At 48.4% G+C, this 142,377-nt stretch overlaps 3 protein-coding genes and 2 non-coding genes across 7 annotated transcripts; 2 read left to right on the top strand and 3 right to left on the bottom strand.

Annotated features, from left to right (window-relative positions):
• Nucleotides 1-5,367: 5,367 nt before the first annotated feature.
• Nucleotides 5,368-32,568, bottom strand: Parp16 (poly(ADP-ribose) polymerase family member 16). Of its 2 annotated transcripts, XM_051197771.1 has the most exons (7): nucleotides 32,468-32,568; nucleotides 31,699-31,978; nucleotides 19,071-19,208; nucleotides 14,566-14,772; nucleotides 10,818-10,989; nucleotides 7,785-7,926; nucleotides 5,368-6,730 (listed from the first exon to the last, which is right to left on the bottom strand). In XM_051197771.1, the coding sequence occupies exons 2-7, from the start codon at nucleotides 31,870-31,872 to the stop codon at nucleotides 6,595-6,597; spliced, it is 969 nt and encodes a 322-aa protein (XP_051053728.1). In that variant the 5' UTR covers nucleotides 31,873-31,978; nucleotides 32,468-32,568; the 3' UTR covers nucleotides 5,368-6,594. The 2 variants fall into 2 exon arrangements, with proteins under 2 accessions (XP_051053728.1, XP_051053727.1); XM_051197770.1 differs by lacking the exon at nucleotides 32,468-32,568 and having other exon boundaries at nucleotides 31,699-32,146.
• Nucleotides 32,569-39,507: 6,939 nt separating this feature from the next.
• On the top strand, nucleotides 39,508-39,623 carry LOC127232029 (U5 spliceosomal RNA). Its single transcript, XR_007835330.1, has one exon. It is a non-coding gene; the product is annotated as a U5 spliceosomal RNA (small nuclear RNA).
• A 5,073-nt stretch (nucleotides 39,624-44,696) lies between these two features.
• Nucleotides 44,697-44,812, top strand: LOC127232028 (U5 spliceosomal RNA). The gene has a single exon (XR_007835329.1). It is a non-coding gene; the product is annotated as a U5 spliceosomal RNA (small nuclear RNA).
• A 14,889-nt stretch (nucleotides 44,813-59,701) lies between these two features.
• Nucleotides 59,702-102,685, bottom strand: Igdcc3 (immunoglobulin superfamily DCC subclass member 3). 2 transcript variants are annotated; one of them, XM_051197763.1, is made up of 14 exons: nucleotides 102,313-102,685; nucleotides 99,166-99,471; nucleotides 67,453-67,597; nucleotides 67,245-67,375; nucleotides 66,779-66,916; nucleotides 65,307-65,465; nucleotides 64,167-64,332; nucleotides 63,682-63,929; nucleotides 63,351-63,515; nucleotides 62,887-63,078; nucleotides 62,655-62,759; nucleotides 61,581-61,719; nucleotides 61,267-61,474; nucleotides 59,702-60,202 (listed from the first exon to the last, which is right to left on the bottom strand). In XM_051197763.1, the coding sequence occupies exons 1-14, from the start codon at nucleotides 102,431-102,433 to the stop codon at nucleotides 60,005-60,007; spliced, it is 2,421 nt and encodes an 806-aa protein (XP_051053720.1). In that variant the 5' UTR covers nucleotides 102,434-102,685; the 3' UTR covers nucleotides 59,702-60,004. The 2 variants fall into 2 exon arrangements, with proteins under 2 accessions (XP_051053720.1, XP_051053721.1); XM_051197764.1 differs by having other exon boundaries at nucleotides 61,581-61,659.
• Nucleotides 102,686-108,187: 5,502 nt separating this feature from the next.
• Igdcc4 (immunoglobulin superfamily DCC subclass member 4) lies at nucleotides 108,188-141,650 on the bottom strand. The gene is made up of 20 exons (XM_051197775.1): nucleotides 141,503-141,650; nucleotides 130,124-130,477; nucleotides 129,364-129,505; nucleotides 123,250-123,386; nucleotides 121,708-121,848; nucleotides 120,994-121,149; nucleotides 120,038-120,451; nucleotides 119,442-119,606; nucleotides 118,797-118,934; nucleotides 117,627-117,800; nucleotides 116,150-116,386; nucleotides 115,967-116,068; nucleotides 113,144-113,327; nucleotides 112,416-112,543; nucleotides 112,112-112,282; nucleotides 111,860-111,997; nucleotides 110,592-110,697; nucleotides 109,930-110,158; nucleotides 109,225-109,389; nucleotides 108,188-108,784 (listed from the first exon to the last, which is right to left on the bottom strand). Exons 1-20 carry the CDS (start codon nucleotides 141,564-141,566, stop codon nucleotides 108,368-108,370), a joined length of 3,762 nt encoding a protein of 1,253 aa, XP_051053732.1. The 5' UTR covers nucleotides 141,567-141,650; the 3' UTR covers nucleotides 108,188-108,367.
• Between the last annotated feature and the right edge of the window lie 727 nt (nucleotides 141,651-142,377).

Here is a 142,377-nt window from a genome sequence, read left to right as displayed (position 1 = left end):
GTGCCCACCTGCTTCCACTATCACTCCAGCTCCAGAGTCCACGCCCTCTGGGATCCATCTCTCGATTTGTGCACATTTGGGTACATTGTGGGATCATCCATGGGTTATAACAGAGATCAAACCTCAGTGATCCAGACTCACCAGCTTAAAAGTCACATGTTTTTCAGAATTCATAGACTTATACCAAAAGTAACGAGAATCCAGGACAGCTGAGGGCATCAGTTAAGAACCCCTTCTCCTGTGCACGCATCCTTCGTTTCTCACCAGACTCAACTTAACTTCATTAAATCACAAAGGATATATTGATCACCAGGTGAAAAGCCTGGTTTTAAGCCGGGTGTTGGTGTCACACACCCTTAGTCTCAGCACTCAGCACTCGGGAGGCAGAGGCAGAAGGATCTCTGTGAGATCCAGCCTGGTCTACAGAGTGAGTTCCACGACAGGCTCCAAAGCCACAGAGAGACCCTGTCTCAAAACAAAACAAATCAAAACGCCTGGTTTTAAGCGCCTCTGTTTCTGTGAATAGCAGCACAGGTGCCCTGCTTCCCATGTGTTGCTGTTAGTCTGAGGCCTTCGCATGGGAGCAAGGTGACAGGGGGGTGGCAACAAGGTCCAGTAGGATAGCCTCTAACCCCAGCTCTTGGGAGGCAGAGCAGCAGGACTGAGTTTCATGCCATCCCAGGCTACACAGGCAGACTGTGCCGCTAAAACAAAATGCAAAGACACAAAGGCAGTGCCATTCAGGACCAGGAAATACAAGTCTCTTTCCCAGGAACATCCAGAAAACTGGACTTCATCTTGCTGAGATTTTGTTATCCAGTTGGGTCACATGCCCACGTCTGAAGCCAACTACTGCTCTATTCAGAGTGGGTGGATGGAAAGACAGTGAGCTGTTTTACCAGGGTCCGGGAGGAGGAAACGGGGCTCATGCCGGGAGGGGAGTTTGGAGTACAATTCCAGGAGGGTGAGTGGGCCTTGGGCACTGCATGAGAACAGGTGATCTCATGCAGAGGAGAGAGGAAATCCGAGAGTTAAAAGGGCGACACTTTCTAAGCACACACCAGTTTAAACTATACTGTTTGTATACTCCACTGTTAAGAATATGTACTGCTCTTCCAGAGGGCCTGAGTACCCATGTAGTAAGGGGAACCAGCTACTGCCCCCCTCATCACCTGTAATTCTAGCTTCAGAGGGATCAATTATCCCAGAGGGCACCTGCACTCAAGTTCATATTCCTACAGGTGCACGTGCACACACACACACACACACACACACATCTTTACAAATAAGTAAATATTATAGCTGAAGTCTAGCAGACTTCTGGCAACTAAACATATGGATATACTTGTGCCTGTGCTTTCCCAAGACCAGTGAATTCTTTTATTTTTTATTTATTTTTTTGTTTGTTTTTGTTTTTTGTTTTTTTGTTTTTTTTTTCAGACAGGGTTTCTCTGAGGCTTTGGAGGTTTTCCTGGAACTAGCTCTTGTAGACCAGACTGGTCTCAAACTTACAGAGATTTGCCTGCCTCTGCCTCCGAGTACTGGAACTAAAGGTGTGTGCCACCAATGCCTGGCAAGACCAGTGAATTATTAAACTAGTTTGCAATGTATGGGTCCAGTGGTTCAGACTGGCCTTGCCTCCTTCTGCAGTCTTACTGACGTGACTCATGTCATCAAAGCTGGCTGGAAGGAGCTGGAAGAATACATGTTGTTTTCAATGGAGTCCTCTGGTGCTCCATTAGTGAAGCTCCTTTTGCTGGTGAGTCTCCAATATTTCTCTCCTCATCTCCCAACTCAGTACTAAAGCCTGTTCCTAGGTAGGCTTTACTTTGGGGTTTGGTTTCTTGAATGTTTAAGGTTTTTGTTTTTGAGATGCTCTCACACTGTGGCCAGGTTAGCCTAGAGTTAAAAAATAAAGATAGGTGGATAGATATCTGTCGCACAGGCTGGCCTCAAACTTGTGGCAATCCTACTGCCTCAGTTTAGTGGATATTTTTGTTTCTGGGTTTTTTTTTTTTTTTTTTTTTCTGATTCAGGGTTTCTCTGTGTAGCCCTGGCTGTCCTGGAACTCACTCTGTAGACCAGGCTGGCCTTGGACTCACAGAGATCGGCTTGCCTCTGCCTCCCCAGCGCTGGAATTAAAAGGCGTGTGCCACTACTGATGGGCTGGCTGCCCCGTGGGTATTTAGATTACAGGTGTAAGCGCAACACCCAGCTGAAAAGGTTTTGTTATCAGCCATTGACCCATGTGTGAATAAACTTCAAAATCAGTTTTCCACTTTCCAGGGCCATTTGCATTTTAGAATGAAACACCAGGCTCTTTGCTGCCCACCTCACTAATTCTACCAGGTACTTCTGGGGTTGGCAAGCAGGACTTCCCAGAAACGCTCACCCACCGACCCTCCCTGCCCTTCCCTGAGGTCTAATTACAATCCTTTTAAACTGCCATTCAATCTTTACTCTTTGCTTTGTGGTAGGGATGAGGGTGTGAATTCCATGAATCTTCTCATATATTCACTCAACAAACTTCTTTTGAGCGCGCCGACTGAGATAAATGTATATACATTTGTCCTGAGAACCCTGCTCTCCAAAAGCTCCCAGTGGAATTTTAATACAGAAAACATTACCTTCACACAAAGTGAGGCTTGTTGGGTCCTAAAATGCTCAGCAGACACCGCTTTGGAAACTGGAAATTTTCAAAAGCCCTTTCCAGGTGGACCAGAGCGCCAGCAGAGTGGGTGGGGACTGTGGTTTCTATCTTGCTTTGGAATGTTGGGATTTGTTTTGGATGTTCTGAACATCAGGTTGGAGATACACGCAAACGAAGGGGCTCCTAACCAGATCAGGGTTGGAGGCAGCCCAGGACACCGTCTCCATGGTGCACAGGCCCAGACAGTTGGGAAACAAACAAAAACCCATGATGGGGAGTGGACAAAGGCAAAAAAAACAAAAAAACAAAAACAAACCCAAAACATACAAAGGCCAAGAGATGGGAAACCGAGGGAGGGAAGCATGTGGTTACACGGTGAAGAGAGGGTGGGAGTGTTAGAGGGGTCTGGGGGTGGGATCACGTTTGGATGAAGAACTGAATCCAACCCCAGGGCCTAAGAGTCACCATAGCAACGGGTAGGGTGAGTTCGGCAGATTCCATGCCAACACAAACCTCCTGGGCTTAGCAGTGGATGGGCGCAGATGTGATGTGGCCATGTTATAAAGAAAAACACCTGAACTGGGCTCTTTAAATCAACTCCCCAGCCCTGGCCTGGCTTGGGAGGCAATTGCCATTTAATGGAATGAATTAATCATAGCCAACACTGAATCACATGCACTTCTCTCCACAAAAGCGCGATCTTGTGGGCGGGTTTCTTACCTGTGAGATGCCCGCTTGACACCTCTCTGAATGCAGCATTCCAGACAATGATGTGTAGTTGGCAAGAGGGGACAGATGTGTGTTGGGGGGGGAGGGTGCGTCTCACAAGGCCAAGGCAGCAGGGTCCCAGTGTGAGGCGGTGGCACCTGAGTGCCCCCTGACCTCCTCTGCATTCAACAACTACTGGGGCATGTTCCTCCCCAGTGGGCACATTAAACAGAGCAAAGAGGAGGCGGCTTTCTCCTCCTGCCCAGCTTGCCTTCTCTAGAGCCATCTATCTAACTTAGGCTTAGGTAAGGGCTGAGTGGAGTTGAGTCATTTAGGGCTACTCTTCTTCTTGCTTGATCATTTCCAGGTACCCAGAGGCCTCATAGCACCTCCCACAACCCTCTTCAAGAGCTACTGCCTTCACTAGACAAAATAAGCAGTGCTTCAGACCCATAGTTGGGAAATGTTTAAATTTTTTTTTTTTTTTAAACCAGAAGGGTTTGGATATAGCTCCATGGTAGGTGCTTGCCTAGCAAATACAAGGCCCTGGATTCAAAACTCATGGTTGGAGAGATGGCTCAGTGGTTAAGAACACTGGCTGCTCTTCCTGAGGAAACTGAGGCAAAACACCAATGCATATAAAATTTAAAAAAAAAAAAAAAACAAATTTAAAACCAGACCTGGTGTCCATGAACTCAGGAGATAGAGGCAAGGACATCAGAAATTCAAGGTAATCCTTAACTATGCAGCAAGCTCTAGATCAACCTAGACTTCATGGACCCCTGCCTCAAAACCACCCCCCCCAAAAAAAAAAACAATTCTTTAGCTTTGCCCTACCCACTTTCCGGCACAATTCTTTGTGTACTGCCTCCTTCCTTTGAGGACCCTGGCCCTTGCATGTTTCCACTGAGATTCCCCTCCCTCTCTTTGCCTATACTGACTGCTCCTTAGGCTCCAGTTGAATGCAACCTCTATGATTTGTGGGAGAAGGCAACGAAGCTGTATTGTAGTTTAGCTATGAAGTGTGTGTGTGTGTGTGTGTGTGTGTGTGTGTGTGTGTGTGTGTTTCCTGGCTTCAAGATAGTAACTGCTCTGCCCAAACATACCCTTCCACCCTGCCATTATGAGCTGGGAGCTCAGAAATTCTAAGTCTCCATCAGTCCCTCTTCCCTCAAACAGTTTATTTCAGGGATTTTGTTTCTGCAATAAGAAAGATGGCCTGACTCGGATTATTTAGTAAGACTTCATCACAAGCGCTCTGTTTGATGTGGTGCTGGGGATCAAACCCATGGCTTGGTGCATACCAGGTCAGCACCTCATCTATAATCTCAGCTCTGCCACTTCCTCCTGGTATGGCCATGAACAAGCTATTAAGCTTTCTGGGCCTGCCTCCAGATCCTTATTTGCTAAAGGATCTATACAAGGCCTGTCGTGGAGATTAAAAAAAAAAAAAATCAATACACAATACATATACAGTCTGTGGTATTGGCTCTGTATTCCCAACCCTAGACCATGTTAGGACTCTTTGCCAAGTGTTTCTCCTTTATGGCATCAGTACACCAGCTTGTCCATCTGCCCAAATTGCCAGACTGCCAGCTCCTGATGGGCAAGGGCTTTGACTTTGATCCTAGTTGTACTCCTAATGCATAGCACACAGTAGGTGCTCACATGTGTGAGGTCAGTGACTACAAATCCCACTTACTAGCTATCCTGGTGACACTGCCACTCATGTCCACCATGAAGGAGGATAAAGTTTTTTGTTGTTGTTTTGTTTGCTTGTTTTTTGTTTTTATTTTGCTGATTTTGAGACAGGGTCTCACTCTGCAGCCCTGGATCTCACTATGTAAACCAGGCTGGCCTTGAATTAATAGAGATCAGCCTGCCTCTGCCTCCTAAGTGCAGGGATTAAAGATGTACACCAATATGCATAGCTTAATAAAAGTATGGTCTTTAACACTAAGTACAGCTGACATGAGCTGCGGCTGCGGATAGTCACAGAGACAACTTGGTATTTAGGAAAATATCTTTATTGTTTTTTAAATGTCCCACTATTTGATTTAAAAATCATAAATAGTGGCTTTTACACAAACTTTACAAATTGTAGAAAATTCTTTTCTCCTTCTCTATGGAAACCTCATTCTCATTCAACAGGGTTCTTTCCTGGTTGAAGCCTGGCGGGAAAGAGGAACAAAATAACCCAGCACACACAGCTGGGCTCTCTGCTCACACACTGAAGCTCAGGCTCATCCCAAAGATGAGGGCTCCTCTGAGGGAGACCCAGCCCGTGAGGGTATGTGGCCAACTGAGGCAGGCCTCGGTCTTGGAGGCCCCTGAAGGCCTAGAGTGTTGTATATCAAGGCAGCTTTGTGGGGATGATGACCCTAGTGAGCCTATGGCTTGGATCCGTCTCTCTATAACATAGCCCAGGCCACTTGGTGCTCTCAGTTTAGACATCCCCTGCCTTTTATTCGGCTCACAGAGGCTAATTTGTCAGTTACTTAAAAACAAACAACAAAAACAGAAAACAAACATTTGGTTCCATTTCAGCTGTAATCAGCAGCTGGCCATTTTTAGGAAACGGTGGAGTTGCTAGTTAAGTCTGCATTTTGTTATCCCACTGTGGCTCCTTCTCTTGTGTGGTGAGAAGGGAGGGAGGTACAGCTGTAGCAGAAACCGTTTGTTGATCTGAGAAAACCGTTCAAATGTTTTACACCCGCAGACTAATGCTGATGGAATCCCCAAACGATCCCACTGACTTTTATGAGAAACACAACTGTCCCTCTCGGGTGTCTTGAGTCAAAACAAGGCAACCGCCTAATGATTTATCACCCCTATTGCACACATTCTGTCTTCCAAAAGGCATTAGAGAAAGGGCCAGCCTCCATCTGAATGATTGTAAACACACCACCGACAGCTTGGACACTTTGCTTTTAAATGCAACAGGAGTTACTTTTCCCTTTGGCCTTGGTGGAAGAGCTGCCTCCCTAGACTATTCAGGAAGAAGCAGATGGGAGGGCACCCTGAAACTGACAAGTGAGGGTGTGTGACTGAACTGTGTGGCTGGGCACATCATCAAAGGCAATCAGAACATTTATGGCATGTGAAAACTGTCCTGTGAACCCCCCTTGCAACCGGTCCTCAAACTTGACCTGGCTGGATGGATATGAGATACAGGAGGTAGAGGACAAGCTTCCGTAAGGCACACGGTGAGTGGCCCCCACTCCACGTGCCTGTGATCATCTCTTCACTCGGTTCCAGAAGTGTTGGAAAGCAGAGGAGTTGGTGACACTCACAATGAGCAGCAGCAGCAGATACAGGGACATCATGACCATGAACCAATGGCTGGACAACCAGGAGAGCTGGCTGGAGGCCCTGCCCAGAGGGAAAAAGAACATTTTTGTTTTAAGTGTATGCAAGAAGTTCTGGCTCAGGGAACACGACATGATGAATTTCATCCTCTGTAAGCCTCGAAGTGAAGCTTCGTGCGGCTCTGCTTGAGAGATCTGGGGCTGTTTGCCCTGGCACCGCCAACTCGCTTTTCAACAGAACATTTTCTAAATGCACAAGGACAGCTATGCTATGAGCTCACCCACTCTTCCCTTTTTAGCTCCTCTATTGCCTCTTATAACTTTTCACCCCCCTTTCTGGAGCAAGGCTTTGGTATCTAAAAGGATGCCCCAGCTCAGGGTGTCTGCACAGATCAGGACAAGTTACCCAGCAAAGGTCTTTTCTACATGAGCAGATATAAATCTGACCTGGGGAAATCTTTTTTTGTTTGTTTTTTCAAGACAGGATTTCTTGAGCTTTGGAGTCTGTATTGGAACTCACTCTATATACCCTGGGCTAGACTCGAACTCACAGAGCTCTGCCTGTCTCTGCCTCTTGAATGCTGGGATTAAAAGCGAGGACAACACTGCCAGCTCATATCTTTTGCAATGCTGAGGATCAAACCCAGGGCCTTTGTATGCTAGGCAAGCACTTTACCACTGAGCTACATCCATGACATGAACTCATTAGAGAGATGAAGATGAAGCATCTTGGACCCACAGCATGTCACTGTGGGAAGCAGCTGAGCTGCACATCCTCAGCCACTGTCAGGTTCCCGTCCTGCCTCTAGGCTTAGTCTCTGCAACAGAGTTCAGAAAATCATGGTCCCAGGGAGCCCTAGTTTGACTTCATGTACCCCTCAAACAGGCTTGTTCCCAAGTCAAGCTCCACTACAATGTTTGGTCCCCTTGGAGTCAGAGCCACATACATCTCTGGCTTCCCTACCTCGTCTCTCAGGTGTTCAGCACTGTGGGGCATACCCATGCTTTACACACAAGGGAGACCTGAGGCTGGAGGCAAGGCGAAGCTGATGACCGAGCAATTGACACTCTGAACACAATAGCCATCTCCTAACCTCATTCAGGGACCGTCTGCTTACCTCTTGGGCTGCTTCTGGGAATACACTAGTAGGTACTTCACCCGCAGAAGCTGGTTATTGGTAACCACAAAGTACTTAGGAGGGACATCTCCCCCTTCGCTGTGCTTGATTCTTGCTCTATTGCGGTCAATATCCTTGGAATCTGAAAAAGAAGAGTGAAGCACACTCTGTCGGGTGGGGTGTGGGATGGGAACACAATACCAAAAGAAGCAAATTTGGAATAGAAATGAGTCAAGGTCCGAGGTCCAGAGGCACAAGGTCAGCAGGTCAAGGAATGTACTTGTGTTCATGTGAGAATCAGCACAGAGAATGGGAGACTCTGGCAGGCAGGGAGAAGGGATAGGAAAATAGAAGAGAAGAAATGAAAACAGCTGAATGGATCAAGCAGAAGGCTGAGTGCAGATGGACATCACGTACCCTGGGACCGGGACCAGGACTCATCAGGCAGCAAATGGAGTAGGACCGCTTATTTATTATCTGTCTAGAGACAAGTCTCAAATGCCTGAACTCAATACCTAGCTAAGGGTGGCCTTGAACTTCTGATCCTCCTGTCTCCAGCTTCTGAGTGCTGGGCTTGCAGGCTCCTACCATTGTACCAGGCTGATGCTGTGTTGAGAGTGGAACTCAGGGCCTCACACTTGCCAGATAAATACCAATTGAGCTACAACCCCAGGGCCTAGGAGGCATTCTGAATAGGACACACGAGATTCGAGTTCTCAGAACACTTACCTCCACCAGACTCATCGGAGCACACCTTTGACCCCAGCACCTTTTTTTTTTTTTTTTTTTTTTTTTTTTTTTTTTTTGAGACAGGGTCACACTACGTAGTTCTGCCTATCCTGGAACTCACCTTGGAAACCCACCTGCCTCTGCCTCCAGATTGCTGGGATTAAAGGCATGTGCCACTACTTGGATTTTTCTCAGCACTTTAAACTCAGTGCTTGAGAGGGAGCAGAGACAGGCAGATTTCCTGTGAGTTCAAGGCCATCCTGGTCTACATAGTAAATTCAAGGACAGCCAGGCTACTATGTAAGTAAGATTCTATCTCAAAAACAACAAAAACATTTCCACCACTCCTACCAAGACTTTTGTTTGTTTGAACTCCCAAGTACTGGAATTATAGGTGTTTATCACTATGCCTTGCCCAGCAATTATTTTAAAAAAGTTCTTTTTTTAAACAGGATCTCACTATGTAGCTCCATCTAGTCTGGAACTATGTAGACCAGGCTAGCCTTGTACTCACAGAGATCAGCCTACCTCTGCCTCTGTTGTGGATTTTCTGTGTATGTGTGAAATGCTGAACCCAGGGCCTTGCACATGCTAAGCAAGTATTTTATCTCTGGTCTGAGAGGCAGGGAGGCAGGCACGGAAGGACGCAGGGAGGCAAGGAGGACACTTTTTTCTTTTAATAACATGAAAAGGCTTTGCCAAACACAGGCCTGGGCTCTGTGGCAGCAGAGGCGGAACAGTTTTGTTTTGATGTTTAATGTCCCCATAAGCAAACTTGCTAAGAATTACGAATGCGATTGAGCGTTCGTGCTGTCTGGTTTGGGAGGGTGGCGTCAGACCTGGGCCTGTTCCTTGGGTCCAGTTGTTTCACATTAGAGGCCAGAACAGTTTGTGTCTTGAATTCTCCTTTTCTTAGTAAAGCCAACAGCCCAGTTTGGAGACTGGAATGGCAGTCCTGTGCCTCTTTTGCCTCGGAGGAGGGTGGCCCCGAGGGAAGCACAGGGCACATGGTCTAAGGGACACCTTATGCCAGTGGAGTTGAGGTGGCTGCTAACTATCTGGTCCTAGAGAGTCCATGGCCTCAGATGCCCCTGGTCATCTGGTGATTCCAGCACACTCCAGTATAACTCAGATGATTTGGACTTATTATCCTTAGCTTTTGTTGCACAAACCTTTATTGAATGTTAAGTGTATACAAAGTTCTCTGCTGATGCAAGTACCCAGAAATAATATCAAACTTCAGCTGGATGGGGGTGGCGCATGCCTTTGATCCCAGCACCTGGGAGGCAGATCTCTGTGAGTTCCAAGACAGCCTGGTCTACAGAGCGAATTCCAGGACAGCCAGGGCTACACAAAGAAACCCTGTCTTGAAAAACAAAAAACAACAACAACAAAAACAATAATAATAATACCAAAATTCTGACTCTTGACGGATGGTGGTGGCACACCTTTAAAACCAGCACTTGGGAGGCAGAGGCAGGTGGATCTCTGTGAGTCTGAGGCCAACCTGGTCTACTGAGAGAGTTCTAGGACAGCCTCCAAAGCTACAGAGAAACCCTGTCTCAAAAAACAAAAAACAAAACAAAAAAACTCTGACTCTCAAGAGCCATGCCCTCCCTCACCTTACACACTAGCTACCATTTGTCAAATCGTTTTTTTCATAATTTTGGTTTTATTTTCCTTGTTTTTGGGGAAGGGGTTTTCAAGACAAGGTTTCTCTGTGTAACAACCCTAGCTGTCCTAGAACTGGATTTGTAGACCAGGCTGTCCTCAAACTCACAGAGATCCATCTGCCTCAGCCTCCCGAGTGCTGGGATTAAAAGTGTGATCTACCAACCAGCTTTTTTTTTTAATTTTTATTTTATATGTATGTTTTGCATGAATATATGTATGTTCACATGTCTGGTACACATAAGACCAAAAGAGGATGTTAGATCCTCTGGAATTGGGGTTGCAGGTAGTTGTAAATCCCACAATGTGGCTTCTGGAACAGGCCTCAGGTTCCCCGGAAGAGCGCCAACACTCTTAACCACTGAGCCTCCATTCATCAAATCCTGCCTCCTTCCCAAAGCTTTCCCTCCCTACTTGGACCCACTCAGACACCTCTTGTCAACTCCTCCCCTAGCACTCCCTGACTCCTACCCAAAGTATGTGAGCTCTTTCTATCATGTGTTCAATCCCTGAGAAGCCATGTCTGTCTTTGCAGACCAGCCTCTGTCCTGCACTGCACTGGACCACCCTCCACCCCACACCTGGGCCAGCAGCAAGTGCCTGCAGCCGGGCCTGGGTCAAGTACTCACTCACCCTTCTTCTTGGTTTGGCACTTGACATCTGGATGATCGATGACCTCACACACAGCTACACAACTAAGGATTGGGCCAAGGAGGCTCTGCTGCCACCCATGGCCGTGTGGACTGTAAATGAGGGCCAGGCTCAAGTCACTTGTGAGGTAGGTCCCTTCTCCAAACAAAGATGTCTGAAATAGCAGATGCAAGAAGAAAAGAAACACATATGGGTGACACCAGATGGTATATGTTCTTCCACAGAACTGTAAACATAAAAATGTTCACACTCCCCCCACCCCTTTAAGACAAATAACCTCTAACATCATCATAGGGCTTTTTACTAAACACATTTCCATCTGATAATGGTTTAACTGACTGCGGATTTGGCCACCTAGCCTGGCAAAGGAGCTGTACCTTGTGGTCAAGGTTGAATGGAAAAAACAACCACCATATCAGAGTTCAAACAGACCTCGGTTTCAATGTTCCAACAAGTTACATAAATTCTGTGTTTCAGTTTCTACAACTACAAAATGGTGTAAAATTCCTCCTCTATGAGCTTGTGACCATGATTCAAAGACTTAAGTAGGGCTGGGGTGTAGCTCAGTGGTAGAGCTCTTGCCTAATCACTCATTCCTCAGCAACAGGCTCGCACATGCATTCGCGTATACGTGCACACACACACATGTGCACACATGCGCGCATGCACACACACACATGCACATGCACACACACACGCACGTATGCACACATGCACACACACATGCACATGCACACACACACGCACATGCACACACACACACACATGCACACACGCACGCACGCACTGTATATAAAACAATGTGCATTTGAAGGCTATCTGACACATAAGAGATGGTGACAGCCACAGGGCCATGCCATTACAGGTGCTGCTGTAATGAACAGAGTAATTCCCATTGTATCGGTGCATTAAGCATAGCTACACTTAGGGGGTTGCAAAAGCAAGTTACATCCTATTACTTGAAAAAAGAAAAATGGGACTAAATGAAGGACCTGGCATGAGGGGCAGAATTGAGTTTTCCTCTGTGTTGTTGTGGACTAAGAAAACATCCAAGAATCTAGGCTGCAACTAGCTGACAAGGGGTGTTAAGTTGGTTCCCTCCCCTAAGGAGAGTGGCAGGTGAAGCACTGGCAAGCGAAGCCTACAACAGGCACATGTGCAGAGTCTTCCTTTGCTATGGCAGGCACCAGTAACTGATCACCACTCAGTCACAACACCATCATCATGGCCTAGTCACACTGACTCGGAACACTTCTCTTCACACTCCAGAAGCTTCAGTCAATGGATTGACTTTGATACTCAAGTTGAAATCTGATTGCTGTCTGTGGGTGCCAGTCCCAGTATCTTAGATGACGCTGGACTCCAGGAGTTCACTGAAATACATCCTCTGCTCTGGGACTGAGAAATACTTGGCCTACCCTGTGGCTTGAGGCAAATGAAACAACCCTCAGCTTGACCTTTGGAAAGCTTCCATGCCAAAGTAGACAGCGCCCCCATCTCTTAAAAGCTGACACAGACCATCTCCAGGGACAGAGAACACCCTCTGATCAGATCCCACATGAGTCTTCTTTTCTCTCCTTTCTCTCTCTCTCTCTGAGAGTGTGTGTGTGTGTGTGTGTGTGTGTGTGTGTGTATACATGTGTGGGAGCTGGTTCTCCCTTCTGCCACATGAATACCTGGGATCAACTTCAGGTCATCAGATTAATAGAAGTCACCTTAGCCATTGAGTTCTCTCTCTCTCTGTCCCTGAACATTAATCCTTTATTTAAGTCCTACATATGTCCTCAGCTTCTGGGACTCAAAACCTGTGCTAGGCTGCACAAGAGAGTCCTGGGGCATTTCCACCCCAAGATAACTTCACAGTTTCCCTTTGGTACATGAGCTACCTCAAGGGAGCCCTTTCACTGAAAATTCAGGAGAGGCCAGAGATGAGTCCATTTACCAAAGCCCCCTCCCAGATTCACCTAAACAGCACACTGCCTGGGCACTTGAATGAAGGTTTAGTGTAGGAGAATATAAACTTCAGGCAACTTCTCCAGGCAAGCTCCAGGGTAAAACAGAGACCCCTGGATTCCAGTAGCCTGACCATTGCAGTAAGCCCAGGGCCAGTACAAACAAGCCTGTCATCCTCACCAGATCCACCAGCACTAATCAGATGCAGCAGGGCTGGAAGCAGCTTCTCCAGCCTCGGGCTACATCGGCCCCAGCTGAGCCCAGGCTCCCGGAGCCAGCCCATCAAAAAAAGACAGATGCTGCTCTGCCTGGGGAGGGCCCACAGCACCCACTACCTCAAATGCCCTCTCCACTGGCCTACAACAGCAGCTGGTGCTTCTGCCAGATCTCAGAAAACCAAGAAGCCTTTGTACATATAAGCTGCTCCAATCCTTTTGTGTGCTCGGAGGGCAACAGTACCACAGAAGAGGGAACAGACTGGAACAGCATAAGTTCCTTTGCCCAGGCCTGCGTGGTTGCCCATGCCTATTTAGCTGCAGTGGACTGCTATCCTCCTCCTACTCCTCCCTAAGGGATAGAATAAGTGTCAGAAGGAAGAGGGTGGTTGACAGTTTTGACTCATAAATGTAAGAGGAAAACAGTTCTGGGGAATGGACCTGCTCTTGCTGAATCCTGGCACACCCCGTGATTTCTCAGGGGTGACAGGAGCTCAGCAATGCTTATGGTCACCTGGGGGATTGGGGGTAGGGAGGTGAGGGGATGGGGGGTCCCTGTTAAAGTTTGGGTTCTCACCGTGTCATCTAAGGCAGGCCTGAGGCTTCACATTTCCAACAAAGTGCTCCTGGGTAATGCTTACGCTGCTGGTGCAGGGCCCACACTGTGTCACCAGGGCCAGTCACACATTAAGACCACTGGAAGAGTTAGTTGGTAAAGCACACTGATAACCCCACCTCACAGTATCTCAAGGGGTCTGGGATGCAGTTGGTTTTGGGATTTTTGTTTGTTTTTGTGAGACAAGGTCTCATGTAGCCCAGGCTAACATCAAACTCCCTATGTATCCCAGGATGACCTTGAACTTCAGATTATCTTCTTTCTGCTTCCCTAGTGTTAGGGTTATAAGTGGTCAATATCATATCGTCTTATGCAGGTGCTAGGGACTGAGCTCAGAGCCTAGTGCATTCCAAGCAAACATTCTACCAACTGGATTACATCCCAAGTTCTCTGGTACTGGTATTTTTGTTTTCTTCATTTCATTTTTTTTTTTTTTTTTTTTTTTTTTTTTTTTTTTTTTTCATGTTTGAGTGTCTGCTTGTCTATTTGGGTACCAAATGTGTAGTGTCCGTGGAGGCCAGAAGATGGTGTCGGATAACTGCAGCTAACAGGCAGTAGCCACCCAGTGTTGATTATGGGAATTGAACCCAGATCCTATGCAAGAGCAGCAAGTACTCTTAGCTCCGGAGCCACTTTTCCAGCCCCAGCCCTGGGATTTTTAAAAGCTTCCCAAGTAATCCAGAAACCACTGATACTTCCCCAACCACAATCAGCCAGGGAATCTCTCAGAGCTCCTGTCAAACACAGGTGGCCCCCACATACAGAAGGTTCGCAATGGGTTTGAGATGTTACACTTACACAGGTGACCATACTGCTGGTCTGCAGACCACTGCAAGTGCTCTGGCCTCGGTAAACCCACCTACCCATGTACTCCTCACCAAGTAGCCCCCTAACTGGGTCCCAGCACTCCCCTCCCATGCTCCTCAGGGGGGTGCCGCAGGCCCACCTTGTTCAGGTGGCAGTGCAGACCGTTGTGGATGATGGAGTGGAAGTTCTCTAGGCGGCTGCCATGGAAGGCATAGATGAGGTCTCGTTCTCCTTTGGTCTCATAAAATCTGGCGTTGGCCGGGTCAAAGTACTCAACTTCAAATAGGAAGTCCGGAGTGGGAACGGGCGTGTGAGAGGCACCCGTCAGTTGCTGGATCTTTTCGAACTTGAAAACATGAACGTGAAACATGAAGGGAGTCAGAGATTTACTTGGGGCACTGGTAAGTGTGCTGCACACATATCCTCCTAACGGCCAGTATGCTGGCACAGGCTATACTCTCAGCACTTGGGAGGTAGAGTCATGAAGACTGTGAGTTCAAGTTCATCCTCAGCTATAGGTCAAGTTTAAGGCCAGCCTGAGCTATGCGAGACAGGAAGGGAAGAGGGAAGAAGACAGATAAAAGGCCTCCTAAAACCCTGGGCTCTCCCCACCCCCAGTCAGCTTGCCCATCAGAACAGTTAGTTTCATAATTCTGAAGATGTCCCGCTGTAATCAAGCTCAGAGCTTCTGACAGATCAAGAGTGCTTCTCTCTAAGGACAGTTACGGTGGATAAGGATCATGAACTGCTCCTAACCCAAGGAATACTTCTCTTTTTTTCTTCAATTTTTAAGACACTATCTCATGAAGCCCAGATTCGACTGCTTCCAAGGGCTGGGGTTAAAGCATGCGTCACACACCTGGCTCGGAAATCACTTCTAATGTTCCCAGCACTTTTCAGGTTTGGGTGGTAGCCCACATCTGCAATCCAGCATTCGGGAGGTCTCAGAAGGGGGATGGAAAGTTCTAGGTCAGCCTGGGTTCCACAGCAAGACCCGTCTCCAAAAAACAAAACCCTGACAACAAAACCAATGCTTTTCCATCTGTTCCCATGTTTCTCATGAGGCAGAAAGTAGTGCCAAATGGCAAAAGCAGCCATAGAATTCCCCTTGCTTGTGCTCCGTTAAGTGTGAGTCTGCAGGTGGGATCCCCCAAGACGGCACCCAGACATGGGATCTATTCCTCAGCACTTGGAAGCCGGCTGGCTGTGCCCAGATTTCTTTTTGATCAATGGGCCCTTAGCACAATACATGGCAGAGACTTGCAAAGGGTTTGTCCTTCTTTGCTGATGGCTGTCCCCTTACCCAGGCCAGCCTCAGCAATTATGAGAGCCTCAATTATGAGAGGGCTCAGCCATGGCAGAAATGTAAGCATAATTACCCTAGAACATCCGCCCCCAGGAACCATCTGAGCATCACGACCTCAGAGTCATGAGATGCAGCCGGGACTTTCATTTCATCATTTAAAGGCACTAAACTTCAGGGCAGTTTGTTATCCAGCAAAAGCACTGAAACTCCTTTTTTAAGTATTAATTTTTTTCTTTTCTTTCTTTTGTTTGTTTGTTTTCAAGACAGGGTCCTTCTATATATACTAGGAACTCACTCTAGAACTCACTCTGTAGACCATGCTGGCCTTGGACTCAAAGATCTGCCTGCCTCTGCCTTCTGAGTGCTGGGATTAAATGAGTGCTGGACCATGCTTGGATAATTTTTCTCATCTTTAATACCTCCCATATACCTTTTTTGTTGTTTAGAATATTTGTTTTTTATTTATTTATGAAAGGGGGGGCAATTGGGCAGCATCTCAGTGGAGGTCAGGAGAGGGTGTTAGACCCCAGAACTGTAATTACAGGCAGCTGACAGCTGCCCAGTGTGGGTTCTGGGACACGAACTCAGGACCCCTGGAAGAGAAGCAAGCACTCTTAACCACTGAGGCTTCTCTTCAGCCCCTGTTTGTTTTTTGAGTTTTTTTTTTTTTTTTTTTTTTAAGTTTTGTGCATTCAGGCTGCCCTCAAATGGCCTTGAAATCCTGCTCCTCTTCCCTCCACCTCCCAAAGGCTGGGACTACAGGTGTGTACCACTATGACTGGCTGAAATGTCCTTTAATAAAGTAATAATACATGGCAGGCAGATGTCCTGACTTGAGTAAAATCAAAAGAGGACATTCCTGGGTACCAACACCCCCCCACATTTGAAATACTGTATTCATTTTTATTTGTATGTATATATGTGTGCCTCTTGGTCTGTATGTGTACCCCATGCATACAGATGCCCATAAGGGCCAGAAGGCACTGGATCCCCTGGAACTGGAGTTAGGGGGCAGTAGCAAGCTGCATATGGATGCTAGGAACCAAGCCCAGGTCCTCTCCAAGAAGAGCAAGTACTGTTAACCACTGAGCATCTCTCCAGCCCCACTATGTTACCATCCACGTTTTAATGTGGATTTAAATTGGTTCACAATCAAAAGTCAAGGAGCCACTATCACATCTGCTCTAGCTGTGACACCTAACAGAGCAGGGCCTTGATCCCATATGAGGTATGAGTAAATGATTCAATTTAACAAAGGAAGCAGCTCAACCCACTCTGGAATAGAGACTCCCTCTCCAGGGCTCCCTATGTTCTCACCATCCAGCACTGCTGGATGTCCCTGCGATGCCAGAATCTTGGATATAAAAATCTGTGGTACTTGGGGACACTTGTAGAAATTGAATTCTTACAGCTGGAACTGGTGATCCCAGGAATCTGAGGCAGGCGGACTGCCATAGCTCCATGGTCATGTAGGCTACATATCAAGACTTTATCCTAGAAATCCAAAAGCATGCCGGATGGTAGTGGTGCACACCTTTAAACACAGTGCTTGGGAGGCAGAGGCAGGCGAATCTCTGTGAGTTTAAGGCCAGCCTGGTCTATAGAGGGAGTTCCAGGACAGCCAATACCACACAGAGAAACCTTGTCTTGAAAAGCCAAAAAAAAAAAAAAAAAAAAAAAAAAAAGAAAGAAAGAAAAAAAAAAAAGGCTCTTCCTGTAAGTGGTCTGAGGTGATCTGTGAGCATGGTTTGCTATTCTCTTGACCCAGAAAACTCTACCAAAAGCATGCAAATCAAGAGGATCAAATCTTCAGGTTCACTTTAAGAAAACCCATTGAACTGCCCAGGCCATCAAGGGTGTGCATATCCAAAAGCCACCAAATATCTAAAAGATGTCACTTTAAAGAAGCAATGTGTGCCATTCTGGTGGTATAAGGGCTGAGTCGGCAAGTGCGCTCAATCGAGCCAAACAATGAGGCTGGACACGGGCTTGGTCACAAAAAAAGTGCGGAATTTTTGCTGCATATGCTTAAAATACAGAGAGTAACGCAGAGCTTAAGTGTCTAGACATTAGATTCTCTGGTCATTGAACACATCCAGGTAAACAAAACACCGAAGATGCACTGACAAACTTACAGAGCTCAGGGCTGGGTTACCTGGTACATGAGCTCCCCCTGCCACATCAAGATGATCCTCATAGAAAAGGAACGGACTGCTCCAAAGCCAGGGAGAAGGTTGCACAGAAGAAAAAGATAGCCCAGAAGAAACTGAAGAAACAAAAACTTAAGGCACAGAAATAAACTCAGCAAAAATTAAGTGCAGATAACAGTAAAAACAAAACCCAAAGATAAAAATAAAAATGAAACAATTTAAAAATTAAAAAAAAAAACAAAAACTTGAGGGCCAACAAGATGGCTCAGTGGGAGCAAGGTGCTTGCCAGCAAGCCTGACAACCGGAGTTCAATCCCTAGGACTCACAAGGTAGAAGAACAAGTTGTCCCCTGACCTCCACACAAATACCTCCTCCAGCGTAAAAACAGTGTGTTTTTAAAATTAAATGCTTACTTGGAATTGATTATCTTAGTAACAGCACAGATAACCAACCTGCCGATGCCACTCAGAAGACAACACCAGACCAGTAAATCCATTACCCACTCTGGACCTTGTTATCCCAGCCTGTTCCTGTGAGCCTCCAGCCAGGCAAGAAAAACTAAATTACAGGACATCTGGCTTCTGCCAGAAACTGTGTTAAGGTAACATCCTTCTGTTACTGCTCCTCTTGGAGATTACTATGTTCCCACATTACAAAAGGGACTCAATGGTTGACGAAACTAGGACAGAAATATCCCATTACTTTGGGATACTTTACTGTTTACAGCCAGACCAAGTCAGTTCCCTTCTCTTCTCCTCCCCTCCCCTTTCATCCTCTCCAAGTGCTCAAGACAGCACTCCAGACCTAGTACCAATTGACATCCCTATGGTATACACTGGGCCCTCACTCAGAAGAAGTTCCTGCAGTTCCTGATGGACGTTGGAGCCCTCTGTATGTGTTCCAAGTGGGAAAACTCATTCCCACAGCTGATGTACATTTGCCCAACTGAAGTACACCATAGTTATCCCCATTTACAGATGAGGAGACACACGCTGACCCAAGCTGCCAGTGTGTAAGTTCCTGGGGCTCTTCAGACATATGACGGGAATCTCTGAGAGTGGCATCCATGAATCTGCACTCTCAGTCAGCTGCCCAGTGGTACAGAGGGAGGACTCAGTGCCCCTAGACTGGCACTGCTCCAAAGCAGTCAATCTTAGGAACGTGTGACCTATACCACAAAGCCTTACCTCTGCCTTCTCTGCACTGTGGATTGTCAGGATCTTGGAGGATAAAATCCAGCTCACCAGGTCCCAGGCCTGTTTGTCTGTGTCTATGGAGGACTGGAGAAGTTCCTTCATGTTGGGTAATTGGCCAGCATCAGCAAGCTGAAAGGACAAAGAACCTCCATTAGCAAGGATCCCAGGGAAAAAAAAAAAAAGGTAATTGAACGCCCTCTAGTGGTGATATGAAAAACTTCATTCCTTCTGTCCAGATGAGTTTTACCAGAGGTAGATAAGTCTTCCTAAATAATATCAAACTCCGAAATCTTGTAATCCTACAGGGTTTTGTAATATTCACTTGGTACAAAACATGACATGAAGTGATGGCAGACTTTAGTCTTCGTCCTGTTAGTTGCAAGGCAACAGGAATAACTAAATGGGTGGTCCTTACACTCACTGAATGGGTGGTCCCTACACCGCTCCCCTTCCTGAACACAACGGGTTGATGCTATTCATATTCCTTGTTCCTACTTCCTGCCTCTTCCACTCCTAGTCCTGTCCAGGAGGGTGGTCTTTCTTACTGAGCATCTACTCAATGCCAGGCATGTAAATCTGGGAGGTATTAGAGAGGGGAATCATGGTGAAATGGAGAAGAAAAATAATTCTTATTTAAAAGTATTCACTAGCTGGGCAGTGCTGGTGCATGCCTTTAACCCCAGCACTCAGGAGGCAGATAGATCTCTGAGTTCGAGGTCAGCCTGGTCTACAAAGAGAGTTCCAGGACAGCCAGGGCTACACAGAGAACCCAGTATCTGGGAAAAGAAAACAAACAAACAAAAAAGCACTTTATGAACATTGGTATTTTGCCTGAATATATGTCTGTGTGAGGGTGTTATATCCCCTGGAACTGGAGTTACAGACAGTTGTGAGCTGCCATGTGGTGCTGGGAATTGAACCTGGGTCCTCTGGAAGAACAGTCAGTGCCTTTAACACCTGAGCCATCTCTACAGCCCTTACTCCCACACTTTGACCTTCACAAGCCCACAATGGTACATTTACACCACACACACACACACACACACACACACACACACACACACACACACCACATTAATTAAAGTTGAGGTAAGAGGATCAAGAATCAAGATCCACCTGGGTTAGCCACCTAGTGATTTCAAAACATGCTTGAACTATATGATGAGACAGAGTTAGAACAAAATACAAAATGCTGGGCATGGTAGCATATGCCTTTAATACCTAGCACTCAGGAGACAGAGGCAGCTCCTGCCTGGTCTACAAAACTAGGACAACACAGAGAAACCCTAAAACTAGGACAACACAGAGAAACCCTATCTTGAAAAACCTAATAATAATAAAAATGCTAGGGATGTAGCTCAGTGGTAGATTGCTTACATAGCACATGCAAGGCCCTGGGTTTAAACCCAGTATTGGAAAAATAATATTCTGTAGTCGGGGCTGGAAGCACACCCCTGTAATCTCAGATTCAAGGACCTGAGACAAGAGGGTTGCTGTGAGTGAAGCCAGGCTGCGCAACTAAGCCAGACACTAGGACACCAGAACAAAGGACTGGTGATGTCATTCTGTAGCTTCGCTAGATGTATGACACCCTAGGCTTGATGCTCAGCCCTGCACGTAATCCACACAGCAACACAACAGTATAGTCCAGTATTCAGGTAAAAGCGAAGGTGGGTTGGGAGTTCAGTTCATTCTTAGCTACATAGCAAGTTCAAGACCAGCCCAGGATCCACAGGACCCTATCTGGAAAAAGAAAGAAAAGGAGGGAGGGAGGAAGCGAAGAAGAGAGGGGAAGAGAAGCAATAAAAAATAATGAAGGACACTCAATCTCCTGCTTCTGCTCTGGGCTCATATCAGTTAGTTGTTTGTTTATCCATTGCTTATTTGTCAACCTAGAACTGGGGCTCAGCCACTTCCTTGGCTGCCCAGCACTCCTACTCTCATCTCACCCTGTGCGCCATAGCCCTATCCAAACGGAAAGCCCTCTGCCAGCTCCAGTCTGGACCCAGGCCCCACCCCAGCTCCTCTGTAGGAACAGTTGTCTTCAAGGCTCTCCCACAGCCATCTGCCCAGGCAGGACTCCTGCTGCGTCCTGCCTTCCTGGCCCTCCATCTGCCCACACTCTACACTCCTCATGGCCTACTTCACTCCATTATTCTGCTCTAATAAGCTAAGAGTCTTTCCCTGTCTACATTGTAGTCGGGCCTTTGGAGGGAAGACACACAAATAGGGCTACCAGACAAAATACAGTGTGCCCAGGTAAACGTGCACTTCAGATGAACAACAGCAAAAAATGAGCTAGGCATGGCGGTACAGACCTGCACTCAAGAGGCAGCAGGACCACAGGGCCAGGGCCAGCCTGGTCTATACCGGGAGTTCCATGACAGCCAACGCTACACAGCAAGAATTTGTTTCAGTGCATAAATATCCTATGTTATATCTGGGGCATAGTGTCTCATATATAGTTCAGGCTGGCCTGTAACTCACCGGGGTAGAACAGGCTAGCCTCAAACTTGGAGTGATCCTCAAGCTTCATGCTCTCAAGTGCAAGGGCTATAGGTGTACGTCACCATGTGAGACAGGCAAGCACTCTACCAGGCCAGCTATATCCCCAGCTCAATAACTCATTTCAGCCGGGCAGTACTGATGCATGACTTTAATCCCAGAACTCAGGAGGCAGAAGCAGGAGGATCTCCTGCCTCTACAGAGTGAGTTCCAGGACAGCCAAGATCACACAGAGAAACTCAGTCTTGAAAACCAAAAATAAAACAACAACAACAACAACAACAACAATAATAATAATAATAATTCATTTTAAAGGCAAGGAAACAGAAGCTCGGAGTTCTAAGTATCTTGTCTGGGATCATACAGCTAGCCTGTCCATGTTTCCATGTTAGGACAAGAACGCACGAAGCCAGGTGACCTGACTCCAGAGTCTCTCTAAGCTCAACATTCCTCTATTGCAGCCATTCTCAACTGTGGGTGGAGGCCCTTTTGAAGAGCCGGACCTTTTCAAAGGGGTCACCTAAGACCATTGGAAAACAGATGTTTACCTTACAATTAATAACAGTAGAAAAATTATAGTTATGAAGTAGCAACGAAAATAATTTTACATGAGGAACTATATTAAAGGGTTGCAGCATTAGGAAGATTGAGAACCACAGATCTACAGAATGAAAAGAGTTTTTCGTGAGGGCCTGAGTATTTTAGCAAAGGAAGACCTGGGCCAAACTTTGCTGTTTAGGAAGCTAATCAATCACGTAATCCCTACTGAACCCACCTGTGAATACAACCAAGATGCCGACTAGCTGTGCCTTAGGCCTGTCAAAGACAGGAAGAAGTATATCATGCGCAGTATGGGATGGAGCAGGAGACACAAAGCTTCCATGTGAGCAAGAGCTCTACACCACAGCTCCTGACGGGATGCATGTACCAATACTTGGGTGGAAGAGAGTAAGTATTCAGGGGGAAGGCAGGTAAAAGGGAACTCACTGAGCCAGGGGTGTGCGTGGAAATGCAATGATGGGGTTGTGAGAGGCTGAGCAAGCAGACACCCAGAGATGTGAGCAGCCAGGCACCCAAAAGGTGCATCCTGGGCTCAGACACCCCCGGGATATAAAAGGGTAGAAAACGAATAAGGGGTGGTCTGGGGGAAAGGCTGTGGCACTGGAGATCTGAGCCTCAGGGCCATCTACCACACTCCAGATCCAGGTGGTTCCTGTACAATGACAACTCTCACCAAAGCTTTGAAGTCCAACTTCCCTGGTTAAAAAGAAAGCCAAGGTTAAGAGCACTTTCTGCTCTTGCAGAAGACCTAGGTTCAATTCCCAGCACCCATGTCAGATGGCTTAAACTGCCTGTTATTCCAGCACCAGGGGACCTGACACTTGCTTCTGGAACCCCTATGCACATTGCATACACACACACACACACACACACACACACACACACACACACACAGAGGATAGATGACAGACAGAGTTTTAAAATTGAAGGAAAGACAGAAGGAAAGATCAATCAGTTGAGCATAGTGGCACACTCCTGTAATCCCAGCACTTAGAAAGCAGAGGCAGGAGACTCTCAGTGGGAGGCTATCCTGGGCTACACAGTGAACTCCTGTCTCCTCAACTCCCCCCCAAAAAATTGTTTTTAGATCAGGTTTCTCTATGTAGCCCTGGCTATACTAGAATTCAATCTGAAGACCACGCTGGCCTTGAACTTAAAGAGATAGATCTATCTCTGCCTCTCAAGTGCTGGATTAAAGACTTGTGCCACCACTAGCCCCTCAGAGAAAGTTAAAAAGAAAAGCAATCAGCAAGCTGAGAGTTTTTCCTGGTTTCCTAATTTCTAGAAAGCAAGAGGACAAACAAATCCTATCAGCAATGGTCTACATTTGTGTGTTTGTCCAAGACACCAGTGTCACTCTACAGGAGAGGTGATCTCTAACTCTCCTGCCTCAGCTTCCCACTAGCTAAGATTGCAGGTATGCATTCCCACACCTGGCTTTCACAACCCTCACTTCTGTGGCTCTGCTATGGAGACTAAGATCTATCTGAGGAGATGGCTGGAGGAGGCATGCATGGTGGGCAGAGCTGAAAGCTTGTGACTGGGAGACACAAAGTGTCAGTAACCAGCAAAGAGTGAACAGGGGAGAGAGGCCCAGTGAGCCAGCAGGGGATAGCTCAGCCTCCAACCTCCCTGGCTTTGAGCAAGTGACATGGCAGCCCAGGGGATACTTTCCAACTCCCCAGATCACCAGCTCCTGGATCAGAGGCCCAAGAATCTGTTTGCAGATGTTACTGCAGGAGATGCCCATCCTCAGGCAAAACTGGAGCTGCTCGGATGCAGGTGGCAGCTGTTGCTGCCCAGGAAAGGCACAACAGGCAAGACAACACCTGGAAAAAGTAATTGTCTAGGAAAGTGCCAGAGGTCACAGTTACCTCTGAGGTAACAGGAGAGGGGGTGGTGCAGAGAAGAGAACGAACCAAAGGGCAAAGGGCACCTGCCTCAGGGACCAAACCATGACATCTGCAATAGAGAGGGGAGGAAGGACCAACTGGCATGCGGGGCTGCCAGGTAACGGCTGCCAGGTGAGGGTGCAACTCCATATAGGTATGCCAGGCCCAACACATGCCTAAGACATAAAAATCTACATTTACCAAAATGGATTAGGGGTAAAAAAGCAAGCAGATGGGGTAGGCAGGGTGGCAGATGCCTATCATCCCGGTGTTTGGGAAGCTAAGGCAGAAGAACTATCACAAATTTGAGGCCAGCCAGGTTTACAGAGTGAAGTCCTGTTTCAAGGCAATAAAACAAAACAGTTCGGGGATGTAGCTCAGTTGGTAACATTCCAGCCTTGATCCCCAGTACCAAATAAAATCCGCATGGGGAACATACCAGCAACTGGGAGGGGGAGACAGGAGGATGAGAGGCCACATAGGGTCATCCTTGGCCACATAGGGAATCTGAGGTCAGCACCAGTAACATGAAACTAACCCCAAAACAAAAACAAAGGGAGTTAGAGTGATGGCTCAGCAGTTAAAAACACGGATTGCTCTTCCTGAGGACCTAGGTTCAATCCCTAGCATTCACTGGTGGCCAACAACCCTCCAGTTCCAGGCGATCTGATGTCTTCTTCTGGCCTCTATGGGCATAAGCCATGCATGAGGCACATATGCATACATGTAGTTAAAACACCCATAAATAAAAATAAATAAATCTCAGCACTCGGGAAACAGAGGCAGGAGAGTCTCTAAGTTTGAGCTACAGTTGTGAGGTTTTTTTTTTTTTTTTCCTTGTCTTACTGGTTTTTTGTTTGGTTTTGTTTTAATATGCATTTCTATTTTGTGTGAATTGGAGTTTTTGCCTGCATGTGTGTCTTGGATCCCTTTGAACTTAAGTTATACACAATTGTGAGCTATCATGTGGGTTCTGGGACTTGAACCTGGGTCCTCCCCAAGAGCAACCAGTGCTCATAACCACTGAGCCATCTCTCCAGGCCCTTTATTTATTTATTTTTTCTGAAAGAAAGAACATAAGTGGGGAGGTGAGGAGAATTGGGGATGAGTTAGGGAAAGGAAAGAATATGATTAAAATATATTGTATGTAAAGAAATTCAAATAAAATCATTAAGATAAATAAATATATCTCAAAAACAAAGCCAGGGAACTAGAAAAGTAGCTCAGCTGGTTGAAGCACAAAACCCTGGACCCCTGGGGCATATAAACTGTGTGTGGCAGCAATGCCTGGAATCCTAGCACTCAGGACATAGAGGCAGAACAATCAGGAGGTTGAAGACCTGGCCTCAGGTATACAGGTTCCATAGCAAGCTGGAGGCCAGCCTGGGCTACATGAGACCTGTCTCAAAGACAGTGGGAAGGGAGAGAGAAAAGAGAGAAGAGAGACAAGGAAAGGAAAGGAAATATGAACTTTCATCTCAGGAGGAATTCCAGGGGCTTCCAGGCACAGGTAGTGCTTTAGAAATAACCTCTTTGGAGTTAGTTGTGGGCATCACTTGCTCTCAGGCAACAGAATTTGAGTCAACTGATGACTGCTAGATCTGTAGTAGTTTGCTATTCATCATATAAAGGTGACAGGCCTGTTGACTTGAGTTCCATCCCTGGGACCCACATGAAAGGGGAGAACAAACTCTCCTGGTTGTCTGTCCTCTGAGCTTTGAATATACCCACCCCCACAAACAAGTAAACAAACAAACAAACAAACATCCCAACACCAGGCTGGCTGTATAATTCAACTGCTACACTGTGACTGTCCAGCATGCATGAAGCCCTTGGTTATAAAGCCCTCCGATGGGTCCCCAGAACTGCTGAAGCCCTCGTTTTCATCTTCACTCACCAGTGTACTAGGATGGTTGAAAGTGGCTGGAGAGATGGCTCAGAGGTTAAGAGCACAGGCTGCTCTTTCAGAGGACCTGAGGTCAATTCCTAGCAACTAGATGGTGGCTCAGAAACATCTGTAATGAGATCTGGTGCCCTCTTCTGGCTTGCAGGGATATATGCAGCCAGAACACTGTATACATAATAAATAAATAACTGTTAAAAAGAAAAGGAAAAAAGAAAGTGGTTGGCACCTGTGCAGCAGCCCCACCCCTCCATCCTCCACACTACCTACCACAGGCCACAGCATCTGCCCTGGCACATATCCTCCAGCAGCCTATCTGTGTCTGTACCCAAGCCTTTGGAGCTGTGTCATTTCATTCTACCTACTCTTCATGCACATCTTTGAGTGGAGCAGTTAAACATACCAGTAATCCAAGGGTTGGAGATGCCACTCAATGGTAGAGCATTTGCCTATTATGCTGAAAGCACTGAATTTAGTCTGCTACACTGGGGGTTAATCTGAAAGACTAAGAACCACACTTAAAAATATCAAGTATTAAGCTGGGTGGTTGTGGTGCACACCTTTGATCTCAGCACTTGGAAGGCAGGGGCTAGTGGATTTCTGTGAGTTCGAGTCCAGCCTGGTCTACAAAGTTATACAGAGAAACCCTGTTTCAAAAAGCAAAAATAAATAAATAAATAAATAGTAAAAAATAAAATTATCAAGTATTACCAATGGGTGTGATGGCACACACCTTTAATCCCAGCACTTGGGAGGCAGAGGCAGGTGGATCTCTGAGTTCAAGACCAGTTCAAGACTGGTCTACAAATCGAATTCCAGGACAGCCAGGGCTCTGTTATAGTATTTACCTAAAGCATTTTTATTAGACAAGACCAAATCTAAACACTATAATTTTCTCCCCCAAATTTTTGGAAAACCCCCAAATTCATTGATAGGAATTTAAAATGCTACCTATAATCTACAAACAAGAATCCCAATGCTGAGGCTACACTAATCAATCAAAATGTGTGCTATAAGGATGACACCCAGGCATCAGGGTTTTTTTTGTTTGTTTGTTTTTTTCAGCTTCCTGGATGACTTCAATGTCAGACAAGGGTGAGCGTCTAGAATGTGATCTATCCCAGTAAATGTCAATATCCCATTTCTAATCTGGACATAGCAGCAAAGGCCTTTCTCACAAAGCTCCATTAGCCTTTGACCCAGCAATGCTATGCTCCAAGAGTCTGTCTCAAGAAGACAATGAGAAATGTAAACAATTATTAACATAGAAGGGTGTATTACTGTGGCATTAGGGTTATTAGTTAGGGTTTCTATTGCTGTAAAGAGACACTACAACCACAAGCCACTCCTATAAAGGAAACATTTAGTTGGGGTGGCAGTTTACAGTTTAGAGGTTCATAAACTTATCATGGTATGACATGGTACTGGAGAATAAGCTGAGTTCTAGGAAATGGTCAGAGACACTGGGTGGTATCTTGAGCATATATGAGGCCTCAAAGCCTGCCTCCATAGTGACACACTTCCTCCAACAAAACCATACCTACCTCAAAAAAGCCATATCTCTTAATAGCGCCACTCCCTTTGGGGGTCATTTTCTTTCAAACCACCACAGCCATTTTTAAAAGCTGTGAAAGAAGCAGGCACAGTAGTGCTCACCTGTGATCCCAAGTACTCAGAAGTCTGAGGCAGGAGGATTCCAAATTCCAGACCAGTCTGGGCTTAAAAAACAAACAAACAAACAAAAACCAGGCATGTATCTTAGTTGACAGAGTAAGTGTCTGCTAGCAAATGCCAACTCCCAGGGTTTGATCCTCAGTATCACATTAAAGGGGTGGTAGGGTAGGAGTGGGCAGGTAAATAGCTCAGTCAGTGGATAAGGTGTTTGCTATGCAAGCATAAGGACCAGTGCTTGAATCCCTAAAACCCATGCAAAAAAATCTGGCAGGCGTGTAGCCCAGCTATAATCCCAGCACTAGCTAGGCTATTGCTAGCTAGACTAGCTGGAATTGGCAAGCTTCAGGTTCTGTGAGAGATCCTGCATTAATACATAGACAGTGATGGAGAAGACATCATATATAAGTTTCAGGACTCCACACTAGTATGTTCACACACAGGAGCCCACACACAGCTGAATATACACACACAAACACATGCAAAATAAACAGATGAAATACCTCCAGGGATAGGACTGACTGCTTGCTGCAAGTGAGACATAGAACAAGGAAAATATTCTTTCCTTTTTTTTTTTTTTTTTTTTTTTTTTTTTTTTTTTGAGACAGGGTTTCTCTGTTCTCTGTGTAGCTTTGGAGCCTGACCTGGAACTAGCTCTTGTAGACCAGGCTGGTCTCAAACTCACAGAAATCTGCCTGCTTCTGCCTCCCGAGTGCTGGGGTCAAAGGCATGCACCACCTCTGCCAGGCAGCGACAAGGAGAACTTTCATCTGAGTCTTACAGGAGGTGGAGTATCCAGGGCACGGAGTATAAATGGTATCAGGAGGACTCCGGGCATCGAAAACATTATACATTTTCTTTTTTTAATTAATTAATTTTGGGGGGGTGAAGTCTAACTGGCTGTCCTGGAACTCACTATATAAACCAGGCTATCTTCAAAACTCAGAGATCAGCCTGCTCTGCCTCCAGCAGAGAGAGAGAGAGAGAGAAAGAGCCACAATGGAGGTCAGAGGACAACTTGCAGGAGTTAGTTCTCTCCTTTCACTATGAGTTCTAGGGACCAAATCCAAGTCATCAGGCCTGTGTAGCAAGCACTTTTTCTCATGGAGCTCATTAGCTCCATTCTGCCATTCTAACAAGCCCCACAATAATGCTGATTGGGATGCTGGTTTGGGATGCTCGTTTGGGATGTGGGAATGGATTTCGGTCCCAAACATGCTGAGCACTTAAAGCCTGGAGTTAGTTCAGAGGTGCAGTCACCAGCTACCTCCCACCCTCGCAAAGGGCCTGTGGTCTAACAGCAAACCAGGACTTAGTATTTTCTAAAGGAAAGAAACAAACAAAAGCTTAACAGTTGTCATAGCCAAAAGTTTGGGGACAAAAGGCAAAGGGTCAGGAAATCCCAAGAGTGCTGTAATTCCCTGGCCTTAGGAAACCCTTGTGCCAAGAAACAAGTTCAGAGACTCTCAGCCTGTTCAATCTGCTCAATTACACTCCTCAAATCTGGGTTAGTACTGCCCAGACCAAGCCCAGAGAACACAAAGAATTCTCAATGTAAAAATCAAAGAACTGGGGGCAGAAGAGATGGCTTAGAGGTTAAGAGCACTGACTGCTCTTCCTGAAGTCCTGAGTTCAATTCCCAACAACCATCTAGAATGAGATCTGGTGCTCTCTTCTGGTGTGCAGGCATACATGCAGGCAGAACACTGTATACTAAATAAAATCTTTAAAAAACAAATTAAAAAAAAAAAAAAATCAAAGAACTGGCAGAGACAAAGAACTGACCAGGCGGTGGTGGCGCACATCTTTAATCCCAGCACTCAGTATGCAGAGGCACGCAGATCTCTATGAGTTCGAGGTCAGCCTGGCCTACAGGGTGAGTTCCACGACAGCCAAGGCTAAGCAGAGAAACCCTGTCTCAAAAAAAAAAAAAAAAAAAAAAAAAAAAAAATCAAATCATTGATTTACATAGAAAAATTCTCAAAACAAGGCACCTCCCAGATAACTGAGGGCCTTGGGGTCAGGGGCAGGAAAAGGCCAGACCTTGGTTTATCAAAGGGTTCCCCAGCAGGCAACAGTCAATAAAACAATTCAAACCAGAACACTAATTGTCCAAAGCTACACCACAAGTGATGTAATAACACCTGGGAGTGTGGAGAAAAGTAACTGTAAATGGCAAAAGTGTCAAACACTCATATTACTCCCTAAGTGCTTTCAGCAGGAGAATGAGGAATTCTTTCAAAAAAACACTTCCTAAGTCACCTTCTTCAGATAAAGGCAAAGTAACTGAGGTCAACTCCAGGATGGGCTTGCTTTTTGGTGAGAATCAGCCTTTGAAGCAAAACGAAGCATGTTTTGCGCCCAAATGCCTTATCACAAACAAAAAAGTGAATACCAGAGCTTGCTGAAATAAACTGTGGTGGAAGTCAATTTGCCTGTTTCTTTGACTTCCCACTTCCTGTACCCTAACCCGCCTGGACATTGTGTCAAGACTTGAGACATCCTCAACATTGGGGAGGATTTGTAAGGGCCAGGTGGAACAGAAGGCTCAACCTTTGCTGCTTGACCTCCAAGGAATAAAAGCAAAGAGGGAACCCAGTTCTCACGAACTCATCAGAGATGGTGCTACATACTAAATGTCCATTCTGAACATTTCTTTCATCGACTAAATGGTTCATTACATTGGTTTCCTAAAACTGAAACGGTTATGCATTCCTGGCAGGGACTCAACCCAGTGATGATGAATTACCTTTTATTATACACTGAGTTGGGGTCCTAATACTTTGTGGTGAATTTTTGTATTTAAATTTTTTTTAATGTATATGGGTGTTTCACCTGGATGTATATCTGAGCACCATGTGGATTCCTAGTGCTGGAAGAGACCAGAAAAGAGTCTTGGACCCCCTGGAACTAGAGTTAGATAGCTGTGAAGCACCATGTGGGTGCTGGGAATTGAACCTGAGTCCTCTGGCAGAGCAGCCAGTTCTCTTGACCTCTGAGCCATTTCCCCAGACCCAGACTTTTGCATTTATACTCAGGAATGGCATTGCTGAGTATTTTCTTATATTACCTTTATCAGTTTTAATGCCAAGAGTATGCCAGCCTCTTTTTCCTTCCTACTTTCTTGCTTCATTTGCCATATTATTAGGTTGTCCAGGCTGTACAGAAACTGAGGCTGACCTTGAACTGTTACTGATCCTACTGCTTCCACCTCCCAGGTGCTGGGGTTACAGATGTCTGCCTGCCACCACATCTAGCTACATATCCATATTTAGAAAAAGTTCTAGGAGACTGCAATTATTTATTACCCCTATATTTGAAAGAGTTCATCAATGAAGCAGTAGGCTCAAAAGTTTGTTTGCTTGTTATTTCTTTTTGTAGCCCAGGCTAGCCTCAAATTTGTGCTCCTCCTACCTTATCCTTCTGAATGCTGAGGCTGTGAGTGTACACACCACTACCAGAGACTTTGTATTTTCTTAACTGATTCAATTTTGGTAAGTTATATCTTCCCAGGTAATTCCAAATATTTGGATAACAAAGATAGCTAAAGTTTGGAATGCTGACCATATCACTTCAAGAAATTACATGCCTTGTAGGCCAGGTTTGGTAATAAAGCCTGTAATCCCTACATTCAGAATTAGAAATCATCAGAAATTTACAACACATATGTGCACTGTGTATGACAGTTTATATAAGAATTGTTTATATGTAACTTTATCTGAAAAGCAAAGTGTAGCTGGTTGCAACGGGAGGGACAACTTCCTAGCTAGGTAAGAACAGTTGGTTCAGATCAACGCCCCTTGGGGCCACATTTGAGCGTTTTTGTAGAGGACTAAGAAGCTATTCCTCACATCACTCCTGGGAGTCAGTCACTGACACGAGGAAGCAGCTACCAAATGATCTGGCAGTGTGTCTTTACACGAGGAGTGTTCTTACTGATGGGAACCTTCCCCAAGGCCAGGCTGGGAAATGGAAGTCCAAGGAATTGGTGTGTTTCCTAACACCGGTGGCGCTGCCTCTGCCTGCCCTTCCATGGGGCCACTTGGCCCAGAATGCAGCGAGCAACGCTGGATGAGGGCGCACTCACCAGGGCCTCGAAGTCCTTACTGTCGTGGCGGGCGTAGGAGGCGGGGAAGGGCCGCAGCACCGAGTCTCGCTTGTAGCTCTGCAGCGCCGAGACGAAGAGGCTGCAGCGGAGGTCCGCGGCCAGCACGTCGCGGCTCGCCGCCTCCCTGGCTGCCGCCCTGTTGGAGAGCTGCATTCCAGGCTCTGGGCGTGTGGACAGGGAGACAACCCCGGGCAGCCTAAGGTCTGGGCGGCGGACCGCGGACCGTCAGCGGCCGAGTCTCCCAGCCCGGAGGGTGGAGCTAGGCAAAGGGGTGACAAGATGACAGTGGTGAGGACGCGCTGACGAGCGTCCTCTGCAGGACACTGGGCTCGATCGCTCAGTGCGGGGAACACGAGGTCTGGGGAGCCTCCTCTCGGACCCGGCCAGCGCCGGGGGCCCTGGCCTGGAGGAGCCGATATAGCACCCGGCGGAGACAGTACCCAGGGACCCGGGCCGACCGGGCCTGGCGGCCCCACTGCCGGCAGCCACGGCTTACCTCTCCGCCTACCGCTCTCACGCCGCTCCGCCCACCCGGCCCCGCCCCGCCCCTTCCCGCGTCCTGACCTGCGGCGCGCAGCTCGCGCCACCCGGCCAGTAGCCGAGGATCCCAGGTGCCAGGGATGCGAGACAAAGGTACCCATGCCCCTCCCAATCACCCTCACAGCAGCCCCAGGTGTTAGCCGTTCCGGGACCCGCCCGGGGGAGTTGTCTTTGTCCTGACTCTGAGGGTTGAGCCTGACTCTCTCACCTTGGGAATTGCCACCTGTTGAATAAATTGGTTCTCTCCGAAGCTGACATGCTGCACAGAAGGAAACACTTGACAGCCAGGGAAACTGAGGCTCGGAGGAGACGAAATATTTTCGCAAGACACTGTAGACAATGCAAACTCCTTCCTCCCTACCTTACAGCCTCCGGAATTCTCTCAATTGCTCAAATGTATGACCTCAGATCTCCCAAGATCCTCCTGCTTCGAAGGCCTCTAACAGGAAGCCTGGGGGGAAACAAGCACTGGAGGGCAGAGGGAACAGTGACCCGAGGAAAAAGAGATCCGACTCCAAGATGACTCAGCAGCTGGACAGGAAAAGGCATCTGCTGCCAGTCCTGACAACCTGAGTTCAATCCCCAGATTCCACCTGGTAGAAGTCGAGAACTGACTCCAGCATTTGTCCTGTGACTTCCACACGGGCCCCAAGGCTTGTGTACGCCCACATTCAAACATATACACAAAACAAATGTAATAACAAGCAGGCTCCCACCAACTCTCCCTACTCAAGACTTTTCTAGGAAAACAAAACTGTTTGACCTCCTGATCACATAGAATTATAAGCTCTCTCTATCAAGATATCTCTTTCCTTGCTCTCCCTCTCTGTCCCTGGCCCCTCGACCATCCTGTTTCCTCAAGTTCTCATCTCCCATCCCCCTCTCCTTTTCCTTGCCCCCAATTTACCCAAGAAATCTCATTAATTCCCCTTCCCAGGGTGATCCATGTGTCCCTCTTAGGGTTCTCCTGGTTACTTAGCTTCTCTGGAGCTGTGGGTTGTAGTCTTATTATCCCTTGCTTTACATCTAATATCCATTTATTAGTGAGTACATCTGGTGTTTGTCTTTCTGAGTCTGGATTACTCACTCAAGATGGTTTGTTCTAGTTCCATCCATTTGCCTGCAAATTTCATGATGTCATTGTTTTTACAGCTAAGTAATACTCCATTGTGTAAATACACCACATTTTCTTTATCCATTCTTCAGTTGAGGGGCATCTAGGTTGCTTCCAGGTTCTGGCTATCATGAATAATGCTGCTATGAATATTGTTGAACAAGTGTCCTTGTGTTATGATTGAGTGTCCTTTTCCTATATGCCCAAAAGTAGCATCACTGGGTCTTGAGGTAGATATTTCCCACTATCTTGATAGAGGGAGCCACTATGGGGTTAGGGAGAAACCTGGTGCTAGGGAGATTCCCAAGAATCTACAAGGATGACCCCAGATAAGACTCCTAGCAGTAGTGGAGAGGGTGGCCTTTCCCTATCAGATTGATAAATACCCCAACAATCATGATAGAGCCTTCATCTACTAATTGATGGAACCAGATGCAGAGGTCCACAACCAAGCAACAGGCCAAGCTCCAGGAATCCAGTCAAGAGAGAGGGAGGAGGAAATATATGAACAAAGGAGGTCAAGATCCTGATGGAGAAATCTACAGAGACAGCTGAACCAAGCTCGTGGATACTCATGAACTGTGTGGACCAGCAGCTATGGAGCCTCCGTGGGATTGAGCTGAGCTAGGCCCTCTGCATGTGGGAGACAGTTGTGAAGTTTGAGCTATCTGAGGGGCCCCTGGCAGTAAGACCAGGATCTATCCCTGGAGCATGAGCTAGCTTGTTGGAGCCGGTTCCCTATGAGAGGATACCATGCTCAGCCTTAATGCAGGGAGGAGGGGTTTGGTCATGCCTCAACTTAATGTGCCAGACTTTGTCAACTCCCCCTGGGAGCCCTTAACTGCTGAGAGGAGTAGATGGGGGGAGAGGAAGAGGGGCAGCAAGGGGGGGTGGAAGAGGGGTGGGAGGGAGAATTTTGATTGGAATGTAAAGTAAAATAAAAAAGAAATGTAAGTTCAGCCTGTTGTTGTTTTGATACAACTATTGCCTAAGAAACACGAACACGGGACTCAGCACCCACGTGGAGTTTATTGAGGAAAGGGAGAGGTAGGGGGCTAGCTGGTGGCCAGCCGAAAGCAGGGGAGAGAGAGAAACAGCAAGAGAGAGAGGGCAATAGAGGGGTCACGCTTGGCGCGCTTGCTTTAACGGGGGGGGGGGGGGGGGGGTTGCGCATGCGTAACTGAGTCCTCGGGCAGCCAGGTAAAGCCTGACTAGTGATGGCATGGCCATGAGTGTCCCGCCCATCGTTGGGGGCGGGGTCAGCAGCCTGCTAGTTCCCAGCACAGCCTTTACTGAATTATTAAACCAACCAACCAAACAAACCCTTTAAAAAACCCCACACATGCTGTATATAGTAGTACACAACTTGTGAGGCAGTGACAAGAAGATCTCTGTGAATTCCAGGCCAGTCTGGTCTAAATGTCCAGCTCCAGGACAGCCAGGACTATAAAGAGAGAACTTGTCTCAAAATAAATAAACAATAATTAAACAAATAAAAATGCTACAAACAGCACTGAGGAAATGGCTCAGTGGGTTAGGTAAGAGAGATGCTCGGCAATTTGAAGAGCTTCCTGCTCTCCCAGAGGACCTGAATTCAGATCCCAACCGCCACACACGAGGGTTACAACAGCAGGTGACTCCACTTCCTTGGGTTCCAACACTTTTGCCCTCCGTGGGCACAGCGCTCACATGTGGGGTGTACATGTTAATTATGTAACTAAAAATAAAGGAGCTGGAGAGATGGCTCAGTGGTTAAGAGCATTGGCTGTACACCCAGAGGATCCAGTGTTCGATTCCTAGTACCCACATGGCAACTCACAACTGTCTGCAGTTCCAATGACTCTGGCACCTTCATGCCAACGTACATGGGGGCAAAACACCAATGCACATAAAAGTAAACGAGTCTTTTTTAAAAAAGAAAGTTGTTTTTTTTTTTAAGAAAAACCAAAAAAATTAAGTTAAAAATATATTCCCTCTTGGTCTTTGGCCCTCAGTATTTTTGCTTCCTGCATGTCTAGTGGATTTTTTGTTTTGTTCTTTTTGGGCTGACCTGAAACGTGCTTTGTAGATCAGGCTGGCCTCAAACTCACAGAGATCCACCTGCCTCTGCCTCCGGAGTGCTGGAATTGAAGGTGTGCGCCACTACTGCCCAGCAACAAGTTTATTAAATTTTCAGCTACTTTCTTTTTGGCTGGCCTGTAGCTATGTGGCCCATGCTGACTTTGAACAAAACAATTTCTCTCTCATGATACACCATTTGATGTGACATTGTCCTTTGACAGTCCTTGCCTTTAACCACAACCCTTTTGGCTCCTTGCTTATAATAGTGACTTTGAAGGCTGTCTCTGCCGAATCTGACCTCTGCCCACTTGCGCAGGCAGTCTCTGCAGCCTGCTTTTGTTTGCTTTTTTCGCCATATGAGTCATATTTTCCTGCCTTGTAATTTCTGTTGTTTCGGAGAAAGGGCGTTTTAGAAAATATACTGTTGCCTGTTCTCCTATTTTTGGGTCATGTGACTTTTGTCTGCTTGTTTATTTATTTAGCAATGCCAGTGGAGGGAATCATATCTACCTTCTTCCTTCAGTGCCTCTAAAGTTGCCACTCATGCCACACGGCAGGGGGTATGCTCACAGAGACAGCAGAGAGTATGCTCACAGTGACTGTGGAGGGTATGTTCATAGTGACTTTGGGCACAATTGAGGGTTTTTGAAGGATTTTTTTTTTTTTTTTTTGAAGAGGCTGGTTTTGGTTTGTTGTTGTTTAAGACAAGTTCTCACTATATATTCTCACTATATAGCTCTGACTAGGCTAGACTCAAACTCAGGGCTCCTCCAGCCTGTGCTGTGAGTACTGGGATTAAAGGCATGTGCCTCCATACTTGACCTGTTTTTCTTGTTACATGGTTTTGGGTTTTATGAGACAGGGTCTCATTGGATATAGCTGTCTTGGAACTCTATGTTCAGCCAAGGCTGGTCTTAAACATGCAGTAATCCTCCTGCCTCAGCCTCACAAGTACTGGGGCAGTATTTTTTTTTTCTGACCTTTCATGTGCCTTTGTCCAAGACTACATCCAGCTGTTAAAATTTACTCAATACTGTATAATTGCTCAGTTGTTTTGGACCACTTGGAAGAAATAGTTCCTGAGTCGGTGTTCATCTGTTGTTTACTTTCCTGGAAATCCACCCAGCCTATAGATGAACCCATAAAACCAGTGAGATTAATCTCCCAATTAATCTCCAACAGGAGTGCTCCATTTTATTTCTCTATTATTATTACTATTGTTGCTGTTTTTATTATCATTGTTATTTGTCTTGCTAGGGATTAAACCCAGAGCCTCTCCCATACTGGAAAGGCGCCATACCATTGAGGGACACAACATCCCAATCTGTTTGCAGGAGGCTTTGGGAACCCATCCATCTTCTCCCTGTAGGTAAAGTCTCTGTGCCAGGACTATGGAGATGGGATGAGGACAATGAGAAGCTCCCAGCACTTGGGAGGCAGAGGCAGGCAGATCTCTGTGAGTTTGAGGCCAGTCTGGTCTACAGAGCAAGTCCCCAGACAACCAGGGCTGTTACACAGAGAAACCCTGCCTCGAAAAACAAATAACAACAACAAAAACAGAAACCTTGTGCGGCTTGGAGCAGGATGAAAATGGAGGGGCATTCAGGACTCATGAGGAAGGGTTGGGACACTACAGCTCGCACAGAGCACTTAGCAGTCACAGGGCTCTGCTTCAATCCCTTAAGAGCATCGAGAAGGCTTCAGCAGTGTGGGACTGTGTGTGTGTACTCATTAGACCTTGCACAGCTGCTCGGACACCCTGCCAGCAAAGCCTGGCTGGTCAACTGAAAATTTGGCACCTAACAGTGACTACTAAAGCAATCACTCAAGTGAGGAAAAGTGCAACAAGGCAAAGTAGATAATATACACAAGGCAGGATAAAAAGATGGGAAAGTTCAGGGTACATGGAAGGGAGGGAAATCAGCCACTCACTCCAGGATCTGGCTAACAGTTCTTGTTGGCTGGGGGTCAAGAACTTCAATAGAGCTAACAAACAACAAACGGGGTGGGTGTGGGTGGGGTAGAGGAGATTGCCCGATAAGACAACAGTTCTGATCTCTTGGGATTGCTCAATTTGTGTCAAACAGGAAACAGGCCATGGCTGCTTAACACAGAGACTATGCAACCTTTAAGTTTATCAGCAATTTCTCATTTCCAAACCTGAACCATATACCTCATAAGCCCCCTTAAATTTTAGACAGAACAAAATTCTATTTAAAACTACATGTATTATTTATTTATTTATTTATTTATTTATTTATTTATATTTTTGGCATGTGTTTGATGTAAGTGCCCTTGCTCATGAAGTCATTTCCCAGCCTCCCCTCACTTTCTTTGGAGACAGGGTCTTATGTATCCCATCCAGACTGTCTCCAACTCCCTGTGTAGCTGAGGATGTCTTGTGACTCTTGTGCCTATACTTCCCAGGCTGGGATTATTAGCATCTGCCACTAAGCCCAGTTTTATGAAGCACTAGCAATCGAACTCAGGAATTTGTGCATGCTAGACACACCACAAACGGAGCTATGTCCCTAGCCCACAAAACAATTCTTTAGGATACATGAGTAAGTCAACACATTAAAAAATTATTTCTAGGGGCTGGAGAGGTGGCTCAGAGGTTAAGAGCACTGGCTGCTCTTCCAGAGGTCCTGAGTACAATTCCCAGCAACCACATGGTGGCTCACAACCATCTATAATGAGATCTGGTATACATGTAGGCAAAACAGTGTATACATAATAAATAAATCTTTGTTTTGTTTTTTGAGACAGGGTGCTTTGGAAGTTGTTCTGGAACTCACTCGATGTGTAGACCAGGCTGGCCTCGAGCTTACTAAGATCCGCCTGCCTTTGCCTCCCAAATGCTAGGATTAAAGGTGTGAGCCACCAACACCTGGCATATATATATACATATATACATATATACATACATACATACATACATATATATATAATTTCTAAGCCAAACAGTGATGGCACATGCCTTTAATCCCAGCACTCAGAAGGCAGAGACCCTCAGATCTTTGTGAGTTTGAGGTCAGCCTGGTCTACAAAGTGTGTTCCAGGACAGCCAGAACTACACAGAGAAACCCTGTCTTGAAAAACTAAAAGAAGAAAAAGCTTTACAGAGAAAAGAAAATTTTACTTAAGAAAAAATATGACTGAGAAGAAAGGAAAAAGTGTTAGTTGCCAGAACACTAACAGAAATGTTTTTGGGGACTTTATTTTTGACTTTGTATTTTAATTTTTTTTTCCTATAACTGCAGAACCTGGAAAAACTGCTGCTGCTATTGATACAGAACGTGCTACAATTTTTGGTCTTTTACACAAATAAAAACGTGTACACACATAGAGACACCTACAAATATGATACATATATCATATGGGATATATGGGGCAAGTATCCTCTTTCACAACGTTGAGATAGCACGGTAGGGAAACGAAAGCCACAATGGGTTAGAAATGTCAAACTTCATCTCTTTCTTTCTCCATTTGTACAGAGGTAACGCACGGCAATGAATATGAGAAAGCGAGATCTTATCTACGTTGGTTTCATTACAGAAACTAATGTTCTCAGTAAGAACAGAGAATGCACATTGCCAACACCTTTGAAGCCTTCTCTGCTCCTGTCCCAATCCCATCCCTTAGAACAGGAAATCTGCCAGTCATTTCTTCGTCCTTTTCAGTTCCTTGATGCCTAAAACCATCGGAAAACTCATTTATTTAAAAGAAACCAAGTTCAAATTCCAGTGCAGTGTACCCAGGCACAAACCCGGTCACTGTAAGCAAGAGGTATAAACCTTCGCCCCGCCCCTTGTAAGAGGCCCCCGGGAATAGGGCCAGTCTCTAGGGCGATTGCTCGGTCTAATTTGCATACCCATAACACACTGCAACTGATACAGATATTTTCGTGGAAAGGTACTTCTATTATTATAAATATTGAAACTAAAAATTATATATTACTTGAAGCAATCATAAAAATGTTCTTGTAGGTAATGACTCTGCAAACATTTAATCACCATCAGTATACTGGGAGGCTCTGTTACCTTAGAAATGTACTGGTATGTTTTCCACTCATACTCTGGTTTCTCTTCAGATCGTATAAATCTTTCGCCTTTTACTAAAGATTTCCGTGGAGAGGAACAACTCTGAGTCTGAAACCAATTTTTTGAGGCCTTGTTTTGACAAGGCTCCACAATGCTGTCTTAATGATAGATTAGTTTAGGTACACTATTGTCTTGTGTCCTGGCTTTTTTGGTGACTTAATGTGCGTTTGGTTGTGCAGCACTAGTTGCATACTGTGACTGTTCATCTGTATCCCACCGCCTATTTATATTTTCACTATGTAACATAAGGGTCACAAGGATAATGTGAGTATAGATTTCAAACTGTGTTCTTAACCAGAGGATACTTTTAAACACTACTACTTGTATTTTAGACTGTTCTTAACCAGAAAACGCTTATAAACACTACTACTTCAACTTCCGAGTGCCCGAGTTTCTAGCTGTAAACACTTTGGAGCAGAGTAGTATTGTCTCCTTTCAGCATGTCTAAGTTGTTTCCTTGAATTTGTTTTCACTTTGGAGCAGAGTAGTATTGTCTCCTTTCAGCATGTCTAAGTTGTTTCCTTGAATTTGTTTTCACTTTGGAGCAGAGTAGTATTGTCTCCTTTCAGCATGTCTAAGTTGTTTCCTTGAATTTGTTTTAGAGTGAATCTCTTGCACCATATAATACGAGGTTCTCATGTACTCATTAAAGCCAAGAATACAACCCGCATGTTCACGTATAGCCACACCTGAATCCGGGACCTATTTTGCAAGTATCTGAAGATAAGTTTGATGGGCTGCACCATCATCTTCTGCACCTTCTGGCCCTGGCCGCGGTACGCCATGGTGGAAGTCTCAAAGACTGCACACGCAAGTCCCGTTTTTTCTTCTTTTAAAAGAGGGTTTATCTATACGTAATCTATCATACATATGCTTGTTTTCATGGAGCAGCCTTTTTTTTTCCTATTAAATTTTGTTATATGACTGTTGGGTATTCTTTGTTCACAGACTTTATATGAAGAAAGTTATATCTTAATGTGTATGTCAGGCCTATAGATGACTCAGCCAGGTGAAGGTGCTTGCCACTAAGTGTGATTCCTGGGGGTTTGATTCCCCTGGATTCCACAAGGTAGAAGGAAAAACCAAGACACCACTGTAGTGAGGTAGTCCTTCTGTAGCACTGACCACGCCCATTGGGGGGTGGAGCGATGGGCGGAGGTGACCTGAGGAAGGAGGTCGGAGGGGGCCAGGAAGGCGCTCTCTTTCTGGCGTGACTCGGACAGGAGAGGATCGGGTTGAATTTCCTGGTGTTCATCTGTCTAGGTTGTAAGTTATTTCTCCCTGAATAAACATCTATTCGGCCTATTTGTTTATCCTGATCCTTATTTACCGCAATACACCACCCCAAGTTGACCTCTGACCTCCACATGCCCCACAGCATTTGAACTGGTATGCACACATACACACAAACTACATAAACAACTCTCTGGGAACATCTTAAAAGGAACTTGGGGGAGGGGATTGGGGGTAGGCGAGGGCCAGAGGTCCAGAGTTCAATTCCCAGCACCCACGTGGTGGGTCACAACCATCTATAGTGGGATCTGATGCCCTCTTCTGGAATAAACCATTCCACGTGCTGGGTCCTCAGCCGACCTCAGCAGCAGCATTGTTTCCCTCCTCTTCCTGACTGCATGCAATGTGACGGTTGCCTCACATTGCTGCTACCATGACTGCTGTACCATGATGGGCTGCACCATCTGTAAGCTAAAAATGTGTCCTCCCTCCCTTCCTCCGTCCCTCCTTTCTTTCTTCCTTAATTAGCATTTGTCAGATGTATTCACAGGCTGGCACTTACTGTGGCCTGTCATTTCCATTCCCAACAGTATTTACACTGGACTGGTGTACCAGGGCCCTGTGCCACCTTCCCCCCTGTTTCATACTTAACAACCATCCCCTGTTGAGAGCCACTCTGCTCTTGTCATCATGCATGGGCCAGAGCACTCTGAACTGCTTTTGTCCTTTGTAACAAGGAGACTCTGTTGTTGGTCTTTCCTTCCATAATCACTGGGGCTCTCTGCCTCTTGGGTTGTTTTCCTCCAAGGCAGATGATCAACACAAACGGACTGGTGATGGAACTGGTGTAAGGATTTCACTAGACCCAAGATAAATGATAAATGGGTGTTTATTGGGAAACATTTACACAGAAAAATACAAAGAACTGCGAGAGTTTTTCCTCTGCCCTTCTTAGTGGATGGGCTGACCCAAGAGAAAGAGCTCACAAAGAGAAGCCACACCTCAAGCTTTAATCCCAGCACTTGGGAGGCAGAGGCAGGTGAATCTCTGTGAGTTCAAGGCCAGCCTGTTCTACAGAGCTAGTTCCAGGACAGGCTCTAAAACAATACAGAGAAACCCTGTCTCAAAATAAATAAAAAAATAAATAAAACCTACTATCAGCAAGAGCAACATTGAGCAATAGATGTATACTGCATGTCCAGTATCAAGGTAAAGGCATGACAGAGATTAATTACTCTGACAGCAGTCCTAATCTGGAAAGTCTAAATCTTGTTTATCTAAGATAAGAGATGATATGGCTATGACTGTCTAGTCTTCAACTTCATTGAAGACCTGAGAAGGAAAATAACAATACTAGGGTGATGGGAGATATCATTCTGTAAATAAGTTTCTCTTATTGGTTAATGAATGAAGCACTGTTGGCCAATAGGAAAGCAAGATAGGCGGGATTAGTAGACAAGGAGGATTTGGGAAGTAGTAGGGAGAAGTTTCATGATGTAGGACCAACAAGGTAGAACTCTGGGCCCTCTCTCCGGTAAGATGAGATCACATGGAAATACTTAGATTAATAGAAATGGGTTAATACTTAAGACAGAGCTAGCCGATAAGAAACTAGTACCTGGCCAACAGAATTATATCAAATACAGAGTTTCTGTGTGTTAATTGGGGCTGACGCCACAGCGAGACCAGGCTGGCGGAAAACCTGCTTGTAACAGAATGGCTTTGCTGGGATGGCTCAAGATTTATAATGACACTTCATTCCAGTCTTTCTTTAATCAGAAAAAAGTGAACCCATTCCTGCACCTCTAAATGACATAAAAAAACAGTCACTGCCAAGCCCGATGACTTGAGTTTGATTCCTGAAACCCATATGGTAGGAGGACGGGAGATGACTCCCACAAGTTCACCTCTAACCTCCACACATACTCTATGGCATGTACGTACCACGCGCCCCCCCCCCATGTCTTATAAAACATTAAGGAGGGCAGGGGGCTAGGGAGCTGGGTCTGTTACACAGAGAAACCCTGTCTGGGAAAAACAAGCAAACACATGAGAAGATTAAATCAGCCCTTTCCTCCCGGAGCTGCTTTTGGTCATGGCGTTTTTACCACAGCAATAGAAACCTAACTAGAATAAGACTAAAGGAAGATGGGAGGCATTTTTATCAAGGCTTGTTTACACAGGTTTCCCTCAGCTGACTGCTCCTCTGTGATGGCCAGAATGTTCTTTCCTCCTACTGTGGCGAGGGAATCTTTTACAGGGAGCTAGCTTCTCTCAGAGGAGTTGAGGTCAGAAGGCCATTCATGTGTAAGCTGTTTTGCTTTTTGTTTTGTTTTTATTGTGCAGCCCTGGCTGTCCTGAAATTCATTCTAGACCAGGTTGGGCTAGACATCCACCTGCCTCTAACTCCCAAGTCTTGGCATGAAAGGTATGTACCATCACTGTTCAGCCGGCTGGTTTCATTGTTGTTTTGTTTTCTGTTTGTTTTTTAAAGTTTTATTTATTTGTTTATTATGTATACAGTGTTCTGCCTGCATGCCAGAAGAAGATCTCGTTATAGATGGTCATGAGCTACCATGCAGTTCCTGGGAATTGAACTCAGAACCTCTGGGAGAGAAGCCAGTACTCTGAGCCATCTCTCCAGCCCTTGTTTTTTTTTTTTTTTTTTTTTTTTTCTTTCTTTCTTTCTTTTTGTCCCCACCCTCACCCCCAAAGTCTTTGGCTCAAAATAAATCTTGTGCCTCAGTGTCATAGTCCCCTGCTCTTCAGACCTAATTGCAGGATAAAGGTACTTGACTCCTAGCTCCTCTTCCCTGTGAGAGAAAAAAGCCAACATTTCAGCCCCGTTCTCAAGGAGAAAACCAAGGCCAACACATGGCTGAGTAAACACTGTATAACATAATAACCATTATCCATTTTAATGTAATTAGTTAAAACAATAAAACCAAAAGTCCAGGAACTGAGGCTAGAAAATAGTCTGATAGATCTTATGCCCTCCTCTGAAGTCTACACAAACGTGGTATACACGCACAAATACGGACAAATATTCATACAATAAAATAAAAATAAACAGGTTTTTTGTTTTGTTTTTGTTTTTTGAGACAGGGTTTCTCTGTAGCTTGGGAACCTGTCCTGGAATTCTCTCTAGACCAGGCTGGTCTTGAACTCAGAGATCCGCCTGTCTCTGTCTCTCGAGTGCTGAGATTAAAGGTGCACACCACTACACCTGACGGCAAGGTCTGATTTTAAAGCAAGCGTTGTTACTGATCCTCCAATAACAGACAGGAAAGCAGAATATTCACAAGTGAAATGCTGAGTGCACAGCTAACATCCACTACAACCACAAACTACTCAGATGCCTCCTGTGCAGAGCAAGGAAGATGAAACAGGCACTTTGTTTATACCCACCCCCCATTCTCACTAAAGTAAGGAAGCAGCGTCCCCACATTTGATAGCTATTTTCTTATTCAGCTGGTTGGTAGAGCGCTTGCTTGATATGTGTGATGCATTCAGTACAATCTCCACAACTACAAAAAAAATTACAGTTTTTAAAGTTAATAAAACGTAAATGTACAAAAACACAAAACAAAACCTGAGTCTACATCCTGGTCTGAGAACAGATCCACTCCCAGATAGCGCTCGGCTTCGCCCTCTGGTGGTCTGGCCAGGCAGTGCGTGGAGCGTAGCTCCCGCCCTCGTCAGGGCGGGGCCACCATAATTTTGCATACCCACAAAACATCGCGCACAAGACAAAGAAAAATGAAAAATTACTTATTATTCTATGAATGTCTTTGTGAAAAGGGGCTTTAATTTACAAAACGAACATAATGGTTCTTTTTACCTACAGTAGTGTCGAGTCAAGTAAATACCACCACTGACCTAGGAGTTGCTCTTACTCGAGTTGTGAGGGACTAGGGCGCTAAGTCATACTCTGGTTTCTCTTCAGATCGTATAAATCTTTCGCCTTTTACTAAAGATTTCCGTGGAGAGGAACAACTCTGAGTCTTAAACTAATTTTTTGAGGCCTTGTTTCGGCAAGGCTACATTTGTACTGTCAAAGAAAAGATTATGTCTAGGCAGTTCTTTTTGCAGAAAACCTAATGCTTTCGAGTGTCTTAAGAACGTTTGCTTGTATACTTCAGCTTTAACAAGTAATAGAAATATACCTAAAACTGTTCATTCTTGGGTGTAGTGTATGGATATGACGGTGTATGAGGAATTTTACCTTCTACAATCCATGCTCGAATGTTAAGCAGTTCCCTTCCTGCTCAGAGGTGGTTGAATATAGGAGACACTTCCTCATTTAGGGAGGGGTTGGGTGTTGCTTACAATATGTATGTATCCTGAAGATTGCCTATGGACTCAGACTCGACAGCAATTTTCTTACTGCAGGCTTCTCCTAGTGCTGATATTGTAGGGAGTGCGAAAGTCAAATGACAGTGATGTTAAACCACAGCTTATGTCCTCTCTCCTGAGAATGGCGTCTTTCTTAAACTTCGATCGTTTCACACAATTCTTAACTCCAAACCAGGACTAATAGGTTCCAGGGATTATGGCAATAGATTAGAGCCGATCTGTGAGAAAAGAGATGGCTGCTGAGTCTCTCTGCCTAGCCTTACTTTCAGTTGGTGTGAGAAGCAAAGAGAATGGGACAGGAAAGGAACTGCTTTGTTTGAAAGTAAACTGCAAAATTAGTAAGGAAGGCTCCTGCAAAGCCTGGTGTCTTAAGTAACAGCCTTAACCTGCTCACTGGCAGGTTAACCTGCTCACAAGAACCCTCTGGCAGGTTCATACAAGTCCACACACACAAGTTTGCTCCAAACCCAGGGGCTTCAGGTAACTTCTGCCTTTAAAGGGAGTCCCTGACACCAACACTATAGACACCCCATGGCCACAGTGTGTCTCTGTAGCAGCACCCAGAATGCTAAGGACAGGCAACACCCACTGACAATGGTCCCTCTCATTTCTGGTGTCCTTGAATCTAAGAGGTCCTTCCATTCTGGTCTGTTCAACTTGCTTTTATTCCTTTCATCTTCCTCAGGACCCAAATGAGCACCCGAGTGTGTGTGTGCTCAGTAGGGACCATTTCCCTCTTTCCCAAGGTTTTGTGCTGAGACAGATCCCTGCCTAGCTAGGCTTTCCAAAGGCAGCCCAGAACACAAAGAGCAGCCCTTTCCAGAACACCCAGGCTGTTGTCTCGACAGGTTCTACTGCTTAGAGACAAATCCTCTCATTTTCTTTAAGACAAACTGACTCCAAGGTTGGCTCAGGAAACTTCTTTTGATGAAGAATACAAAACTGCTCTGACTGTCTCTGTAATTGTTTCTTCCCTCCTTCCAACATCCCTAAGACTTTCATTACAGAATATAATATTGAAAGGGCTGGAGGTTAAGAGCACTGGCTGCTACACGTTTGCAAGAGCTCTGCCCACTCTACTCATCAAGAAAGAATTTGTTGCTGGAACATGGTGGTGTATACCTTTAATCCCAGCGTTTGGGAGGGAGAGGCAGGCAGATCTCTGTGAGTTCCAGGCCAGCCTGGTCTACAGAGCTAGTTCCAGAACAGCCAGGCCTACGTACACAACTCTGTTTAAAAAAGAAGAGGAGAGGGAGGAGGAAGAGGAGAAAACAGAAAGAATTTATTGGCTGGAGAGGTAGCTCAGTGTAAGAGCAAGGTAAACTGGAGAGGATGGAGCATCCTCAGAAAATGCCACCTTGAGAAATTCTCTGCATGGCACAAGGCTGATTCACCTCCAGCCAAGGAACCATAAACAATTCCAAGGAACACCAAACTGTGCACACCCCAGTCAAAGTGACCCCATCTGGGTGGTCAGGCAATGACTAAATTTGGTAAATAACATCTTCACACAATTGTTCTTGTGGGCAACTGTCAGTAACAGTTTTGAAATTCCCCTAGATTCCGGTCAGTGAATCTAAAGGTCACCTACTCTTACCCAATCCTGAACAGCCAAGGTACGTGCCAGTTTGCTGGACAGGGTCCCTGCCGAGGCTTATAACTTAACATTAAACCTCATGTGTTTGCATCAATGACTCGGCTCCTTGGTGGTCTTTTTTGGGGTCTCAAGAACTTGGCATAACATTAGTACTTAAGAGAACTTGCTGCTCTTCAGAGGATCCAGAATCTATTTCTAGAACCCTACATGTCTCCTAAAAACCATCTCTAACTCCAGTTCCAGGGATAACTGACACCCTCTTCTGGCTGCATGGGCACTCCACACACAAAGTACACAGATAAACATGCAGGCAAAACACCCATAGGCATAAATTAAACTAAATGTTTAAAAATTGCTTTTAAATATAATGTATCTGAGCTGGACACCTTTAATCCCAGTGCTCAGGAGGAAGAGTCAGGCAGATCTCTGAGTATGAAGCCAGTGAGTTCCAGGACAGCCAGGGCTACTCAGAGACAGAGAGACCTTGTCTTGAAAAAGCAAAATAATAAGAATAACAACAACAATAATGTATCTGCCAGGCATGGTGGCACATACCTTTAATCCCAGCACTTGGGAGGCAGAGGCAGGCAGGCAGATCTCTGTGAGTTCAAGGCCTGCCTGGTCTACACAGCAAGTCCCAAGACTACATAGACTCAGAAACAAACAACGTTACATTAGCAACAGCCAGAATTTTGCTCGGCACCAGGAGACCAGCACTCTCTTGAAGAGAGAGTCTAAGGCAGACCCAATGAGAAACTCCATGTGACAGGTGATGATGGAGAAGGGCACAGCCTGGTCATACTGCAATGGCTCCCCTGATGGACCTCCTTTTCTAGTCACTCTGTGCCTTTAATCCCAGCCTGATGATTAGGGCTGAAGATCTGCAGACTGTAGACTTTGTGGCTGACAAAAAACTCAAGGTTGTTGTGGCAACAGAGAAAAGAAACGGGGGAGATGCTGTTCTCAGCTAGCTTAGGGGTTAAATGCTCTGTGACTTCTAGTCCTGATTTAGGAACCTGTCTAGGGCCTGCTCTCCCTATTTCTCAGGTGAGTCAGATAATCTCTAACCCCCAACCCCCAGGCTCTGACATTTCATGATGTTAAGCCCTGGGCTCAAGGGAGTAGAGATAAGAGAGTGACAGAACCAAAGTGCACACAGTCTATTAAGAACTGTGCCTGCCTTTAGTCACTACAAGGCTGTCCATCCTATGGGACCTGACACGGACAGGCTTCCTGTGGGGATGAAAGAACGTCATACTGCAAAGTCAAGCCAAGACTGACAGGCTACATATGTTGTTGCATGCTCATACACATTCATAAAAACAGGCACACAATACATGTGTATGCACATGCATACATTCATACATGCATATCTATATGCATGCAGTCATATACCCATGTCACATACCACATACACACTTGCATACATACATTCCCATAAATAACATACAGTTACTCATACACTCATGGACTTTCCTGCATACACTCACACACATGCAGTCACTTACACACACAGGCATATTTACACACATACCTGGGAGTGGGACTGCTGGGCGTGCATAGCTTGCTTAACTACACCTCAGGCATGCTGGCAGGCAAGCGATCTATCACTGAGTTATATTTGCTGCCCATGGAGAACTTGCTATGCTGAACTCTGGTCTGGACCCTGGAACTCTACAGCAATGAACCTAGGGGAAGCCATGCAAGTGAAGGGTAGTTGAGGCTGACTCTACCCTAAGAATCATAAAGGTCTTGTGGATGCAGAGGTGTGGGTGCCAGGCCTTGAGATAAACTGGAATGTCCCAAACAGCATTGGCAGACACATCTTAGGCTGGAATGGGTAGGCTCCCTCCCAAGCTCACCTTTGTGTCAGAGTCCCAGAGAGACTGTTTGCCTGTGGCTCATGCTAATTCCCATCGAAAGAAGCTAATTCTCGCCCATCTCTTCCACCCTTCGGGCTGGTGAAGCCTCCAGAAGGGAAAACAAGCTTTTGGCTGTGGATCCTAGCTCCCTAACTTAAAACAAGCTGCCACCAGGGTGCACCACACGTGACCCATCAAGGAAGGTGTAGCATGGCTTCTGAGCTGTTCATGTCCCAAACACCTGACCCTGCTCAGATGGGAGGCACAGACATACTAGGATCACTCTGCAAGATGGCAGACCTAGTACCATCTGAAACACCGACGTCCTGGAAAACAAGCCAAGTGAGGCTGTTCTGGGGCAAAGGCCCCTCAGCTGTGACCAGCTAGAGAGGGAGAGTTTTAACCTGACTTGGATCAGTGATCACCAACAAAGACACCACTGGGATGACAGAAGACACAGGGAGTAAAGGATTATGAATCGCTAACAGTAATGAAACATCAGGTTCTGCTCTTCAAAGATGGCCGCCCACAGAGATATTCTCCATCTGCAAAACTCCTCACATCCATCTCTAGAGTAAGCACAGAAGCTGAGCGGTACTGTTTACCAGTGCACTAGCAGGTAGTGGTCACATAATCTCAGGAGGCCTCAATGTTCTCACCTGCAGACATGGTAAAATGATAACTACTTTCTTTCCTTTTTTTTTTTGTGAGACATGGTTCCACTGTGTAGTCCTAGCTGGCCTGGAACAATATGTAGACCAGGATAACCTTGAACTCACAGAGAATCTGCCTGCCTCTGCCTCCCAAGCATTAGGATTAAAGGTATGTGCTATTGAACCCAGCAAAACAAATCTTTAAAACAAAAAAGTTTCAATTATTGTAGCAAAGCCAAGTGTTACTAATTTTACTTGGTTATATTCTTCAGCAATGTTTTTTAGACTTTTATGTGTATAAGTGCATGGCCTGCATCATGTGCCTGCCTGTGTACCACGTGGGTACCTAGTACCCTCAGATCACATCGGGGGGCATTGCATCCCCAGGAGCTGAGTTATGGGTGGTTGTGAGTCATCATGTGGGTGCCAGGAACAAAACCTGGATCCTCTGCAAGAACAAGTGTTCTTAATTGCTGAGCCATCTCTCCAGCCCGACATTTTTCCATCTTCATAAACTGCCCATGAGACAATCATGCCAAAAGACTGTGAGAACATATCTACACAATACTGTTAGAGATATTAGGACTCCTAAATAAAAAGTGGTTTGTCCTTCATAAAAACGATTTTATGAAGTAAATAAGTTGGGGTGGAGAGATGCAGCTCAATAGTAGAGCATTTGGCCTAGAATGCACAAGGCTCTGAGTTATAATCACTAGGAATGAAAAAACAAAACAAAACAAAACTTCAGTGTGAAACGGGGGATGGTGGTAGGAAGCATCATGCTGGACACTGGGGAGGCACAGATGACTCTCTGTGAGTTCAATGCCAGCTGGGTCTACAGGGTGGCCAGGAGAATTGCTCTTTTCCCTTACAATGGGCCTTTGTGGGCAGGTGGTTTATGATCACCTGAAGTGAGATATGATCTTACTGTGTATTAAGTCTGGCTTGATTCATCCTCCTACCTCAGCCTCTGGAGTTTTCACGTGACAGTCTTCAGCTCTTCTAAGAAGGAAGTTTTCTTTTGCCATGAACACTGTTCTTTACTTAGCTCTGTCCCTGTCAGAATGCTAGTCCACTAGGGCAGAGGATGTGCTGGAGCCAGCTACGAGCAGAGGTAAGCCATGGCTCAGTCCCCAGTCTTCAAGTTTTCTTCCCCTGTCCAAAAAAGGGTCTCCATATTCACCCTCAAAGGCACCGCTGATGGCCCCCATGTGTCTGGACATCTTGTGCCTGGCCCACAGTTTCCCAAGGGTACCAGGGAGGCGATAGACAGCACAGTGTGTCTGTGGCAGGGTGGCCAGCGCTGACGCGGGGCAGAGTGGCAATCTGGGGCCTCTGGGTCCGGGGCTGCCATCTTGGCCACGGTAGGACCTTCACCAGCAATGCAGGGGCACAATTTCCACTTAGATCCAGTGCTGTGCAGTGGGAAATCGCCACATTTTTGGGGCTTTGGGAGGGATGGTCCCCGAGTGGGTCCAACCAGTCACACTCCATCTCCACATCCTTGATCAGTTTAGAGGGGAGCTTGGGGGCTCTTCTCTGGGCTGGACACCTAGGAGATTATCATGTCCACCTTTCTTTCCAGCAAGCTGCAGCTGTTCGTCGTTAATCTCTCTCCCTCATGGCCGCCTCTCTGGGTCAGTGTTGCCAGGCATTCCAGGACTGGTCGGCTTCTGAAAAATCTTTGCTTTTAAAGGGCAGGAAGAAAAAGAGCCTAATTGATTGTCAGCTTTCTGTGCTGTGACGGTGGTAGGGTTGCTTATGGCTCAGGGATCCAAGGTCACTGGGTTACTGCCTGAATTCAGACCCGAGGAGGGACAGGATGGCATACAGGAGCTGCATCCGAACTCTGAGGCGGTAAACCGACAGAGACCCAGAGACCAGAAGTTTTCAGAGGGACACGCCCCTGAGATGCAACTTCCTTCCTCTGGCTCCGCCTCCTAAGACCTCTCACTTCCCAGTAGCCCTCCACCGGTGTGTGCTTCAACACGTGGGCATTTGGAAAACATTGCAGGTGTAAAATGTATCAGTAACAAAGTTCTTTCCCTTAGGGGTGGGAGTCTATGGGTGAAAACAGAACAAATTTTGCATGTGAAGATGCGTATATGTAGGGGCCAGGGGTCAGCTTCAGGTGTTGCCTGAGGTGAGGACAGCCTTAAACACTGTCCATCTTAGAAAAAAAATTAATTTAGTTCGTTATCATTATCACTTGTCTGGGTGAGCGTTTGCATGTTCCAAGCTGCCTTCTAATGTAGATCTCTCCCCTACGGATTCTAGGGGTTGAATTCGGGTGGACAAGTGCTTTTTCACTCTGAGCCGCCTCACCAGTCTTTTAAATTTTATTTTATTTTATTGTTTACTTTTTAAAATTTATTCTTGGGCTGGAGAGATGAGCACTGGCTGCTCTTCCAGAGGTCTTGAATTCAATTCCTAACACCTCAAGGTGACTCACAACCATCTGTAATGAGATCTGGTGCCCTCTTCTGGCTTTCAGGCATATGTGCAAGCAGAACACTTCAGATACAATAAATAAATCTTTTTTTAAAAAATGCTATCAAAGCTGGGCGCTGGTGGTGCACTCCTTTAGTTCCAGCACTAGGGAGGCAGAGGCAGGTGGATCTCTATGAGCTGAGGCCAGCCTGGTCTACAGAACTAGTTCCAGGACAGGCTCCAAAGCAATACAGAGAAACCCTGTCTCGAAAAACAAAACAAACAAACACACACACAAAACCCCAAACCTTTCTCTTTGATAATTTCAGATATATGCAAGTATTCTGATCAGCTTAATCCTCCAATACCCCACAACAAGTCTTATCCTGTCACCCACCAAGTTCAATGTTCTACTGACTGAGTTATCTGATGTGTACTTAGTTATTTATGAGATGGTCCCAACATTGGCTGGCCTGGAATTTGCTATGTAGATCAGCTGCCCTTAAACTCACAGAGATCTGCCTGCATCTGCCTCCAAAATGCTGAGATTAAAGTTGTATACCACCATGCCCAGCATTTATTTTATTTCACCATCTGTTTATGCAGTTACCCGTCTGTCTGTCTGTCTATCTATCTAGACTCTCACTGGCCTGAAATTCACCAAATAGGCTGGCTGGCTGGCAAGTGAGCTTCGAGAACCATCCACCAATTTCCACATCTTCAGCACTGGGGTTATAAGCATGTGCCAACCACGATCAGCTTTACTTTTTTTTTTTTTTTTTTTTTTTTTTTTTTTAATGTGGGTTCTGGTAAATGAAGTTAGATCTGTCTACATTTTCACAGACTAGTTCCCCAGTCTCAGAAGACTAATTTACAAGTGGAAGGTACAGAAGCAAAGCAACACAAAACCCTTGGGTTCCTAACCAGGCCTTCGTGGTTCCTACCTGTGACACTCACTGTTCCTGTCACTGCTCTCTACAGAGAAAGCAGGCATTGCCACGATGCCCATCTCAGTGGCTACTGAAGACTAAGCATGTGTGTGAGTAGCCCATGGCAAGTTAGATCAGCATCATGTCAATCTTAGTGGAACCTTGGCTGTGGTGGCGGCACCAGCAGGGTCCCTCTGGGGGACAGTGTCCCACTTCACAAGAGAGAAAGATTCCTGACTCCTGGACCTCTTGACTACCCCACCCACCTCCACCACCTCTAAAGTAGGGGTGCCAGCAAGATTTTCCAGACGAAGGGGATTGTATGGACACATGGCTTACATCCCTTTGTTGGCTTTCAGCAAATTAAAATTTATCTCTCAGGGAGGAAATGAGAGGTCAGATCTTTTTCTTCTTCTTCTTCTTAATGGGCCCTGATGAAGGAAATGAATTGAGAGGGAAAGGAATCAGAAATCTGATCCACCTCTGCTGACTCAGAAGGGGAGTAGGGGCTCCCTGCACCCTCAGAAGGGCAGCTGGGCACAGTGTGTTTTATTATATAATTAACCTTGACCCTTCTGGGTTCAAAGAAAGAGGTTAGTTGGAAATAAATCAATAGTCTGGTCTGGTCACTTCAAAGGCTACAAAACCCGCTGGAAAATCCCATGTTTGTTCAGTGTGTAAATTGGAATAGGTGTGCAATTCTTCTTGAAAGGTAGGAGGAGGATTTTAGGTCTAAATTAAAATTAATTGTATATCCGCTTCCTCTAATCAGGCAATCAGGGCCCTTTATTGTGTGTCTTGCAGGAAGAGGGGGAGGACAGGGGAAAGCAGCGTGACCTTTGTGTGACTGTTGGGCAGGATTCAAGAACAATCAAGGCTGGAGAGCAGGAGCAGGGTGCAGTCCTTTGTCATAAGCCTGAGATATCTTTCTCTGTTTTACCTCCTGGTGCTGGGGGTCAAACCCAGGGCCTCTTGCATGCTAGGCAAGCCATTTCCCCTAAGCTATATCCCAACTGGAATCCTTAGACTAACCAAATAACCACCATCATGACACAGAATGTTTACTGAGTGCCTACATTGGACCAGGTGCCCAGAATTTTCTAGTTGGGTCCTCATTTGATCTCTTCACAAAGCAGCCATTTAAGTCTGGTTATGATCGCCACTGGTTAAGGAAATAGTCAGTGGGGCAAAGGTCAAGTCTGGGGCTGCACTGAGATTCTCAAAGTCTGTTTTCATGCCCTGGAGGAATGAAAGGGAGCTGGGGGGCGGGGCAGATCTCAAACTTCCAGGGTCCCCAAGCTCCTTGTTCATTTCCCTTAAGAAGTTAGAAGTTAGCTGGAGAACTTTGGATATGCTACGTGTCTGTTCTACGTGAGCTGCCCATGCAGGAGCAAGCTTATTTGTTTACTGTTACTTTTAAATATTTATTTATGTGTGTATATGTCTCTGTTCATGCATGCATGCAGGTATGTGGGATGCTGCCGTCTGTAAGCTAGTCCTCATGATTGCACAACAAGCACCCTATCAATGAGCCACCTCTCCAGCCACATATAATACTGTAACGTAACATTATTACATATAATATATACTATCATATTGTTGTTATTTTGGAAATATGGTCTTGCTATGTAGCCGAGGGTCGAAATTACAGGGGTGCATCACCATTTCAGTTAAGGTTTATATTTTGTTTTGTTAGACAGGATCTCACTTCGTAGTCCTGGCTGGCCTGGGATTTCTATGTTGACCAGGTTGGCCTCGAACTCACGGAGATGCATCTACCTATTCTTCCAGCTACTGAGACTAAAGTCATGGACTGAGATGGCCAGCCTTGGCGTCGTCTCTAGTTCTTCTGTTTTTTTTGTTTTTTTTTTTTTTCCTGTCCGTCTTCTCTCCCACATTTCCTACTGTTTCACAAGTTTTGTCTAAGCATTTAATGCTACTCCTGTCATAATGTCCCTTGGCCTTTGGGAAACTGAACCCTAAGATCACCAACCAGCTGAAGGTGAGCCCATTGTGCTGTAGTGTTTTGGGGGAGAGGGTTCAGTATGAGAACTAAGCCTGGTGCAGTGCTCTGGCTGGACAGCATGTGTGACTGGAGAGCATGAGGAAGATCTCCCCAGACCAAGGTGGTGGTTGTTTCAGACTGAAGGCCCAGTGTTCTCACAGGGAAGCAGGCCTGGAGAAGTCAGGGCCATGTTTTAGATAGCTGGGCTTGGTAATGGGACTCAAACATTAGCCTCATTCCTTATTAATAATAATGACAGTGTGCACGGTCCTGGGGGCTTCCTGTGCTCTGACTTCCTCCAGCAACCCAGGAGAGAGGGAATTAGGACAGAGATTACAGCGTGTCCACCAGGTCGCTCAGCTGGATGGTGACAGAGCGAGGATTATAAACCTTAGCCCATACTCTTAACCACCCCTGACTCTTGTGAAGAGACCTTGAATGATGGTCATAAAGCAACCATCCTTGGTCTGCTTTGGGGCAATGAGTTTATGGCAGGTTCCCTGTTCGTTTTATGATATACTTAACACTCCTTTGGAGAGGAGGTGTGTCTGACAGCCCAGGATCTCCTCACTCCTAAAGCAAACAAACAACATACAAGTACCATTATGCAGACCGAGCTGATTGTAGTTACATATTTAAGAATATCTCTCACACACACACACACACACACACACACACACACACACACACACACACACACAAAGAAAAAGTGGCCACAAATTTGAGAGGAAAGGTTGGGGGAAGAAACAGAAAAGGAGTAAATGATGTAACTATATTACAAACTCAAAAATTTATAATAAACAAAACCAAAACAATTCCATTTCAGTTTGTTTCCATTCCATCCTCCAGTTTTCTTCTTGGAAACACAGAACAAATCAGTGACCTGTTAGGACAAGGACTCTGGGAGTCACCTTGGTTTCTTCATCTGTTTAAGGCATCTGCATTTTTTTTTCTGAATTTAACTTTTTACTGATCCTTTGTGGGTTTCACATCATGCAACTCGATTTCACTCACCTCCCTGTCCCTTCATATCTGCCTTCTGCATTTGCAACCCCTCCCAAGATAAAGCAAACTAAAATTTAAAGGGAAAACAAATCTCATCGTGGAAGCTGTAGCGTGGCAGAGTGAGTCACACAGCACACCCTTTAGTCCTTATATCACTTGCAAATGTTCATTGCAATGAGTCACTGGTCTGGCTCGAGGCCTCTGGTTTCTGCTATACCATCAATACTGGGCCCTCACTGGGACTCTTCTGGGATTTCCTGTTGTTGCCCTGAGTCATGGAGATCCTGCAGCTTTGTGTCTGCAGGACCAGCCCCTTCATGTGCTCCAGCAGATCACAGATGGGGTGGATGTTAGGGTGAGCCAAATCAAAGCCCTGGTCTGGGCCTGAGTGGTTACTGGGTTGGTCAGCCTGCCAGCTCCCCTTTATTCTCACCATCAGGGTGAGCTCTCCAGCACTGCCCTGCTAGCTCACCCTATGCAGTAGGAAGCAAGGGACAGGGCCTCTTCTACTGCTCTCACGCCCTCTGGGCTGGCTCACCCACACCTGCACTACCAGGACCAGCTCTACGGTGTTGCCCAGGCAGGCGAGTAAGGTACCTGCTTTTAAATCTGATGGTTTGAATCAGTCCTTGGGACTCAAATGGTGGGAGAGATCAGACTCCCATAAGTTGTCCTGTGACCTTCACGTGTGGCCCATGATGTACATACACATGGTCCTACTCCACAGTAAATGAACAAATGTAATTTTTTTAAAAAAATGAAAAGCAAAATAAAAAAGAAGAAATTACAGATGTCATCATTGTCATTGAGACATAAGACTTCACTGAAGACCACTTTCTTCCCTCAGACAATTCCAGGCAACGTCAAAGCATGCAAAGAAGACAGGCTGTGGGAACCTAGTAGTCATTCCATTTATGTTTTCCATTTGTGTATCTAAGGGCCAGGACCCGTGCAGCAAATGACAGCATCCTGGCTGCCCGATGACCTCCTGGTTCATGTCCACACCTTCAACCTTCCTTTGCTGCTCTCTGATTTTCTATCCCTCTTCACAGCCTTCCTTTATCCAGTACTTCAGCAATCCCATGCCTTCTCTTTCCACAGCGTGTTCCTGCTATGCATCCAAGACAGTCTTTTGATACGTAAGGATTATTTGTATTGTAAGTTCATAGAAGGTGTCTCTGCCCCTCTCTTGCAGGGAGGGGGCAAAGCACATCTTGATTGCCACTGGGGTTTAATATGGCACACCCGTCCCATTGGCTGTAGTGTTCATGTATTCCACAAGGTGGCAGCAACTCCTGCTTGTCGCAGCTCAGCTCCTTAAGAGCTGGGCTACCAGGCTGGGACCTGAGGCTCCTTTTGCTCCAGAGAGCTGGGGAAATCAGGCCAAGAATAGGATTCCTTTCCACCTCAGTTACAGCCTTGTTTGGTTGGTTGGTTATATCTGTGTCTATGTGACTCTACATGCTATCATGTGCCTGTGGAGGTCAGAGCACAATGTGCAAGAGTCATTTGTCTCCTTCCACCATGTGGGTCCCGGGCTTGTGAGGTTTGGCAGCAAGTGCACTTACCTGATGAAGCATTTCACCCACGGCTTCCTGTTTGCTTTTGACAGGGTCTCTAGCCCAAGTTGGCCTCAAATTCTCTATATAGTTGAAGATAACCCAGCATTTTTAATCCTCCTGCCTCTACAAACCAGACGCTGGGATTACAGGTGTGTAGCACCATGCCTGATTTACGCAAGTTCTGGGGAGTGAATGAATAATACAGGGTTCCATGCCAAACTACCAATAGTCTCAAGCCCAGCCTCTGGTTCTATATGTGTTACATGTCTATGTGTGCACATATATGTGTGGGGCTGGGTGGTGCCTTGCTTATTGCCTGATTTGTGTGTGTGTGTGTGTGTGTGTATTTTTATTTTATGTTTGAGACATCATCTCTCACTGAGACTGCATGGCTTATTTTAATAAACAATGTAGCAGTCATATGATTATTTCTAACCTGGCCCTACGACCCAATACTACTGATACATTGTTTATTTTAGCAAGCCATGAAGGCATAGTAGAGAAATAGATTACAGCAATGGGAAGAGGGCCAGGTGAGTAAAGCTGAGTAGAAGGGAGAGAGCTGCCCACTCCCAGGCCTGCCCAAACCACAGCTCTTGAGCAATGTAGATGCCACATTAAAGCACATTACAGGGCATCAGCCAGTCAAAATGGGTTTGAAGCCCTGGCTTGGACCGTCTGCCTTGAGACGGTAGATGGGGTGGTTGGCAGGAGGGGTACCAATGTAACTGAGGATGACCCGAATTTGTTGTCATCCTGCCTCTACCTCCTGAGAGCTGGGATTATAGCCACATACCACCGTGCCTAGTTTTTGCGGTGCTGGGGATGTAACCAGGGCCTTGTGCTAGGCAAGGATTCTGCCAACTAAGCTACAACCCCAGCCCCAACCCCCACCCCCGCCCATTCTTGGGTTATGTAACTAATCATGGAAATGATTTCTGGCACAGCTACTCCACCAGGCCGTGCACAGACATGTGACCTGCCCACACCGTACCCACTTGTGTTGCCTCTCACAGTTCTGAAGGCTTGGCTGCCATTATCCCAGGTCCTGACATTGTTGTAAGGGTCCTTCCCCCAAAATGTCCCGCCTCCACCCCCTGCCCTCTATAGCCCAGAATCTGACACAGCATCAAGAAACTCAACGTTCACTTTGGCAACAGTACTTTTATTCAGTTCAAATGAATAGACTGTAGTAAACCCAAGCCAGGCCAAGGAGGCTGGCAGTCCCCTCTCCCCACAGCCTCTGACCAAGAGAATGGGACAGAGAGCCCTGCCTCCGAGCGGGAAGAGGCCTGGAGTCCTACCATTTAGGAGAGGGGACAAACTGCCCTTCCCACGACCACTTGGATAAGACTCTGGTTTTCTAGCAAAACGCCACAAATTCTACCTTTATCGGCTAATTACCTAAAGTTCAGGAGGAGCAGTCCCTGGAGGGTTGGGGGTCAGGGACTTTATGTTTAACCTTACTTTTAAGGAATACACTTATCCTCTTTATTTTTTCTTTAAAAAAAAGTTTTCCTTCTGCTATTTAAAAAAATGTTTCTGAGTGTAACCAAAAATAGGTATTTTTTCTTTCTTTCTTTTTCTTCTTTTCAACCTAAGTAGTTCAAAGAACAATACAAGAGAACAGAGAACTAAAACGTAAACACACCTCATATAAAAATAACTCCTGGCCACCCCTGCTGACCGGGTAGGTCAGGTTACCTGGGTCCTGTGACACACAGAGCTGGGGTGCCTTTGTGGGGTGTACCCACTCCAAATAACGCAGTACATTCCAGGGACTGGACCCATGTCTGGGCAAGAGACAAGCCTCCAAGTTATGTCCTACTTTCCCCAGACCCAGTGAGTTGTCTGAGGAGGTCAGGACAGGGGTGGATAGACACAGGGGATGGAGGGCAGGTGGTACTCAGGGAGGTGACTAGTTTGGGACAATTTATACTTCAAGGAACAAACTTCCTCTTGCTTTTGGCTTGTTTCATCTTCTCTCTGGCCAATTTCATCTCTATTTCGGTAAGCCCCACGGTCACTTAGCCACGGCCTCCTCTGTTGGGGGAGAGCAGGCAAGGCTAGAGGAGAGGGGGGCTCAGGAGGGTCCAGTGACGACACAGGCCCACACGGAGGGCCTTGAGGCTTGAGGTAGACAGTTTCTTTCACACTTAGATTTGGGACAGTGTTTTTTGTTTTTTGATTTTTTTTTTCTTTCTCTCTCTCTCTCTCTCTCTTTTTTTTTTTTTTTTCTTTTTCTTCTTTTTTCTTTTACTCTGGGCAAGAATATGGGATGGGAGGGGTACCCCAAAGGAGGACTTGAGGTAGGAGTGCATTCGGGCTCTGCGGGGCAGGGGGCTGAGGCTACTGCCCCACTACTCCCAAGGACATTCATTCCGGCTGAGGTAGGTGCTGAGAGTCAAAACAGCTAAAATCCATCCTGAGAAAACAAGATCGAAGCAGGGTGCCAGCATCGGGGCCAAGCCACAGGAGAGACATTTTTGTTGTTGTTGTTTGTTTTTTTTTTTTTTTAAGTGTAATTCACTTCCTCTCTCTTCTTTCTTTTTTGACTTTTAAATTCTGATTTTTAAAGGAAAATATTGTTTCATTAGAAGTCTTGTGGGCAGCAGGCATTGGTGAGGGGACATTAGCTCTAGTGGGCAGATGCTTTCCTGTAGGACCCCCTGGCTCCTGTGGTTTGAGAACCCTGTCCTTCAGTCAAGCTAGAAGCACTGTCACGCTCCTAGAACCATCCAAGTCCCACGGAACAGGAAAAACCTCGTCTTCAACCTGAGAATGGGGCATTGCCCCTTCAGAACACACCAACACTGTCTATTGTCCCAAGTAAACTCACAGAGACGCTGGGACTGCTGGAGGCTGGGTGGCCTGTCCTTCACTGAGGAGACCTACATCCTGGGATTCTGGGGCAGATCCAGGGTCTGCAAAGGGGGGCTTGGCCTCTGTTGTCCTCCCTGGCACAAGGTTGAAGCCTTGAAGCTGAACCGTGGAGACCTGGGTCTCCCCACATGGAACAGAGGTTGCAAGATCCTGAGGAATGAAAGGTTGGGTATGGAACTTAGTATCAGAGCCAAAATCAGTCTCCATCCCATCCCGGGGTGTGGATCCAGCAGATGTGCCTAAACTTTTCATGTTGTGACAGATTGTCATCAAAAAGATCATGCTAGAGGACCGTTCAGTCAAGTCACATAAAGGATCCTTTCTCTCTGGTTGGGCAGTGGTGGCAGAGGCAGGTAGATCTGTGAGTTGGATTCCAGGACAGCCAAGGCCACACAAAGAAACCCTGTCTCAGAAAAGCAAAACCAAAACAAATAAACAAAAAACCCCAAATCCCTTTGTAGTGGGATATTCACTTTGTTGTCTAGGTTGTAAGTTATTTCTTCCTGAATATCCTTTCTCTTTTATTTTGAGACAAGGACTCACTGTGTAGCCATGGATGGCCTGGAACTTGCTATGTAGACCAGGGTAGCCTTGAACTCACAGAGATCTACCTGCCTCTGCCTCCTGAGTGCTGGGGTTAAAGGTGTGCACCACCAAGGCTAGAGTAATAATTTTTTTAAAAGAGGGTATTATGTAGCTCACCTTGTTCTCTATGTCACCAAGGCTAATCCTGGAATTCTGGTCCTCATACCTTCACCTCCTGAGTGCAGCTGGGATTATAGGTATACACCACCATAACCAGTTCACACTGGGATTTTTGTTTTGATTTGGTTTTTGGAGAGAGGGTTTCTCTGTGTAACTCTGGCTGTCCTGGAACTCACTCTGTAGAGCAGAATGGCCTCGAACTCATAGAGATCCACCTGCCTCTGCCTCCTGAGTGCTGGGATTAAAGGTAGGCACCACCACACCTGGCCAGTTCATTCTGTTTTAAGTAAATTTACGATTTTGTGTTGGGTTACATTTATAGCAGTTACCACCAAATGCAGAAGGTTGCAAGCTAGTCATGCCTGGCCATCCCTAGGCCTCCCAGCCTGACTCAGGACCCAAGGAGCATCCCTCACCAGGAAGATCTTGCCCTGTGGTAGAGATGAAGGGAGGGGCACCATGAGGGAGTTCAAGACTGAGGGAGGTGGGTGGGAGGCACAGGCACTCACAGTGGGCCTGGAGCCTGGCTGCCCAGCTGATCCAGTTGCAGGGAACAGCTGCTCCAACTCCTTGGCATCCACATGCTTCTCATGTCGGCCGAGCTGGCCTCCCTCTCCTAGGCTCACTCCATTCAGGGACAGGATACCAGGGTCCCTCTGACTCCGGGGACCCTGAGGAGGGGAGAGCCGATTTTCCACATCCTTACACAGGAGGACCCTAAGAGATGAGCCAAGTGCCAGGGGAGTACCATCAGGGACAGAAGCTGAGGTGTCAGCTCTGCCTCCTTCCCCTGCAACAGTTCCTCCCCAGACTCAGGACCCACCTGCCCCTCTGGCCAAACAGGAGGAAGAGGACACAGAAGACGATGCAGGTGACTCCGATGTGGATGCCGATAACAATGCCTGTGGTGGATGTATGGTTGGTGACATCTTCCTTCCGGCAGTCACATGGGGGACTCAAGGCTAGAGGGCAGGGCAGGTTGGGGCATAGCTTGCCTGGCCTGAAGCAAGACTCCGCAGCCTTCCTCCTCTGCTTGACCCCTTTAATTTTTCCTTTGGGACCCCAGCTCAATCTTTCAGTTCAAGACAGGGTTTCATGTAGCCCAGGCTGGCCTCAAACTTGCTATATAGCTGAGGATGGCCTTGAACTTCTCATCCTCCAGATTCTGCCTCCTGACTGCTGTGATTGTATATGCTATGCCTGGTTTCTGTGGCACTGGGGATGGAACCTGGGGCTTTGTAGATACTAGGCAAGCATTCTTTTTTAGGGGTGGGGGGATTGAGACAGGGTTTCTCTGTGTAGCTTTGGAGCCTGTCCTGGAACTCACTCTGCAGACCAGGCTGGCCTCAAACTCACAGAGATCCACCTGCCTGTGCCTCCCAAGTGCTAGGATTAAAGGCGTGTACCACCACTGCCCCACAAGCATTCTATCAACTGAGCTGTATTCCCAGCCAGGACCAGCTACACCTTGTTTTGTTTTTACAGACTGTTTCATCCTTGCCATAGTATTTATTTATTTATTTATTTATTTATTTGAGACAGGGTTTCTCTGAGGCTTTGGAGGCTGTCCTGGAACTAGCTCTTGTAGACCAGGCTGGTCTCGAGATTTGCCTGCCTCCGCCTCTGCCTCCTGAGCACTGGGATTAAAGGCATGTTCCACCATTGCCTGCCTGCCTGCCACTGTTTTATAAAGTAGGTATAGTTAAATAGTTAACCCTGTTTCATACTGGGAAACAAGAACAGTTAAGCAGCTTGCCCAGGATCACACAGCTGAAAAGCTGAACAGTTAAGCTTTATGCTTCTGTCTACACTGTCCTCCCTCCTACCTAGCCTTCTTGACACCCATTTCCCTCCCTTCAGGCCAGGATGCAGCCCATGTCCTATCCTTAGCCCTCACCTGTCCGCTCAGAGGCTCCCTTCAAAGACACAAAGCGGACTGTGGCGTTTCCATCCCCGTGCTGGTTGTAGGCAAGGAGTTTCACCTCGTACACAGTGCTAGAGTCTGCAAGAAGCAAGGCTACTGAGCAACTTCCCCTTCCCTACCAGGCAGCTTTGTCCTGGAAGGGAAGGGACACCACCCCGGCACCCAGTGTCACACCTTGCCCAGCCCCTTGCCCTTCGGGTCTCACCAAGCTGGCTGAGGTTGTAAGAGGAGACAGTCCCAGGGAGCAAGATGGGGCCGGTGAAGGAGGCTGAGCTGGCTGGGCGGTAAAAGAGCTTGAAGCCCCCATTGTGTTGGGCCAGCCTTGGCCAGGGTTTCCACAGCAGTTGCAGAGAGGAGCTGCCCAACAACCGCACTGACAATGGGGGTGGGGCGGGGGCTAGAGGGCCAAGATGGGAGCAGTCAGGTGGAGCTCTAGCTTTCTCCCTGTGACCTAGAACCAAAGAACCTGACAACCCTCTGACCTCAGGCACAGAGCATGGCCTTAGACAGCCAATTAGAAAAATCCACCCCTTCCTCCCAACACAGCCAGTCCCTGCTGAGCCTCTAGGCCTGGACCTGTGTGCTCACACAGCCTGAACAGGCAGGTGTACGTGATGGTTCTGCTCCAACAGCCTGAGTGGCTATGGTTTGGCATCCCATGTTCCTTACCTTCACCCAGGGTGCTGGCCAGAGTGGGGACAGAGGCTAAACTGGCCCCCCTTGGTGTGTAGGCCTTGATGTAGAAGCTGTAGGCTGTGGAGGGCTCAAGGTCTCGGACCAGGTGCTGGAAGGTGCTCTTGCTAACAGCTTCCTGATACTCCAGCTTGGGTGAGTCTGGGAGGCAAAGGGAGTGTTAAGGGACAGGATGGCATCTTGGGAGCTTTGGTGAAATGAAGTCTTGGTCAGGGAGCAGGGTGTGGAAGGAAAGGAAGGTGTTGGGTTCAGAGGGTTAGCTACAGTGAGGGTGGGTGACAGAGCTTTCCTGACGATCACTACCCACCAGCAGCCTTCCTGATGTGCAAGACGTAGCCAATGATCTCCTTGGTGTGGGCTAAAGGCTCACTCCAAGACACTCGAACCTCAGTGGAGGACACAGAGACAGCGCGGACGTTGCGTGGAGGGCCTGGCAACCCCTCCGCCCACAGCACGGTCAGCCTGGCACTGGCTTGGGATGAGCCAGCAATGTTTTCAGCCACACATTGGTAGATGGCCTCATCTTCAGGACCAACTCCAGAGATGCTCAATGTGCTGCAGGGGAGGGAGAACCTCAGAGGTGGACCAAACCTCCTGCCTGAGAGACTGAGCCCCTCCTTGTCTGAGCAAGACTTATGAGCATAAGGGTGGCAGGCCCAAGATGTAAGCCCTAAGTCCCAGACCCCCATCTTAGCGCGCACACACACACACACCCCGCTAGAGATACACAGGATATTTGAGTCATTTATTTCAGACCACTGTTTCTTCCCATGATCACATACACACACACACCTGTTATTGTTCTTGAGCCTGACGTGGCCTCCTGGACCCAGAACTTGTCCATTCTTCAACCATGTGACATGAGGGGGTGGCTCACCTTGAGCTTGGCAGGTGAACATGGCTGTGGTCCCAGCTGGCCTGGAGATGGACTGAGGATGCTGGACAAACTCTGCTGGGGCTGAGTGGGCACAGAGAAGCATGTAGAGTCATAGGGGCCATGTAGAAAGGAACAGGGACAGTTGAGAGTGAGGAGGTGAGGAGGAAGGGTAACACATCAGAGAAGAGTACTCTGGGTAGGCCAAGAGGGGCTCCCTCTCTTCTTCCTTCACCCCAGGTTCTAGGAATAAGACTCCATCTTAAGGACTATTTAAAAGACTGACATCTGTATCCGAAAGCAATCAAGCAGAGCTCCCTGCTCAGGAAATTGTTAAATAAATAAATGTGCTAATAGGGCTGGCTGCACCTCCAAGGCTGTAATGACAAGAGATGGATGAGCCCCCCCCCCTTCGCCACCCAATTCCACTTTCCTCCAATCCCCGGCCTCAAGCCTCTATTAACACCCAGGAATGGAATACTCCATCACTTTCATGTGGACAGATTAACAGCATATAGCATGCTAAACAAACGGCATTTAAGTTCCTAATTCTCCATTCCCATGCCATGGGAGGAGAGAGAGCCAGGGGAAAGCCCTGGAAATGGAAATTGAGGCTGCTTACAGGCCCCACCTCTTGTGAGCAGGGTGGGAGCTGCTGTGTGAGAGGGAAATGACAGGCACGCTGGAGTGCACAGCAGGCAGGTGTGAGCGTGGAAGTGCCACATGTGTGAATGAAACGGCTCTGCGGGAAGGGACATGTGTGAGCCAGGGGAATGACCTGCTGATATCAGAAAGTGGCAGTGCCTTCCAAGGTGGAGGGGTGGCATTGACGTGAGCAGGGCACGAGGTTTGCAAGTCAGAGAACGCCACATCCCTCTTGGTGCTGGCACTCACGTTTTGGGGAAGATCTGCTGCTGCCTGTGACCTGGCCAGAGACTTAAGAGGGGTGAGGGTCAGGGCTAGGGTGAGGATGGACAGCTGCAATAATAGAAGGTACTGCTCTCTGGCATGAACCAGAGACGCTGAGGGGGCATGGGAAGGGTTTGGCTGCTCTGTACCTTGTACCACCAGCCGGCCCTGGGCTGTTCTCCTCACCCGGGTGCCAGGCCTGTTGGCTGCACAGACATAGACACCCGAGTGCTGGACGGTCACATCTGAGATGATGAGGTTCCCCGTGCCCAGCACCTGGATGCCTTCCACCCCAATGGGGCGGCCATCTGCAATGGAAGTGGAGGGAGAATGAGCCGTGGCAGGAGTGTGAAAGACAGGAAGGATGAGAACATTCCAGAAGGCTTATCCCTTCACCACTCTTCAGGAAGCCCTGACCTATGGCTTTGGCACAGTCCCTCTGCAGAGCTCTGGAAGTGGCAGAGAAACTCACAGCACTTGAGCCTAGCAGCAGGGGCCCAGGTCCTGATTCTAATGTGATGATTGCTAGCTATTGCGTTTGCTGTTACTGTTTTGTTGTTGTTGTTATTTTAGCATCTCACTGCATAGCCTAGGGTGACATCCTCCTGCTTCAGCCCCTAGGTACTTCTAGTTTCTTCTCCTTGAATCCATAGAGGATTTGGAATTGTTCAGCAGTTGTAAACTCCATGGCTGAATATCCAGGATGCTGAGGCATGTTACATGTCCATGAATATAAAGGCTCTGAGAAGTTCCTCAGTAAAGAGCCCTGGTTAACGCTGTTTCCCACACTTGTTAGGCCCCTGAGCCATTCTTTTCTCCTGCTAGGCCATACTTTGGGAAATGATGGAGCAGATGGCCCCTGGAGTGCCTAGTGGCTCCTGATGGCCGCATACTCTTTCCAGCCACTCCCTGGGACCCAGGCCCTCCCCCACCCCCACCCCAGGGATCAGATTAGCACAGCCAGAACACAAGGAGACAGCTCCCCATTCAGACCCTGAAGTGGTGAAATCTACTCCATTATCCCACGCGGCCCCTCCTTCCCCCATCACTCAGCTGCTAGTGTGGCATAGTCTCCTTGTGAATGCCGCCCCACCCCACCCCTCTAGAGGCTCCTTCCCCCAGTGACCTTTCGGGGCTCAGACTAGTGGCCCATCTGCACCCTTTCACTGCTTTCTTCTGCTGCCTGGGGATTCTGGCTAGGGTGACCTGGGAGCAGGCAAGCCTGGGAGTGGAGGGCAGAGCCAGGGTGGTATGCTCGCTAGGATTTTGAAGGCCCAGGATTGCATAGCTGGGGGTGTGGCCAGGGCATAGTGGGTGAGGTGGGAGGGACTGGGTGCTGAGGGCTGCAGAGAGTTCTGGGGCCTAGAGAGACACTGAGGGAGAACTGTCTGTACTCGGTAACCCAGGGAACTAAGCCAGGCCCGCAGTGACAGAGAGAATGCAGCAGCCGACTGACCTCCAGAGAAACGAAGCCCCTCCCCAGGCCACAGGGAGGGAGGGGACCGACCCTTGTGCAGAACAAACACAATTTAAAGTCCCCCAGAGCTGGGTGATGAGACCATGAGACCAGCCCTCCCAGGGGGTAGGCTGGCCAGAGAGCTGGGCTATGGATAAGGCTCACCCAGGCGGCTCCAGGACACAATGGGGCGCGGGTTGCCCGTGGCGACACACTCAAGCACTGCAGTCTGGTGCACTGTCAGGGTGAGGTTCTCAGGCCCCACAAGGATGGTGGGCTCCTTGTAGGCCCCAGAGCCTGAGCCTGGGAGGAGAAGACCACGTTTCCTTATTTCAGTTGGAGGCTTTTCCACCTCCTCACTCCCACTCATGACCCTGGATACACGCACGGCAGCCCCACGGGAGATGTTGGGGAGCCTGGGGGTCCTGACAACCATTCTTCTTCTCCCAGCTAGGCCTCCAGCACGGGGAGAGCCCCGGGATCATTGGGAAGACTTGAGACCAGCCTCGGCTCCCTTGAGCTTGTGCTCGCAGGGCCTCCATATGAACTTGGTCACCCTGGGGAACTGGGTCTGTCTGGGAGTAGACCAGCTGGGGTGGCTGAGAGAATGGGGCGGGCCGAAGGCGCTCACCTGACACAGTGAGCCTCGCCCCATGGCTGACCCGCACACTGGCAATGTTTGAGGCCACACAATGGAAAACACCGCTGTCCTCCGCCCGAAGTCCTGTTATCTGCAAGACCCCCTTGGGCAGTAATGTGTACCTGTTAGGGGAGGGCACAGGTGACTACCAGCACAGTCACTGCTGTCATCCTCGCTGTCCTTTGCACCAGAGGCTCACCTTTCATCGTCTGTGTCAACAGGAATGCTGTTCTTCTCCCACGTGATCAGGGGCTTGGGAAGCCCATGGATTTGGCACTGGAATCGGGCCACACCACCCTCCTCACCCACAGTGGCCTGGGGGTGCACATGGAAGTCTGACATGGCTAGAGAAACAGAAGAGGGGGGACAGGTAAGGCGCACTGTGGAGGTGCAGAGGGAGAGGTGAGGGTCACCCACGGAGGTACCGTCTGCTTGAGGCAGTACAGCCCTCCCCACTGGGCAGGCACACTCTCTTCCCAGACATGGCACAATCTTTAAGAGACCTGGGGAGGAGACACTGGGGAAGACATTGTCATATACAAAGTTCACAACTGAGAACCATACAATCGTGTTACCAAAAGAAAAAGGGAAAAAAAATCTTAATGATTTGAATATATTAACAACATTGTACTGGACTGTATTTATGGCTTCCCTTGGCTGTAGGGTGGACATGGCTGGCAGACCAATTCCAGAATGATGAAGCCCTAGCAAGGCATGTTCGGATTGTGGAGGCTTCCCTTGGAGGGAAGGGTCTCCCAGACCGCACTTAGGAAGGTCACTAGAGAAAGGCACTTCTTCCAAATTGGCTGCCATCTTTTTGTCTGCTGTGACCTGAGCAGTATGTGCCATGTTCTACAGCACTGGAAACGGAAGCCCCAGAGAGGGGACTGGTTCCCCACCGTTGCCTAGTAGGAACAGTGGCAATAGCAGCTTTGCCAGCCTCTTCCTTACCAGGCCCATCCCTCCCTTGCCCTCTGCAGTTTCCACAAGCGCCCCCAGAGGGTAGTGTGTCCATGCAAGGTGACAGGCCTCTCAGAAGACTGTCAAACCTACCAATCTACATTTCAATGTGTCATAAATATTCAAGGACCCCCTCCCCACCTTTTGGGGATCAGATTCACACTTAAACTCTGATCTACAGAGGGGGCCACGGTGGCCCCTTGTACCCCCAGCTGGTTAACTGTTCCTCCCACCCTGTTCCCACCCTGGCTCAGGCCCCACACAGCAAACCTGGAGAAAGGCCCCTCCCATACAAGCTCCCAGCTTCAGCACCCGAACTGAGATTTCATTAAAATCCACTTTGCTTCAAGTGCAGGAAGGCGGTACACCATCTGTCCAAGCTGTAGCTCCTCCCTCTGGCACTCCATCAATTGGGGCAGTGGCTCTCTCCCTCCTACAAGGAGCCCCCCCAATAGCAGCGGGGACCCTGGAGCTTGTTGCTGGCAATCCCTGCTCTAGATTCCCTGGCATGCCTGGACAGCCCTCCCAGTGTCCCTTCTCAGGCTCCCTCAACCCGCAGCCCTGTTCTGGACTCCTGGCATCTCAGCAGCTGGGAAGGATGAAGACGAGGGGCCTTTGTGCCTTCCCCTGAGAGTCTCTGGGGGCTGGCTCCTTTGTGGCCATTCCCCATCTCATTTGCATGTGGTTCATTAAATATAAACATGCATAAAAATCCCCTGCCCAGCCTCCTCCTCTCTGAAGGCCTCCTGGGAGTGTGGTGAATGAGCATGCACAGGTTCTTGTACATGTGTTCTGGGCTGGGTGTTTGCTGGGAAGCCTGGCTCTGTCTCCTTTATCTGCCTGACTGTCCCTGTTGATGTTGTGTAGGTGATCAATCACAGTGTCTTCCAGTGGATAAAGCTCTTGTGGACAGGATCTTTGAGCCTGGGTTTGGGAGGGAAGGCCAAGTGATCCAGCTGGGGCCCTCATCAGGCTCAATGAGAAGGTCCCCAGGGAGTACCCAGAGGTCAGCCTGCCCTGCCTCAGGCCAAAGGCCGTGCTTGGCTAAAGGCCTGTAGGTCAACCCAGGGCTCAGGAATGGAGGTTGAAAAGTCTCTGGGGCCCTGTCCATCTCAGCCTCCAGGAAGGCAGGGCTGGAGACCGATCGGTGGGTGGGGTGGGGGCACCCAGGCTCCAGAGTTTGCTGTCTTGCTTCCTCACCCTAACCCTACCTAAGTAGGAGCTGATGTCCCCTCCTCATTCCAGCTGCAGAGGAGCTGTATCTCCCTAGCCCCGTCCCAGGCCTCGGGCGTGGACTAATGGTTCTGCTGACTGCAGATGCCTCCTCATTACAGAATCAAGTCTTTTGTGTCCCTAAGCCCCCTGACTGGACTCCCTGGAGGCTCTAGAACTGGTTTGAGGAGAGACAGAAGAAGCTGCTGCTTTTTCAGATCTAGGTGCTGGTATGGCGGGGTCTGGCCATTACAGGGCAGCCTTCCCTCAAACCCCCCAATCTCAGAAGGAAACTATCAGCACAGTAAGCTTGAGTATGAAGTGGCTGGGAAGGAATACCAGTGCTGGAAGTGGGTGGGCAAGGAGTCAGTCCTCATGCTAGTGGAGTCATTGGTCTCCTAAAGGTCCCCTGGGGTCCAGTTCTGCCCTCACCGCCTTCATTGGAGTGGACCTGGAGGGCTCTGGGCACTGTTTTGTGGGCACATTTATTCTGAAAGGTTGCTTTGCTTGTCCAAAAAAAAAAAAAAAAAAAAAAAAAAGTGAATCTGTGGCTTCTGTGGGGATGAGGTGGGGTGTGCCTTAGTACCTGGGGCCAGTTTCCTCTCTCTCCCAGGCTAGGAAACCCTGCAGCAGACCGTATGTTAAACCAAGTTACTCTTCCTCCACTTTTTCTTATTTTTTTTTAAAGCTATTATTTAGGCTGGGTGGTGGTGGCATACACCTTTAATCCCAGCACTCAGGAGGCAGAGGCAGGTGGATCTCTGTGAGTTTGAGGCCAGCCTGGTCTACAGAGGGTGTTCCAGAACAGCTGGGTTTCAAAACCCTGTCTTGAAAAAACAAACAAAAATATATATTATTTACCTTATGTGTATGGATGGGTATTTTGCCTGCATCTGTGTCTATGTACCTACCATGTGTGTGCCTGTTGTTCAAATAGATCAGAAGAGGGTGTTAGATCCCCTGGAACTGCAGTTATAGACCGTTGTGAGCTGCCACGTGGATGCTGGAAATTGAACCAGGGTCCTCTGGAAGAGCAGCCAGTGCTCTCAACTGGCCCTTCTCTCCAGCCCTGGCCAGTCTTTTCTTAATAGCTGGAGAGAAGGTCATGAGCATAGACAGAGTTGGTTCCTCAACTTCACCTGGGGAGTCCAGCTGGCCTGTCAGGTGTGTTCTTCTCACAAAGCCTCCTGCTTCCCTGGCCCCTACCTGCCCTTCACTTACTCTTTTGTCAGCCTGGGGCTTATTGAGTAACCTAGTTTATGCAGGATAAATGGAGGGGTAGGTGCCCTCAGGATCCTCAGATTCTTCCCTAACCCTTGCCACAGACTCCAGACCATAGAGCCTACCCAGCTAGGCTGGAGTCCCGGAACCTTCAAGGCTTTCCTAGCTCTCAGACAGGCTCCAAAGCCTTTAGCGACAGGGTAGAACATATTTGCTTCATAAATCTTGTGTGTGTGTGTGTGTGTGTGTGTGTGTGTGTGTGTGTGTGTGTGTGTATTGTTTGCTTATTGTGGGATATTTGTACACTGTGTGAAGATACATTGCTGTGATTGGCTTAATAAAGAGCTGAATGGCCCATAGCTAGGCAGGACTTCCAGGGAGAATGAGAGGAAGTAGGAGATGAATCTAGGCCTGCAAGTGATGCCAGGAGACATGGAGAGGATGGAACAAGAGGTGCAATGCCATGTGATATAACATAGATTAATATAAATGGGTTAATTGAAGTTATAAGAGCTAGATAGGAACAAACCTAAGTTATAGGCTGAGTTTTCATAGTAAGTCTCCATGTCATTATTAGGGAGCTGGCTGGAGGGACAGAGAAAAACTTGTTGCATACAAACAGGCTTTTGAATTCCTCTAGTGTCAGGGTAGAGCATATTTGGTTTACAAGGTGTTTTGTTCTGTTCTGTTTTTTGTTTGTTTGTTTTGTTTTGTTTTGTTTTTTTGAGACAGTGTTTCTCTGTGTAACCTTGGCTGTCCAAGAACTCTGTAGACCAGGCTGGCCTCAAACTCATAGAGAGCTTCCTGCCTCTGCCTCCAGAGTGCTGGGATTAAAGATCTTTAATGAAACTGCCTGACTTCTGTTCTGTTTTTTAAGACAGAGTTTTGCTATGTAGCCTAGGTTGACCTCAAACAATGCAATACTCCTTCTGTAGCCTCCCAGGTGTTGGGATTCTAGACATGAGCTACCACATCCCCACAGAAATCTGTTCTTAGCCAGGTGTGACAGTATTCATGTGTAATCCAGGTATTCAGGAGGCTGAGCCAGGATGATCATGAATTCAAGCCCAGCTTGAGCTACATAGTGGGATTCTGAATCAAAAATGAAAATAAAGTCCCCTCACTTGGTCTTGAGACAGCAGTTCTGGGTTCCTGGGGACTTTTATGTTATTATCTATCTGGGGAAAGGGAACACTGGGCTGCCAGCAGGGCTTCTGAGTTCCCTAGCAAGTCATCACAGTGGTTGATGACTGTGACCTGCTTTAGCTGCTAGACATTAAAGCGTGCTGTGACCCTTGCTGTCCGTGTTCCGCATCTGCAGAAACTTGGTCCTCTGAGGACATTTGTGGGTTCCTCACTTCAAGCTGGGTGACAGAAGCGTTATGAAGTAGGTGGGAGCCCTGCTAGGTGGGAGGAACAGGGGGAAGGAGGTGACAAGCCTTTGTCCTGTGTACTTTTGAAGGGTCTTCCAGCTCCCCTGTGACCCACCATGGGTACTGCCATGGCAGAGGCAAGAGGGGTTGAGAATGAGGGCAGCAATCCTTGGTTGGAAGGGAATAGAAATGAAAGGAAATGGCCCTGGACACCCCTATAAATCACCCAGAGGGACAGGATCTCTTGAGAACCGGATCTACAGCAGTTCAGGGAGAGGAACTTATTGCCTGGTCCCGGGCCTTAGCAGAGGTCAGGCCTGGATTTGATTAGACAGGCTCCAGGGGGTGGGGGGGCAGTGAAAGGTTAAGGCCGAGCTCTGTGAAGGAAGCTCAGGTCTCCCATCTTTGGTTGCAGCTAGATTACTATCTGGTGTGTGGTGATAAAAAGGAGCTGTGGACATATCTGGAAAATTTAGACTTTGCCAAAGTTAGTAGGTGTAGGGTGAGGGGTTTCTAAGAGCTAACTGCCCCATTCTCATATACTCATTCAAGAGGAGATCACTGTGAAGACTTATCCAAAGATCCTGGAGGCTAAACAGGTGCGCGCACACACACACACACAGGTACTCACACAAACATGTGCCCGCATGCACACACACTCATGTATACACATGAGTACACACATACACATGTACACACATGTGCACACACATGCATGCACACACACACACAGGTACACACATATGTGCACACATGCATACACACACACACACACACTCTACCTACCCATCTGTCCATCTATCGCTGTCAAGGACTAGAGCACATAGCATCCTGGAAACCCAGCTCTTCCTCAGCCAACATGTACACTATATAACATTTTTTTCTTACACCAAGCACATGCTACCCTACCCATTGCTTCAAACTTTCCCCTAGAACTGCATTCTTCAGTAAGTCATGTCTGGATACCCATGAAGGGTCAGTTCCAGAGCCCTCTGCAGATAACAAGCATCTGTGAAAACTCATGTTCCTTATGTACATACACTATAATACACTATGTATGTATGTATGTATGTATGTATGTTCTAGGCAAACCTCCCATGGGCTTTAAATCATCTGAGTTTCCTTATTTTTAATTTTTAGTTATATGTGGGTGTGGAGGGGGGGTTTGCATGTGAATGTAGTTCCCTGTTGAGTCCAGAAGAGGGTGTCACAATCCCTGGAGTTGAAGCTATAGGCAGTTGTGAGTGCCTGGCTTGGGTGCTGGGAACTGAACTCGGTCCTCTGGAAGAGCAGCAAGTGCTCCTAACTGCTGAGCCATCTCTTGGGTTCCTAAATTACTTCTTATAGTAATTAATAAAATATTAATTGTTATATCATAATATTTAGGCCTTAAACATTAGGGAATAATGCCAGGAAATGTATGTACATGATCAGTCCAGATGCAAGTCTTTTTAAAAAATATTTTACATAAGAATGTGCAAATATGTACACACATCCTCATACCCCCACAAACACATATATGTATAATCAATCTATAATTTACAATTTGGGAAGCTGAAGCCCACCATTATAGAACTGATATGTACCCAGCTTTCAGCCACTTGATACGTATCCAGGTAAGACTGAGATGTCCTATAAATATAATATACACACTGGATTAGCAACTAAAAAAGGCAAAAGGGAGCTGGGCATGGTGGTGTATGCCTTTAATCCTAGCACTTAGGAGGTAGGTAGATCTCTGAGTTTGAGGCTAGCTGGTCTACATATCAAGTTCCAGGTTAGCCAAGGCTACAGAGTGAGATCCTGTTTCAAAAACACACTAATAAATAAAATAATAAAGTAAACTCTACTTGTGCTTTGTTTTTACTTTCTTGTAAATGTGACTACTAGAGAATCTAATTGCCTGTGGCACTAAAATTCTTTCACTAGCCAATGAGGATCTGAAAACCTCAACTTGTTGCCTATACAATAGCCCTTCCTCCTAACTTCTGAGGTGGGGGCTGTCAAGACTACATCTTCTAAAGGAAGTTCTGGCCCTCAAGTGTCTACACATTTTGACTAGAATTAGGGATCGCAAGGTGGTTTAGCATGTGAGGGTGTTTGCCACTAAGCCCTAGGACCTAAATCCCATCACTGGGACCCACAGCACAGGAGAGAACTAACTCCTGCAAGTTGTTTTCTGACCTCCACACATGCCCCCATAGCATGTGAACCCTCACACCCTCAAAAAGAAATTATTAAAAATAACGAAATAAATTCAATTTAAAAATTTAAATTCTGGCTGGGCAATGGTGGCGCATGCCTCCAGCCTGGTCTACAAAGTGAATTCCAGGATGGCCAGGGCTACATAGAGAAACCACATCTCAAAAATAAAAATTAAAAAAATAAAAAGTAAATTTTTTTCTCTAAGTTCCTTAGACTTCCTGGAACCTTTCGGATGTTCCACGGCAACAAGTTGGCTATTGGCTATTGGCTAAGGGGCCGCCCAACAGATTTCAGTCATAGAAAAGTTCTATCCAAAGTGCTCAGCTAAAGGCTTCAGAGCACTAACCGCTGCTTTCTTCCTCCTCCTCACCGCTGCCCAGTCATAAAGGACCCCATCTGTGCATCCTCATTCCACTCACAGCTCGCCCTCCTCTGGCCACGTGAACACAGAAACAGAGGACAAGGCCTACCCTTGGTATGTTGACCCGTGAGCCCGGCGACTTCACATGGCAAGATTCTGTCCTGTCCCAAGATGGGAAATGTTTGCTAACAACTTTTTGGGGGTAGTGGTAGAGACGTCATGGAAGACTCTGGAATCACACAGAACTGAGTTCAAAGCTCAACACTATAGTTCACCCCAACTTCAGCTCACTATTATGAACTCTGAGAGATTCTTTTTCTTATTGCCTTCTTGTTTTTTGTTTTGGGGCAGGGCCTCCCTCACTATGTAGCTCTGACTGGCTTGGAACTCACTTCCTAGGGGTGGGAAGGTCCTCAAAATTCAGAGATCCGCCTGCCTCTGCCTCTGCGGTGACAGGTTTTTTTTTTTTAATTTTTTAAAATTTATTTTATATAATAAAGTCCATTTAAATGAAAACAAACATTTATAGACGATATTTGGGAATTTGGGCATTGTTCTTTCCAAACTACTTCCTGCTGGTAAGGGGCACTGTCATGGGGGATTCGAAGAAGATTCAGAAATCCTGGCTGTAGTCTGTAAGGCTGCTTTGGGGTGAGAGTTTTGTGCCTGCCATTCCACACGGTTCTCAGAACTTCTGGGGTTTTGGTTTTGTTTTGTTTCTTTTATGAAATAGGTATGCTTCCCTCACTGGGCCAGCTGCTACCTACTGTTGGAGGGGATCAGGAAAACTGAGCTTAAAGAGGTAATGAACGAGCAAGACTGGAGATGAATGACTCTGTCAAGGGTTGAGCCATCTTTCCATGGAGAGGACAAAGCAGAGACTGGCACCTCAAGTCCCCTAGATATGGGCCTGAAGAGAATTTGCAAGGGGATGGTGAATGGGCAGGAAGTTCTTGGGGGTCGCTTCTATCTGACTTCTGCTTGCAGGTTTCATAGAGACAAGCTCTCAGTTGGAAGAGGCTGCTGGGTAATCGAGGCCTTGGTTTCTCTAGTAAAATGTTTATGAAGCCAATAAACTCATGCCTTTATTGGCCAGGCTCATTCCCAATGTTGGATGTGGCTCTCTGAGGCATAGTTAAAACACCTGCTGAACTAGGCACCGAGTGCCACTCTGGCCTCCGTCCAGACCCATTCAGCAGAACCAGCAGTGAGGCCTAATGGAATTTGGGCTCTGGAGGGCAAGGAGCTGTACCCCACCTTGCAAGCTCTTTAATTCCAGGGACACCTGTGTAAATGCCCCATTCCAAAAAGACTAGGGTAAGAAGGGCAGAGATGATGAGGAACCCTGGGTCCTGGGGCAGCTGGTGCATTGCCCCTGCTGCCCTTACCCCAGGGTGGGAAGTACTGGCCTTTAAACACAGTTATCTGGCCCAGGCTCACCCCTCCTAATACTGTTCACATTTCCCCATCATCCAGATCCCTCTTAGCCCTTGACTTTAGCTCTGTTAAGGTGCAATACACCCTGACCAGCTGTGGCCATCAAGATGGTCAAAAGCACAACTCAGTGGTCCTGTGGACTTGCCTGTGGATGGAACTGGAGTTCTGAATCCAAACATGCACCAGGACATGGGAAGGGCCAAGTGGCTGTTGGAATAGCAGGGGAGGGCAGATAGACCCAAGACAGCTTCATAAGACTGTGGTTGGCTCAGGAGCCTGCTGGGCTTTGCTGGCCAGATTTTGCCAGGTGACCCTGCTGAGAAACCTCTATATCCCTGGAGTGCTGATCCCTTCTTGGGCCCCTGAACCCCAGGCTTTCTCTCCTACCCTCTGACTCCACCACCAGCTCACCAATCTCCCCTACCCTGGCCCCAATTCTAACACAAAAGGCAACTTTGTCTTTCAAGTCCCTAGTCATAAATCCACAGCTCGCCCCTCTGTAGCCGCCTCTGACAAATGGGGGCCTGGAAGGGGGAGTGGTGGTGCGGGATGGGGTGTGGAGGGGGTTGCACTCTCCTTAGGAAAGTCTGTACTTCCAACTACTGTCTGCAGCAAGGCAAGACGCAGTAGGCCAAGGCAGGAAGGCAGGGGAGCCCAGGACTGGGGCCAAGGAGAATAAAACTCCACAAAGCCTTAATTTCAATCACTTAGCCAGGAAGTTTGGAGGCTCGAGCTCTTCCCTGGATGCCTCCTCCTCCACTCCCAGCCTCCCATGGAGGGTGTGAAGTATTCATGGAAAGAGGGTATGCTTGCCTATTAAGTATGTGTGCCTAAGGGTGGATATGACACATGGTGGTAGTGTCTGGAGTGTTGAGGGGTGGGGTGAAGGGGGGCAGAGGAAATGTAAGGAAGCCGCTACCCCCACCCCAACTCCAGCTCCTTGTGGCCCATCCACCATGGCTGGGGTTTCCAACGCAGACCCAGTTTCAAATATTTTTTTCCTGTTTTCCTGCCACATATCAGGTGAATATATGTCCTGGGATTTGCTTCAGGAAGTACAGTCACCTGTCCCAGTCACACAACAGACTTGCTGAGCCCACTGTGAGCAGTCCTTCAACACACACACACTCACTGAATGGGAAGCCAACATCAACTCTGGCATCCCAGGAACAAAGCTGCCCCACCCCTGGGCACTGTCCTTAGATGTTCCCATCACACTCTGAGAAAAACCTAGTGAAATCATTACCAAGCTCCCATGTGCTGTCACAAAGACATGGCTGTGAAGGCTGGAGAGAAGGCTCAGCAGTTAAGAGCACTGGTTGCTCTTCCAGAGAACCCAGGTTTGGTATCCAGCACCCATATTGCGGCAGGGGACCCAATGCCCTCCTCTGGCCTCTGAGAATAACAGACACACACATAGTATGCAGACATACATTTAGGCAAAACACCCACACACATAAAACAAAGATTTTGAAACATGGCTCTGAACACAGGCCCTGGGAGCCAGGCATATGCCCTTAATCCCAGCACTTGGGAGGCAGAGGCTGGTGGATCTCTGAGTTCACGGCCAGCCTGATCTACAAGGTGAGTTCCAGAACAGTCAGGGCTACACAGGGAAATCCTGTCTAGGAAACAAACAAACAAAAACAACAACAAAAACTTATATCGGCATAATAACCATGTGTGGTAGGGATTGCCAGCTTTTCTAGGGCTCAGAGAATTTGATAAAGGGGCTGGAGAGATGGCTTGAGGATTAAGAGCACTGGTTGCTCTTCCAGAGGACCCAGGTTCAATTCTCCAGCACCCAGAGGGCAGTTCACAACTGCCTGGAACTCCAGTTCCAGAAGACCCTACACCCATGGCAAAACACCAATGAACATAAAAAGAAAAAAGGAATTTGATAAAAAGGTCACACAGACAATCACTGGAATTAAGGCAGGTATTTGAACTCAAGGTGTCTGACTCCAAACTGAGAGATCTTTCCCAGCACCACAGATGCACTTAGTGAGAAAATACACATTCACAGGCTGTTCAAACACAACTGACACGCCCACAGGAAGACACACATCTTAGACCCTGCAGCCATCACTCCTGACCACTGTTAGAGATACCCACACACAGCAAGCTTCGCTTTAGTTTAATTGCCCCAGGGTTTGGTGTTTTTATAGAGTGTAACTAATTCAGCAAAGCACCATGATGAGATGGTGCTATCACCACACTAATGGCCCCTAACTTCTATTAACACAGGTAAATAAACAGACAAGATGTGCTTGTCCCCAGTGGCTCTTTTCTAAGCAAGTCCAGCCCTTCCCGTCAGAAAAATCTGAGGTGCAGACCTTTCCAGAGTAGGGAGGCCCGGGATACCCCAGTGGGATGTACAAATGGAGAAGTATTTTTTTCTTCAGGCTGGGGGGCAAAGCATGTAAAATGCCAGTGGCTTCTATTGCGGGAGAGCGGGGCTCGACCCAGATCTTCAAATAACTGCTTCTGCAGTCATGGTAAAGTCAAACAAAGTCCTTCTCTGGGCCTCAGTTTTTATTTTGTTTTTCCCACTGTGCAACTGGGGAGTTAAGGCTGTTGAGTTACAAAGTGTTACCCAGATGTAACCTTCAAGGCACCAAGTGCTGCCTGTGGTGTAGGTCAGGGGTGGGGGTGGACTAGGAATGAATCTCTGCTTTGGATTTGAAAATGCCCAGGTCCAGCAGAGGCTCTCTATGCAGACTGTGAGTCTCTGCCAGCGTCAGGGTCACCAATCTTCCTTATGTAAACCTGCCGGGTCCCACCATATCCTTAACTTCCGCTGTTCTGGTCTGGACACCGGATCTCTCGCACCTCCCGGAAGGGCGTCTGGTTAGGGGGCCCAGGCTGGAGCTATTAAGTAAATTGCTTTCACATGACCACCAGGACAACTCAACAAAAACAGACACTTCCCTCAAATTTCCAGAGCCATATATTAGGATTTGTAGGGATTGATGGAGTAGGGGGTTAGGTAATAGAGAGGCAAGCTGGATCAGACATGACTCTAATCAGGCTACGAATCCTTTATCAATTCCAACCTTGGTTTTACTTGTCTGTAAAATGGATGTGGGGAATGATAGAAAAGGTAATACCCAAGATCCAGACCTAAAAATGGAAAAGAGAATATCTCAGATTCTAATTGGGGCTGCAGATACAGCTCCTTTGGTAGAGTGCTTGCCTGGCATGCACCAAGCCCTGGGTTCCACCCCCAGCACCACAAACATGTACTCTCAGCACTCGGGAGGAAAAGCAGGAAGATTAGAAGTTCAAGGTCATTCTTGGCTACATATTGAGTTTGGGACCAGCATGGGCTACATGAAACCATGGGGATCTTTTGTTGTTGCTATTGTTGTTTCCTTAAAGACTAGAGAGGTGCTTAGTGGTTAAGAGCATATACTGTTCTTGCAGAGGACCTTGAGTTTGTTTCCTGCTTCCATGTTGGGAAGCTTACAATCACATAACTACAGCTCAAGGGAGATCTCTGACCTCCAGGAGCATCTGCATTCATGAACACTTGAACACACACACACACACACACACACACACACACACACACGATTAAAAACTTTAAAAGGTTCTAGGACAACACTAGGCAATGCTCCCTCCCCATGCAGCAAAGGGCACTTCTGCATTGTATCTTAAATGCACACTGTTGTTTCCTGGAATGTCTGGTACCTCAACACCAAACACGACAGATAGAGACCTGTAGGCCCTCCACCCCAATAACTCTCTAGAACAAGCTATATCTATTTTCAGGAGGTGGGAGTTTTGTGGCTAGTATGGGACGGTAGTTGGAGGTATCCTAACACCTCAGGAATCATCTGCAGAGGGTTTCAAAAGTTTTCCCATGAAGTCACAGGCATCATCAGACCTACTCAAGAGGAGATTCTCTTCTTCCTGTATACTTTATTAATATCCCCATCATGTGCCAGGGGCCCAAGTCACAAACAAAGGAGTCATTGGACCACCTCCCTCCCTCCCATGGCTAACTGATACAGACTTAGCTTCCCCTTCCCAACTGCTTTGGCTTAGGTAAATCTCATCATTTGCAACTGTTGCTGTAAACAGCACACCCACCTCCATCCTTCTCTCTTTCAGTATTGTGTCTCTCCCCCAAATGTCCCAAAGCCATGATGTTCTTAAAGTGTGGTTAGTGTGTCTCCATTGCTGTTTATCAGAGGACTCTACTTAGATTGGCATTAATGATCTTCATTATTAGGAAATTTCACCTCTCTATGCTCAAAAGACAGAAATTCTGTAATCACGTAAAATAAATTTTCCTTCCCTGAATATACCATGGTTGTTTTGTTTGTTTGTTTTATTTTCTATGTATAGTATTTTGCCTGCATGAGTAAGTGACCTCAGAGGCCAGAAGACGGCACCAGATCCTCTGGAACTGGAATTAAGGATGGTTATAAGGTACAAGGAACCCAACCCAGGTCCTCTGCAAGAGCAGCAAGTGCTCTTAAGCACTGAGGCATCTCCCTAGCAACCTGTGTCCCCCCTTTTAAAAAATATGGTCTTTCTATGGAGACTTATGTTTGAGGCCAGCCTCAAACTCATAGAGATCCATCTGCCTTCCTCTGCTTCCTGAGTATTGATGGTATTAAAAATATAGAGCAGGACACAGAACTATACCATGGAAGTTTATGTTCACATTTTTTTTTTTTTTTTACTTTTCTCCTTCATTTGGCTTATAACTACTTTATACCTTCCCCTGAAAACATTTCCATCTTCCACACCTCCCAAAAGAAATAGCATTCTACAGTTCCCACCCAGCCCTTATCAAAACAGTATTAGAGTCAAGTGACTACATATCTTTCTGCCTAGTCACGTGTGGACTATGAGTCCCATGAGAACAGACAACAGACTAACTTGCCCTCCTATCTGTAGCACTGAGAACATACACACACACACACACACACACACACACACACACACACCAATAAATAGTAAGTCCTCATAAACTGCAGTCTACTCTGAATAGTCTAGGTAAGTCGTTCCTCATCATCTTATTTTGAGACAGGGTCTCCTGTATGGCAGTCTGGTCTGCTGCTTGATGTAGCAGAGGTCGACTTCTAATCAATCCTTCTGCTTCCACCTCCCAGGTGCTGGGATTACAGATATGGGCTATGACACCCAGCTTATGAAGCAGTGGCTTCATGCATGCTAGACAGGCACTCTACCAAGTGAGCTGTCACCATGCCTTCCTCATCTTGTCTTCCACTCAAGTCCCCATCTTTGCACAATTCCCTCTACTTTAGCCTAAGCTTTTTCAGTGAAAATTTAAAAGTTGGGCAGACCACGGTTCTCAAACTTGCTCATGGATTCCAGCAACCCAGAGTTGCCTAACAATGCAGACAGCAGTATCCCACTGTCAGAGATTCCTTGGTCTGGGTGGATGAAGACGACAAGAATCCGTTTCTATTAAAGCTCCAGGAGGCCACTCACATACTTAGTTTTTGGGCACCTCTGGCACTGTGCAGGTTCTTGAGAACAGTCACAAGGGCAGATTCTCAGCCCAGCCCCCCACCTCTTCCTGAAGGCCGGCTGGTCCTAGTATCCTAACTCCAGCGCCCTAGGCAAGGCAAGGCGCAGAGGGCAGCAGGCGGTGGGGGAGCCTTCAGAGCTCAGCCCCCGCGGGGCCCCGGTGGAGGCATTCGGGGGGCGGGGGCGGACGAGCGAGGTCAGGGCCTGAGCCGGGGGCCCTGAGAGTCTCGCTCGCTCAGCGGCAGGAGTAAGTGGGACCATCTGCTCCACTCCTCGGAGGTCATTGCTTTGTGTCAAGCTCCCCATCCCCCTCGCTCCCCTCCCTCCTTTCTCCCCCTTTGCCCTTTGACTCCCGAGACTCAAAGGGAGAAAAGCACTTGAGGTCCTGATGAAAGTAGGAGTGTGATGGGGAGCGACACCAGCCTCCGCGGCACCGCACAGCCGCGGCCCGGAATCTCCACAGCCCCAGCGCAAGACGCGCGAAGCGCGATCTCGGTGCGCGGTACAAGCGCCAGCGGCGGGCGCTCCCGCAGGAGCCAGGCCGGGTTCCCACAGCCCGCCGGGCCCGCCGGGCCTCTTTGAAGTGGCCGCAGCTGCACACCCCGCCCCGCGGCTAATCCGGGCCGACGCGGGCGTCCTCGTCCCCCCCGCATAGCAATAGTGTCCGCGCTGAATGGCACTGGCTAATTACCTCGCTCGCACCACCGCGGGTGAATGAGAGAATCCGACATTGTGCGCGGCGAATGGAGAAAATAAGACAGCCATTGTCCTCACACGCCAAACGAGGGTTTGATGTCGCTGGGGCGAGCAAAGCACCATTTCCCGCCACCCCCTCCTTCCCCAGCGGTTCGAATTCCCCAGCTAGGCCTGGCCCCCTGCTCTGGTAAGGGAAAACTGAGGCAGTTCCTGTCCCCCAAAGAGATGATGGACGAGACCAGAGCACCCCTCCAGCTCCTAACGACTCCTGGCTCCTCAGCCTGCCTCCTCCATTCGCAATCACCTCCTCTGGTCTCCTGCTTCCATGCTTGACTCTGAAAGCCAGGAAAGGCCTGCATTCACCAGGACCTAATTAGATTTCCTGAGAACACATGAAACCATTGGCGGGTGAGTGGGGGGAAACTGTCCACTTTGGTGCGCACCTGTGGGTCACCAACTGTAAGCAACAAAAAAGTTTAGAGAATAAGCAGAATGACTCAGGAAAGCTTAGAAGAAATAGGGGGTAAAACCCAAACCAAACCAAACAAAATAAAACAAATGGCAGGGGTAAGTCTGCGAGGCCAGGGATTGACGACGTTCTGAAGCAAACACTGGACTTTGATAGCAGGGTGGTGGTCTGACAGGCACCAAGGAAGGTTCCAGCCACAGATAGGTAAAAAAGACTCCTCATCAGAAACCAGTCAAGCCTGAGGCATTACTTCATCTATTAGGGTAGTTAGCACAGCTAAGAAATCAATCAGAACGAAAGGAAACTGATACAGATGGGCAAGCTGATGGTCCTGCTGTGTAAGATGCTTCATGCTGCACTGGGTCTTGGGGTAACACAGACAGCACATCCTCCCATGTGAGGAGTTCCTTCCCTCTGCTCTCTGTTCTGCCAGGGTTATAGGTGAGAGCCACCAGTCCTGGTTTTAGTGAGCATTATCTTTTTGACACATACCAAAAGAACTCTCCCTGCATCTAAGGATTTTCTAATGTCCCTGCCATTACAACAACATTAAAACCCCTTTGCAGGCAGCCACAGCCAACCCCTTAGTTTTTGATTAATTTAGCACTAAAGAATGGAAGGCTAGGGATGTAGTCCGATAGTAGTAGCATACACACACATAAAGCCCAGTCCTATCCCCAGTACTACATAATCCCAGCACCCAGGACACAGGAAAATCAGAAGTTCAAGGTTATTTATGCTCTGCTGCATAGTGAGTCCCAGGCCATCCTGGGTTGTATGGAACTGGAACGACACTGGAGGAAATGAATGAGTAAGCAGCCACCAAACAGTTCCTTGCTGTAAGCAAATGTGTTTAACATTTGTACTGGCTGTAATCGCTGGTGAAAAGCATGTTTTCAAAATTTAAGTCTAGCTCATTGTTTTCCTTACCCAATTCTGAAACAAGGTTTAGTGGAACCCTGGTCCTGGCCCTAGATGCAATCACAATGTTTTCCTTCATAACTCTAAGTAAATCTTTGTCATAGACTCTTATTTCTTCTGCCTAAGGCTGTATGGGACCTTTTAAGCCTGCTTGGCTTCACAACACCTGCTGCTGTGAACTACTTACATTTGAAAGATCTGCCTAGTTAGTCAATTTAGAGAACACCAGAACAAAACAAAGAGATAAAAGCAGCATTGCTGTGTATGGGGGAGAGGCAGGAGGTCTGGGCCGCCCCCACCCCACACCCACTCCCCCCTCCCTCTTCTTCCTCCTCTAGTTCTTGAGACCCTTCTGCAGAAGCACAAGACTCTAGGAAATGATGTTTAATGTTTGCTTTTTCTATAGAGAAAAAGAATTTATCCAAGGAAACAGCTATTAGTAGCAGATCAAAGATCACTTTTAATTTGATAGAGTCTACTTCCTTCACTTTGTGTGTATGTTCGTGTGAAGGCATGTGTATACAAGTGTTGATGTGTGCACATGCATGTAGAGGCTAGAGCTTGAATGTCAGGTGTCTTCCTCACTCCTCATCTTAGTTTTTAAATTATATTTTTAGATTTTTATCTATGTGTGTTCATGTGCACGCAAGCACATGCCATCGGAGGCCAGAAGAGTGTGTTAGATCCCCTGGAGCTAGAGTTACAGGCTGTTTTAAGCAACATGGCCACAGGAAGTGAGTGCTAGGAACCGAACTGGGGTCCCCTGGAAGAGCAGCAAGAGCTCTTAAGGGCTGACCCCACCCACCACCTTCATATTTGAGATAGGCTCCCTGGCTTACCTGGAGCTCATCATTTTGGCTAGACTGAACAATTGCCCAGAAAGCCCCAGGGTCCTCCCGTCCCTGCCTACCCAGCACTGGGACTGGGTATGCTCTGCTGTGTCAGATTTTTATATGGGTGCTAGGGAATCAGAATTCGGTCCTTATGCTTGTATGGCAACCACATTACCAAGCAAGCCATCTTGCTCACTCAAACAGAAAGGGCATGTGTGTACACACACATATGTGCCTTTGTAGTTTGACCAGATTTCATCTGAATGCCTGATCCTCATATATTAGAATTTGGAAGATGGTTCACAATTCAAAAGCAAAAGGAACCTCCGTCTCAATTAGACTCTATACTTTTAACTGGAGCCTATTTACACCTCTTATCTTCTCAACCCAAATAAGTAACTTCTGAGAAAATACTCCACAGGTAAGAACTCTGGGAGAAAGATGATGAGAAAGACCTTCACCATTTCCACAGCAACATCCACCCATGGGGTGCTTCGGTGCCATTATGGTTGTCATGCTCACAGGTGACAAGAAGGCAGGCATGTATATGCACAGTTCTTCCAAAGAGAAGGCGCAGGGACTGGAGAATAGGGAGACTTTTAGCACAGAGTCTGGCCTGTTACTGCTTTTCGGGTTGAGATCAGTAGTCTGGCATCCTGGAAATGCCTCTCATTTTCCTAGGAGACAGTCCTACCCTATGAAGACTGTTCCCATTTTGGTGAGGAGAGCTGAGGTTTGAATTCACTAAGCCAAGCACTTCTCACTGTTCATGACACTTGGTAATGACACTGGTGACCTTGGAGGAAAGGCCCTTCAGGGAGACCTGAACAGAACAGGCATATGAGTGGGTGCTTGTTAAGACTATAAGTGACTAGAATGGGGATTAAAGGGTACAGTCAGAGGAAGAGAGTTGGATAAAACTCTTATCATCTTTGAACTAAGAGCAGCCAGACACAGACACTGTGGACTCCAGATGCCTATGCAGTGCACTGAGAGTAGATTAAGGGGAAGCCATTCCTGGAGCCCTTGGAGATAAATTCAGCTTCATTCCCCCACCCCATCCTGACTGTGGAGCTCCTGAGGTCAAGCAAATCACAGCAGGCAGGGCTCCTATCTCCTCATATCGGACTCCCAATTCCATCCTCAAGTACCAACCCTAGGCCATGCTCTGAGGCTGCAAGAAAGAAGGGTCCTCTCCTATGTCTGATCTACAGTCCAGAGTGAGAGTTGAACCAGGCACAGAAGGACTGAGGCTTCTTAACGAACAAAGCTGTTTACACAACCAGTGGACATTCCTCAGAATGCTGTAATAAAAGCAGTAGCTTTTAGTGCTTGGTGGTACATGCTTGTAATTCAGCACTTGGAACTGTCTCAAAAGCAATCAGGCTGGGCTGTGGCTCAGTTGGTAGACTGTTTGCCAGCATGCAGGGAGTCCTGGGTTTGATGCCCAGTATTATATAAACCAGGTATAGTGGCACATGTCTATAACATCCCAGCAGTCTGGGATCAGAAGTTCATGGTTATCATTGGCTACATAGTGAGTTCAAGGTCAGCCTGGGACCCTCTCTCAAGAAATTAAAATAAAATAATACATTCAATAAAAACAGTATTAATTTATCTCATAAAGTCTTAATCACACTGTGTTGCTTGTTGTGATCTTGATTTTGGCACAGTTTGATGGGAAAATGATTGACTTTGGAAGCAAAGTCAGAAACAAAGGAGGGAACAGGAATGATGCTGGACTAATTCTATATAATACCATTATTGGTGATCGGAAGCAACAGAAGCCGCACATCCTAATGCAACCTGCAGGTGATACTGCATTAGACAGGGCTTCTCTAGGGTGATAGAGGAGTGTGACATAATTATCAGGGATCTCAAGAAAGTCAGAGTGACGAGACTGTTGCAGAAAGAAAGAGTGTGACATTCTATATAAGATGAGATGTAAGAGACATGACTTAAAAAAGAAAAAAACCAAAGGGAAAGGAAAAAATAAACAAGAGTTGAAGATGGCAGAAAAAGATCCAGGAATTGTTTATTGCTGGGTTCCAATTCTCTAAGGTCCTATTCAACTCTGGCTTTGAAATTAAAACTCAAATCCCATTTGACCAATCAGCACACGTGAAAGAGCATCAGGTCCCTTGCTGTCTTCTATCACAGCTCTACCTTCAGGACTTGGGACAAGGTTTTCCATTTCCAGGGCAGTGGTCTGAGAAACAGACTAGTCAGGAGGATGGGAAGAGGAGGGCGGGGCCCTGTGAGCCGGCAGTGCCAGAGGAGCTGTGTCCTTCCCATCCTGATGCAGTCTGGACAGAAGCACTGTCAGGCTGACATGTCCCCACCATGTTCACCTCTGCTGCCTTGTAGCTTCTGAGATCTTTGATTCTTCCCTCCCAATTGCAAATTGCAAATAAATTGTCTAGTCCTGCTCCTTGATCAGGAATCCTTGGCCAAAGCCCCTTGGGAAGAACAGGACGGGTATCTCTACAGTTCTAGATTCCCAAACTGAGTGGAGGGCAAGTGTTCAGAGTTAATCAGGTAAAGATGTCCCTGTTCAAAATGACCACAGCAGACTACAGGAGACACTGGGCCCTGGATACCCACAGCCAAAGCAGTAGGGGGACACACAATGCACAGGCACACATTATCACACTTGCGGCACAGATGCTAGCAGCTGCAGAGGTGACTTGGCAGCAAGGGGCTAATAAACTGCAGAGGTGGGAGGATGTAGGTTTGGGGGGGCATAAAGGGCTGCACAAGACCTACAGAGTCACAAGTGCTGGGCTAGTGTAACTATGAAACTCCAAACTCAAGTGACTTCAGGCTGAGCTCTGAGAAGATCAAAAGTAACAGTGCCTGGGTCCTGAAGCCTTGAGCTGTCATCTGAGTTTTAAAAGATACAATGACTGATCTCTTTCAGGGACTCTCAGCCACATCTACCCCTCACTAGTAAGGATCTCTGCCCTGTGCCCTTCCCTACTGGCCAGGCTGCTGAATTGTTCTATGAGGCCATGAGGACAAGGACACCACCAACTCCTCTCTAGATTAGTGGGAGGAGGTGTTCATCCTGCCTCCACAGCAGGCCTGGAGAGACTATAACCTTAGGCAGAAGTGGGCAAATAACTCCTGGAAGCATTGGGCCATCAAGCCCGGGGGTGCTGTAGTTACTGCGTTGGCCAGGGGACAGCACAAGGACAATCAGCAGCAAAGCTCCTTCCTCCAGGCTGATTAAGGCTCTTCCCTGACACCCTCCTTCCCCTCCCCCTCCTGCCAGGACCCCTGGGGAGAAGAAGCCATCACAAACCAAGCCAGTTCCTCTCCTGTGATTTGTTCTGAATTTTCAAACAAAGAGTAATTATGACAGATGTGGAGCAATCAGCATCATTATGCGTGAGGAACAAGAAAGTGAAAGGGAGCCTAGGGACCCTGTGGGGGAGGGGAATTTGTCTTCTCTCCTCAGGAGCAGGCAACTCCCACCTCCACCTCCAGCAGTCCTGGCAAACCCCCGCAACTTCCTTCCCTAGTGTACTACTCGATCTGCCCCTCCAGGAAGGTGAGCAGAGCCCAAGCCTTCCTGGGTGGCTCAGGGTATCTGGTGTGTTCCAGTGAGCACTGCAGTAATCTAACCTGGGTTGGAATTTCAGCTTCTCTACTTACTTTATCCCCTTGAGCAAGTTAATTCATCACTCTGGACCCCCATTTTCTCATCTGCAAAACTGCACTAGAAATACTAATGGAACTGTTGTGGAAACTAAGTAAATGAGCCCAGAGAGGCTTTATCACAGAGCAACCCCTCATGACCACCGCCACATCATTTATTATTACCAGCCGATTCACTCAAGTGCCAACTCATGGCACTCTGTTTCAGAGTGTGTTTTGGGAACTCATAACGTCCTCTGAAATCTGCCACAGGTGTGTCAGCAGTCCTCATCAGAACTCCAACCATGACAAAAGCAAAACAGAGACACACACATCCCAGTTTGTCCTAGGGCAGGGGCACAAGGCGAAGGCCAGAATTCAGAGAGGTGACAAACCAAGTTCCTGAAATATCTGACATGGAAGTGGCTGGACCAAGGCCTGAAGAATAGGAGATAAAGAAATGGTTTGGGGGGTCCTAGATACAGGCTGCTCTGGGCAGGCAGAGAAGAAGGACCGAGAGGCCCTTGAGTCCTCAGTTTTTAAATGTTTTAAAATTGTGTCTACATAAAATGTGTGCATAAAATCAGTGTATTGCCACGTGTGTATGGGTGGTGCACAGAAGCCACAAGAGAGTATTTGATTCCCCTGGAAACAGGAACATAGATGGGTGTGAGCAGCTGGTTATCAGTGCTAGGAACCAAACTCAGGTCCTCTGCAAGAGCAGCAAATGCTATTAATCTCTGAGTCATCTTTCCAGCCCTGGAGCCTCAGTTATAAAGTCTATAAAACCAAGTGTGCCGGGACATGCTTGTAATCCTAGCACTAGAAAGGCAAGGAAGACTGCCCTGAGGTCAAGGTCAGCCTGGGCTACACTGGAAGACGCTGTCTCAAAAAAAAAAAAAAAAAAAAAAAAAAAAAAAAAAAGGAGCCAGATTCCCTCCCTCTCAAGAATCTTCTGGTTTCTCCTGGAGACTGGAAAGACCCCTCCGGTCTCAGTGGACTGAGTATTTTAGGATCCTTTTCTGCAGCATACCTTCAGGAAAGAGCTACAACTTGGTTCTCTCGCGTGGCGGTCTGCCCCTCATCTGCCCCTCCTCTCCATTTAGGTGGTCTGGTCTCCATCTGCCCACCCCAAGTCCCCAGGGCCTCTTGATAGTCTCCACTCCCTCACATTCCAGTGGCCTTGGGGGCAGCAGCAAGACCAGAAAGTCCAGTTTCTGCCCATTATCAATTGCTAGCATCTCTCTGCAACCCAACACCAGCATTCCAGAGAGCAGCCTAGGGCTGCCCCAGCTCACAGCCAGGGTCAGTGTCCAGCTAGGAGGCAGCTAGCTTCTCAGATTCCTCTGGCAAAGACTGGCCTCTGGGGAGGCCCTTGCTTGTCGGGGGAGTCGGTGGAGCCCTTCTTTTGGGGTCCTCTTTGAACCTCCCTCTTTTTGGCTCCCTGCTCCCATAGCAGAGGGTTCCCTGGGAACACAGGGAAATCACTATGGATGAAGGTAGGAGAAACAGCAGGCCAGTAAATGGGGTGAGGAGAAGATAGGGAAAGCAGAGCAGAAGAAACTGGTCCTGTTATTAGAGAAAGGCAGAGGTAAGTAGGTGGTGGGTGCAAGTCTCTACACCAAACTCTCTGCTCTGCCGGAATCAGGCTGTGCTATGCCCAGGTTCAATCTACGGGCCCCTCTAGCCTTTCTTCACCTTCTCAGCACGGGACATCAGGCCCAGGAGCCCCTCCTTGTGAAGTGCACAGGCTTCCTCCTTCCTGCTCTTTGAGAGCAGCAAATATTAGAGTTTTAGCAGCCTTGGGACAGGGCTGCAAGCTCCGAAATGAGGGAGAGGTTGGGGAGCAGGGAAGCAGCAGGAAGTGTCCATTGGCTCACTTAGCGTAGATAGCAGGCAGATTTGGGGACCCATCTATCAAATGAAAACTAGGAGCTAGATGACTGGGGAGCTATGGCCATGGCCACTGGTTTACAGTCTAAGACCTCACCCTCCAAGCAATGGCCCGTGGCTCACATGCTTCCTTCTCACTTCAGTCATTAGGACGGAAACTATCAACCCTTTATGGGGCCTGCACCAGCTCTGCAGCCATAGCCAGGCTATGCTGCTCACACTAGGAGGGTGGAGAGATGAACCTAACCCCCCCCCCCACACACATGGCTACAGCTACAGAAATTTAGGGTATCATGAGTTAGCTGCACACGGGGCAGACTCTTTTGATGGAATTACAGCTTAAACAAAGACAGAAGGGAGCTGTTTGGTTTGCCATTCTAGGTACCTTTCTGTTCCATTCACTTTTATTAAGGGGATGCAAAATAACCTTCAAGCTACTGTGCAAAAGTCTCTCTTCAAGACACACACACACACACACACACACACACACACACACACACACGCACGCACGCACGCACGCACACCAGCCTGCAGGGGCTCTGGAGAGGAAAGAGAAAGGCAATACAAGTAGGCCAGGAGTGAAAAAGTCCTTTCTCCCTAGGGGTGGGAAGGGGGCAGAGGGTTAAGGGGGGCTGGGGGCCTGTTTCATTTGCAGGCTGCAAATGCCTCTCCTATTCACGGGGCCCACATTCCCAGCCCAGGCGCCTGGCCACTGACAATGCAGGGACAGGAACAGAGAAGATTTGCACATTGTGTTTAAGGGGCCAGCTGGCTGCCTGCGACAGTGGAGCCAAGGTGTGGGAACCAGAAGCACTCAACTTCCACACTCCGAGTTCTGCGGGTGGGGTGAGGGGCAGCCCTGAGCCCTGCACGGAGCTGGAGGCCTCCCTCCCATTAGGCCAAAGTGCCTGGGGCTGCAGGACCCATCCAGCCAGAGAGAAAGGTTCAAGGCAGGAGATCCAAGACCCTCCAGGGAGAATCAGGAGTGTGAGTCACACCCCATCTGGTGGCACAGTCAGAGCTGAAGCTCCTCCAGGGAAGAGCAGACACCCATGATCCTGCCCCACATGAACACAGTGTACGGTCAGACCCAATCTCCATTCTCATGGTCTCTGTTCCTTGGAATTATGTCATCAGCCTATCTGTCAACTTAAGAAATGGGGAGAGAGAGGGGGGTGGAGAGAGAGACAGAGAGAAAGGACACAGTACTTTGGGCCCAGAAGGCCACATGTTCATTTAGTTTTTACTAAGCTCCTCAGGCAGGGGATGTGAGAAATACAAAAAAAAAATGAGAAGGCCCCCAGGAGCTTAAAATGTAGCTGAAGAGACAGATGGAGTGTGTAGCTATAAACCAGTTACTTAACAATGCAAGCAGGCATCACCCAGGGGAAGGGCTCTAATCTGAATGCCACAGACCACAATTGTTCCCACCATAGGAGAAGAAAAAGAAATGGCTGTATGTTAGATGACTGGGGAGGAACTGGATATGGAGAGAAGAACAAGATTGGACTGGGGAAAGTTCCAGCAAAGGTAGGTCTGCCTTGGGGACCTTACAGCAGAGATAGACCTGAACCACATTCTCAGTGACTTGTTTGTTCAGGTACACAGGACTCCTGGGTCCCAAAAGGGCCTTTCCATTTTCCTCCCCTTCCCTTTCTTTTTCCTTTTTTAAAGATTTATTTATTGTGTATATTGTTCTGTCTTCATATATACCTGCAGGCCAGAAAGGGGCGCCAGATCTCATTACAGATGTTTGTGAGCCACCATGTTGTTGCTGAGAATTGAACGGAACAGCCAGTGCTCTTAATCTCTGAGTCATCTCTCCAGCACCTCCTTCCCTTTCTGTCACCCTTCAAAGGGTCTCAAGAGTGCCAAATGATGGTCTACATGTGGGTTTAAGAGACAGCCTAATCAATAAAGTGCTTTCTTTGCAAGCATGAGGACCTGAGTTCAATCCCCAGAACCTGTTTGTAGAAAACCAAACCAAAACAAAACAAAAAAGAGACATTGGCCAGTGGTGGTGGTGCATGTCTTTAATCCCAGCACTGTGGAGGCAGAGGCACACAGATCTCTGAGTTCAGGCCAGCTTGGTGTATAGAGTTTCAGGACAGACTTCAAAGTTACACAGAGGAAATCTGTCCCAGAAAAACAAACAAACAAACAAAAAAGAGACATCAGTTCTAGCGCTAGGGAGGTGGATACAGGCAGATCTCTGGAGCTCCCTGGCCAACCAAGTCTATTCTACTGAGAGCTCTTGGCTATCGAGAGACTCTGTGTTAATAAAATAAACTGCACTGGGTATGATGGGGCATGGCTTTAATCCCAACACTAGGGAAGCAAAAGCAGGTGGATCTCTATGAGTTCAAGTCTAGTCTGGTTTATACAGTGAGTTCCAGACCATTCAAAAATCAAAAGCAAAACAAAAGAACCAAAGCGGTGGCATCTACAGAATGACACCCAAGACTCTCCTTTGACTTCAACACTCACATGCACACACATGAATACACATGAACACCACACACACACACACACACACACACACACACACACACGTCACTTGTGAGGCATGACTTGCAGGTAACAGGGGCTGACCCTCACCCATTTGTCACATCATGACAGGGGTGAACTTCCAGCAGGAAGTATGCCTATGTGTGGACACTCACCCACCAGTTGACACTTTAGCTGCAGTGCCTGCTTCCTGCCCTGATAGTAACCAGATATGTGTTTGAAAAGCAGTGGGGGACATTTCTTTGGCTCTCCTCAGCCAGGCTGCCCTTTGAGGACAGCAGGAAAGCTTTAGTTCCACACATTTAGCCTGGGCAATCAACTCTCAGGTGGCAGAGGCTTTCAGTTACCAGCCACAATGCCAGGACCCACTTCCCCACCACCCACCACCTTACTGGGCTTTATAAATACGCTGAGCCTCCTGCCAAGTGAAGCCCCCAGCAGCAGCTCCTGCGAATCGCACACTTCTCCTGGCCCCACTCAAACCTAGTTCCAGATCCACACGGCCTCATGACCACAAGTCCTGGGAAAGGGAATCCAGAGCTGGCCTCACTGCTGAGAGACAGGAAGAGCAGCTCTGGAGAGTGCAGGGGACTAGAGCTGGTCTTCTCCCTCATGATGCTCACTGCTTTTCCTAGGAGTCTGGTCTCTGACCTTGGTTTTTTTGTTTTGTTTTTGTTTTTTAAGACAGAGTCTCTCTATGCATTCTTCCTATGTCCCACACCACTGGCAAGACTGGAGTCATGGCTAGGAAAGGTAACAGTTCACATTATGGTTCCTATCAATAATCAAGAGCACTGCTTATCCTCTGCCCTGAACTGGCCCTGCACATAATCCTAGAGAGTCTGGGGCTCCAAGGAGTTAAGTGACTTGCCCAAGGTCCCAAACCAATGGGTAGTGGGGCCAAGACTCAAGGCCACCCTGCCCAGGTCTCCTTGCTGTGTCACCTCACATTTGAATTACTGTTAGGACTGCCCAGCTTGCTTGGTTAAGTGTGCATCTGGCATCAGTTGACAATGCCTACCCCTACCTAGGATGCTCATTGTGCTTTTCCTAGATGTCAAGCCCTTTACTCCACTACCTCAAAGAGTGTTCCCAAAGCCAGACAGAGGGGATTACAGCCTTTGCCCAGATGGGGATTCAATGACTGGAGAGGGTTAAATACACTTGTTCAGGGATTCTGATCAGTGAGTGGCTGATCAGACCCACCAGCCTCTGCCCCTGAAGCCTTTGCTCTATGGACTTCACTAGGCCACCCACAGTTTCCCAAACTATAGACTATGATATTAGATTAAGATGTGAGACTGGGTGGCCACTGAGAGTCAGGTGTGGGTTGGAAGCATTGACTTTCCCCAGGTTCTCATTAGATGCAGAAATCTGGGCCTTGTCTAGATGTTTAGATTCAACATTGTATCTTTTCAAGACCCCCATCCTGGGGGTTTGTCAGAATGAGTTCAATCTGGGGAATCTCTTCCATTCCCCAAGAAGCCCGGCACCAAGAATCAAGAAGCAGGATGGAGAGCTTCTACCAGAGAACAGAGAACTAGGAATGGATCCCTTATGTATTTCTACCACTTGAGCCTAAGCCATCCCCCTCCCTGTAAAAAAACAAACAGACAAAAAAAAAACCCCAAAACTTTTATTTTATGTGCATGGGTGTTTTGCCTGCATGTATGTCTGTGCATATCACATCTGTGCCTGGTGCACAGGGAAGCCAGAAGAGAGCATTCAGTTCTCTGGGACTGGAGTTACTGATGGTTGTAAGGTGCCACGTGAGTGCTGGGAATTGAACCTGGGATTTTCTGAAAGAGCAACAGGTGATCTTAACCACTGAGCCATCTTGACAGCACTAAAATCATCCCTTCTTGAAATAAACCAGGAACAAAAATCTCACTCAACAAGAGGGAGTGAATGAATGCATTCATCCCTCCAGAGGGATAGCAGGGAGTCAATGGTAGTTAGGCCGGGAAGGGCTACAATAGAACATGGAGCCCAGATTTCCATGGAGCTTTCTCTAGATGAAGGCCAGCAAGTGAGAAAGCCCAGGCTGGGCAAAAATCAGGCAGCTGGCTTCAGCTGGAGATTACGTTTAAAGGTTTTTATCTGTGAAGCTGACTTTAAACAGACATGGGTTCCTCAGTGATTCCTATTGGTCAGGCAGTTTAGGATGCACTGGTCCATTGACTGCCCTTCAACATATATATATATATATATATATATATATATATATATATATATATATATGCATGTGCCGGGGGCCAGGAGACTCAGCCAAGGGAACAGGAATACCATGTCAGCAAGTCCCAGTTTCTAACCCTTACACTGGGAGAAATCAAGGTGGAGAGTCCAAGGATCCTGAGATCGTGAATAGATCTTAAAACCCTGAGATGCTGTATCCCCAGCTGAAGTCTCAAGGACAGGTCAACCTGTAGCACAGCCCATTGGGAAGAATGTGTTCAAGGATAGCATCTGGTGTGGACGAGTGGCCTCTGACCTAGAGCTCTGATGCCCCAGCAGACCTGCCTGTGAGCAGGGCCAAGCACACTGTCCCCATGGATCTCACAGGAGAAGCAGGACCCTCATGGCTCCCTACACCCTTTCATAAGACCACCCTCCCATGTCCCATGACATCTGCAGTGCCAGCAGGCAAGGCCAGGGAGTGACTACACAAGGAGGGACCTAAGGCTGATCATTAGTTTTGAGGCTTTCCAGGGATGTAGCCCATGAAGTAAAAGGATAGAATCACACAGTTTCTTGGGACCAAAGCAAGTCCCCATGGGGCACAGCTTTAAGGGGGGGGAGTTTATACCAGACTACTGCTCAGGGACAACTCCCTTAGCTGTTCCTGGAATCCCAAAGAATTAACCAGGCCAACTCCACCCACAGCTCAACTCACACACACACAGTTTCTCTATATAACAGCCCTGGCTGTCCCGGAACTCACTCTGTAGACCAAGATGGCCTCAAATTCACAGAGATCCGCCTGCCTGTCTCCTGAGTGCTGGGATTAAAGGCATATGCCACCACCTCCTGGCAAGTTTCCTTTCTTCTCTTCTTCTTCTCCTCCTCTTCCTCCTTCTCCTCCTTCTTCTTTAAGACAGGGTCTCTCTATATAGCCTTGGCAGTTCTTGAATTCACTATATAGACCAGGCTGGACTTACTATATAGATCAGGCTGGCCTTGAACTCAAAAAGGTCTGCCTGGAAGATGTGAGATACCATGCCTAGTTCAAACCAAACATCTAGATACTATTATCACATATAGAAAAACACATTTAATAGCATTAGGTGGAGCTCAGAGAATTGTGTGGAAGAAGAGGGAGAGGAAAGATTGTGGGAGCCAGTTTCCCACAGGAAACCACAGAATCAACTGACATGGGCTCATTGGGGCTCACAGAGATTGCACTCACAACCAGGAAGCCTGCGTGGGACTGACATAGGCCATCTGCATATATGTTACAGTTGTGTTAGCTTGGTCCTCTTGTGAGACTCCTAATAGGAGAACAGGTGCTGTCTCTGACTCTTTTGCTGGCTTTTGGGACTCTACTCCTCATACTGGGCTGCCCCATCCAGCCTTAATACAAGGGGAGGTGCATAATCTCACTGCAACTTGATATACTATGTTTGATAACCAGCTGCACACCTGTGAAGAGCCGAGTTCAGATCTTCAGGACCAATGCAAAAAGCTGGGCCTATGACCCCAGGGCCAGAGAGGTGGAAACAGCAGGATTCCTAGGGCTTGCTGCCCAATAGGTCTAGCTAAATCAGTGCGCTCTGAGTTCAATGAGAAACACTATTTAAAAAAATAAGGTCGATAGCGATTAAAGAGGGCAACTAACACCAACTTCTGTTCTCCACACACATATGTACATCCCCTCATAGGTGCACACACATTAACATGTACACACATACAATACACATACAATGGGACTGAGAGAGAGAATGCTTTGTATGTTTAAGTTCCTGGGTTTGACTCCCAGCATGAAAAAGAAGAAAAGGAAAGAAAAACACATCTCCCACTTTCCTCTCATAGCTCTTCTCTCTCCTGAGGTTTTACCTCCCAGGATCCTATGGCGGTTATGCAAAGACCCAACAGGCCTCTATCTCTCTGCACTGTAGCAGGCCGTGGCTTTGTGGAAGGACTCATGACCATAGAGCCCTCGCCATCACTGCCACCCAGACTACTGTGGGCGGTTCCTCTGGGAAGCTGTGGTGTGCTAGCCGTGGGACTTCCCAGAAAGTCATCCCTGTACCCACTGACACCGCCAAGGATGCGGGCAAGGTCATCCCGGAGCTGAAGGAGATGCTCACTGGTTGGAGGGCTCACTAAAGAGCATCCTGGGCTACACTGAGGACCAGGCTGTCTAAGTTTTTAACAGAGCTGCCCACCCTTCCACCTTTGATGCTGGGGCTGGCATTGTTCTAAATGACAACTCTGGAAAGCTCATTTCCTGCTATGACAACAAATATGGCTATAGCAACAGGGTGGTGGGTGGCTTACACGGCCTCCAAGGAGTAAGATGCCTTGGACCATCTACCCTGAAAAGAACAGAGAGGAAGAGAGAGGGCCTCAGCCTCTGAGGGGTCCCTGTCCCTACTCAGCCCTGAAACACTTGTATCTCCCTTCACAGTTTCCATTCCAGCTCCACAGAAGAAGGGGAGAGGGACTTAGAGAGCACTTCTCTCTTGAACATCATCAATAAAGTTCACTGCACCTACCAGAATCAATAAAATAAAATATAAAACAGACCATGGAGGTAGGCAGTGTATGTCTGGGAAGTTCCTGAGTTCCTCCCGCCCTCCTGCCTCCCATCCCCACATACCAGGTCTTCCTCTGGTTCCCACCCTCCACTCATACACCCTGCCATCTGCTCTGAGGCTGTACCAGTCTCTCTTGCCTGGTGGAGAGGGCCAGGGCCAGGAGTGGCTGAGCCAGAAGTGATTCCCATCTCAAAGTCCAGGGCCGCTTCCCAGCAAGCTCCATATGGGGGCCTGGATCAGCCTTCCTCAGAACAAAGGGGCATCTTCAGCCCAGCACGAGGGCTCCTGCCTGGAACAATTCATCACTCACCAGCCCGTTCACAGGCACAGTGCAAATGTCCTCTGAGCCAGGAAGGAACTTGTCAGCGTTCACAGGGAAGGAGGCAGCATGCCATAGGAGTTAAGTGGGAGGGTATACAGTTCAGGTTGCCCAGGCAGCCTGGCTCTTCTGCCTCCCAGAATGTCACTACTGAATCCCACTCTCTTCCAGGCCCAGATTTCTCATCTCTAATAGGGGAATGTTAGTGAATGTCTCCCTCAGTTGTGACAGTTCAGTGGAATAAGTTACATAAAGCATTTTGGGTGCTACACACGCAGTAAGTACTAAACTAAGTAAATGCTGGCTAGCATTATCACCAAGTCAAAGCAGCAGTTTTAAGGAACAGCTGCTTCCCTGAAACACACAGATTTAGGATGTAGAACATTGTTCACTGGCCTCTCAACTCTTGCCATTTCTTAAGAGGAGTTTCTTTTCTTCCTCTTTCCTTCCTGTCCTTTCTTTTTTCTTCCTCTTCCTTCTCCAATGAGCCTCCTCTCTTTCCTTCTTTGTTTTTTTTTTTTTGTTTTGTTTTTGTTTTGTTTTTTGTTTTTTGTTTTGTTTTTTTGTGACAGGGTTTCTCTGTGTATGAGCCCTGGCTGTCCTGGAACTCGATTTGTAGATCAGGATGGCCTTGAACTCAAAGATCCACCTGCCTCTGCCTTCTGAGTGCTGGGACTAAAGGTGTGCACCAGCACTACTCGACAAACTCTTCCCTTTTTAACATCTGTTCATTTATTTATTGCTTATGTATGTGGGGCGGGGCAGAGGTCAGCCTCAGGCATCTTCCTCAGCAATGCTGTCCACCTTGGGTTTTTGAGACAAGGTCTCTCATTGCTACCCAGGGCTTTGCCAATTCAACCGAGGTGGCTGGACAGTGAGTTTCAGGGATCCTCCTGTCCCCACTTCTCTAGCAGTAGCAAGCAGGCTGCTGCTACCACACTTGGCTTTTTACAAAGTCTCTGGGGAACAAGCTCAGGCCCTCATGCTTATGCAGCAAGCACTTTGCCAACTACGCTGTTTCCCCAGCACCACCTACCATATGTTTTTGTTGTTCTGTTTTTAAAGAAATTGTTGACAGGTTTGAGAACACTATTACTGGCACCATGAAATCTTATCCTACTCAAAATGTTTCAAAAAAAATTACCCTATAATTTAAAAAATTTCATGTTGTTAAAATGATTCTTCAAAATTCTAAGTGCACCCACAAAAGAAGCCACGTTTTTCTATGTTTAAACACCAGAGCATATTCAATGGACCAGGATGCTCGTGATACCACGTGTAGGTGGAAAGGATGCTCACGGTACGACATATGTGAGACCATGATAAGCAGAATGAAGACAGGGATGAGACCCTGCCTCCAACCTATGAATCTTTGGCTACATTCTTGTCAGTTCATATTCCAGTCACTAAAAAGAGCACACGACATAACTTTGCTATGCAAAGTCACCACTGTGCCACCTGCCAACTGCTCCAAGCTAGAAAACTTGTTCTTCTGACCTTCACAAAATGGGCCTCCTCTCCCGTTCTCATGACACAGACTGATCCCTGTTACCAGTCTGGTTTATGTAAAAAGGAAAGGAGAAAAGGGACATCTACTTACTTGCAGCCTGGATGCGAACCTTCCGACTGACCAGCAGGCCAAAGCGGTTCTGGGCCACACATTCATAGTCACCCTCGTCTGAAGGGCCACTTCCCTGCTCCAGCCTGAAGTGGGGGATCAGTAAGGACCCATTGGCCAGCAGGATGGAGTGGGTGCCCTCAGGCAGCTCTGCTCCATTCTTCCTCCAGGAGACTTGCACTGGAGGGGTCCCCTCCACTTTGCAGCCTAGCACTATGGGCTGTCCAGGGACAGCAATATCGTCATTTGGCTCCACAGCAAATGCCAGTTCAGCAGAGTGGCCCAGGCCTGCATCAGGAAAGAAAGGAGATGTTAGCATGGAATGTACATACAGCCAGGAAGGAGTCTATACAAAGAGAGTACAAGTTCCATGGTTCTATGTACCATCACATTCCTGCAGTGCATCTGTAGACTTAACAGGAATTCCTATTAAACACAGAATTTTGTGTATTACAGAATGTCATCCTTTGCAGTATTTTATTTAACTCCAACCACAGCAGAAGAGTGAATGCCATTTGTACCACTCCTTTCATAGATAAGGAAACTGAAACCTCAAGTTTCACAATTGATCATTACAAATCTGAGTCTTGGAGGGCTAGAGAGATGGTTCAGTGACTACAAGCACCAGCTTCTCCTCCAGAGGACTTGGGTTCGATTTCCTTCACCCACATAAGGATACAACAATCTGCATTCAGTCCTGGGGATCTAATGCCCTCTTCTGGCCTCTATGTGAACCAGGCATGGAAGAGATGCACAGACATGCAAGCAAAACACCCCACACACATAAAATAAACTAAAATTAAAAAAAAAATCAGTTTCATCTGGGCAGTGGTGGCAGCCTATGCCTTTAATCCCAGCACTCACTGGGGAGGCAGAGGCAGGTATATCTGTGAGTTTGAGGCCAGCCTGATCTACAGAGTTCCAGACAGCCAAGGCTGCACAGAGAAACCCTGCCCCCCACATGTGTGTGGTCAGAGTCTCAAAACCAAGCCCGACCCCAACACTCTGCTGCCATTTTTACCATCACTCAGAACAAACACTGAAGCTTCACAGACTTTCAGGGTGTAACCTTAAAAATTTCAATGTCCCCACCATCAACTATTTAAATGTGGCTTGTAACATGGTTAACAAGAGAGCACTGTGGAAAGTTAAAATTGCTAGAGCAACGCAAAGGGCTGGGGATGTAGCTCGGCTGGGAGAGTGTTTGGCTAGCATACATAAAGTGTTGTTTTTTCAGCACTAAACCCAACATGGTTGCCTGTAATCCCAGCACTGGGGAGGTGGGGACATTCAGATCCATTAAGCAGGGAGGCCTTGGTGACAAAGATGCTCCTCACTGTGAATAGAAAGGAAGGAAGGAAGGAAGGAAGGAAGGAAGGAAGGAAGAAAATAGAATTAAGCCTGGTGTGGTGGTGTACACCTTTAATCCTGGCATTCAGGAGGCAGAAGCCAGTGGGTCTCTGAGTTCAAGGCCAGCCTGGTTTACAAAGTGAGTTCCAGGTCAGCTAGGGCTACACAGAGAAACCCTGCCTCAAAAATCCAAACCAAACCAAACCTAAAAAGTGGTATGAGATAGTAATAAATCAGGTTTCCATTTGCTGGCAAACTATCAGAGACCTGATCCAATGCCAGGTTGGGAGCAGCAGGTATGAGCCCAGTACTCAGGGTACAGGCTAGGCTGTGTGTGGCCTATGCTGTACCTCTTACCCCAGGCTCTGGGAGTTGGCCCTTTGGGCTTTGTTATACTGTGTGTGTGTGTGTGTGTGTGTGTGTGTGTGTGTGTGTGTGTGTGTGATGGTGCCCAGGAGTGAATCAGGGACCAAGCAAGAGAAATAAGCACTCATATCCCACGGGTGACAACCAGTCTCTCCAGCAAGCAATTTACCAGATCAGTTATGACTTCCCTCCAAAAGGAATAAGCCCTCCTAGTCTAAAAGGTCCTCTATAGAGCCTCTCCCCACATTTTCAGGGTCTTGTGAGCCTGGACCTTGGGTTCTCCTCATAGACAGACCTTTCCCTGCTGAGCGGTCCCTAGTGCGTGCGTGTGCGTGTGCGTGTGTGTGTGTGTGTGTGTGTGTGTGTGTGTGTGTGTAGGGTTGGGGGGGTTGTCTAGGTATTGCCTCCACTCTAGGATAAGGACAATTTAAGATGCTTGATGCTCACACTCTTTCAAATCCCTCGCATTCTCCACACACCTCAAGTTTGAGCCACCTCCACCTCCAAGCCAACCCCGCCCCCCAAGCCATAGAGGATAAAGTTTCTCCTGGGTGCAATATATTGGATTTTGAGAGGGAAAGGAAAGAGAGTAGTTCAAATGTGTGTTTGCGAATGACTTGCGAAAGAGGAGGAGCTAGATCCACATCCTTTTAGGATGAAATGAATCTTTTACAGCCACCGAGGAGGCTACGGGTGGCCCCGCAAACCCAGGGCAGAGACTTCCAAAGAGCTCCCTCGGGGAAGGGCGGGGCCCTGGGCAGTGCGGCTGGCAGGCACTTTCCCTGGGCGACATCTCATCTCCTCCGGCTCTCCGGCTCTTGGCAGGGTCGCTCTCTCAGCCTAACGGGAATCTTTCTTCCCTCTTCCTCGTATACCACCCCCCCCCCGGACCCAGTCCTAGCTCTAAACACTGCTGGGGGTGGGGGTGGGATAGGGATGATGCCTCCTCAGTCCGGTGCAGGCGCGTCCCCATCCCCCGACCCCGATCTGCTGCTTCAGGCTTCAGTCGCCTAGGGCTACTCAGGGTCCCCCAGCCCAGCTCTGCGCACCCTACCTCGCCCTCCTCGCTTGGGACTCCTCTACTCATTTTCCTGTGGCTTGTTTCCTTTGGTCCCCAATGCAGACTGCCTCCCCAACGCCGGCTTTGCCGCTCTCCTAGCTCCTCTGTCCAGAATCAGGGTTCAGCCCTAGACTTATCCCGAGACCCCGAGACTCGGGGAAGCGACCCTCGACCCCTCTCTCGAGGTTCTGTGCCCCGCAGTCCCTCCAACCACAGGTAGCTTTGCCAGAAAGGCTCGCCCTGTGCTTGCAGAGCGCTGTCCCGCCAGGTCTCTCCAGCAAGCTCCCCTAGCGCAGGTCAGCGCGGTGTCCCGGGGTCCGCCCCTCTCTCCTGGGTCCTGAGCCCCGGCTCACCCGGATTTGGCGCGGACAGCGGCAACAGTAGCAGTAGCAGCAGCGGCGGCGGCAGCGGCAGGAGCCGGGGCCGGCGCAGCTCGGGCGGGCGGCGCGGGGACGCGGTGCGCGGCGCAGCCATGGGGCTCTCGGTCCGCTGGGCTCGGCGACGCGCGGCGCTACCCGGGGTGGCGGGCCTCTCGCGGGCTCACAGCGTCCCGCGGGGCCGGCGCCGGGGCCGGGGCCGGGGCTCGGGCCGGGGCCGAGCCCGGGCGGCGGGAGGCTGGGGCCGCATGCTGGCCTTAGCGGGGAGCGGGGATCAGGGAGAGCGCCGCTTGCGCCATCTTGCACCCACGGCGGCGATCTGTCAGCCGCGCCCGGGGTGCGCGCTCGGCTCTCCGCCCGCGCCCGCACCGCCCTCCTCCTCTGCCCACCGCCCCCCTCTTCTCCCCTCCCCCCAGCCCCCTCTCCCCGGAGGCCGGGTCTGGGGAACAAAAGAGCCGGCGAGCGCTTTAAGCTGCCGGACATTCCCGGCTGCGCGGCGGACGCGCCCCCTGCGCTTTGAACTGCAGCGGGAGTAGCCGGCACCAACCCGAGCTACAGCCGGGCATCCGCTCCTCGTGGCCGGTCCGGACTTTAGGATCTGGGAAAGTGAAGACTGTGAGAGAGGGTCCCGGCTACGGAAAAACACGCAAAGCTGAGGGGTTTGCTCTCCCCCACTTTCTCTGCGGTGCCCTCTTCCACAATGTCCAACTCTCTGTTTTAAAGACAATCTCCTTAAAACTGCTCAAAGTTGTTAGAAATTCGGTGTTCCCTAGGTTCCTGGTCCTTCTGTTCAGGGATGGGTCGTGTTGCTACAAGACTGTACTCTATAGACTGAGGAGTTAGGGCACTCCCGTAGATGATCTGGGAAGAGTAGCCCTACACTACACTACACTACACTACAATAAGAGCCCCAAAGAAACCCGAGACCCCACCGGGTTCTGCCTGCTATGAATTGGTCTGAAACCTGAAGAAAATATTATCTCCCCTCAACTTCGTAGATCTTTAAAAGCAAAGGTCCAGACAAATGATCTGGTAACTGGGTAAGCACACTGGAAGTTACAATTGCCAAGATCATCTCTGTGCTGTATCTGATGTTTCACATATGGGAAGACAACTCTAGAGAGACATGTGTGTTACCCCACAGAGATCTTGAATATTGGACTACTCTATGCAACCATCCGTTGGCTCCAAGGTGGCAGTGTGATCCTCCCAAAGGTGCTCTAAAATGACAGGAATGGTAGGGGTATACCAAGCCTCTCACCTCTGAGAGCCCAGCCTGGCCTGACTTCACTTTGTATTAGAGACTGACCTTTAATACTCCTGCCTCCACATCCCAAGTACTAGGATGACAAAGTGTGTGTCACCATGCTCTTGGTACAGTGAGTAAAGATGTTCAGGCTTGGGCCAATGAGATAGTTCAGGAGGAAAAGGCAACCAGTGGCCAAACCTGATGGACCAGCTGAGTTCTGTCCCTGGGACATACATGATTGAAGGAGAGAATGACACCCACTGCAAATTGTCCACTGACAGCCAGCTGCACTTGCTCTTGGCACAGGAACAGACACACACACACACAACATAAATAGATAAAATGTACTAACATTTTCTAATTTAAAAAATGTTCAGAAAGGCTGAGTGGTGGTGGTACAAACCTTTAATCCCAACACTTGTGGGCAGAGGCAGGCTGTTTTCTCTGAGTTTGAGGCCAACCTGGTCTACAGAGTGAGTTCCAGGATAACCAAGGCTACACAGAGAAACCCTGTCTCAAAAAAAAAAAAACCAACCAAACAAACAAATGCTCAGAAGGGCCAGGCATAGTGGTGTACATCTTTAATGGGGGACAGAGGCAGGTGGATCTCTGTGAGTTTGAGTCCAGCCTGGTCTACATAGCAGGTTCCAAGACAGCCAGAGCTACATAGTGAAACCCTGGCTAAACAAACAAAACAACATAAATGAATGAATGAATGAACGAATAAAAACCTCTTCAGGCCTCTAGAAATCAGGTGCTCTAGAAACCAAAGAGGATAGTCCGGAGTCAGGTAGCAATGGAGAGATTCAAGAGCATGCCTCAGGGTCTGCCATTGCTACAAAAGGATTCATTGAGGAAGGGCCAGACAGAGGCCTCTACAGACAACACACAGACAGCAGAGAAGGTAGTACTGAAGGAGGGGCCTCTCTGGGGCCCAAAGTCCCGGGATGCCCTCCTGCAGGTCTTGAATCATCAACCATCCCTTCTTGGCATGTTCAGAACTCCAGAGAGGTCAAATTGGTGTCCTGAATTGCTGTCATTTTAAATTCATCTTGACAAGTGTTTAATTTTTCTTTATCACAACCCTTGGTCTGAGAGTGATATGCAAATAATGGCTATTCTGCTGCATGCAAAATGTGCAATATCTCTCTGTGTGATCTGTCAATTAACTCTGAGCCTGGCCCACCAGCCACTTTGGGGGTGGTCCTGGACATGACAGCCTCTGCTGGCTCATGATTTCTTCCGGTGAAAAAGCACTTTATAGGCTCCTTAAAGATTTCAGCAAAGAACAGCTGTCAACTGTGGTCTTGTGGTGTGTGGAGTACCATTTGTGACCATGTGTACATTTGAGTTCTTGGATAGCAAGATATTTATTTGTGAAGATGAACATGTAGGTGTGAACCTAAAAGTGCATTGATTGCAGGTGCATCCAGGAGAGTTGGGAATGTGGCTCAACACATCTGTGGGCTACAATGAATGTCACTTCAAAAAGTTGACAAGGAATCTGATATACTCTTCCAACCTCTCCCTCAACAGGCATGCATGTGGTGCTCATGTGTATATGCAAGCAAACATTCATGACACATGCTAGGTGTGCTTTTTCAACCACACAATGACATTTTCAGCCCCCTTGTCTTGAAGTTTGAAAAAAAAAAGTCATCTTTGTATGTATGTGTCTGTGATGATGTGATGAGAGAGAGAGAGAGAGAGAGAGAGAGTGAGTGTGTGTGTGTGTGTGTGTGTGTGTGTGTGTGTGTGTGTGTGTTAGGGCCTACTGAGTGGGAGAGAGGCTCTAGGTTTTTTTTTCTTGGGCACATCTTTCCTCTCAAAATTTACCATTTCCATTGGGAGGTGGTGGAACATGTCTTTAATCCAAACACTCAGGAAGCAGAAGCAGGCAGATCTCTGTGAGTTTAAAGACAGCCTGGTGTACAAATGAGTCTTAGGACAGGATCCAAAGCTACATAGAGAAACCCTGTCTCAAAAAACCAACCCCCCCCAACATATTCTGCCGGGCAGTAGTGGCATATGCTTTTAATCCCAGCACTCAGGAGCCTGAGGTAGGGGGATCTTTGTGAATTCTAGGCCAGCCTGGTCTACAAAGCAAGTTCCAGGACAGGGTCCAAAGCTACACAGAGAAATCTCATCTCATAAAACAAACAAACAAAAAAAGACATTCTAAGGCCGAGGGACGACTCAGCAGTTAAGAGTGCTTGCTCATTGGTCTTGCAGAGGAACCTTGCTTGGTTCTCAGCCTCCATTACTGGATGACCACTACTGGCAAGCCCAGTGCCAGGGGATCTGAAGTGCTCTGGCCTGAATGCACCTGCATTCATGTGGTACACATAAAATTATGCATGCATGTCCTGAGTGCATGCAAACACACAATCTTTAAGGGAATGCTTAAAAAATGAGAGAGAACAACATGTCTGGAAAATAGTTTATTAATTCATTATAGGGACAGATACATGATCAATGCCTTAGTGTAACACTAAAGAATATCATATTTGTAAGAAGGAAACATGATGCTGGAAAATGCAATTAAATAATACAGCATAAACTAAGTATGGGTAAATAAGTGGCATGTAAGTATTGAGTACACTTGTCATGCTTCAAGAAAAGGAAGATTTTTAAATGAGACTTAAAAGAATTTAAGGCATCCATGGCAAGCAACAAAGGGATTAATACCCTGTAAAAGGCCAATAGACTCTTTTCTAATAAAACCTGCTGCTACAAAGACACAAATCGAACACTCCCCAGTTACTCAGAACCCAAATCATATATAATGCTCTTGAGTAACGGTTACTTTCTTATCAACTGTGAGTTATAGGCAGATACCAGATTTATTACTTATTTGCTTTTGAGAAACAATCTTCCACCCAACCTAATGGGTTATAAATTGTCTCATTTGCAGCTATTTAATTTAAACCAGAACCTCAGTGCCTGTTAAACAAGAGCATGAGAAATGACTATGTGGCATAATGCTAAGAGCCTACTGTTAAAACGGCTATTTCATTCAAGGCAAGGAAAAGAAGAAAAATCTAACCAGCAAAACAAAATGAGGCTTTTGACCTTCAGAGCAATGAAGAAACACACAGTGGTGTTGGCCGTGGCCACTCTGAATGCTATAGAAGTAGTTCAAGTGACAATCCTATCTTTAACGAGACACGAAACCAACATTAATAATCTTTAGTGTTATCATAGGCTGGCTGAAGAGGGGAGGAGGAGGAAATGTAGGTGAGGTGTCAAACGTGAGTGACACACGAGGGTAATAAACACAGATGCTGCTTTCAGGGGCTGAGGAGGCTGCAACTCTGCTGAAAGACATAAAAAAAAAAAAAAAAAAAAAAAAAAAGGAAAGATACACTGGTTATTTCTAATTTGGCCCAGAAGCCAGAGTTAACACTTGCTATGCCAGCCAGTTAAAATAAAACGACGTTCAGTGAGAGAGCAAACATCCCACGTTCTACACTCCTGGGAGAAACTAAGGTGAGAGACATCAAATAGATAGCATGGCTTTCACGATACAGGAAGTACAAGTCAGGCTTGTCCCTGTGTGCTAAAATGATCTCAGGATTCAATTTAAGGAAAAGTGAAAACAAAATGAGCCAGCCCCCCTTTTCCTGTGCACAGACTTTACGTTTGAGGCTCGAGGTTCAGGGAGCTGAGCCACTCACTGCAGCTCTCTTGACTCCCCTCACCCCCCCTTCCAGCTTCAGCCAGGACTGGAGACTGCAAGGCAAAAGCATGAACCCATTTTTCTGAGCAGAAGGGTGGCAGTTGTTTTGTCCAGCCTCTGGTTTCAGTCCCTACTCCTTCTCCTGGCTTCTCTGGCTTTATCACTTCCATAGAAAACCCATCTCAATCTCGAGGAGGAGGAGGCCAGGGAAGCCAGGTCTTTCCCAAATCTACCTGGACTGGGTCATCTGCCCAGAAAGGGGGCTGGCAGGGGGGTGGTGGGGACCTAGGGGTCACACTATGGTCTGAAGCAGACATGAGGTAGTCATGTTGTTAGGGAAGGGTGCATAGGTTGAACCTAGGGACAAGAAACACATGACGCAACGACAAGCATGAGAGACTCAGAGAAAGGGAACCAGCACTGAGGCAAAGGGAGGCATCACAGGAAAGAGAAGGGCCCCAGGGCAAGGGAGCAAGGCCACACCACACAGAGCACGAGAACAAAGAAGGGCACCGGAGAGCGGACAGGGAGAGAAAGAAGGTTCCCCAAACCAGGCACTTCCCATATTACAAAATTAGGTGCAGAGTTACTCAAAGGAGAGGGGAGCTGGGCTGGGCTCACCCAGCCTTCTGGGCCTTAGGAGGCCGGGTGATGACCGCAAGCCCGCAGAGTTGACTGGCACTCGGCTCAGCCCAGCTGACAGCAGAGGGGCCGGGGCTGTCTTCATAGACACAGCACTGGAGACACTCTCAGAGTGTAATAAAGACTGGGTGACAAAGCCGTGGCTCAAAGAGCTGGCACTGGTCACTGTTACACCAGCCTGCCATGGAGGATCCATCAGGCCACAGTGACTGCTATATACGGTGAGGTCTCCCAGTTCAACCAGCAAACACACACACGACTTCACCGATGTCCACCACACGGAGCTGTGTCCCAAGTCCCTCTAGTATCACACATGTGGTGCAGAATATGGGGGAGTGAGCAAAGTTCTCCCCCTTGCCAGCCAAAGGATCCTAAGAGGCTCCAACAGGCTTGTTGACATCTCTAGTACACACGTGTGTGGCCATGCGCTGTCATGTCCCTGAGCCATATCAGCCTTTTGCTCAGGGAAGCTGAGCAGAAGACACAGGGGCCCTGGGGAGGCTTGGGCTGACTGCTAAAGGGCACAGGGCTTTGGGCTGGCAGCTTTCCCCAGGGACCTCCTCCAGAGTAGTGCAGGGCTGGAGGTCTGGGCAGGAACAGGAGGCACTGGCTGCCTCTGGTAAGCAGGTGAGCCTCTCTGGCCCAGTGGTTGCCTCTTCGCAGCCTTCCAGCTCCCTGCCCAGCCAGTCTGCTCCTTGTGACAGATCCACAACCCCTGAGGTGGAAGGCAGAGCTTCTGTAGGCAGAGGTTCCTCAGGCTCCAGGTCTTGGAGGTGGAAGTCGGGGCTTCCTTTGGATGCACCGAAGTCAGAGTGGACAATGACCTCTGCCTCCACCTGATTCCTGCAGGCTGCGGCCGGCTTCTTTTTCCCATTGCTCTGGCAGAGCAGAGAACAAAAGGCCATGTGAGCATTACCGAGAAGGGTCAACAGACGAGGGGCGGAGAGAGGTGGGCACCCCACTAGATACTATAACAAGCGCTGTCCTGCCTGAGATGGTGGTCAGACTCTGGCAAAGGCAGGTGGTAGGGAATGTCACCCGTTTGCCCACACTCAGGCTTCCAGAAAGTAGTAGACACAGGACCTCCATGAAGAGCAGGAAGGACTGAGTGTATCTGAGGGGTTAGGCTACCCTCAGTTACTCTGTAATTCTACTGTGGGACACTTAGTTCCAGGTGAAGAAGGAACTGTACCCAAACTGGACTTCCTGTCACCAACTCCCCTTTGGAAGCTACAAGGCCTCCTGAATACACTTCTGTCCCTGGAAAGGCATAGGGGATCCTTCCCTCCTGGCCTCCTCTTCCTCTCAGGACACATACCTTTATGGCATCATACACCAGGGCCTGCAGCAACAGTGTCTGCCCAGTTCCGGCTGGAGGCAGCAGGGCACGGGTCAGAGCAGGCCTAGGACCACCGCCCTGGGGCAGCTCACAGCCTGCCCAGGAGCCTGTCCAGCTCAGCCCACTTGGTTGTGCCCAGGAGATCTGCAGAGAAGGAAAAAGACATATGCAGGGTCCAGGCCTGTGGTTCTACGCTAAAGAGCCTTCTCTAGGCAGGGGTGGGGAGTGAGGTGGGGAGCATAGGGAGGGCAGAGTCATAACCCTAACAACACTTGATATGCAAAGCCTGAGGCTCCCAAGTCTGCGGTACTCTTCCTCATCGCAGAGGAAGGGGAAGAGACGTGAGGATTAAGTCTTCATCAGGGTGTGCCACCACTACAGCTTCCAGGGAACCTGGCCTATGGGGCCTTACTTTATCCTGGGCCCAGCTGTACTTGGCCACTGCCAAAGTGATCAGGGAAGTGAGGAGAGATCTGGGTGCTCTGAACAAATACAGCTCTGGGGTCCTCCCAGGTGAGAATGAGGCTGGTTACTTCCAAGGGATAAGGAAATGGACACAGGCTTCTCTAGTTGGCTCAGGGTCTGGTGTATGTCTCACGGTCAGAAGTTGGGCTCTCTCGCCCCCTGGTGTTTAGTTTAGGAATGAGTCCGTGTGGGCCTCTGACCTAGGAAGACTTGTCTCACCTTTCTCTTGGAGTGGCCCCGGCAATCTGAAACACTGCCACCCATAAGGCTGTGTACTTCCGCCTTGTCTTCCATATCCGAGGGCGGTGGGGACCAGTCTTGGGGGCGGGGGTGTACCAGGGACTCCAACTCATGGGCAGCAGGGAGACTGGGGGGCCCAAGCCGAGCTCTGGAGTACAGGGCTGGGTTCCCAGAGGTGGCTGTGGAGGACAGCCCCGGGAGGGCTTCCCTGCAACAGGAACGGAAGGAATACTGTCTGTCCAGCCTGACCGACCCCTCAAGTGGCACCCTTCCTCTTATGGAGAGGTGGGGTTTCTCCATCCACGCTTCTGGAAACTATGAAGGGAGCACACAGGATGGTTCTGCCTGTTCTTGCTGAGGTGGGAAGACTGGGGCTCCCCTAAGTTCCTCCCACATTCTCTTGAGAACACCACCTCAATCCTTCATCTCACAATGCTAATAAATTATTGGCCGGCCTGTTTTTGTGCTGCTGAGGGTGGAACCCAGGGCTTCACATAGGCTGGGCGAATGTAGCATTGAACCCACTCCACCTCCATAGCCCTAACTTTAACAGGAGTCTACATGCAGCAGAAAAATGTACACTCCTGGTCCACTTTGTAGCCTTCCTGGAAACCCTCAGTCCCCACGGCTCCCTGGTTCACCTGTGGGAGCTCCGTCGTAGACCGGCACACATGCAGGCCAGGAGGCAGAGAAGGCCCAGGCAGACGCCCACGATGATGCCTGTGACAGAGTGCACATCCAAGGAGTCTGGTGGGGAGGAGGACAGAGCAATTCAAGGACAGAAGGGCATAGTGCTGGTAAATCCAGAAGGGCGGGGGCTTCTGCAGAAGACTGCTAGCCTCTGTCTCACGCTTTGGGGATGCTTTTTCTCTTCTCTTTTGTTTTTGTTTTGTTTCCTTGAGTTAAGGTTTCTCTGTGTAGCTCTGGCTGCCCTGGAACTCACTCTGTAGACCAGGCTGGCTTCCAACTCAGAGATCTGCCTGCCGCTGCCTCCTGAGTGCTGGCATCAAGGCGTGTGCCACCATACCAAGCTTGGAAGCCCCCACTGGGAAGACCTCACTGGGCCCACCATGGTCTTTCCTGCCCTACACCACTTGTCTCTCCCCATAAAACCAGACTTCAGAGACTCAGCTTTTCAGTGAGACCTTCTTCTCCCACCTGCTTTCATGGTGTCTACATGTGTAACCTAGGACTCTAGCTGTGGTGTGTACACACATGTGCGTCTGTGATGTATGCACATGTTCATGCAGGGGAGATGTGCAACTGCATGCATGTGTCCCGTAGAGGTCAGAGGTCCACATCAAATGATTTCCTCAATCACTTTCAGCCCCACAGGTCATCTAGTCTCTGCTTCCTCGGTGTAAGATGGACATTTGAACTCAGGTCCTGATGCTTGTATGGCAGGGTTTTACCAACCGGACATCTCCTTAGTCCTGTGTGTGTTTAACACTCTGTTGGCCCCATCTTCGCATCTGTAATAATTTTCAGTAAGGGCCCTGGGTCCTCATTGTTATCTTAATTGAACCCTGTGAGTTTCTATCCAGCCTGCTGTCCACTTCCCCCCTTTACAGAGCTCACGAGCTCACCAAGCCAATCCTCTAAGCAAAGCAAGCTCCCCAAGAAACCAGCTCTCTGATGTCCTCTGACCTTCACATGTGCACTGTGCTACGCTGTGACACACACACACACACACACACACACACACACACACACTAAAATAATAAAAGAGCCTCTCAAAGCCATGACAGTCCCTCTACCAAGCTGCCACTGCCTATTCCCCCTCACCCCCCCTCACCCAGGCTCCAAACTCAAAAGAGTGCAGTTTCCAAAAGACAGGATCTTGGGAGCCAATCCAGGGGGCTTGGGGCCCCCAGGTTGCCCCAAAGGCCTCCCCCCTCCTCTCTGGTACCTGAGAATGTCTCCTGGAGAGTGATCACATCCTGCAAGCGGGAGAAGGGCCCAGGTCCCACCTCTGTGCGGGCCCCCATCTTGAAGAAGTACCGAGTGTCACTCTCCAGGCCATGGACCTCTGCACTGAAGATGTTTCCTGCGGTTTAAGTGGAGAATGGGGTGGCAGGTAGAAGGGGGTGAACAGGAGGCTGCATCCAACCCCAGAAGCCCCCAGTATGTTCTCACTGAGAGGGTGGAAGGGTGCCCTTACCCTCAGTGGTGAGCAGTGTCCACTGGTGCTCAGGCTGGGTGTGGTTGTTGCTGTAGAGAATTAGATACTCCACGATCTCACCGTTGGGCTCCGTGGGGGGGCACCAATGTAGCCGAACAGTGGATGGTGTCAGAGGGCTCAGGCGAAGGTCAGACGGAGGTGTTGAAGGCCCTGCAGTGCAGGGAGGAAGCGAAGGGTCGGAGACACAGCCCCAGCTAAGGGTGGCAGGAAGTTAGGGGATGAGGGCACAGTCTCCCCTTCTTTCTCTTTCAAATGGCAGCACATATGGGGAGGGGATACTTACGGTCAGGCAGGGTGGAGCGCTCTACCACAGAGCCAAAAGGCCCATCCATATCCACACCATGGGACTGTACCGCAAACTCATACTTGGTGAATGGCTTCAGTCCACCAATGAGGATGTCTTCTCCAGAGCTTGTTGGGGGTGGGGTGGGGTAAATAGGGCTAGTGACCTCAGACAGTCTTCAGGCCAGGCAGAACCCCAGACATAAGCCCCTGTCTCCAGTCAAGCCCTACCCTGGAGGGAACTGCTCCTTGGGACCGCTAACCTCTCCCACACACACATACCCAGGTAACCCACACAGAGACTGAACTTCATGTCTAACCTCCAAACCAGACCCTCCTGGCCTCCAGGAAGCCTTCCTGAGTTAAGTTATTCTGCACCTGGGGGACTGATTACTTCGGAGGCATCTTTTCTTGTCTTAGTTTATATCTCTGTTGCCGTTCCCAGGGTATTTTCTCAATCAGACTAGCAGTTCCTAGAGATATCTTCTGCATGATGGGAGGGCAGGGCCCCAGGAGACGGGAGCCTCTAGTCTTGTGCCTCACTCTCACCGAAGGGTGACCACAGGCTCTGCCGTTAGGGGATGGGCCCAGACAACTCTGCCTTCTCACTCTCGCACCCTGGTCAGCAGTCAGGGAAGAGACACCCTTGTAGACCCTGGGCGTGCCATAGCCACAGCGGAGCCCTGTAGTCTCTCTCCTGGTACTCCTGCTGCCTCCCCTTCCTGATACCTGGTATAGTAGGTGACCAGGGAGGCGTTCCTGAGCCCCCAGGGACCAAAGCGCACAGTGTAGTTGACAATCTTGACGGTGGTAAAGTCTGGCTTCTTCCACCGGAGCCATATGGAAGTAGAGCTGTTTGACTCTGCGTGGACATGGGCAGGAGGCAAGGGTGGCCCCCTCTGGATAGGCAGGTCTAGAATGGAAAGTTCAAGTGTGGGGAGAGGGGATGGACACTCATGGTCCCAACAGGCTTTAATTCAGCCTTTCCCCCTCTTATTTTTGAGACAGGGTCTCATTACATAGTAACCCAGGCTGGCCTCTAACTCTCCATCCTCCTGCCTCTGCATCTCTGGTGTGGGGTTACAGCTGTGTGCTACCATGACTGACACTGGTCCTTTTGACTCTGTGAGCTGGGTGGCATTGTTCCCATTGCAACTGAGGCCCCCAAGAGTTGAAGTGACTTTTGCTAAGGTCACACAGAGCAACTATGAGTCGTCGCCAGTGAGAATGTGACAAGGAAGGCATGCCATGACTCTGGAGTCACACTTGGTTGAAATTCCATTTGGGCCACTTGCTGGCTGTGTGATTTCAGAGAAGTTGCACAATCTCTTCGTGCCTCCGTTCCCTGTTCTTATATGGGTCTGATGACAGTGCCTATGTCTTGAGGTTTTTTTTTTTTTTTTTTTTCTTTAAATGTATTCGTTTAAAAATGTATTTTTATTAGTGTGTGTGTGTGTGTGTGTGTGTGTCTGCAGCCAGAAGAAGTATCAGATCCCTGGAGCTGAAGTCACAGGTGGCTATGAGACATTGGAAATGGGTGCTAGGAACCAAACTCAGGTCCTCTGGAATAGCAGTAAATATTCTTAACCACTGAGGCATCTCAGTCACACATGTATTTGCTATGTGGAGGGAAGGGGGTGAGTGTTCCATACTGTGCCTGTGGAGGTCAAAGGACAACTTGGGGGAGCCTGTGAACCAAACTCAGGTCTTCTGGCTTGCAGCAAGCCCTTCACTTGCTGAATCATCTCACTGGCCCCCTCATGGGGGTTCTTTTGAGGTTAAATTAGTTAATGCTTACAACACAGGTAGGTAACTGTCTGGTATAGTGTATACTATTTGGTGACAAATGTTTATTAAATAAGCATAAAATAAAATAAACTCCAAGACAGCAGATACCTTGTTTAACACTAATTGTCCAGTACAGAGCTCACACGTGGTAGATGCTTAGACAACTATTTGTTGAATGAAATAACATGAGCTATCTGGAATTAGAACCCAGGTTTCTTTGCTTTTGATGGAGTGTCAGGATGGTTCCTCAAGGTGGACAGCACAGCAGTGCTTGGGAACCAGGGCTCTTGGTCCTAGTTAGCCTAGGCTTTGTGTGGCCTTAGGTGAATACCTTTGCTTCTTTTACTCTTGTGACAACTGTGACAGGATGCCATCATCTATAAAGTTCACTCTCAAGAACTGTGAAATTAGCCTTGTGTGTTGGGGGGGGTGCATGCCTTCAAACCCAGCACTTGAGAGGGAGAAACACAGGTGGATCTGAGTTCAAGGACAGCCTGGTGTACAGAGTGAGTTCCAAGACAACCAGGGGTACACAGAGAAACCCTGTCTCAAAAAGCAAAAGCAAAACAAAGAACTGTGAAATTGCTGGGCATAGTGGCTCATGCCTTTAGTCCCAGCACTAGGGAGGCAGAGGTAGATAGGTTTCTGTGAGTTCAAGGCCAACCTAGTCTATATACTTTCAGGACAGCCAGAAGTATATAGTGAGATCCTGCCTTGAGAAAAAAACAAAAACAACAAACAAATCAGAACCCCCCCAACACACACCTGACAACATTGAATAGTGAGATGGTTCAGTAGGTAAAAGCATCTATTGCCAACCCTGAGGACTTGAGTTTGATCCCCAGGACCCACAAGATGGGAGAATCAGATTCCTCTCACCCCTACAAGTGCACCAACACATGCAAAATAAAATGTAATTTACAAATTTTTTAAAACTTAAGATTACATTCAATCAAACATTAAAATGTTTTAAGTTTATGGTTTGTGCTGAGCAGAGGGCTGGGCAAGAGCAAAACACCAGGAGCGGGAGAGACAGCGGCTCAACAGTTAAGAGCATTTACTGCTCTTCCAAAGAATCTGGATTCCATTTCCAGCACCCTCATGGCAGCTCTCAACTGCCTATAAATCCAATCCCAGGAGATTTGGAGTCCTTTTTTTGTCCTCGAGGAACACCAAGAACTCAGGTGGTGGGCTGGAGAGATGGCTCAAAGGTTAAGAGCACAGGCTGCTCTTCCAGAGGTCCTGATTTCAATTCCCAGCAACTACATGGTGGCTCACAACCATCTGTAATGAGATCTGGCACCCTCTTCTGGCACACATGGAGGCAGACACTGTATACATAATAAATAAATAAATCTTAAAAAAAAAAAAAAAAAAAACTCAGATGGTGCTCACACATACACACAGGCAAAACACCCATACGCACAAAACTCATTTCTTTTTAGGTAAACCATAATGATGTTCTTCCGCTTAAGAATTATGGGATGATCTGACGGACCATGCGGTATAGGTAGATGTGTTTGAAACAGCTAAAGGTGGAAGGCTGGAGCCAGGAATCACACATCAAGCATGGAGTTCCTAAACCTTTTCAAACTCTCCCCATTTGCTATGCTTAGCTTGCGAATGAGGGGGCATGTGTGACAGTACGAGGACTCCTGCCCAGGAGGGTGGGCTGGAGTGGGTGTGGCATGCACTCTGCCTGCTGGCTGGCCAGGGAAAAGAGAAAAGAGGCGCTCTGACTCCACCCCCCTGGCGCCCCCTTACCTGGCGTGGGTGCTTTCTCTGTCTTGCCTTTCCATATAGCTGCATAGCCGTCCTCGTGTTTGTTGAAAGCTACGAGCTTCACCTCGTACAGCCTGCCAGGGACTGGGGAAGACCACTGGGGTCACGCTCCCTGCACCCAGCTTGCCAGGTTTACATGACCCTCCCAAGCCCAGGCCTGCTCACCTAGCTGGGTCAGTTCATACTGCTTCACTTTCTTCTTGAGCCGCACAGGCCCCACGTCCCAAGCCTGGTCTCCACGGCCCCCTGGGGGGCGGTCACCGTCTGCCTCTTCCTCTGCCCCCACCTCACGCCAGTAGAGTTTGTATCCAGAAATCTGGGTGGGGTGAGGGGGCGGCTGCCATGACACCACCAGGGATTCCATCTTTGCCCTCACCTTCAATTCTGCAGGGGCAAAGGGGACTGGGGGCAGAGGAAGAAGATGGGAACAAGGGGAAAAGAATGAGGAGTGAGGAGGTCAGGGACCTGAGCAAATGCAGGGCAGAGGAGGGGCGCAGCATAGCAAGTTGTCCTATGGCTTTTCCTGCTGCTCCACTCTGCCACCCCCCGGTGACCTTGAGCACTGCATGCTAACTGTGAAGGTGCGTCTGTTGGACAGAGACAGACAGCAGGGGGCGCTTCTGCACAGGCCCGAGGTCCGGGAACAGAGGGGCTTCTGCTAGTCTCTTGACTACAGACAAGGGACTGTTGAGGTAAGGAAGCCGGTCTGGAACCATTAGAGTGAGGAGCCTTACTCGGAGCGCAAGAATAGAAGGCTGGCTATGTGTAAGACACTGTTACAAACACTTTGTATATATTTAAAAAAATTTTTAAGTATCCATCTTTCTATCACCTATCTGTGTGTTTGTGTGTGGAGGCCTGAGGACAAGTTGTGAAGTCATTTCTTTCCTGCCACCGTATAGATTCTGGGGAGATAATGGGAGTCTGACCCCCAGAAAAAGGAGCAAGCCCCTTTACTAGCTGGGCCATCTTGGCAGCATTCTTGTAACCCTATAATCTGGGGGGGGGGGAAACTATTATCTTACAGATAGAAAATGAACTCAGAAAGCCAAGTAACTTTCCAGATGTCTGAAAATGGTAGTCGACTTTGTAGGCATTTAATTACTCTACTCTGAGCCTCTAGGCAAAACTAGCTACTATTTAATAGGTTCCTTCCTTTCTTTGTGCATCCCAGAATGGTCCCAAACTCACTACGTAGATGAGGCAGATCTTGACCTTCTGATCCTTCTGCTGGGATCACAGGCATGTGCCACCATGCTGAGTTTATGCAGTGTTGGGGATGGAATCTAGAGCTTTGTGCATGCTAGACAAGCAATCTACCAAATGAACCATATCCTCCACCTGAGTTCCTATTCTGTGCCAACCCCTTTATGTATGATATAAGGGGCTGCTGCCCCTTATAGTAGTAATGAAGCTATAGAGAAGTGAGTGATTTGTCAAAGGTCATAAAGTGAACAGAGAGGTACTTGAACCCAGCCCTTCACTCCCACACCCAGGCTTCCTGTTGCATCAAGTGTGTGTGCAACAGGTAGGGGTATGGGAGGTGGATGGCAATAACAGTTCTGGGCTGAGGTGGCCTGGGGGTTCCAAGGCCACAGAACACTCGTACCCATTGTCCAGGTATGCCCCTGTAGCTCCATACCATGGCTCTGGTTGTGCACACCGGGTGTCCGGTGCTGCATCCACTGGGAAGGGACTCCATAGCCGGCCCCCGTGCCAGCTGAAATCCGGACTCGGTACACCTTGTTCGGCTGAAGTGAGTTTAACGTAAGTTGTGTCTCATTTCCAGGCACCTCAGTAGAGAAAACCTGATCTTCTGGGACAAAAGAGATGGGCTGCTTGGTGTCCTTCTTCTGGGGACCATGATCTTTAAACTTACCACACTGGCTTCCACTTCAGGTCCTGAGGTTCTCTGGGCATGGACCCCTCGGCATGGAGGCAGCTTGACCCCTCCATGCCTCCAGGTTACCCCGGGGCCTCTAGCTCCAGCTGCTGAAGCCCACTGACCTTGATTCAGCATGGAAAGACCAAGGGATGCTCTCCTCCCTGTGCACTGTCAAAGTAAGCAGTATACACCCCTTGTTTGGGCATGAGGACCAGCTAAAGGCACTCAACAGAACCTGGGGGCAGGAGCCCTGGCTGCTGCCTTGGGTCAGCCTCCTGTCTCTCTTTAGCTTTACCATCACTGAAGCCACTTTTCTTTCCACATTCTCCATTCCTTTTCGAACCATATCACCTCCCCCAGACCACTACCATCTCCCCAGCAGGACCATCCGATGCCCCACATGCACACCTGTAGAATCCCATCTCTCCTCTGGTGCTTAAACTAGAAGGGCTCCAAGGGTCGACTAGGTGAGCTGCATGCTTCACAGAAAGGAAACTGAGTCAGAGGGTCCACTGACTATACACATGGCACCTCCTTACCTTGCCTGAGCTACTGACCCTCTTTTCCTCTACCGCCCCCCCACTTGACTGTATTCACATATATGTAGGTACATGTCAAATAACAAGCTCTGCTGTCATTTCTCTGGTACTGTACTGAGCATCTTTTGCAGCAGGGTCTCTCACTGGCCTGGAACTCACCAGTGAGTACTAGGGGTCCTCCGGTCTCCATCTCCCCTGCACTGGGATTACAAGCCGGCATCACCACCATGCCAAGATGGGACTGAACTGGTGTCCTTGGGCTTGCACAAGTACTTTATGCATCGAGCTATCTCTCTAGCCACTGTTTTTCCCACGCCCCTGCTGGGACGGGCTCCCACATCTGGTGGAGAATCCCCATTCCCACCGACAACTTCCCAGTTCCACTCACCTTCCTTTCCCAAACCGTACTCTATCTTGTACTTCACCACCTGCCCGTTGCTCAGGCCAGAGGGCAGGGGCAGCCATGCCACCCTGATGTCTGAGGGGTTGGGGCTGGACAGGGTGAGCTGGGGTGCTGCACTGGGAACTGAGGACAGAAGAACAACAGCATGAGCTCCCCTCCACTGATGCATGTGGAAGGCAAGGCCAGAAGTGCGCAGAGACTTGCCCAGGTCACACAGCAAGTCACAAGCAGGCCCAGGCCTGGGATCTGAGGTAGGGACGGGCGTCTCTCAGGGGAGCCCCAAGCTGGAGGATGAGGAGACATCCTTCCTACTCCAAGGCTAAGAAACAGTGTGGGTCAGAAGCTTCTATATCCAATGGTTGGATGGGGCATGGGTATAAGGAAGGATGATCGTATGATACAGGGTCTCACAAGAGCTGGGCTCAAGTCCCAGCTGTCCTACTGACCTGGGGCAAATCACTTTCATTTTCTGATCCTCAGTTTCCCCATTTTACACTGTGAAGAAGAAACCCTGCCCACTCCATTACAGGGCACAAAAGACATCACAAGGCAAGGAAGATGTCCTTAGGGTGCACTGTCTCTGGGCGGGGCTCTCTGGGTTCCAGGCCACTGCAGGTTCACAGGTCCTACCATCGTCCAGTGTGTGCACCAGGGCTGGGCTGGAGGTACGGCTAGCCCCTAGCTGAGAGTAGGCCACCACGTAGAATTCATAATCCGTGTTGGGTTCTAGGTCCCGAACCTGCAGCTCCGTGGTGTCATTGTTCACTGCAAACTGGTACTCCACATTGTCCACTCCTGCAGTAGTGGCACAGGGGACAAATGGACTGTCACAGCCCATTCCAGTTCTGACCAGTTAGAGCTGGTTTAGGGATCCTAACAGCCTATGTATAGCTATATCGTCAAAGACAATCTAGGCTGAAGGGTATAAATGCCCTTGCCATCTAGACTACCCATTGTATTAATTCCAGAAGTTTCGTGTGCTGTCTAATTGAAGTAGCTACTTTTGCAGTTAGTTAGCTGGGGTGGAAGATGGCTCCATTAACCGTGTAAAGACAAGCATCCTCTCAGGGGAAGGAGGGTGTACACTCTCTGAACTCTAATACTAGACTGAAGGTCACTGCCTCCCATCCCCTCACCTCACCCACAGCGGTCCCCACCAGGCAATTCTTTAGTCATCTAATCCGTGGTTGCCCTAAGTAGGGCCACTTGATTTTGAGTAGACATACCCCTTGCCTTTTGGTAGTGAAGGGAAAAGCCAATGATTTGCTCGCTGTGCAGTTCAGGCCGCTCCCAGGCCACCAGAACAGCGGAGCTGCTCAGCGGCGTGGCCGTGACTCGAGTAGGGGCGCTGGGCAGTCCTTCGCGCACCACCACCGCCAGGGGCGCAGCGGCACACGCGGTTCCCGCGCTGTTCTCCGCTACGCACTGGTAGTAGCCGGCGTCCTGCAGGCCAATCTGCGTGATGACCAAGCTGCCGCCACCGCCCTGCACCTTGACACGCCCGTTGGGTCTTAGAGGCGCTCCGTCGTGCAGCCAGCGTAGCGCGGGCCGTGGCTCCCCCGATGCGCGGCACACGAAACGCGCGGTGCTGGCTCGCGTCCGCGACAATGCCTCTGGCGCTTGAGAGATAGCAGGAGCCCCTGGGAGCAGGAGGGAGACTCTGACAAGAGGTCGGTCCTAATACCGCGCCCCCAGCCTCTTCCGGAGGTCCTCTCCCCTAATTACCCGGGCCAAGCTCAGGTCCACCCGCCTGCCCACTTGCCCTGGCCCCTCCTGCTCCTGGCCTTCCTCTCTTCCAGCATCGAACTCATACTCCTGCTATAGCCTTCCAAGTGATGGGATAACAGGCAAGTGCTACCACGTCCCGATTCTGGCTCCTAGGCTTCACACAATCCAGACCATTCCACTATCTTCTCCCATAACCTTACCCCTCTCCAGCTTGCCCACTCTCTCACTGTCCTTTACCCAAGCCAGGCCTTACACACCCCTCTCCATCCCTGTCTCAACTCTTCTCTACTCTATCCTCCAGCTAGAGTCCAGTCTTCCAACAGTCACCATTAGTAAATAAATAAAGACCCCTTCCATGTTATCCCTTTCCAACTTCCATCTTCTAGAACCCCCCCCTCCTCCCTCTGACACCCACTCGCCCACCCGTCCCTAGTGACACAGATCCAGCCCTCACCCAGAACTCGGAGCTCAGCCGCAGCTGTGGCGAAGTCGCGTGTGCGGGGCTTGTTGGCCCGGCAGACATAAACACCAGAGTGCCTGGGCTGTGCACTGGCGATGAGTAGATTGGTTCGGCCCAGAACGATGACATCCGTGGAGATAGGCTTTCCATCTGGGGACAGAGAAGGAGCAGGCTGGATGGGGACACTGGGGCTGTCTTTCCACTCCCTCTGTTACTAAGGGAATCCCTCTGTACCCCTCCCCACCCAGCAAAGCAGCATCACCGTGGCAGGCATGAATCCCAGTTTCTCTGGTCCCCTAGGTAGATGGCAGATGAGAGATGGGCGGTGGGCAGACTGATTAGATGGCCTCTAGTGCAAGGGGCACACATTTAATACAACCTTCTTTTTTGCTGTTTTTATTTTTTGAGACAGTGGTTTCTCTATGTAACAGCCCTGGATTTCCTGGAGCTCACTCTGTAGACCAGGCTGTCCTGGAACTCAGAGATCTGCCTGCCTCTGTGCTTGGATTAAAGACAACCTTCTTTACACTTTATTATTGCATAAATGTACATGTTGGACATGCTAGAAAGTGCTTATGGAGGTAAAGAACAACTTTTTTGGAGTCAGCTCTCTCCTTCCATTTTTAGGTAGCTCCTGTCTTAGAGTCCATGAGACAGTACCATCCTGCCCACGCCCCAGTCTCCTCCTCCTCTTCCCTCCACACTCACCCTGTCGGACCCAGGACACAAAAGGCGTGGGGTCAGCGGAGGCCACACACTCCATCACTACACTCTGTCCAGACACCACCGTAGTGTTCTCTGGGGCCGCCACAATGACCACATCCTGGCCCCTGGTAGCCTCTAAGGACCCTGGAGAGACAATAGGAGGGCGGGATCTGCCTGCCACCTGCTGCTCCTGTAATGACTGAGGCAAGGGAGCAGGGGACATCAGGATTCCTTCTGTCAGAAGGGGAAAGCAGCTACCAAGTTCAATAGAGCTGGCCTGGGCCTCAGGGCTCTGTCTCTTGAAGCCAGAAGAACACTCTCCAACACAAGTGAACCCCACCCCGCAAATGTCTGCTGCAGATCACACCCATATTTCCCTCCCAAATCCATCCCACGGGGCCTCTGCTTTGGACCCAGCGCTGAGTTCTAGATCTAGCACTGCCTAGATCTACAGAGGCAGATATATATAACCTATAAGGTGTTGTGTGAGTTACGCAGGTCCCTTTCTCAAAGTGTCTGGGGGTCCTAAATGCAAAATCAAGGGGTGGGCTCCAGTTTTTAGCCCGGGATCTTCACGCTCTATTTTCTGTATCCAATGCTCTCTCCGAGCCTCAGAATGGTGAACACCTTGTTTGCCCAGTAGGGGGAGGCAGAGGCCCAGTACAGAAGAGAGCGCAAAGTCGCCCCAGAGCAGCAGCCCAAAGAACCCCGAGGACAAGAGGATGGGACCAGCGAAAGGGAAGGATGGCATAAGTGAGCGACCTTGGGGGAGGCTCGAAGTAAGATCTGTTTGGCCAAACAGCTTCCATTTCCATTTCAGCTATCATTCTAACCTCTCTGAGCTGGACATTCCATCACCAGACTAGGGCCACACCGATGGATGGGGAGAGTCAAAACATGTCTTTGTGACCCCAAAGCCAGTGCCCTTGCCACTATCTTATCCCAGCAGGAGCTTTTCAAAGAAAGGCAGAAAGAGGCCTTACAAAAACGGCTCAACAGCTAATGATGCTTGTCGCCAAGCCTGAAGACACAAGTCGGATTCCAGAACCTTCCACTTGGTGGAAGAAGACAAATGACTTCCACAAATTGTTCCCTGTTAATGAGTGTCATGGACGTATGCACAAACATACAAAAATACATGTAACAAGTTTGGAAGAAAAAAAAAAAAGAAGAAGCCAGGAAAGGACCAGCACACAGGTGGCATCGAGCCAGACTGGTCACATATGAAATGGAGAGTGGGACAGGACCCCCAGAGCCCTTAGGGCACCCGGAGGGGCAGAAGGGACCGTAGGCTGTGGGACATTGACACCCCTCTTTTGATAACCTTGTCTGCTCACTAGTTCCTGCCCAATCCTTGGAACAGATACTCCATAAGAAGGAAGAAACCTTCCACCGGAAGTTGGGATCTTGGGTCCCAAACTCCAGTTTTATCCTCATGTAGAACTACTACCTAGTCATTTGCCCGGAGATCTGGCCTGGTCCCCTTCATTTCCAATTGGCTATCCCCTGAAATCTCCAGGTTTCTTGTTTGCCTGTCCCCTTTACCTCTGAGGGCCACGCTGAGTGATGCCTGGTTGCTGAAGCGTTGGCGGGCTGAATTGGTGGCCACACAGCGGTAGGATCCTGCGTCACTGTCCTGGACATCCAGGATCTGGAGGACGCCATTGGGAAGAGTGATGAGCCTTGAGAAGGAGCAGAGGGGGCCTGTGAGGTGGGGGAAGGACATATAGGAGGTGGCCCACAGTGACAGAAATGCAAATCCAAACTACAAGATCCAACCTCATCTAACAGACTGGCAAAGACCAAAAGATATAGTAACAGCTTAGGTGGGAAACGAAATTGAGGAAGGCACAATTGTCTTGCAGCTGTCTCCTAACATATCCTGTTTCCTAGGCAAGCTCACACAGTTCGACATCAAGGAGAATTTGATCTAGCCCTGGCACTTCTTGGACTCTAACCCAGTGAGTCTCAGACATGTGTAGCAAATACATGTCAGTGTTTACTATAGCCCTGTCCACAAAGCCAGAGGCTAGAAACAGCTGGGTCTGGCCTGAGTTCACAGGTTTGGGGACTTCCTGAAATTGAATGCTGCAGGTCCAGGAGCCATCTGCAAATGTGCTTTGATGCCACAGAATACTTGGGTGGAGACTAAAATTCTCACAAGTTTGTATATGTACAGAATGTCCCCATAAATGGAGGTTGTCTCTAGGGAGGGGATCTGGAAGCCTGGAAGCTGGGGGTATAAGGAACTTACTTTGTTTTTTTCAAGACAGGGTTTTTCTATGTAGTCCTGGCTATCCTGGAACCGGGCTGACCTTGAACTCACAGAGATCCTCCTACCTCTGCCTCCTGAGTGCTGGAATTAAAGGAGTGTGCCACTACTACCCGGAAGGAACATACTTCTAATTATGCACACATACCCTTTTAACAATTTGAATTTTTAAAAACAATTTTATTTATTTATTTATCTATCTATTTATTTATTTATTATGTATACAGTGTTCTGCCTATGTGTTTGCTTACAGGACAGAAGAGGGTACCAGATCTCATCAGAGGTGGTTTGTGAGCTACCATGTGGTTGCTGGGAATTGAATTTGAGACCTTTGGAAGAGCAACCAGTGTTCTTAGCCTCTGAGTTATTCTCCAGCCCCAACAATTTGAATTTTTTTAACCTTTTTTTTTTTCTTCTGTGTGCATGTGTTAGTGCAGGTGTCTGCTGAGACCAGAAGAGAACTGGGATTACAGATGGAGCAGCGGATATGGATGCTGAAAGCTAAAGCCAAGTCCTTTGGAGGAGCAGTGCATGTCTAACTGCTGAGTTATCTCTCTGCCACATAAACCTCTTACCGGTGTGTCTTTTTTTTTTTTTTTTTTTTTTTTTCTTCTCCCTAAGAACAATTCCTTTATTCCCTTATCTCATTTGACCCTCAAAAGAACCCCAAGAGACAAAGGAGAATAACAACCTCCATTTCATGGTAACAAATCTCAGAGTGGGATCTTCACTTAGGGTCTTTAAGCTGGAGCAGTTAAGCCAGGGCCTCGGGCTGTGGCTCCATTGGAAGAGTGTTTATCTAGTGTGCACCAGGCTCTGGCTTCCATCTTTACCATTGTGTAAACCAGTGATGCTCCATGACTGCAGTTACAGCACTAGGGAGCTAGAGGCAGGAGGATCAGAAGTTCAAGGTCATCCTGTGCTAAATAGTAAGCTTGAGGCCATCATGCTACAAAGTAAAACATCTTGAACCCAGGTCTCTGGCCCTCAATGTTATGTTCAGCCCACTACTCATAGAGCTAGGGATGCCTGTGAAAAGGAATGGGGTGTGATTTCTAGTAGGTCCCATCCAGCAATCCACACAGCAGTTTAGAGGGCCGGGTGGGATAAGGGCATTGTTACATGATCTCCTGGGTAGAGGGCAGGAAGATTGGGTTGATGGGCACTGAGTATTCTCAACTAAGCAGGAGGTGATGAGATCTTGTACAGGGTCAGCTCCAAGTGGGGAAAATCTTAGGTGTACAGACTGGGGCAACCAGAGGGGGACAGGGCAGTTGTGTGCTGGAGGAAGACCCTTTGCTCCTGGAGAAGCAGAGGCTGATAAAACCTAAATGTTGGAGAGGTGGAATGGACCAGGGACTGAAGAAGGGTCTTGGGAGACATTCTAGACAGGTGCTTGGAAACCTGCAGGGTCACTATCAGTACTTACCTCGTCCCCCAGGTGAACCTCTGTCCCCCATGCAACCTTTGACCTTAGCTCCAGATCCACTCACACATATGCTAAGGGAGAAAGGTGGGGGTATTGAAACAGGAGGGGATGCAAGTACCCAACCCACTGCTATGAGAAATTAAATGAGAAAGAACAAGCAGGCTCCTCATGAGGCCCCCTCATGCCAGACTCTACCAAACAAGATGCATCCTACAGCTTTTCCTCTTCTCTCCATCCTACAGTCGGACAGTGCCTAAGCTAATTGCCTCCACTTTCTAACCCTAAGGGTCTCTGGAATTGCCAGGAAAATAATGCACCAAATGCCAAGAGCAAACCCGTTCCTTGAGCTTAACTTAACCGTGTACATGGCTGGACACGCTCCTTCCTTGGGTACAGAGTTGTAGCTGCAGCCAGAAGAAAGGTGGGACTCTGCTTGCTCAGGGCTGTCTAAACCTTCTGTTTTTGTTACAATGTGGTTTTGGAAGCCCTGATTTTGGAAAGATGTCCGAGATGTATTGTTTAGTAGGGGAGAAGTCACAAAATATTGCTTAAGAAGGAATTCTGATTTTGGAAAATAGACAAATGATAGGTTGTGATGCATGAAGAAAAAGCCAAGGTTGACAAAGCTTGGGTAGTGCATGAGGTTTTCTCTGTATGGGAATTACTGGAGACTCTTATTTGTTGAGCTTTACAAAGTGAAATAAATAATTATTTGAGATAGGTTACCACAGGCTGGTCTGGAACTCACTCTGTATAGCTGAGGATGAGTCCGAACTTCTGATCCTTTTGTCTCAACCTTCTTTTCTTTTAAGATTTTCTTATTTATTGTGTATACAGTGTTCTGTCTGCATGCAAGCCTGCACGCCAGAAGAGGGCACCAGATCTCATTATAGATGGTTGTGAGCTACCATATGGTTGCTGGGAATTGAACTTGGGACCTCTGGAAGAGCAACCAGTGCTCTTAACCTCTGAGCCATCTCTCCAGCCCCAGAACAGAACATTTTCAAATGTGAAACTTAAAAGTGTATGCCTTTCCCCATTTTATTTTGTAACAGTGGGCTTCAACACAGAAGGAGCAGCGATGTAGAGGGTCAGAGAACCAGTTCTGATGTGTGTGACTGTGGCAAGTGACATGTCTGTCTGGGCAACAGTTTTTTTCATCCAGTAAAAGGGTCCAGTGATCCTGTCATGCGTGCTCCACAGCCCTGACCCTCTTCCCATGAGCTCACATTCCACAAGGGACATAGACAATGTAAGTTACAAGCTCCAAACACATTTATACAAGTATGAACCTCACATGTATTTCAAAAGACCTGGATGGGACACTCAAAATGTTAATAACTATGTTTAGTTGGTAGGTGACCTCCCTTCTCATTCTGTAAAGTTGTGTATTTTAGCATAAAATCTTAAATTCAGGTTTTAGTCTCGTTCATGAGTGGCCCTTGTGGAAGACAAAGTATACCCTATTATTAAAAATTAGTGTGAATGGGACTGGGGTGTAGCTCAGCTGGTAGAGTAGACATATCCTTGGCATCTCATGAATGGGGGGGGGTGGCTCATGCCTGCAATCCCAGCACTAGGGAAGTAGAAGCAGGGGAATTGGGGGTTCAGGACCAGCATTAGGTACAAGAGACTGCCTAGAAATAAACAAACAATACAGGGAATTGCTTTGGGGTGTAGCGGTTATCATTAGTTAGAAAATACGTGTCTTTCCCCTGACAGTGTAGTTGTACTGCAAATGCTCACAGCCTAGGATCTCCTATAACCACTGAGCTGAGTTTATGACTATCATTTTGTATATCCAGACACATGTAAAAAAATATATACCTTGGCCAAAATCGAACTGCTGTTTTAGACATTTCTTTATTTCCTGACACAATGTGCTGGGGCATGTGAGTCTGGGCTATTTATAGACCAGGATCACTTTTCAGAGGACTTGGTGGCAAGCACTGTTGGAGCCAGGAGCTGGCAGCCTCACCTCGTGGGTGACGCCTGTACTCCATGGGATGATGCCTGAATTAGATGCTGGGAGAGAGAGTCTGATCCCCACTGTTCTAGTGAGGCCAGCCCGGTCTACACAATGAGATCTAGACAAGCCTGGGATAGACATGGAGACCCTGTTTAAGGCAAAGCAGAAACCTAACAATGACAGAAAAACAAAACCAAAAATTAATAAATGGGGCCAAGTATGGTGGCACAGGCCTATAACTCCAAGACTATAGAAGCTGAGGCAGAAAGGTCCCAAGTCTGAGGCTAGCCTAGGCTACCTAGCAAGACCCTATGTCAAGGGTGGGGGGGTGGAAGCACACAGACAGGAGGGGGGAAGGGGCAGGAACAAAACAACAGAAAAACCCACAATTAACCCCTCACCACCCCAAGATAACAGTAGTTTTGGGCAATGAGATAATTTTTCTTTCTTTTTTGTTTATATGAATTTTAAAAATGTATCTTTGGGCTGGGGATGTAGCTCAGTTGCTAAGAATACTTGCCTAGCATGCCCAAAGCCCTGGGTTCCATCCCCAGGACCACATAAACTGTTATTCCAGAACCCAGCAGACAGGAAGATCAAGGGTTCAGGATCATCCTTGGCTAATGTTGAGTTTGAGGCCAGCTTGAGCTACAATGAGCCCTTGTCTCAAAAAACAAACAAATAAACAAACAAAAATCCAAAAAAAACTAACATATTACAATGGCTACATTTGGACTGCTGGGCAGTGGGTGGTGCACACCTTTAATCCCAGCTCTCAGGAGGCAGAGGAGGATCTCTGTGAGTTTGAGGCCAGCCTGGTCTACAAAGCAAGTTACAGGACAGCCAAACTGTTACACAGAGAAACCCTGTCTCAAAAACCCAAAAAATAAAATAAAATAAAAAAGACTCCATTTGGGAAGTTACAACTTGACTGAACATCCTTCCTACTTCATTTCACAGACGCAGGTAGAGTAAAGCTGAAAGGGAGGCCATGTACTAAGGATGAGTGGAGGTCAAGCTACACCAAGTTAACAAGGATCCAATCTGTTGACTTTATCTGATCACAGGTGTCCTGTGATTTTTCTACACCTCCCGCTCCCATCACTCAGCAAAAGTCAGCAAGGCTCAGGGCAGCCCAACAGTCAAGAAATGAGTTGGGGGTGGTGGTGCTTGGGAGTGATTTGGAAGCCAGCGGTTCTGAGCCTGGGGGATCCTACTTCCATGCAGCAGAGGACAAAGAGGCAGCTGACAGACAGATGCAAGAGAGGGCTGTGGAATGCCTGGGACAGACCTGTGGAGCTACATCCCCCAAAGATGTGTAAGGGTCCATGGGTTGAGGACCAACACTTGAAGCCAACCCAGAGGCCGCAAAGGCAGGAAGCTTCTGGGATCTGGCGTGCTATGTGTTTATCAGGACTTGCCAGGAGGCCACAGCGTGCGCAGGGGTTGAGGGGGTGGGATGTCCTGGCTGTCCTCCTCTACTTTGCTTCCAACATGGAACTTTCCCTGGATTGTTCCACTAAGCCACTATCTTTATAGGAAGAGAGGAGAATGAAACAAGGCTGCTGATCGGATGCCTGTGTCTGACAGAGTAGAGAAGTTAGGAGTCCAGGGAGAAACCCCAGAGGAACCTTGGAAAGAGCAATCTGAGCAGAAGCCAGCTTTCTGCCAGTGGCTCATGGTGTGGTCGTAAATAGATCACAGCCACTCTCTGGCTCTTAGTGTCCTCGATAAAGCAAGTGGTGGACTACAAGTGCTTGGAAGGGCTCTAGACTGTTCTCTAGTTCTATGTACCCCAACCCAGTGGGTGGCTTTGTCCAGAGAAGAAACCTTCTAACTGGGGTAGAAGTCAGGCTAGCAGTTGGTTCTTGTGTGAGTTTAGGTGACTGGAGCCACTTGGATCTAAGAATCACAGTCCTACAGTTCTAAGCACATCCCAGAACCCTCTGCCCTGCACACTGGGGCAGACTCCCTTGCAAGGACACTCACCGAGGCTCCTCAGGCACTGTGACCTGGTCCTTTTCCCAAGTAATGATGGGGGCTGGCAGCCCCTCAGTGTGGCATTCAAATCGTGCAGTCCCATTCTCCTCCACTGTCTGGGACTCTGGGTGCAGAGAGAAGTCTGCCAGTGCTGGGGATAAGCATAGTAGGGAGAGAGTGTGAGAGAGTGAATGCAGTGCGCACAGTGACACAGAACAGAGCCAAGCGAATCCAGAACAAGTGAGAGACAGTTGGGGATCAGAGAGAGGTGGCAGAGAGACAGAGAGAGAGAGAGAGAGAGAGAGAGAGAGAAATTACTGCTTAGATGGTGCTGAGTGCATTCAAAGTCCTCCTGCCAAACATCGCATCATAGCCACACTATAGGACAGATACATTTCTTGGTAGCCTGTGCTCTAGAGAGCCCTGAGGGGTCAGTGCCAGGACGATGGGGTTGGTTATATCTCTGTGCATGGCACTATTGTGGTAGGGAACAGGAAGAGACAGCTTTGGGGCTCTGACACCTTCCTGGCAGACAAGCCACTCTATGCACTAGGACAGGGAAGGACAATGAGGGGAGAAGACACAGTTGAAGGAGCACTGAACAGTAAGGGCAAATGACAGCAGGAGGGGACCCAGTGGGCAGGACAGGAGAGGAGGCTGACAACCTGGGCTGGGCTCTGGTTCTGGTGCAGTAGTTCCTATTTCCTGCCCTCCATCCCTTCCCTTTGATCTCCAAATCCCAAAACTCACCCCAGATGCAAGCACTTACTGGCAAGCTTGACCACAGCAACCTGGCTGGCCACTACTCCCAGTGGGCCATGGGCCAGACAGGAATAGCTGCCCTCAATGACCTTCCATGTCCTAAAAGCTTCCTCCTCAGCACTGTCTTCTGGTTCTAGAGGTGAGGACAGCCGCAGGGACCCATTGGATAACAGGTGCAGGTGGTCATGCTCCAGCACAGTGTCCCCATCCTTGCTCCATGTCACCCTGGTCGGTGGTCCAGCAGCAGTAGTCCCCAGACTGCAGTCCAGCACTGCAGCCTGCTTGGGGCCCAGGACCACTTGCAGTGGCCCCACATCACAGCTCAGCTTGACAGTTGTCAGCTGGGGCAACAGCAGCTCTCCTGTGAGGAGAAAGAGGCACCAGGGCTGTGGGTGTGTGCCAATCACTTATGGAAAGACCCTGTATGGATCTGAGCCAGTTCTCCCTTTGCCAGAAGCTCCTTCCCTCTTGGGTCTCATCTTCCCATAGTTTGACTTTTTCACTCACCAAAAAACCCCCAGCTCACAGCAGCCTATCACAACAGCCAGAAAGTAGATTCGACCCAAGTGTTTGCTTTTCACTGGTGACTAATATTTTGTTCAGTCAGCAGAAGGGATGAAGTACTCTGCATGCTAGTGCATGGAGGAACCCTGGAAACTCCATGCCAAGCGAAAGACACCAGTCACCAGATGCCACAAACTTAGTGATCTCATTTCCGTGAAATGTCCATAGACAGAAAAGTAGATTAATGGTTACCAAGAATCTTGAGGAGAGAGGAATGGAGAGTGACTGCTAAGGAGCATGAGGTTTCTTTGATAAAAATGCTCAAAAATTAGACAGTGGTCAAGGAACACAGCTTTATTAGTATATTAAAAACCACAGGTGGAGGGCGCCATGCAGGGGTTATAACTCAGTTGGTAGACTGCTTGATAGCATGCAGGAGGTCTATGTTTGACCCCCAGCACTGGGGGTCACACCTATAACCCCCAAATTCCAGGGATGGAGGCAGGAGGATCAATAGTCCAGGGTCATCCTCATCTTCAGAGGTAGCAACTTGGATGTCAGCTTGGGTTACAGGAAATTCTGTCTCAACAAAAGCATTACTTGTACACATGGTGTGGTAAATTTTATGTAAATTGTGAATTTTCTCTTGGTTTAAAACATTCCTTTTAGGGCTGTCATGAGTGCCCACCGGGATGATATGCAGAAGATTGCCTGGCACTGTGTGATGGTGGCTCAGTGGTCTTATTCCCTCTGGAACCCAATGGATATCTCCACCATTATTAGCCCAACTAAATACACGCCGCAGCTAGAAAAAGGCCATAGGTGGAAAACTCTGAGAAATGTACTATGAGTGTAAAGCAAGTATGAGTGGTGTGTGTGTGTGCATGTGTATATGCTACCTGTAGATCCTAACACTGCCCCTGCCATAAAGTGAAGAGGAGAAGGATCATAATAGAATGCAATCCTGAATCAAGACAAAAATCACAGAGGGGAAATATTTCCTATCATAATTAATGCTTCAACAGGGCCTGCCCATCATTATCATGGATCTGTGGTTCACCATGGGAGTCCTTCATCGAAGCTGAACTGCTGTCTGCCTGTCCCATAAAAACTCAGTAGCTCAAGGTCTCCTCTTCGTCTTCAGCCTGACTCCTCATTACAAAGCAGAATATCACAGGGTCTGAAAGCAGACCAGGGACAGAAGTAACATCCCCATTATCAGGCAAGGCTGGAGTGGCAGAGCCACACAAAGCAGGAAGGCTACGCAGTCAGGAAGATGTATGCCTTGGCTTAAGCACTTCTCCTGGGTCCCAGTTTATTCTCGGATACAGAGATATGGTGTTTGTTTGTTTGTTTGTTTTCCGAGACAGGGTTTCTCTGTAGCTTTGGAGGCTGTCCTGGAACTAGCTCTTGTAGACCAGGCTGGTTTCAAACTCACAGAGATCTGCTTGCCTCTGCCTCCCAAGTGCTGGGCTCAGAGATATTTGTTATGGAGCAAACACAGCACCATCCTACGAACATCCCATACTCTTCCATCTGTGTTTCCCTACATACATGTTCCTCTGTCTGCCACAGTGGTCAACAACTCCTCTCTGTCCTCATGTTTTTTCCCCATAGCATTCAAGGAGGAATAAGATAGTCTAGGGGCTGGGCTGGGTGGTAGTAGTGCACACTCCTAGCACTTGGGAGCAAAGGCAGGCAGATTTCTGTGAGTTTGAGGCCAGTCTGGTCTACAGAGCAAGTTCCAGGACAGCTAGGGCTACACAGAAAAACCATGTGTGTGTGTGGGGGGGGAGGAGGTCAGGGAGACAGTCCAGGGACTGGAGAGATGGCTCAGTGGTTAAGAGCACTGGCTATTTGTTCAGAGGACTGGGATTCAGGCTCAGCACCCCCTTCAACTCACAAACATCTGTAACTCCAGTTCCAGGGGCTCTGATTTCCTCTCCTGCTCTCTGCAAGCAGCAGGCACACACAAGGCATACATGCAGACAAAATGCCTATACACATAAAATTATTAATAATAATAAAGGAGGGAAAAGACAGTTCTAACTGGCTGAGGCAAGGGGACAGGGAAGAAATGTGAAGGATGGAGGGTCAGAAAGAACCTCACCAGACCACTGCCCTCCCACTCCATCAACAAGGCTCTCCTAATCTACTAGACAGATTTGGCTGCAAGGCTGGCCTGAGTGATACAAGTGTTAGAAGACAGTCCTACTCTGGGCATACAATCGATCGAGCTTCCAGGGGTTGGGAAGATGGCCCAGTTGGGAAGGTGTTTTCCACACAGTTGTGGGGATCTGAATTTGGATCCTGAGCACTCACATCTGTAATCCTAGTGAGTGCTGGAGAAGTGGAGACAGGTGGATCCCTGGAGCCAGTTTAGCGAATGAGCTCCAAGTTCAGTGAGAGCCCTGTCTCCAAAAAAAAAAAAAAAAAAAAAAAAAAAAAAAAGAAAGGATGGGTACTGGATAGGTGGTTCAACCATTAAGCCTATTTGTTACTCTTGCAGAGGACCAGGGTTCAATTCCCAGCACCTACATGGTGGCTCACAACCATTTGTACCTCCAGTTCTAAGGGATCTGAGGTCATTGTACCTGAACAGGCATATACACAGCAAAACACTCATACACATCAAATAAAATAAATACATCTAAATTTTGTTTGTTTGCTTGTTTTTCCACTATGAAATTGCTTTAATGGTGGTATCTGTACAAGTGATGTCAAGACATGACTAACACACGGACTTGTGAGTGAACAGAGGGTTCACCTTGCTCACAGGCTTTAGCTGTGAGACAGCTCTAGGCCACCTCCTCCTCAAACTCTCCCTCCTCCTGAGCTGTAGCTTCTTGGTACTTCAGGACACCAGGCGGTTCATGCCACTATTATCCTCAGTGAACCCATCTCATCCATGCCCTCACTTAAAAAATAAAGACGATGACCTATGAATGCACACTTACACATGAATGCATACATCTCTCTCTCTCTCACACACACACACACACACACACACACACAGAGAGAGAGAGAGAGAGAGAGAGAGAGAGAGAGAGAGAGAGAGAGAGAGAAAGAGGTCCAGTTTTGCTGCTTCCCCTGACAGCTGAGACAGCCTGGTGTCCTCTCTGGGTCTCTGTTTCCACACAGTTAAAATGCAGATGCTACTAAGCCTGTGGGAATCAACCAAGTGCTGTTTATCAAGAGTTCAGCCCAGAGCCTGATGGACAACGCTCAAGAAGCAGGGAAGCTTATTCTTTTTTTGGTGGGTGCCAGGGATAGAACCAATGGCTTTGTGAGGTTAGGCAAAAGCTCACCACGCAGCTGCACCCGGAGCCCCAGACGTGCCTTCTTTAGGACTCTGGGCACCCGTCAAGTAGCTACACAAACCTCTTTGCTGCCCTTCGCATCCAGCCCTTTCTCTTCTAAAGCCCTAGATTCCATGATTCAAACTTAGAGTTGTGGAAGGCAAGCATGGGCTCTCAGCCCAGCAGCTTCAAATGCTCTGGTCCAGAGGCTTGGGTTTCAGAGGAGAAAAAGCCCCCACAAACACGAATCCTCGAGCCCTCTGGCAGCCTCCCCACCCCCTAAAGCATGTCCGGGGCTTGGAAAATCCCCTGCCGTGCTGAACAAACAATGTGAACAGTTGGGGCCCGAGCAGCTGCTGGGTATGTCAGCAGCCTGGGCTCTGGCGGGCAGGACAGCCGCCAGAGGGGCTGGTGGCTGGCAGGGGGGCCCCAGGAGCTCCAGTTCCCTTCCTGAATATTCATGGATCAGCAGATGTCTAGCTTCAGTACCTCAGAGGAGCCCAGCAAGGCGGAATCAAGGAAACCCACAGGGATGAAGACACAGAAAGAACAGAACAGGCCTGTGCCACAAGCCCTAGTGGACGCATTTCAGTGGCAGCTTCCCGAAGTCTAAGGTCCATTCCACGGGTGAGGAAACTAAGGACCAGAGACAGGGGTGAGGTGGGGAGATCTGAGTAAACTGTCCTTGGATTTTTAGGAGATGAACCCACAACTAGGAGTTCCAGGGAACTCTGCCCAGATGCCAGCCTCCCTCCAGGAGCCTTCTTCGCCTTCCTCTAGGGAAGTTTTTCAAATGCCATTTGCAAGTCTCCTGAGCATTTTTCCATTTCTATTAGAGGTGATACAAGCTTTATGCTTCACCCCCGTCGTTTGGTCTCCTCCAGGATTCTAAGTCCAGTCATTTCTTGCACAATCTTGGGTTAGTTTCTTTTCTCCCTTTCTTCTCAGTTTCCCAGCCTTGTTGAAGGGGATCTCCAAACTCAAACATTTGCAACAAACTTCTTGGGCTGGGGAAGTAGCTCAGGCCTAGCATGCTGGAGGCCCTGGGTTTGATCTGTAGCTCTGGATAATCAGGGCTTAGTGGTACATACCTGAAATAGGAAATGTCAGCAGTAGGGAGGTGGAGGCAGGAGGATCAGCAGTTTAAGATCAGGCTAGGAATATAGCTCAGTGATAAAGCTGCTTGCCTAGCATGTTTGAACCCCTAACTAAGTTCATTCTTAACACTGTGTCATCCACAATGACACAGGGAGTTCAAGTCCAGCCTGAAAACCCTGTTTCAAGAAAATCAAACCAGAGGGCAGGCAGATCTCTGTGAGTTTGAGGCCAGCCTAGTCTACAGAGCTAGTTCCAGGACAGCTAGGGCTACACAGACAAACCCTGTCTTGAAAAACAAAAACAAAAAAACAAAAACAAAAAGTCTGATTCCCCTAACACCCAGCCCAAAGTCCTTCGCACACACGTACAAGCATTTCCCTGCTCTTCTCTAGCACACCACAGGCCCAGGAGACACTTGCTGGCGCCAGGCTTTCCCCTCAGGTGTTCCCCTCAACCCTCATCAGCCTTTTTGGTGAGACCCTTGCAGAGATACAGAGCTTCTGTTTTTGGGATTCCCCCAGCCATTTCTCAATCTTATTCTTTTTGAGACAGGATCTTTCAACACAGCCCTGTCTGTCCTGGAACTCATTATGTAAACCATGCTGGAATCAAACTCTCAGAGATCTCCCCCCTACCTCTGCCTCCTCAGTGCTAGAAGTAAAGGCTGACATGGTGCCTGGCCCTCGATTTATTTTTCAAGCATGTTTGGATCTTTCTCTTTTCTGAGACATGCTCTCACTGTGCAGCCCAGGCTGCCCTTGACCCTCTTGCTTCTGCTTCTTCTTTGCCAGGCTCCGACTTCCCCACCCCTGTGTTTTTTGTTTTGTTTTGTTTTTTTTTTTTTTTTTTTTTTTTTTTGGTTTTTTTGAGACAGTGTTTTTCTCTGTGTAGCCCTACTTATTCTGGGACTCACTCATAGACCAGGCTGGCCTAGAACTCACAGAGATCTGCCTCTGCCTCCGGAGTGCTGGGATTAAAGGTGCCTCTGCTTCTTACTCAGGTTTGCACGACCATGCTGGGCTCTGAGTTCTCTTGCCCACCTCAGAGGATAAATTAGGCTTTATGACACCAGTGAGACCAGAGTCTGATTGGAGCTACTTGGTGAGGTCCTCAGGAGTCTGAGTTGGGTTCCATTTTCAGGGAATGTTCAGGAAGGACAGGGCATGGAGGTAGGGGAATAAAGCCAATGACTTGCCACAAACATCAGAACTTTCTTGCTGTTCTCCACAGATTTACAACTTGTAGGGCAATCCTCCCTGACACCACAGGACACTCTTCTTTCCCAAGAGACACAAGTCAGTTTCTTCCAGAACCTTGGCCAACTTCCTCACCACATACTAAGCCCCTCCCTCCAACAGCGGGAAGGAGAGCACCAAGGACACAAGGAAGGCCTCAGCCTCCCTCTAGCTACAATTCAGAGAGGGAAACTGACTGTCATCTAGGGTGACAGCAAAGCCACATCAACATGGCCTGCCTCCACCTGGTCCCTCTGATATCCTTGCTCACCAAACCATACAAAACAAGCCACTCCCAAGCCTCTGGAGATGCCTGTGGGTTCCCTTGCTACTTCTTCCTAGAAAGCTTTGAACCAGTCTGATTTAGACATTAGTCTCTCTTCCTGCCTCTAGGAAACGGGGTGCCTGGATTGCTGCAGTTAACACTCCAGACTGTTCAAGCTGTTGTTGAACTCTATATGCAGCTGAGAATGATCTTAAACTTCTGATCCCTTTGCTTGCTTCTACCTCCCAAGTGCTCGGATTACAGGCTGGGCCACAGGGCCACCAACATTCTGGGCAAAGCATTCTACCAACTGAGCTACATTGCTGGCCCTGTTTTTTTTGGCTTATCCTTAATTATCTCCTAGGATTGTATCCTAGTTGTCCTTTAGGCTTTAGCATCTAAAACAAATGTCTTGTGTAAAGTAGATACACAATACATATTCCTCAAATGGCTGTGTAGACATGCAGACTCTCTCAATTAATATCATAGAATCCCTTGTACCTTTCCAAGCCTTGGCTTTGTAATCTGTGAAAATATAGAAACTCCCTTCACAGCTAGGGATGATCTCTATAATACAGACAGAAACTGCCTGGCATATTATGTGGCCTCTACTAAGCACCTAATAAAATGCTTTAAAACCACCTAGATTGGGAGCTGGGAATATGCTCAGTTGGCAGAATGCTTACCTAGCATGCATGAAACCCTGGGTTTAGCTCCCAGCACTGTATAAACTGCATGTTATGGTGAACCCTGTAACCCCAACACTCAGAGGTAGAGGCAGAAAAATCAGAAGTTCAAAGCTACATAATAAGTTCAAGGCCAGACTGGGCTACATTGGACCTGAGATAAGCTAACAAAACCCACACAGAAACAGAACAGTAAATTCATAGTAAAACTTTGCAGAGACATCATTAGGGTGGGAGCCCTTTATATTACTGTTTCTGTTATATGGTGCATATGCTTTAAAGAATTTCTTCTGAGCCCACCCGTGTCTCTGCATATGTTCTGCCGATGGGTGCCAGAGCTCTGTCCTCAAAACTACACACAACAAGGTCATGTAAAGTAAGAAGCCCCTCATCAAGTGATCAGGAATCCTGACCTCTGCCTGGGAGAAAGCTTATTGGCCTGTGGCTTCCTTGACCCCAATGATCCCTCCATATCTACAGGAATCCTACAGCTGGCCTGGCCCAGAAGAGAGAATTCAGGACCCCAGGACATCCTTTCTGGTTTTCCTTCCCTGAACCCCACTTCCCATCCCCTTGACTTCTCCATAGAGCCCCTTATTCTTCCCCCTGCCTTCCTGGGAGCCCCAGGCCTATTTGACAGCCACATGTGTTCTGCATCTGAAATTCCAAGTCTGGTTGCTATACCTCAGAGACACTGGAGCGAGCAGGAGGTGGGTGAAAGGGTTCCATATCCTTGGACCAACCAGAGAGAAGACTAAGGTCTAAAGCTGCTAACTTCTCTACGGTAGAAGCACAGCAAGAGTGATTTGTTATGTGTGCACCAAATCCCTGAGGAGAGTGACAGGGCCACCTATAAGGAAGAGCCAGGAGACGGCCTGGCCCCAGATCACTTCCTAATTGAGTAACACTCAGATTTTCCATCTGCAAAATAGACTCACAATAAATACTTCTATTACTTTCTCTTTTTTGACTGGAGTAAGTTGAGTCACTGTGTAGCCCAGACTGGCACTGACCCCACAGCAATCCTCCTGTGGGGTCTTTCAAGTACTGGGGTTACAGATGGGCACCACAATGCCTAGATTCCTATGTTTCGTTGAATGCTGATACTACACGATGCTCTAATCATGAGATTTCTTAGCTTGAAGGAGATACAGTCAGGAAAATATTCATATATAAATATGTGATTAATGAGGCCATGAAAATACACACAGGCTCACCTAAAGGTCTAGGTAAATTCTCTGCACCAGTCACTATTAAAAGAAGCTTCACACCTTTAATCCCAGCACTGGGAGTTAGAGGCAGGCAGATCTCTGTGAGTTCCAGGCCAGCCTGGTCTACAGAGCCAGTTTCAGGACAGCCAGGGCTACAACCTTGTCTCAAACAAAAAGCTTCTAGTGTTGGCCTCTAAGATGGGCCTGAGTCTCAAGGCTGAGAAAGGGATGGTGGGGAGGAGGCTTTCCAGGTAAGGGAAGGGCTCCTATATTCTCAGAGCTCTCTGGGTTCCCAAACCTCAAATTCTGACTTGAGTGGATATGGGAGCCCCACTCCTTCACATAGATTTTTTTAAAAAAAAATCTCAGCTTCCTACCACTGCCCTCAGATGTAAATCTCATTCCTATGAACTCACAGCCACAATCTCTTGACCCAAGAGCAAAGTCACAGGACTAGGCAGGTGCTGCCATTGTCCTAACCTAGCCCCAGACCTCCTTCTGGCCCATGCTGAATTTGCTGGGAACACTATTATGTTAGACTTTTTTCTCTTGCTACTAATAGACCTCATCTATAGGGGCTGGAGTGATGACTCAGTGGCTAAAAAGCACTGGCTACTCTTCCAGAGGACCTGGGTTTCAGTTCCTAGCACCCACATGGTGGCTCACAACCATTTGTAACTCCAATTCCAGAGGATCTGAGACTGTCATCTGGCTTCCACAGGCACTGGGCACATCCATGGTGCATTGACATATTTGCAGGCAAAACACCCATACACATATAATGAAATTGAAAACAAAGAAGAAAAAAAAACCCACACTGATATATGCTCACATCCTTCTGATTCCTTTCCTTAATATGTCTAGAATAGCCATGCTATTCCACTAGCTGCCAACACGGTCTCCTATGTCATCACCTCCTCCCCAAGAGCTGGGGACTACCAGCCCTGCACCATCCGCTCTCCACAACAGGCTACAAAGAGCTGATGCAAAACTGGTCTAAAAGCCTGCCCACAGTGGGGCAGGAAGGTCTCAGGCCAGAAACCTTGGTGGGACTTTTTGCCAGCTGGGACTAGCTCTCTTCTTAGCTTCCTCTCTTGATGCTCTAGTGGCCTACCCTTCCCCCGCCAGCCAACTCCCACCCCGTATTCTAAACGGCAGGCAGCTACATTTAGCTTGATGCAATGATGTGAACGAAATCACCTCCCAGTATTGGCACCCCCTGCTTGATCTGGAAGACTCCTCCCTCTGCAGGACTGGCTCTTCCTCTTTCCATCATTTTCTTCAGAACCTTTTCTGGTCTTCCCAGTATGGCTCAGGAGCCTCTCTTCTGCAGTACCTTGCTAGTCCTGGCCGCCCATCCTGACCCTAAGACTGACTGCCTGGGGCTAGGACCTTATTTATAACATTCTGGACATCAGGCACACGTTAACCTATAAAGACTGCTCAACAAATAACTGTGACTGAATGGATAGGAGTGTCTGCAGACTGCAGAGGTTTACACACTCAAAGGAGGTTAAGCCATGGCAAGAATAGTAGTAGTTGCTGTAGCCATTTAAGAAGAATCTCAATGCACACTCCTCTCTGCCTGTGCACTGGGAAGCAGGGAGAGGCCAGTCTTCCGACTCTCTCCCCGGTGCCGCAGCCCGAGGCCTCAGAAGTATTTAATAAAGCGCGAGTGCAGTTGCCAGCCAGGATCCCGCGTTCCTGGAGCTTTGGGAAGAACAGGAGGAGGGGAGGAGCAACTGTTCCTTAATCCTTGGGCTCCCGGAAGACACCTCTCTGTCATTTCCCGGTGCTGAATTCACCTGACAACTCCGGGGCCCCCAGGTTCTGCGGCCCAGCCCCACGCACCGAGCGGCCACTGGCTTCCAGCCGGGTCGCAGTCTCGGAGGGAAAGGGGCGTGTCTTGCCGGGAGAGCTAGGGTCCGAGCTGTTTTCAGCACTCTCCCACCCGCTGTTTTCCTGGAGATGGGCCTGGGGTTGGCCCGGCGGAGGCTCCTTCCCCCCCCACTCCCGCCGCCCTCCCTGCCTCCCTCCCACGTGGCCTGGCCCAGTCTCTCTGGAAAGCCGCAGCAGCTGGAGAAAAATCCCCCTCCCCACCCCCACTGCCAAGTCCCTCCCCGACTCGCCCCGGACACATCCTCAACTCCCCCCTCGGCAGGGAAGGCAAGAAGTAATCGAACAAAGCGGGCAGCCCATCCCCCTCACGGCCCTACCACCTAACCTCCCCGCAAACGCGTACCCCGCTGAGAGTCAGAGGGCCCGGGGGTGCCAGAAGCAGCTCTGGCACACACACTTGGACACTTCGTTACCCCTCCCAGCCCTTTTCCCGGTGTGTACAATTGTAATCTTTACCCCTGACCCTACCCCACACTAGGACCGGGGGACTGGAGAGGGCCTTGCTGACCCCGTCCACGCTTGCCCGGTCCGCCCTTTGGGGTGGGGCAGCAGTGACACGCGTCCCATCCAGAGACCGAGTGTTGGGTCCGTCCACTAAAGCAACTGGTTCCCTGCCCTTCCCCCAACCCCCTCCGAACCCCGGGTTTGGGTCCACAACACCCCCACATCCCCCTACCGCCTAGCTGGCCCCAGGGGCCACACCCACTGGGCAAAGTTGAGTGTGGTTTTTCTCACCGCCGCCCCCACCACGATCAAGGACACTCCCCAAAAGCCAGGGCCAAATATTAGCTCAGCTCCATCCAGTTCCACATCGCACCCGACACAAATGGAGGTGTAAGAGCACACTCCCGCCCCGCCTGCTCTCTCAGGAACACTCGCGACCACGAGACGCGTGCGGGCAGGGCAGAAGCATGCCCGGCTCAGAGCTACCAGCGCGGCAGCCACTCGCGCGCTGGCGATGCCACCCGGCACCTTAGGCACGCGCTGTGGACACATTCTCCTGCAGGACACCCCCACCCCGACACACACACATGCACACCTCACACGCACAAGGTCCACGCGCAGGGGGACACGCACGGACGCAGCAAGGACACACACCCCCTGAGGGCAAGTCCCCGCAGCCCCCGGCGTGCAAACATCGTCGGCGCCGGGGACGCCCACTCGCGACTACTGCCACCCGGGCCCTTACCGCGTGCGGACAGCAGGCAGAAGGTCAGCGCCAGGAGCCCGCGGCCCGTGTCCGCCCGCGCCATAGGGCCGGGCTCGGGCCGCCGCCGCCGCGTCCGGGCGCCTGGGCCGCCGCCGGGGGAGGGCGCGCCGGGCGTCAGTGGCTCCGGGAGGCGCGGCGCCGCGGGCGGGGGCGCGGCCTCCGGGGCCCGGGCCCGAGCGGGGGCCGGCGCGGGGGCCGGGGCCGCGGCCAGCTCGCCCGCCCCTCCATCGCCATCTTGGGCGAGCGGCCCACGCGGGGGCGCCCCGCCAGTGTGGCCACCTCGCCCCACAGGGGACCCTGCGCCAGGATACCACGGGACTGCTCCTGCGCCCCACTCTGCACGCAGCGCCTTCCACACTCCCTCCTAGTCACCTAGGGCTCCTTTCTGTTCATCTTTTACCTGAGCCTCTGGATCTTGTCCTTGTCATGACCCTAGCTCAGGGTCTCCTCCATCTCTGTCCCAGGGTCAGTGGAGGCCAATTCATTGAGCCCTGTCTTTTTCCACCTCACGTCTTGACCTGAATCCTGCTTCGATTCTCCACAGGCTGTACCAGCAGACCCACTGAGGACACCACAGTCCCTTGTCCCCTCTACCTCTGACATCCCAAGCTGAGGGATTGTCTTGGCTTCCTTCCTTACTCCTCAGTTGCCAATCCAGTCTGTACTGTGTTTATCTCCTTGAGAGCAATGAAGACTTGCTTGCTCTCATTTTACACACCTGCATTCTAGAAGTACCGGGACTTGGAAGGGGGCTTTCTAGGACAGGAGGATTGGGGCACAGGTGCAGAACCTGCCTGTGGTGTTGGGTTCCCTTTGCCTTTTCACTCTGACTGTGGTTCTCATTTTCAGGACTG

This window comes from Phodopus roborovskii, unplaced genomic scaffold (genome assembly GCF_943737965.1).
Source record: "Phodopus roborovskii unplaced genomic scaffold, PHOROB, whole genome shotgun sequence".
In the NCBI taxonomy this organism is placed as follows: Eukaryota; Metazoa; Chordata; class Mammalia; order Rodentia; family Cricetidae; genus Phodopus; species Phodopus roborovskii.
The sequence above is the reverse complement of the archived record's forward strand: the minus strand, read 5'-3'. Positions and strand labels throughout refer to the sequence as shown.

Coding starts and splice junctions, on each gene's coding strand:
- Parp16 (XM_051197771.1), bottom strand. CDS start 31,872: ATGCAGCTCTCCAACAGGGCGGCAGCCAGGGAGGCGGCGAGCCGCGAC. Junction 7,927..10,817: donor GTGCCAAACCAAGAAGAAGG/GTGAGTGAGTAC, acceptor CTTCTTTTTCAG/ATTCCAAGGATATTGACCGC. Junction 6,731..7,784: donor TCCCAGAAGCAGCCCAAGAG/GTAAGCAGACGG, acceptor CCCTCTGGGCAG/GGCCTCCAGCCAGCTCTCCT.
- Igdcc3 (XM_051197763.1), bottom strand. CDS start 102,433: ATGGCTGCGCCGCGCACCGCGTCCCCGCGCCGCCCGCCCGAGCTGCGC. Junction 63,079..63,350: donor GGCCAGCACCCTGGGTGAAG/GTAAGGAACATG, acceptor TTGGCCCTCTAG/CCCCCGCCCCACCCCCATTG. Junction 61,720..62,654: donor GGGAGCCTCTGAGCGGACAG/GTGAGGGCTAAG, acceptor CCTGCCCTCTAG/CCTTGAGTCCCCCATGTGAC.
- Igdcc4 (XM_051197775.1), bottom strand. CDS start 141,566: ATGGCGCGGGCGGACACGGGCCGCGGGCTCCTGGCGCTGACCTTCTGC. Junction 130,478..141,502: donor CTGCCTGCTGTCCGCACGCG/GTAAGGGCCCGG, acceptor TTCTCCTCACAG/GAGAGCTGCTGTTGCCCCAG. Junction 113,328..115,966: donor AGAGAAAGCACCCACGCCAG/GTAAGGGGGCGC, acceptor TTTCCATTCTAG/ACCTGCCTATCCAGAGGGGG.